The following is a 144,179-nucleotide window of genomic DNA, read 5'->3' on the forward strand; positions in this document are numbered from 1 at the left end:
GCTGCTGTGAGAACAGGAGTGAATAGGATATAGGCAATATTTCCACTGCGGGGGGGGAAGTTCCACTCAGCCAAAGGTGTAAAACAAAATTGTGTGTGTCACTAAAAAAGTTATCTTGAAGACTTGCTCTACAAAAGGAAATTATCTAATGAATTAAGGTTTCAATCCAGCACCCACTGAAATCTCCCATTGACTTCAATTGGCATTAGATCTGACTCGATGAAAATTGTGACGTGATGGACTTGGAAAGACACACAAGTCAGGAAGCGTCCTTATCTCAGACCATTGTGGAAACAAAACAAGCAAAAAGGCATGAGTTCAGGCTAGGAAGTGACATCTCTTTGGGATGATGGGTGTCAAATTTGGCTTTTTGTTTTTTCTCCTTTGTTGCTTTGAATCACAACTTTAACTCAATCTGTTGTTTTTTAAATGGTATTTAGAAAGAAAACATCATGTGAAAACAAAAGATGTCTCCTTTAGACTAACTGCTGCACACTGGTTCCCATTAAGGACGTGCCATATGCCCAGTCCCTCTGGAGTTTAGCTCACTGAAAGCAATGGATGGCTGACTCAGCCATGTAACCAGCTTCCAAGGACAGCTATACGTAACAAAATGAACTACTAGTGGCCAGCAAAAAAGAACTGAGAGTCTCTGTCAATATGATGTAATTGCTCCTAATGTCAAAACCATTTGGGGCTTCTACACCCATTGCTTGTTCTCTTGTGTACTGTGAATAAGCAATGTTAGGGAGGTAATTACTGATGATACAGAGGACACACCCACATATGGAAAAAACAAGCTTTTAAATAAATATTACTACAAAAGTAATATTAAAAAGAAAAATAATTCTTTTACTGTAAATGGAAATTAGCTTAACTTTCTATTGACACACACAGGGCCTCATTTCAAGCCCACTGAACTATATGGGAGTCTTCTGTGACACTCTGTACCTCAAAGGAGCACCCTAGACCCCCATATTCGCCACTGTGATATGTTATGATGTGTTTTGTACAAAGTATGCCTTGTGAGGTATCACTTAAGAAGTCTTGAGTTGTTGCACATTACTATCCTGTTAAACTGTGTGTTACCCTTGTATCTGAAGTTATGAAGTATTTCTATTGTGTGAGACTGAAATATATTGTGAGGTTGGGAGATGCCCACAGCCAGCCTTTCAGTGGCAACAAAGGAGCACCTAGTGAGACAGATTTACATCAGGACCAACTAGTCAGATGTTGATGGCCCATTAAGAAGAATCCACTATCCCAGAGACTCCTCAGAGAGGGCACGTACCCAATGAGGGCTGCCTAACCCCCACATCACAGCAAGGATCTTTCTAGCAGCTGGAAGAAAATATAAAAGAGGTACAGTGACATCATCACTGGGCCTCTCACCTCCCCCATCTCAACACTTGAAAGATCATCTGGAAGACAAAGACTTTGAACAGAGGAGATTGGTCCCAGGCTGGGAAGGGAATCCAGCCTGTGTATTAAGAGCTGTAAACTGCATGGAATGTCTACTGGGGTGAGAAACTGCTTGATTCAAATCCTGCTTAGTTTGTAGAATTTAGACTACAAATTTATTTGTATTTCTTATGTAACCAACTGTGATCTCTATGCCTGCTATTTATAATCTCTTAAAATCTGTCTTTCTAGAGTTAATAAATCTATTTTCTATTTTACCTAAAACAGTGTGGTTTTGGTGGAAGTACTTGGGGAATCTCAGCTCCGGTTAACAAAAGCTGTTGCACGTCCGCTACCCTTTGTTGGAGTGATGAAATAATAAATTAGCTTGCACTGTCCAAGGGAATATTGAGCAGCCTAAGATGATATATTTTTGGGGTGCAAGGCTGGGTGATTGGCTGGTGTCCCTCTCTGTATTATTCATGAGTGGCTTAGAGAGCATGCATGCAATCTAGCTGGTTGAGAGTGCCCACATGCTAGTGGCTGAGAGATCACAGCATCTGGAGGGGGTTGCTGTTTGTCACTGGCATAGCTTTGTGAGACATCGCCCAGGCTAGAGACTTAAGGGGACACAGCAGTCCCACAGTTCCAGTCTGTACCCCGGAGTCAGATCCCATCACATCCTCCCATTGACCTCAATGGGAATTGGATTAAGACTATACACAGCAGGGAGATAAGATTTCTTCTTTCCCCTACCCGATCAACAGAGTTTTTGTATATGTAGGTGTTGCTCAAATTCTGCATTATGGGTTCGGATATAACCAACATAAGAACTAAGTGTTTTATGGCATACCATTTGTCTGCAGCATTACTGTGTGAATGCTAAATCAATCAGTTATAGACTAGTAAACCAAATCCATTCCTAATGTAACTCCATCAGCCTCAGAGATGTGGTTGGTCCAGTGTGTGCACTGCTTGATCTATAGAGGAAAAAATCCTAGTAAATTCCCATCCCATACAAAACATGGCTCACCTCCAGTTCAGTGATTCTTAGTACTCTTCCTCCCCTCACGTAGGCCCTGAGCCATGGTGAGCCCAGATACCCCACCTCCCCTTAGTTCCCCCCCCAATAGGGAAGTACAAAAAAATACATTTTTTTTTAAATGCAGAGAACAGAATCAATGAATAAAACAGTTCTACCCCTACAGCTATGTCTACTATCTGGCTCTCTCCTTTCCCTTCCATTTCTCTAGACTTTTTTTCCTTTCCTTTTGTTGCCCACTGTTCTCTTTACACCATATCTCATTCCTGTGTATTTCTCTTCCTTTTGTCTTATCCCTTCCTCTCCTCAGTGCTCTCTCACTTTTCCTACCCAATTCCTGCTTCCTCCATTTTTCACCTCAATATTCTCTTCTACTACCCTGACCCCCATCTCTCCCTTTTTCCTCCTTGGTTCATGTTGTTCCCAACTCTCCCTCCCCTATACTGACTACCTAATTCTTTTCCCCATGGTTCTCACATCTTTTCCTTACCTCCTATTTATTTTTCCAGACCCCTCTCTCTTTAGGATGGACTGGCCTCTATTCCAGTATAGTCTGGGACATGGACATGGGTTCTACAGACCACCTCTTAGTATCTCTTCTCAGTCTGGGCTCATGAGCATGGATTTTTCTAAAGGGCCCAGAGGCCACTCCTGTTACACCCAGGGCACCTCTCTCATGCTCCCCGGCTAGTTCCAACCACCAAAAGTTAGAAATTATTTATTACATTTGACATCTTTAAATATAAATTATGAACAGCTCCTCTAGCTCTCATCTACCGCTATGGAGGTAAGGGCAAATGTCTGGCATAGTTTCTACAGTTTGTATTATCTTGTTTTTCTCCTGGATACAAAGGCTCTTTGCACGTTTAAAAGACAGCCCCTAAATGAGGGACCAACCACTCTGAAATACGAACAATCATGGATGTTTATTATGTCACCAGTTCAACCCCACATGGTTTCCCTCTCCAAAAATGCAACTATGTCCTGCCAAAAATCACTTGTGGCTATCCTTATGATGCTCTCAAAGGAACATGAACACTGAGAAGACTAACAGCTGGAGTAGCCTTGCCAAAGTCGGAGCATCAAAATATGTATTACTATCCTACAAGAAATCATATATACGTACTTCCATCAGAATTGAAACCCATGTTTCAGAGCAGATTTGAGGAGTTTAAAGTTTGTTTTTTCTTGTCTTAGTACCTTTCTCCCCTCCCCACCCTCCACAGCCAACAATAACTTCTACCCAATATGGTACTCAGAGGTCTTTATTACTGAAATTACACTTCAGATTATCTCTCTCCCTATGAAGTGATGAGGCACAGACTTGACCTTCCTTAAAAAGGCTATTAATCAGATGAGAAAACAAACCACCAATTGTTGTTTTTTTTAAATGGCCATTATAAAGTAGGGCCCACATTGGTTAGTGTTTCTCTAGAGCAGGGGGAGTGTGGGTGGGATTAGAAGAAACAGAATATGCCCCAAAGTGAAAACAGAGGTTCTCACCCATGTTGCTCATTTTACATATGAATTATTCCCTTAGGGCAATGAGAAACTCTTTAGCAGATTTCAGAGAGGAAAGCTAAGGCGATCAATCCAGCCTAGTTTTGTATGAATGTCCCAGGAATTAATATTGAAATGGTGCTTTGAACATGTTTTAACAATCTGCAAACTAGCCCACCTCCCCACCCCTGGCCTCAGGACGTCATGAGGAGTTGGGAACCCTGTATTTGGACCCCTGTAACAACTCCTTCCCCCTGTTGCAATGAAGTCTAAAATGCTCAGGATCCAAAGGTAAGGCAGGGAACATGTTTTTATACATTTGTATAGCATCTAGCACAATAGGGCCCTGATCCTGATTTGGGCCCTTGAGCACCACTGTAATATCAATTTAAACAATTAAATTTATATACATATAGGTTTGTTCTAAGAGATTCAGATCCTTTGGTGATACTCTCACACTGGCGAACACTGCACAAATATTTTGGAGAGAGAAGGTGGGTGAGGTAATATCTGTTATTGGACCAACTTCTGTTGTCTCTCTCACCAGCAGAAGTTGGTCCAATAAAAGATATTACCTCACCCACCCCAGTCTAATATCCTGGGACCGACCGGGGTACAACAACACTGAATCCAAATATCTTACCATAAAAATAATGCAATCTGTGCTTCAGAGGATTAATTATAACATTCATAGAGTGTCATATTTGTATAATAAAATACAAATATGCATGACAGCAAAAAATAATGTTAAGGCATTAAAAATCAGGCCAATCCTAGAATAAGACAGTGAATCACATTTTTAACATCATAGAAGAGATTAGTAGGCAGATTTCAAGATGACAAAAGAACTATAGGGACTGTTTTGGCCTTTGGCAGCACATATATTTTTACTTACTTATCTTCTTATTTGAGCCTCTTTATATTACTTCTTGCTCTTTATTTTTCTTACTATGGGTTGTTCAATCCAATTTTACGAATATTTTTGTTAAAAATATTAAACCTCTCTTGTATTGTGATGCATCTTTGACTGTCATGTTTTGTTATACATTTCCTTTAAAAGATCTCAGACAAAAATTAGCAAGAAAAGGGGTTACATCCATGCAAACAAACAGCTATGCAGAGAGTATTAAAAACATTTAATCACTGTAGCAGGGAACCTATTATGCCCTTTAAGTTTCATGTTCAGAATACATACAGCATTTTAAAATAGAGCCTTATTTTGTGCTTTACCCAAACAGTTGAGACCACAGACACCTGAACTTATATAATATATATAATATTCTAGGGGCTGTTGTATATATAATGGCTGGGGTTGGGTTATTTTCAGAGAGGATCTCCAACTCTGGAGTTCACTTCCCTTCTTGCACTGACAGCCTGAATTTGTTGACCTTCCTGGCATGTTGCAAGATCTACTGATGTAAGTGCTTTCTCCTCAAGAGCCTTGTTTTATCTGTGGACAGGCAGTTCTTTTCACCTTTTTTTACATTGTTAATTTACAGTATGTTTCTAAATTTGTATTCTTTTTCCACCCAGTTACAAGAAAACTGAAAATGCAATATAGTAAGTAAAGTACACATTAAGCAAAGCGATGGATGTTCTCATGTCAAACAATCACCTGTTAGGAAAAGGCAAGGGGAGTAGAGAAGAGGGCAGAACAGATTTGTGTCTGTAACAATGTAAACAAAATGTGTAATGCCTTTGGTATGCAGAGCACAGCGATCAGAATTTGCACTGCTGATATTATGGGTCCCTCTAATGTTACTATAGCAATTGCAACCACCTAATATATCTGAGCTCATTTGTGGTTAGTAATAGCATCAAAAGATACAGTTTGTAATGGTTCTGCATATGACAATTTTGAGAAGTAAAACAACTAAAATACATTAGCAAGCTGTTTGCAGTTTATAAATATTAATAAATTACTGAATTTCTTTGTAAAGAGAATAGAAATAATGTTAAACAGAACTCTAATTAAAAGTAGACAGTTTCCTCATGATTTCTGTCACATTAAAGCCAAGGTCAACACTAGCACTAAAGGCCTATAGTACTATGTGTCTTCTATCAGCAAGTCTAGAAATACCTCTATATGGTCCTTATCCCCACAGTATCTAAGCAGTAGCCAAGACACACCTCTGATACTAACCTGTTTCTTCTACTCACCAGCTCAAAACATGCAGGAACTGGGAAAGCTGACAGGTTCTGAGCAAGAAGAGCACACAGGACATAGGATGGCCAGAGAAAGTTGAAGTAGAAGAACAGGAGATGGTAGATAGTATTAAAATCCTCTGGCAGAACAACTCATAGGGAAGCAACCCATGGCTTTACTGGAGCTGTAGTGAATGTTCCAGATGGAAAAGGTGATCCTACTTCCCCAGCCAGAAGAGTCCATTTCACAGGCTGCTGGAAGCTGCTGCCAAATTGAACCAACACAGGTTGGAGGACATAGTAGGGACTTGTTGCTCACCTGAACTCTAACAAGCTCTTATCTCTCTCCTTGTCTTTTTCCTCTGTAGGAAAAACATTAGAAGAGCCAAGCAGGTTGTGTGGGCTCCATGGTTCAAGGCAGAAGTGGATCAGAAACAAGTAATTGTACTGATGGGATGACTGACATTGGTTTGCCTCTGGCTTTCCTATAATATAGCACTCAAAAGAGTAAGAGGATGGGAGAAAAGAAGAATGGACAAAGAACAGGATTTACACTTCATACACCCAAAGCATGATGTTTGAAAATAAGTAAGGCTAAGATTTAGTCATAGGTATTTTTAGTAAAAGTCAGACAGGTCACAAGCAATAAACAAAAATTCACAGCCTGTGACTAAATCTTAGCTGCTCTGGGGGACCCTAGGCGGGGGCTGCTGCTGCTCTGGGGGGCTCCAGTGGGCCGACAGCTGGCCCCTGCTCCGGCAGCAAGGGCTGACTGCCTCTGAAACTGCTGCTGCTCCAGAGCCACCCCTGGGTCCAACTGCACCGGCCACTGCTTGAGTGGCCCCGGGGCCAGCTACCTGGGGCTGCCCCAGCAGAGGCCAGCATGGCTGGCCCTAGGACCAGCTGCTTGGGTGGCCCTGGATTCAGCTGCACCAGCCGCTGCAGAAGTCACATAGGTCTCTTAAAGTCAAGGAATCTGTGACCTCTGTGACCCATGTGACAGACACTCAGCAGGAGAGTGAGTTTGTGTGTGTATGGGGGTGGGGGGGATGTGAGAAAACCTGGATTTGTGCAGGAAATGGCCCAACTTGATTATCATGCACATTGTGTAAAGAGTTGTCACTTTGGATGGGCTATCACCAGCAGGAGAGTGAATTTGTGTGGGGGGTGGAAGGTGAGAAAACCTGGATTTGTGCTGGAAATGGCCCACCTGATGATCACTTTAGATAAGCTATTACCAGCAGGACAGTGGGGTGGGAGGAGGTATTGTTTCATATTCTCTGTGTATATATAAAGTCTGCTGCAGTTTCCACGGTACGCATCCGATGAAGTGAGCTGTAGCTCATGAAAGCTCATGCTCAAATAAATTGGTTAGTCTCTAAGGTGCCACAAGTCCTCCTTTTCTTTCAGCCTTAAAAGTAAGTCATTAAGGAAAGAAACTGCTGCAGTTCTCAAATACAATTGTGCTCTACACTGTAGCACACAGAACTGAGTGTTGTCCTGTCAACAGTAATGCATACAGGGCTTACTACTATAACTTCAAATCAAAAGCACATAAAAAGACTTTTCTCCTGGGAGTAACAAATATCTCTAAGTGCTTGCTATGTTCAGTAAGTCTTTTGCCTGAAAGGTTAGGTACAATATGCTAGTAGTTTTTAATCGACTCCAGATAAAGGATGGCTCTTCAGTATTTGACTTCTTTATGCTGCTTAGAGAGGTCCAAAAAATTGTCTGTCAGGCAAACTATAATTCTTCTGAATCAGTGTGACTGTGGAAGATCTTCCCTCCTGAGCACAGCCTACATGTCCAAGTTCACAGCTCCAGCTCTGGTAATTGTGGAAATACTGAAATAGTTGCATGTGCAATTCTGCATGGACACATTTACCTTGTGAACATTCTTTGCATTGAAGCTTGAAAAGTAAACCCTGTATGTCCATTATAACTGCTGGCTTTTAAAAAATTGAGGAGGCGTGCAATGTTTGAAATAGCCAACACCAAGACCTGGTCGACGAAGCTATATTGCTCAGGGCTATGAAAAATTCCACGCACTATGCGATGTAGCTAGGTCAACCTACCTACACTGTAGACACAGCTCGGTCACTGGAAGAATTATTCTATCGCCCGAGCTGTGTCTAGTCTATCACCTCTTGAGGGGGTGGAATTACTACCGTGATGGAAAATCACCTTCCACTGATGTATAAGTGTCTACACTACAGTGCTACAGCGGCAGAGCTGCAGCGGTGCTGTAGTAGCCCTTGAAGTGTAGGCATACCCACAACATCCAAGATTATGCAACTCTCCTCTTTAGCAACTTAAAAGCTTAATGTAACTTATTTTGTTCATATAGGACTAGAAGCATTCAGACAAATGTATCCCATCTGTAGCTCTTTCAACAACGTTACAGTTAATTATGTTAAAAGATTCTCACACGTTGTGGTTCATAGAAGTCATACAACCTATGAAAAAAGTCAAAATGTAAAATGGCAAAACTTTAAACCTGTCACATAATAAGCAGTTCAACAAAGTCTCAAATGAGTGGATGAATCAAAGTAAGAAAGGCCAAAGTGACGTAATATAGGAAAAACAAGTACCAGGAACAGATCGTAAAAACAACAGGAAGACGTAACCAAATTAATACTACTAGGTACTCTATATAGTTTGGTTTAAAGAAATGAATTCCACAGATACATTAAAAACTCTCTCACAGTAAAGGCCTTTATTTCCAGCAGACAAGTCAACGCTTCCGTTAGAATCAATTTATCCAAGGTTTGAGAGAGATGGGAATTAATGACTGTGTTCAGAAACAAAAAACCAAAACACATCAGAGAACACATGCTCCCTAAAATTATGCTGTCCCTCTGATGGACCCTTTACATCATGTGACGCATCAAAAAGAATGAATTTCAAATACAGATTTGTAAGACAGAATGATTGAGGAATAAATACTCAGACTTTACCAAGTCCTGGAGGCAAAATTAAACTTTAGTTCCTAATCCAATATATGATACAATAAGTATTGGTTCTAATTTTAGAAAGTGGGATTTGAACAACAAATTTGATGAACATAAAATTTAAGAAGTTATTGTAATGACTACAGTAAAGTCCTCAGACATATTGAAATTATTCTCCCTTGTTATTTTCTAATGCTACGTATATACTGTATAAATACCATCTATACCATAGAGCTCTTTTCATAGATGAATTTTACCATAACAGGATTTTGTTTTAGTTTTGACCCAGTAATCAAAAATTTCAGAAAGGAATAGGCCAAAATGCCAGGGACTTTGGTGCCACAATGAGCAGTCAACTCATGCTCATGACTTCAGAAGGTGCCAGTCACTACACAAATCTTATTCCCATCTCAGCAGGTCTGCTAGTGCCTCTTTGTTAACAGAAACACATGTAGTCAAAGAAAGGGCATCTTTTTGCGGGAGGGATGAGAGGGAAGAGTATCTTTTTAAATAAAAAAAAGTGAAGGCAACAAAATCAAAATCAATTAGTTTAGTGTTCACAGTAAAATGTGCCAGCTTTGTAGTTTCATTTGAAACCAAGAGTAAATCATGAAACGTCATGAAAAAATAAGATAAAAATCTCCTAGAGTGATTACTAGATGAAGTTAAAATTACCACACTAATCAGTAAACCCCAGAAGAAACGCAGGTGTCTCATAGTATAGGTCCTTTTTTAAACAGTGTGCACTTTTAAAAATCAATCCATAAAATCTGCATGTTTGGCCACGTTGCACAGGTTTTTTTTACCCCTAAAAAATACAGTGTACAGAAAAAAACTTTTTATTCCCAGTATGAATTTTGAAGTATTAAGCTCAAAACCCAAAAGTTAGAGATCAGCTAAAAGGATTTTAAATTATTTACAAATCCAGCAGGTAGAACTGCCATAATGGCTTCATTTCCATCCTTATAGTGGCTTTCATTCTATCCAGCAGCATCTTTGACAGGTATCCACTTCCAGTGAGCTTTGTCACTGATCTTCTGTCATTTTAAGCAATTCCAGAAGGGCCCCAACAGCTCCAAAATAACCCTTAAAAACAAAACCAAGAACTATCAGAAATTCTGAAGTACAACCGAGTAGCACAGTACTCATAATGCTTTCAGCATTGATAAGGCAGTTAAAAAGATATACATCTTGTGAGATCAGTCACCTATACCAGTGTTCAAAACGTGGATTGTAATTAAATGATTCCAGTGAAAGAAGAAAAGGGTCCAGTTGTATCATTATAAGCCTTACACAGCTTGTTGTGACTAACCAAAGGACAAAACAGAACTTGTTATGGAACCACTGTAGTGACTCCACACACATGGTAAGACAGTTTCCATTTTAACCGTATTAATTTAATTTTGACATCATTTGACATTTTGTAAAAACAAAATCCCAACCAACCAATACAAGTATCAGGCCTGAAACGCTGCATGCATAGTTTTATGCCAGAGAAAGTTTTGGGCAGATGTATGAGGTTTATTAAATGAAAGTAAATCCAGCAAGATGAGCACCCAAACTAATTACAATTCAGGGATTTACATCTTCAACCACCTCCTGAGTTAAAGGCCATTTTCACAGAACCTAGTCTATCGCCCCCTTTGGCTTTTTAAGAGAAATATTCTCTGTGCAACTCTGTACACTCAAACATCACAGATATAGTTTCCTATAATTAATAAGGAATTTAATGGATACATTTCCCTACCTCATGTTCCAAAAACAGAGCCTTCAGCTGTCCCTTGGACCAATAATCCATAGCATATGCTAGCACCTTCATAGAGATCATATTGATTCTGAGAAAGTTTCCTACAAACACCACTCTGTCAATGTTCTGTAAAATAACAATACAAAGATGAAGAATAAAACTAAATTCAGTAGGTGTGCTGCTTTAGACATGCAATTTTATTTCTATTGAGAAAAAAAAACTTGGGAATTTTCAACTTTATACCAGGGTGGATAAAAATCAATCGGACTTTTTTGATAAAATACTTTGAGGAAAAAGCCTATCTAAAGATAGTTTTAATTAAGATACATTATAGCTCAAAGATATCTCATCACAGAATAGGGATTATAAATTCTAATTCTATAGGATGAAACAATATATTCATGTAATGTTTAAGAAAAATTTTGTAAATGAGTTCCAATAGTTCATGGATTAGGGATCCTATTTTATGAGGTTCCAGGGGCTTCTGTATAGATTTAGGTTCATCTTTCTATCTACCCAATGACACTCAGTGCTCAGTCTAGAAGATACCATCAGAGATGCTTAGTTTTCCAGTTCTCAAACTCTGGATGTGTCTCCCCAGACGTAACATGCTTGTTAACAGCAAAAAGGTTTTAAAATAAATAATATATAGAGGTGAGAAACAGAACTCAACTCTATTGTCCCTCTGAAAATTTGGGTACACAGAGTTAATCCCTTACCTCTCTCTAAAAGTGCAAAGTTTTCAGAGAGTTCAATGAATAGATGATTGTTGGGGGCAGAATAGATTTGGATAAGGAGAAGTCGTCTGGAGATAAATGTGAGAAGCGAGGGACATATGCTTGTTTTGTTAAAATATTATATATTTGCTGTTGAAGAAAAAAATCCAGAATACTTAATGTTATTGTTTTAGTTAAATAAAACAATTAAAAATGTCTGTCTGGTGATGTTCTCCTAATACAGCATGGCAAGAAAATCCTCCAAATATTAATGATTAACCTGTTGAATTGGAGATAGTTCACCTCCCAATGACTTCATAAATATCTGCTTCAATTACCTTTAGTAAATGAAATAACCAATCATTCATTTTCTGATATAGCTGTAAAACTAATCAGAAAAGTTTTCAAAATAAATCACTGTTTAAAAATGTATAGCATGTACCTTCTAAAAATGAAACCTACATCTATCTCTGAGTTGTGAAGAATATGTATTAAGGTTATAACAACCAACAAGAATGCATTTTTATGTAGAAAACCATGATTAAATCGAGTCTTCCTGACTAATGGTTTAAATCAAATCTACCCTGCTTTATACATCATAGCAATGCAACCCTAATTCTCCATACTGAAACCCCAAAAGCAGTAGGTAGCTGTGTTTACTAAGGAGACAAGTGGCAGCAGGAAGGCAGATTTTATTTGAAGGACAGGATAAAGTATGTCACTAATGTGTTGCATACATATAATCACATGGCACTTAGAGGATGTATGACAGTATGAGATATTTTTCTGATGTGGTAAAACTGAAGTGTTAGCAATGCTATTTCCATGTTATCTCATATGTAATTTATTACATATGCATTTTTATTAATATTTCATTTATTAAGTGAATCAGCCCTTGAAGAGTCAAGATAATCAACAAATCCACCTGGCTCCAGGGAAACCTTTGAAGGGCACTTGATAAGGATTACTCTACAGATACACGTGTCATTATCGTTCCCAAACTGTGGTTCCACTCTGAAAAGTGTGGCAAGCCATCTCAGGGCAGGGTAAATCACAAAAAAAAAAGATGATTTAGTGAAGGCATTGGCACAGGCCACTGCGGCCCAACAAGAGGCTACAAGGGAAAGATGGCTGCCCAGCAAGAGTCAGTACGCGTTCAACAGGAGACGAACCAATTACTGATGAACCAGGTGGTCCAAGATTGAGCCACCCTGAATGAAGTAGTGAACCAGTTAAAAGCACTGACCATGCTGACGCGCGGGCCCCAGGGGATCCAGCCGCTGCAGGCAAGCAACTATTTACAGACTATGGACAACGATATAGAGGCATATCTCCTCGCCTTCGAGAGGACGGCACTGTGGGAGGCCTGGCCCCAAGACCAGTGGGCAGGTATCCTGGCTCCATTTCTGTGTGGGGAGCCCCAAAAGGCCTATTTCGACATGACCACAGAGACAGCTACGGATTACCCCCAGCTGAAGGTGGAAATCCTGGCAAGGTCAGGTGTGACGTCAGCCATATGGGCTCAGCGCTTCCATGAGTGGAAATACCAGGACAGCAAACCGCTGACACCATGTGTGGCAAAATACCTTGTTCGCCTCAGTAGGCTCAGTCCTTTTTAGCCTTGGAGACTCAGGTTTGGGGCAAAAGTGACTGTAAAATGGCAGGGTGAGGTTCCACATTTATTGTCTCTCACTGGTTTCAATGTTAACTGAGCTCAGTTTATATGAAAAAGCATTATTTGTTTTAATTGTTTTTTTCAAACAAACATACAAAAAACAAACAGAAAACCACCTCTCCAATTTCAATCTAAGGGCCAACCAAGGTCAAGCCAACCTTTTTCACACATTACCGCCTGTAGTTAAGGTTCCTGTAGCCCATTATGCCTTCAGTTACACCTATGCTACCCCATTGAATCCAGTTCTGGTGATGATGTACAAAGAGAAACAGAATCTAGCATTCGCCATTTTAAAATAGTTCACACCCAGCAAGTCAACAGTTCAACAGCAAGTGAGTACCTGAACGTGAAAAAACGTATAAGACTCTTGTTGGGAGCTTAGATGATGATGTTATTTCATTAACAGTCTCTGCTGAATATCAACAGAATTATCTCTAAAGATAATGATGACATATGTTTATGAGGCCACAGACTCCAGAGGGTCAGTTAAAAAGATTTCTATCCTCCACAACTGTAAAACTTCATTATCTAAATAAAGCTTTTGTTGCTAAATACAGTCTCATCTGCACATTTGACTGTTCTTTTCCAAGTAGTTTAACCATGCTGATATAAATAACTAGACCATGATGTCCTTTAGCACTGTCCAGTGGTGTTGTCTGAAGAGGATGTCACACTCAAAAGGTGTAAGATATTGGATAGTGCTGAAGTACATCATGGTCCAGTTATTTATATTAACATGGCTAAAAGAAGAGTCAAATGTGCAGATGAGACTATATTTAGCAACAACAGCTTTATTTAGATAATGCAGTTTTACAGTCATGGAGGATAGAAAACTTCTAATTAACCCTCTGGTGTCTGTGGCCACATAAGCATATATTCACATATCCTCCTAAGAACTTATTTGGCTGGAGATGTGGAAAAAGTCAGCATTTTACAGGTTAAGGTTAAAAATGGGCAGCAACATTCTGCATTCCCCAAGCAGACAGTGCTTTCTATTCTGTAAAACACATTTCTTGCAAATGGACGGCAAAGAGATATGCAATACATTTCTGTTAATGCAACACTGGCAAGCTGTTTAGGAACCAAATTTAACTTCATTCTCAATAAACTTTCCTTTTCCCCCCCAAATATGACCATGAAGTTATTAGAAAATCAAAACAAATGGTATCTGACATGGACACACACTTTTTATTGAAAATCCTAAACCTAAAAGAAAACTATTCATACATGTAATTCACTATCCTATCACAAGTATGCAAAATTTATGGCAAATTATTTAAAAAAAAAAAACAATTAATTGGTTGGACAACTGATTAAAAATCCCATTAAAGATTCCATAGGGACTAACAGAAGGAAATATGGCTACAATAATGAAATTGGCATGACCATTTCTATTTTCAGTCACTTGTAACTTTCTGGAACGATCACCTTTTGGTATAAAACTTTCTAGGCCTGGCTTCTGCCCAGGGATACATTTTGTGTGGCAGTTTAAGTAAAGACAGTTCAGCCACTTTTGAGTACAAGGAGAATAAGAACACACTACTCTTATATAAAATTCTTGCTACCCTTTTAGCAGTTCTACAGCCAAAATGGAAGTTGAAACATAGCAGCCTTCAACCAATGAGGAATTCTGATGAAATTCAGATTTGATCTGATCAAGTTATGACATCCTGAAAATGACATATGATATACACTGTGTAGTGTTTTTCATTAAACTATTAACAACTGTAGCCCAACTGTGGAAGGCTACGTAGCATATATATGTGTGGCCAATTTAGCTGTACAGTGAAGTCTGTATTGATGGTGCAGTATGGAGGGCTACTGTATACTTTATATGGTTTTTTAGGTGCTCTGCAGCTAGGGAAGATGTAAAGTATTTCCCCCAGCTGTGAACAGTAGAGGGGGGTCCTTTGTGCCAATCTATGGGACAGTGTTTCATTGACAAGAACCCCAAAATGTCCAGACGATGGAATTTACACACTCTTGCCAGCTTTATGCAAGCCATCCCAGCTCTGAAGCCCAGGAGGAAGAATCTTTTATTTATTTATTCATCATCTTCATATTTAATCATTTTCATTAATATCTTTAAACTACAATAATAAGACTCATCAAATCTCATGCTTCAGGGCCTAAACTGGTATCTCCAGTGAGTCACAAAGGAATCATCATCATGGCCCTGACCCAACACACAATGCTTCACAACAGGCTATGTGCCTTGTTGCTGGTAGGGGTATAGTTTTGCCTTTCTCTGAGAAGATCAAGAACTGGTTATTGGATTAATCCCAACCAGTGAATCACATAAAACAAACAGTTTGCTCCTAAAACAAAAATATTTATTATTCAGCCTAGGATTTTTCTCTGTACGCCTAGCCCATCACACGTTGTGAACAATTGTTCCTTCTTTGTGTCATACAACTGAAATAAGCATCAGAAACAAGATCAAAGTGTTGGTGGGGAAAAATCTATTTAGATATCCTCTATGAAATGCAAGTTATTTATCGCATCTGTCCATTTTCCCTAGTAGTTCTACAGTTCATCCAGTTAAAAGAAATTGGGTCAAAAATTTCTTTGTAGAGGCATATCGCAGAGGGTCATTATCTTTTTTTCTCCTCTTAATGCAACACACGTGGATCTCTGTTGTAACTCTTGATGCTTTGATAGCCCTGTACAATGCTGCTTGAACTCCGTGCCACAAGGCAACACTGTAAAGAAGCTGAAAGCAAAAAGAATGTAGAAAACCCTCACGACTGAAGATGACTTTCCAGAAAATGGAGAGTACTTAGAGAAAAAACTAACTCCATGAATAGTTCTTGACCACCAGGTCATGAAACAAACACAAACAAAAACCAACGCAATGAGAATGTTGCAGTCATACTTTATTGCTTATGGGATAACAACAAGAGCTACTAAACCAAGAGATAATTAGAAGAATTGATCTGCTATATTGATCTAAAGAGTGAGAACAGCTGGACGGCTCTGGGGATCATTAATTATAGGAGTGTTCATTTATTATAAAACCTTGGTTTTTTTTAAATTCAAATGTCCTGTGCCTTATAGCAAAGAGTATCTTATAATGGAGTTAATAGTAGACTTCAAAAGAGCTAGGAGCCAATATTAAATATGTGCATCTATCTAGTGGGGCAGTCATTGAATAGGTATATAAGCATTTTGCACTTACTGTTTTTGTTATCTGTACTGCTAGAGGCCTCAATGAAACGTACAGTGAATTTGCAGACTTACCTCATTCAGTGCACACATGCGAGCAATGGAGCCAATGTTGTTGGTGATAGTGACCAAGGTAGCTCTGGCCAGGTCCTCTTTAGTGATGGAATCTCTTTTTTCTTTACTCATCATGTGGCCAAAGCTGTGTTGGAAATATTAACGTCCTTTTTATTCTAAGTTATTCAGAAAGGTTAAATTTCCACAGATCCACCTTAGTAAGCTTATAAGATAAACAATTTTGCTTGGATTTGATGCTGTTGACTCTGGGCATAATATTAAGGTTGCCAATCCTCCAGGACTGGCCTGGAGTTTCCTGGAATCAGCATACATTTTCCAGTGATTATTGAAAGCAATCCAGGAGATTTTTTTATGGGTTATTTTAAGAAAATGACATTATGTCATGTTGGGGGAAAAAAGATCTCCTGGAATAGCTTCAGTCAGAGTTGGCAACCCTACGTAACATGGACATGTGAGAAAGGACCTCTTAATAAAGAAACTACAATAGGAGAATACAGTTACAATGGGTAAAGGTGTTCTTTCAAAATTAATGTATTTTAAATTAAAATAAATTTTATCTTCTAGACTTTGAATATTTTTATACTTTATTAGCAAACAAAAACAGGAGAGAGATCCTAAATAAGAATACCACAATACAGCAAGGTGACTTTTATATACAGACAGAGGACATAGGGTAGGAATTGAGAGTTCAGTTTAGTGTGCACAGCAAATTTCTATTAAGCTCTTTGAAAACAACCAGTTAAATATGTACCTTGATGCTACAGCAGATCCTTGAAGGCCAAATCGTTCATAGTCTCCCCCATAAATATCTTTTACCAGTTTATCAACGTTGGTGCTGTCTCCTTTAGCTGCCATTTCTAGTGCTTCTTCAAAAGTCTCACAGCCAGTCAGCAAACAGCACAGACCCAGGAACGTTCCACCTCCGAGACTAAAATGAGAAGAGTTCTTAGGCACCAGGCAGTTCTAAGAAACGTCATCCACACATTCTGTCTCCTGCTTTTACTTGCTCTTTGCATGGCTCCTTTCTAGAAGTTCACATCTCCTGATTTGGACCAATGAGGAGAGACACTCTAGGCTGCATCTATGGTTATGAGCCATGCCAGGTAGACTCTCCACGATTAGAAGCCTGGTGATTCTAATCCTGAAGATCTAGCTGGGAGGACTCAAACCACAGGGATGCAACTTACAGCATATTGTGTCTCCCCCAAACCCATGCATGGCCATAGATTGGAACTACAGCTCAAGCACATGTGCGCAGCGCTCTAGCCATCTTTCCCTGGTCATAGGGGTAAGAGTGGAAATCACTGGTAATCAGCAACCAAAGCACCCCCAAGCCAGGGAGAAATGGGCAAGGAGCAGCCAGAACAGGGCACCTCGCAAGGGACCAGCAGGCCACCCAAAGCATCCCTCAGCTGATAACAGGAAACAGCCAGATACTCTCCCAGCCCAGGGCAAGAAACAATCCTAGTAACCAACAGCAGCTTTCCACTCCTGAGCAAGACGTAGCTGAGCAAAGCCACAAGAAGCACCCAGGGTTACTTACAGGTGCCAAAGCCAGCAAAAAGCATGGCAATTCTTACGTTTCTTAAGCTTGTTCCATGCTGCAGCCTTGTCAGGCTTCAGCTCAGATAATCAGGACGTGCGTTGGTTATGTAAATACAGTAATGCATATTTATCATATGCATATTAGGATGTTGAATATTTGCATAACTCCTCCAGATTTATGAACCTTCAGCCTTAACAGACCTGAGCTCCAACATTTTTTAAAGTTGAATTTATATGTGAGCTCAGTGCTTGTGCAGGGTGAGAGCCCTGGAGATGAAAATCCTCATATATATCAACTGAGCTGAATGTACACATTTCTCCAAACTTTCCTCTCAACATGCCTAAGTCACAGCAACAAGGGAGTAGTTTGGCCTATTCACTCCTTGACCTCTTTGCTGAAACAAGAGTGACAATGAGTCCAAGGTGGGACAGTATTTCTATGGAGTGAACAGCTGTCCAACTAGAAAACGGACTATTAATTTATTCCACAAAGGCTACTTGCTGCTGACCTGGGTCAATTTAGAACCAATTAGATAATCTCAGATCTGAATATTCACAACGAAGTACCACTACAAATTGATGTTTAAGCAATAAGAACTATACACATTGTATATATAATAATTCATTGTATATATAATAATAAATCTTATAATTCAGATTTTTGAATTGGTTAAAAAATTATCCACATAACATACAGGATTTTGGACATGATTCTCCTCTGAAGTCAATGGAGTTATTGTGTAACAGGACATCCAAGCCCTACAGTTTTACGATCAGTTTGTTTGTTTGTACTGTATACTTGGAAACAAGACAAACAGTTCAAGGCTATCGAATGCTAAAGGCAAAGGAGTTTTCAAGTTAAAGGTCTCCTGTGCATCCACACTAAAAATATTACTATTATATTCTTCATGGGGGGGCGGGGAGAAGCAGCACATACACACACTCTTACATAGGCTGAAGTCAAAAACATGTTCTATATCCTACGTGTAATGAAAAACAGTGAAATTTTCAGTGTGCCTTAGTGTTTAAGTGATCTATCCATAGGTCTGAACATACATTCAAGCTTTAGGAAGAACAGACCATTAGTGAGTTACATATCCTCCACATTAATCAAAAAGAGGAGTGGGGAAGGCAACAGAGCGTTGCCACAGGTTACCCATCAAAAGAGTGGGAGAAAAGATGCAGCACTGGGAGGTTTTAATATGAATGATGGACTGACAATGAAGGGGGAGTCATAGAAAAACAACAAATACAGTTAGAAATATTGCCAAATCCCAGCTTGTTTAATCCTCTCTAGCAATGATAATTAGATGTCTCTTTCTGCAATTTTGGGGGAACTACTGTACCAAACTTCATATTTCTTTCATGCTATTCATAGAAAAAAATCAAAAGGATGTTAGGAAATGCTTCAATAATTTAAAACCACCACCACCAAATTTTTAGTTTAATTAATCTTATCCCCAATATTCATCACATATAGGAATACACTGGACCCTCGCTAGAAAGCGCATCTATATAGCGCAAATTCGCATATAACACGGTTGTGGCCATGGATCCCAAATTTAATTACTTTAATTGCAATTCATTTTAACGTGGTCCCTGCTATAACGCGATACCGCACATAGATCCCAAATCCCGTGTTTTAGCGAGGGTCCAGTGTATTTTCATTCCCTAATGTATGAATTGCTATAATATTGTATGCTTAGATACGTTGTATAAATCGGTTAGCCTTTAAGGTGCTGCCAGACTCCTCCTTGTTTTTGTGGATACAGACTAACACGGCTACCCCCCTGATTCTTTGTATAATTCTTGTAATTAATTACACGCTGCTGTACTTAAATAGTCAACAGCAAGTGAAACAATGTAGTATTTTGGTTTTGACAATGCAAGCATCTCCACGAGGAGAGGGCAACTTAAACATTCAGTTGGGGTCCCTAGGTCCCTGGCAGAGGCTCCCCAGCAGCTGCAATGGACTGATGCATCTCCAAGCTGCCTTCTATGGTAGGACGGGGAGAGAAGTGGCAATAATCTGACCCTGTATATATACAGTAGCATCCTTACCTGGTCCCTGTAACTCTTTTATAGTTGTCCTTGGAATACACTGCTAGGATGCTGACCCCTGAGCCTATGTTAACCAGCAACATTGGATATGGATTATCAAGGCAGTAAGGCTTTTTCTGACATTGTTCAGGAGCTGTGGGATTTTCAAAATAATAGCACTCTGGCTGGCCATTAAACCCAACAGAATCAACATACAGCAGGCCCTGGATCAAGCAGTCCAGCTCATCCAGTTTATGGAGCTGCAGATCAGCAATCTGGAAGAGACCAAGAAGTTAATAAATGAACATTTGTTAGTTCAACACATGCAACACAGAGAAGGGCAAAAGGCTCTGATGAAGCACTTTGTACTGTTTGAGTTGCATAATGTGTCACCATTAAAGTAGCCAAAGTTTCTTTTAAGCCAGAAGTCAAGTAAAAATAGTTTGTTTGCCCAACAACAGGCATATCACAAAATGATCAGTACTATACAGTACAGTAGCAGTTTTCAACCTTTTTTCATCTGTGGACCCCTACAAATTTTTGAATGGAGGTGCGGATCTCTTTAGAAATCTTAGACAGTCTGTGGTCTCCAAGGGTCCACGGACCACAGTCTGAAAACTACTTTTCTTTGGTAACAACCACCTTTTGCAGATCCCCAGAGGTCCGTGGACCAAAGGTTGAAAATCACTGCAGTACAGGCTTCAGATTCCCTTTGCCTTAAAGAGATTTTCTAGACTACTTGCATGGCAAACTGCTGCCACCAAGTCAGAGTTCAGATTAATCAGAAAATTCTCCAGAAAAACCTATTCTGCAGCTGTTTAACAGGATCTGACAGCCAGAGACAGCAGCATTTCCCAGGATGCACCTATCTATTTATTCAGACATTAAAATCAAACATTCCATTGAAATCTAAACTTAAGTAACTTCATAGCTAAAATACCACCATCCCCCGGTCCATGGCTTTATGAAACAGAAAGTACAAAAAAATTTAAATGTGTAAGATGTGCTAGTGGCACATCACAAAATACAGAAACATTATTAGTAAGGATTTACATTTCTACAGCACCTTTTTATCCAGAGATTTCAAAAAGCGGTTTCTTCCTTAGATTATACAGGTGGATCAGTTTAGGATGTCTCATAAAAACACATATTGGAAGTTATTATCTCCATGATTTAAATGTAAGAAACTGATCCCATGTGCACAGAAATAATCCTTGATAATGAAAGAATGGGCAAGAACAGATATAAAATAACTTTTGTCTCAAAAGGATGTTTTCCTATGAAAACATCATAAGCCACCCATGACTGGACTCAAGCTTGTCATAACATATTACTTAATAGGCTCAGACTGACTCTTGCTTCCTGCTTGTATAAAACGACAGTTCTGTGGAAAGTGCCTCCTTCAAAATGACACAGGGGTTGAGTCCATATCAGGGGAGTAAACAATACGGGGGGAAGGATGCAGAGAGAAAAAAATATAACCATCCCCTGCTCAGGTCTACTGGGTTGCACTGTTTACATGATGAATGAGGAGAATGAAAAGGAGCTGGAAAAACTAAGATTTTAAAGAAGGTTTATCAAAGTAGCCTTATAAAGCTGCTTTATAAACATGCTGATTTGGAACAATCCCCAGTTATTCGATTGCCACTTCTCTAATTGAATGAAGAGCAACCAGAAAAGATGTGCTCCATCCTGAGACAGTTTAAGATGAACCCCACCACCCCTCATTAATTACAGAGGAAATAATTTTCTTGTTTTGCTAAATGCAACCCCGAGGTTAACTTTTCATTGCTCCAAATTCAGGGTAAGGTTTCCCACAGTAACCATAACCCTCTCCCAATATGTGCGTACATTATGATAAAGGTCTTTCCTGACATAGTCACAGGACACAGATGCAAGGTGGCAAAGTGCTACATACTGCAGATGCATCTGTAGACAGATGCAATATACACAAATAGCAAAGGAAAATTCACTTTTCTCTATATTACTGAAGGAGTGAAATGAAATACAGTTACTTTCCAATACACTTTTTTTTATAACTCACATCACATATTGTTCACTGCTGTGTGAACATGCTGCATAATGAACATCTGATAATAATGGGTATTAACAAGGGGGCCATAATTAGTAGTTATATGACCCTTTATTCTGACTTTCAAAAACTTGTGGACTTAAAATCTCATTCAACATTGCACCAGAATAATCATCTGTAAATGTTTTTGTCTCTCCAATAGGTCAATTTCATATAATGAAAAGTATAACTAACACAACCCTAAGAATGAAAACCTGAAGAATCAATATCAAGAAGACTGTTGGGAACAAAATTATGATTCTGACAGCAAAAATTCTAATTGCTGCAACTCTTGGGATCCATCCAGAGCTCTATTACAGAGAAGTGGAATGTAGGGGAAGTAGAGGAGGAGCTAACAGATCTGCTCTCGGCACCTAGGGGATGCAAAAGTTTCAATCCATGGTAACAGGGAAATAGGAATTTTCCCTGCTCTCAGGTGTCTCTGCTGGGTCAGTTGCTGCATAATCATCTGAAAGAAGTCCTTCCCCTGCTCTCTCTCACACAATATTCCCAGCAAAAAACTTACTAGAGAACAATTATTTTACCTGCTTACAAAACATTTTGTCACAAGTTTTGTCCCTCAATTTAGCAGGCTGAAAGTTCTTTATAACTGTTAATTATTTTAGCTTCAGAACACCTTTATGAGGTAAGTATTACTTACTCACATTCTACAGATGAGGGAACTGAATTACAGAAAGCTTTATTTGCCCAATATCATACCACAAGTCAGTGGTAGCATGAGGGAGAGAACCAGGTCTGTTCATTAACCAAAACTTATCCTTCATAGAAGTGACTCAAGTAGCTTGCCCACATCAGAAAATAGATGTTGCCTTAGACCTCAGCCATGGTATTGAGTAGGTCTATTTCTTTGCTGGTACCATCATGCTACCCTGCCACATTATGCTCCAGCTTGGCTTTCAACCTTCCAAGTCCCAGTTTTGCTGAAAAAGACCCAAAGCTTGACCACTGCCTCAGTATCACTTTAGGCTGGGAGCTGAACAAACAAGCAGGACTCTTGAAGGGAAAGATTGGCGCTTGTGACATTTACAGTGAGTTTTACTTGTTTAAATGGGAGCCATTTCTTGTTTGTTTTTTGCTGCAACGCACAAATGGCTTTGTTGGGGACCTCCTATTGTATTTTTATTGGCGTGTTTTGGAAACAGTTATGATGGCCACCAAACAGAGAGGTTCTTAAGAAGGCCTGAAAAACCATCAGGCACAGGAAGTTATGGACAAGTTTATCTCAAGCTTGGAAACTAGTGTGATCATAGAGGGAGCAATGCCATATTCTATGCCTTCCCCACAATAGGTCATTTCCAAAGATAGCAGGTTCCAGGGTTAGACAGAGGGGTACAGGGGTGTGCTGGAGAAGTCAACAGATGCTACAAAAGCCAGTTTGTAGAACAGAGACCACTCCATCTCCATGCCCACCCCCAAATATCGTACACCTGCTCAAAGAGTATCTTTTTCAAATGCTTTCATCAAGGCCTTTTTGGCAGGTGTAATAATGAACAAATGGAGACCTGGTCACACCCAAGGGGGGTATAAGTTGACTTGACTCCAGGGAGAAAGAGATGACATCAGACAGTTGTCACCAGGGAAGTGGCAGCTGACAGGACCCTGACACTGTGAATAGGGCCTTTACTGATTGATTCCCCCCACCAGTATAGGGGAACATTTCTTACTTTTTTGGGAATGTTTAAGTCCTTGACAGTAGTAAAGTAATTATCCACAGGAAAGTCTGACCATGCTGGATCAGAGTTGAAATTTCTTTGTAAGTAAATGACATGTTTGAGGCCAGATCTACACTACAGAGCTATATTGGTATAACTACATCACAAAGGGGTGTGAAAAATCCACACCCGTGAGCAATGTAGTTATACCAACCTAGCCCCCCCGGAATAGACAGCGCTCTATCAATGGGAGAAGCCCTCCTGTCAGTGAAGGATCATCTTCACTTGAGCACTACAGTGGTGCAGCTACATGGTTTTAAATGTAGACCTGACCTCAGACTCCAATAACAAAGAATAAGATGACACAGCTCTGTTCAGGAACATCAATGGATAAACCTGAAATATTTGCAAGGACTTAGGCAGGTCCTAATGAGACCATCAGGGCAGAGATGAGTATACGCTTTTAAGTCAGAAAGACACATATACAAATTCAGTTGTATTTGCGTTTTCAAAACCAATTCAAACAGTTACTAATTTTTTGGGTGTTCTATATAAAATCTGAATTTTAGAATCCCTTCTAAATATAGCTTAAAGTTACAGTTGTTCCTTTTTGAACTATTCTTGGAAATATGTAAACTTATTTCTAATATTTTATATTTTGCAAGTGCATTTTTAAACCAATTGTATCAATTGCAATAGCCCCACTTGCTACAGCTCCGGTTTTTGTTATGCCTTCTCTCTCTTCCAGGCCACATTCTAATTTTTCCATTTGCTTTTGTATAACAGATCATAATATACCTTTTCCATCTATCTCCCTCTCCTACCGCTATAACTGTGTTCTCCACTTCCTCCCCTAATATTCTGCCTCCTCCCCCCAAAAATCTCTGAACCTATTTCTCTTCTAGTTTACCTCATTTCTACTCACCGCCATTCAGAATTTGGAAATCTGTCCATACACTTACAAGCCAAAGAACAAGCCATACTAGCAACAAACTGACATGAATGATGGGTGGGGTTCCACTATTCAAGAACAGTCCCATTCCAAGCTGTTGAGAAAGGGGAGGTGGCTAGGATACCTACCAGAGTGCTATTCCTGAACCTCCCTCGGGAGGATCCATCTTTTATATCAGCCTGCAGATAGCAGGTATCTGATAAGTTTTAAGATCCTGTCTCCCCCAACCTCCTTTGGAAGCTGGAACGAAGAAAGGAGCATTTTCTGTTCTCCTCACCAGAGCTTCCTGGCTGCTAAGGGTGATGGTGACAATAAGAGTTTTCACTACTTTACCTTTCCCAAGATTGCACTGTTCACTCCTCTGCCCCAAGGTTACAGCTTCTAGCCTTCTCAAGCAAGAGAGTAAAACTAATAAGAATTTTGTCAGTATCACAGCTGCCCAAAGGATTCTGAATAGCAGTAGCGAACCTGACACCATTCGTCTGTATCTTGGAGAGCTATGGGCAGCAATAGAGACATAGGGAGCCTTTTTTATGTAGTCAGCATGGCACCCATCAATAATTTTTTCACATCAAGGTGATCTTTGCAATCAGGGCTTTTAAAACAAAAACTCATTCTCCAGTAGTTGATGGCACTCTTTGGGGAATCTTCCTAATGGGTGTGGGCAGGTGGATTTTTCAAGCCCTGCATAGAAGGTATATATCAAGATTCTATCAGTAACAAAGAATAGCCTTTGGGGAATAACAAACATATAGTAAATAATCACTGAGCAGACTTTCCCTTTTCTCATTTATGTGTACTTTTGCTCCACTGTTTCATATTATTTTAAAAGTAGGTAAATGTACATTATAAAATTAACAGATGTACACCAAGACAATTCACACCTCTTGAATATATTGATTTATACTTGTTCACAATTTAATGAACCCACAAAAATATCATTCCAGATTAAAATGACTAGAAATAATTTATATGGACATGTTTTCATTACACTCCGAGTGTAAATGTAATATGGAAATATTTCAGCTTTCAGGACATGACAGGATCCACCATCTGTCAGAAATCAGTCTAACCCTAGTACTTTCCACTGCAGTGACTGACCCCACATTCCTAGAAACAGACACTTTGAATATGCCTAAAAATGCCTAAGGTTGTTTTAAAACAGAAAGTGTTTACAAATCAATTTTAAAAAGGTTAGAAACTACCTTCCCCACTCCCACCTTGGTAAAGCGCCTAAAGAGCTTTCAGTGTTATACTGTTAGATTGATTCTCGATAGAATAGAGAGCAAGGTCCCCACCTAGGCCCACTGAAATCAATAAGAATTTTGCCACTAACTGCAATGGAAGTGGTTCTGAGGACAGATTTATAATTCACAAGCTAAATAAATATGGTACAGAAACATGGAAGTTTTTTTTATAGAAATGTCAAAGATTTGGAGGCACATCTCAAGTGTCTTTCAACTAGACTTACTCTGTAACATAAACCAAGTAACAGAGTAAGTTATTTCTTGTTATATTACAAAGCATTTGACTGTGGAACAAACAGGCATTTTGGATAGACAGGGTATTCCAGAAGAAGGTAAAGAATTTTCAAAGGATTTATACTGCAAGTGAACAAGCAAAGAATCCCATGTTCTCTTTATAGACATAACCTGAAATATGGAGCCTGCAACCTAAGCACCCCCTTGCAGCCATGGGTCACTCTGCAGCACCCTGCCTTTGATTTCCCCCTCTTCACTGGGCACCAAAGATCCACCTAATTTTTCCCTTTTATTGGGGGCAAAGTACCTCACCTTTCTACCATAGGTGACATGGCAGGGCTCCTCCACAGCTTAACAAGGACTCTCTGACATGCCCAGTAAGTAAATTTATTTGTCCAAACATAGGCATGTAACAGACCACCCTCCCCCGCCCACAAAAACCCCCCCACAGTTCCTCAGCTCTCCCTTTGTCCTAGGATTTCATGGCTTATCCTGACAGTGGGGTCTCAGGTAATCCTGCCACTTGCAACACCCCATTCCTAGCCAACTCTGCTCTCAGCCAATTCTGTTGCCCTTCAGGGCAACCTTCATAGGCACCTGGCCTTTGGTTCCTCTCCCCAGGCACAGTCTGCCACAATAACAACTCCTCATCCCGCCCTCTTTACAGGCCTTTATCACTCCAGGTACAGCCCTCCCTGCCCTTTAATTAGTCTCAGTTGGGCCTAGTAAACATTGACACTGGGATCTGGGCCTGGTCTACTCACAGGGTCCAGCTACCTTGTGACCTATTACTCATGAAGAAGTCGGCGTAATACAGACCAATGAAAAATGGTCAGAACTGAGTGACAAACTTTATAAAGAGAAACTGCCAGCACAGCTAGCTCCCAAGAACAGCAGTGCTGCCTGCAAGTAAATGCAACCAGTAAAATAATTCAGGAAAGAAGGAAAAAGGCCAACCTGAAAATTCTGCCATATTACTGACTCATTCTTGTTCATGTTCCTCACGGAGTATTATATATTGCCCTCTGGCTGATAAGCCTATTTCTGTGGTTTCACTTAAGAGATGAATGAATCCAACTGGATCCTAGAACTTCAAGGAAGAATGCTCAAATGCCAGGAGCACTGCAGCAATGGCCTGGGGGATTATCACTCATTTTTGCCCAGGACCACGGGATGGACCCCAGGCACTCCTTTCTCCTGCACTGTCCTAAGTCACCAGAGTTTACAAATGGCCTACATCAGAGAGGGAGGCTAGACAGCAAATCCAGCTGACCGTGGCATGGAAGATTTTTACCTGCCTCCCTGTTTCTGAGACTCAGGTCTTGTCTACATTACCTGCAGCATCAAAGGGCAGCGATTGATCCAGCGGGGGTCGATTTATCGTGTCTAGACTAGACACGATAAATCAACCGCAGAGCACTCTCCTGTCGACTCCAGTATTCCACCGGAGTAAGAGGCACAGGCGGAGTCGACGGGGGAGCATCAGCTGTCGACTCACCGCAGTGAGTAGATCTAAGTACATCGACTTCAGCTATGTTATTCACATAGCGGAAGTTGCGTAACTTAGATGGACCCCTCCGCCACACACAGTGTAGACCAGACCTAAAGGTTTCATTTTCAGAGGTGATGAGAACTCACACTTCCCACTGACTTTATTTGGAATTCCAGGTGCTTAGCACCTCTAAGAATCTGCTGTTGCAACTCAGAATTGGAACAGCTCCAAATGGTGAGCTATTTGGTGATGGTACAGGACTGCTTTCAGGCAGGCAACCTTCTTCAGTATAGCTCTAGCTGGCATTGAGTTTTTCTGGTCCTCTGAATCGAGTATCTGAGGAAGAAGGTTCAAGTGTGTAGTTTCTGCTAGTTGAGTGCCACCCAGTTTTGCAGACAGATTCTGGATGAGGTTTGCTGATCACATGCAACAGTCCTTTGTCCCTTTTTGATTTGTGGAAGCCAATGGGGAGTGCTTGGACCCACTATGGCAAAGGCCAATAATGCAGGAAAAATGTTTCTAGGCCCTAGAAGCTATACTATATCACTTCTCCAGTGGTCCCATAAATTTCGGCAAAAATAAAGTTTGATTTTAAAATGATGTTTTAGCCCCTAACATTTTGAATATGTTGAGGTAAGGGAATCTTTTTATTTTCAGTGTAATATTTAGTCAGTTATTGTTTTAATTACACATCTACACCTGGATTGGATGGGGTAGTAATGTTGTATCTGTAGCTACTCACCACTTCACCTATACCTGAAATTAAGAACATATCACCCTTTCCTAAGAAATCTTCACCAGCTTCCTGTTTTGTTTTATGAATGTGGCAACCATTATTCCAACTGATGGAAGAGTAGGCTGAACAGCGGGACCAATCACTGTGGAGAGATATGAAATGGGGAACTGAAAAGTTAATATTTGGGAAATGGAGAGAATAGGAAGGAATAAGGGTACTTGAAATCAAATCTGTGGAAAATATTTAAAGCTAGAAGGGAGATTTGGAACCTGATTCTCCAACAGGCAATTAGTAGTGATTCTTTGGGGAATAAAAGAAAGCAGCAGCAATACTGAAAATTAAACTACTGCTTTTGGATTTGAACATGTTATTTTGCAATAATATGGCAGACACTTTCCTGCTAGAGCTGTGCAATCCTGAAGGACACTAGGTTGTACAATTCATGGATATTTAGAAATACTGTTATGAAATACAAAAATAAATGTTACAAGGGGGAAATAAATACAAAAGTAGGCTACAGAGGTTAAACAAAGCATTTTACCAATATTCATAGCTCCATGGATTTACATGCATGCAATCAGATTAAACACTTTCTATGAAAGGATGCATTTAAATTTTTGTTATATGCATCCCCATGGTTAGGTTATACATTACAATTCATTACAGTCTGCATGTAAAAGTATCAGGTGTGCAAGAAACTCAGACAATGACATTTCAACGCTTCAGGACACAGATTCTTAAACTGTGGTCCATGACAAAATAAGCCACTGTGCAACCTCTTCTCTCTGATGTAGACCTTGCCACTATTATTCATGCTCAAAATAAGATTGCCACGATATACAGTATAGGTGGATACAACTCAGGATGATTCAGAAGCTGAATAAGCAGGCTGCAGCATTCTGCACTCAGTGATGTTGCACATTGGCAGTACTTCAGACTTGTGTTCTGGGGGGATGTCATGGCTTCTAACAAGCTTCTGGATGGACTTCAAGGTATTGATTTTAACTTATCAAGCTCTCATTGGTTTAGGACCTAATTGCTCTCCCCCTGTGACAGACTGTTACACCTGAGATCAGCACGGGCACTGGAGCTTCCTCAATACAAATGATGGAGCGCTGCTTGCAGGGCCTTCTCTAGGATCGGTCTTCTGTTTTGAAACTCACTTCTCACACCCACTCAAGCTGTCAGAGCCCAGATTTTTTAGCCTTCCCTGCAGGCTGCAAAGGCCTTTTTTTTCCCCTCTTGTGTAAGGCTGATGAGAAGAGAGTGGGCCAAGATGAACATATTTATGGGAAGTCCTTTGCTTATTTAGTAATTTTAGTGTATTAGATCGGTTCCCAGAACATAGGACGAGCACCTGTAAGTTTTAGAAATTTGAGACATATTAATCTTATGAGCTGTACGTGATGACCATGATCGGACTCACAATACAGTTCACTGGAGGTCAAAACAAATGGATCAAGAGATTGCAAAAGGGTAGAGCAGGACAGAAATATCTCCTCCCCCTTTTCTCATCAGGTTGGACAAAAATCAATGGATTTGAAAAAAATCAGATTTTTTTAATTTAAAATGGATTTTTAAAATTTAAACTTTTTTCTTTTTTAAAATAAGCTCATTTAAAATTTAATTTGAAATGGTAACATCTGTTAAAGACCTAAACTTACTATAAATCTATTAAATTCATTTAAATTAAAATAAAAAACAAATTAAGCAGAATATGTTTGCACTGGCTAATGACCTGGAACTGGCATCTGTTGCAGTGTAACGCAGCTTTTGGCAGTCTTTTTCAGATACAGAGTGAATAATTTTATTCATTTAAGTTTATTCAGCTACTTCAAATCAATGACTATAGTCCATTCAAAGTTAAGAAGCTGACTGGGATTTGAAAAAAGGAGGAAAGCTTGTTTTCTTCTTCCAATATAAGAATGAAAACTAGGTGATGATGATGAAACCTAATTCTAAACTCCTGAAGGACATGGTGACCAGAAACAATTAGTTCAATGCATTAACAACAGATATTTCCGTTGTGTAATAAATCACTTGGTTTTAAATTCAAAACATGTTTTGATAATTTTATTTTTTCTTATGTATCCAGCAGATCTACAGTAGCCTTATTTAACTCATTAAATCATTTTAAAATGCTCTGGATAGAAATTTTAATTCAATTAAAAATGCATCCAAACAGACCTTGACACAAATCACAAGTAAAATAATTAATCATCATCTAGTAAATAAGAAATGCATTTGCTTAAATAAATCCCCCTGGTTAGCAAGAAGTATACCCTTTACCACTGAATTTGGTATTTATAGTTGCAAATTGATATGTTTTAATGATTACCAACCAAAGAGAATCAACCTCTCTTTAATAACTAAAAAAAAAAAAAACCTAAAAAGTACAAATGAAAAATGGGATCATAAATGATTATTTAAATCAAGGTCGGCTTGCTTATTTAAGTCAATCCACCCAGTTTCTCATCCTAAGGAAGTATTGTTCTAAATCTTCCCAATTAGCAATTCTTTAAGTTAAAAAAGTGACTGTCTAGGTGTGACACAGAGGTAATTTTATTGAAAACTTTAGTTAATAGAAAGATTTTCATATATTTGGTTTTGGAGAAGGACTCACAGATAGATGCTCCTTAGTGAGATTATGTGCATTTCCCACATACCGTTCTGAAGTTCTCTTCAAACTTGTAAGCCCCACCTCCCGTGGCACAAAGTGTAGTGTGCAGGCTGGAGAAGTTCTTTTCACTACCCATCTGTATGAACCTATGCATGGCACAGGTGGGAAAGCGGATGAAGTGCAAATTCCCTTTGCGTCCACACATGGTCAAGTTTTTCAGTTCAAGATGGACATCGCGAATGCCAGTTTTACCATAGGCTGTATTGGAAGTCAAGTATTTCCTAATGCTTTTCAGGTTTTCTACTTCCTCCTGTTCCTCTTCTGCTGTAATGTCTTTTGGTTCAAAGTAGACCAGTTTAACCAATGTTCCCCCAATATCCATTCCGAACCACGGGAATGCTAGGAAAGGGAAAAAAAAAAAAAAAAGAGAGTGGTCCCATAATTATCTTAGTTTATCATATTTACTTAGAGTATCTACAGAACTGAAATTCAAGTTAGCAAAGTTTACAAGATCAGTCTGATCCTAAGGACTGCTGGACACTTGCACCTACCAATTGCAGTTATTGGTCATGATCAGACCTCATTCATGAAACCTCAGGGTTAAAACAAAATTTCAGAGAAACTGAAAAACAAGCTTCTAGGCACTTCCCCAAACATATTTTACTTTGGAGAAATATAATCAGATGTTATGATTATATTACTGAAAACATCTATCTTACTTGGCACTAGAGATCACTACATCTTCAAACAGGATGCTTATTGAATTTCTTCTACTTTGAATCCTAGCATTGCTAAATTAAAATGGATTGGGGGAAATGAAAAAGGAACAGGAAAGTGAAGTTTTGAGTCATGCTGGCAGTGCATGACAACTACATTCCCTTTCCTCTCCCCCTTGTCCTACTCTGCTCTTTATTTGGGAAATAAGCTCTCCAGAAATGGTGTCTGCCTTCCCATCTTTGACATTGATAAAACTGCTGAAGCTAAGATGCCTAGGCTGGCCAGCTGCTCCAAATTTGTTAAGTAACCACACTGGCATGGCACATTTTCTTCTTGACAAAAGAAAGGAAGAAAGGAAGAAAACACCAGCAAGTAAAAGAATTAATGATACTTTATTTTGGTGCTTAAAAGCTCATGAGCCCATCCCTCAAACCAAACCCCAGTTTCTGGACATAGATTCTGTGTACTATTTGTTCCTCATGATCTCTATGCACGGAAAATACTACTACTCAGACTGCAGCACATCTTCCCTTCACCTCCAGCATGCACCATGGGCCAAGTATAACAAAGGTTTCACTTTATCAACAGCAGGAAAAACATTAAGCGTTCCATACAGCAGGCAGCCAATTTGGCAGAGAAGCCTATCTGTGGATGAGAAAGTACTCCCATCTGTAAGTAAGGCCCTATCAAATCCACGGCCATGAAAAATGCGTCACGGACAATGAAATCGGGACTCCCCCTGTGAAATCTGGTCTTTTGAGTGCTTTTACCCTATACTATAGGGATTTCACAGGGGGGAGACCAACGTTTCTCAAATTGGGGGTCCTGACCCCAAAGGGAGTTGCGGGGGGGGGGTCCACAAGGTTATTTTAGGGGGGTTGCGGTATTGCCACTCTTACTTCTGTAATGCCTTCAGAGCTGGGTGGCTGGAGAATGGCGGCTGTTGGCCAGGCGCCCAGCTCTGAAGGCAGCGCCCTGCCTGCAGCAGTGTAGAATTAAGGGTGGCAATACCATACCAGGCCATGCCACCCTTACTTCTGCGCTGCTGCTGATGGCACCTCTGCCTTCAGAGCTGGGATGCCAGCCAGCAGCCGCCGCTCTCCAGCTACCCAACTATGAAGGCAGCGCTGCCACCAACAGCGGTTCAGAAGTAAGGGTGGCAGTACCACAACTCCCCCTACAATAAAAAACCTTGCGACCTCCCCACAAAACTCATTGGGGCGTGAGGATCCCTACAATTACAACACCGTGAAATTTCAGATTTAAATAGCTGAAATAATTAAATTTACAATTTTTAAATTCCTATGACCATGAAATTGAGCGAAAACAGACCATGAATTTAGTAGGACCCTAACTATGAATCAACTACAGTTCATTGTTGCTCAGAGTGAACCATCCTGCCTCTCCCATACAGCAGTGGCAGGCAAGGGCATAATTTGCCACTTAATTTCCCATTCTGAACCTGACTGTCCTTGGTGGCAAATTCTCCTGGCACTACTTGTGCCTTTTCTTGGAGGCTCTCTTTTAATTAACTTTCCTGTTAAGATAAAAACAGCCCTTACCCACCCACACCATGGAAGGCAAAGACCCAGACATGGCCTGAATACAATTTCTACCACTGAGTTTAGGTCATGCTGTTTCCTGAACCTTGATTACATTTCAAGGAAGTTTTCTTGTTTCTAATAATTACCTCCCTTCTCTTCACAGGCCGAAATGACCTCCCAGCCTTCAAATTCTTCAAGTCATACTACTTTTACAAAGTTTATCAACTGACACTCCTAGGCATTTCCAGGGCTTTGAGATTGAATCACCACCAGGAACATTATGGGTCCAAACAATATTTTCTGTGCGTGAACAAGTCCACTCACTCCTACTTCTTGTTCAGCCAATTGCTAAGACAAACAAGTTTGTTTACACTTACGGGACACAATACTGCCCGCTTCTTATTTACAATGTCACCTGAAAGTGAGAACAGGCGTTTGCATGGCACTTTTGTAGTGGCATTGCAAAGTATTTATATGCCAGATAAGCTAAACATTTGTATGCTCCTTTATGCTTTGGCCACCATTCCAGAGGACATGCTTCCATGCTGATGATGCTTGTTAAAAAAAAATGCGTTAATTAAATTTGCAACTGAACTGCTTGGGGGATAATTGTATGTCTCCTGCTCTGGTTTTACCCACATTGTGCCATATATTTCATGTTATAGCAGTCTCGGATGATGACCCAGCATGTTTGATTTACGAACACTGTCACCGCAGATTTGACAAAACACAAAGAAGGTACCAAAGTGAGATTTCTAAAGATAGCTACAGCACTATTTAGCACAGTTTAAGAATCTGAAGTGCCTTCCAAAATCCGAGAGGGACAAGGTGTGGAGCATGCTTTCAGAAATTTTAAAAGAGCAACACTCCGACGTGGAAACTACAGAACTGAGCCATCAAAAAAGAAAATCAACTTTCTGCTGGTGGCATCTGACACAGATGATGAAAATGAACCTGCGTCAATCTGCACTGCTTTGGATTGTTATCGAGCACAACCCATCATCAGTATGGAAGGTCCTCTGGAAGGGTGGTTGAAAAATGAAGGGACATATGAATCTTTAGCACATCTGGCACATAAATATCTTGTGACACCAGCTACAACAGTGCCATGCAAACACCTGTTGTCACTTTCAGGTGACATTGTAAATAAGCAGCAAGCAGCATTATTGCCTGCAAATGTAAACAGACTTGTTTGTCTGAGCGATTGGCTGAACAAGAAGTAGGACTGAGTGGACTTGTAGGCTCTAAAGTTTTACATTGTTTTGTTTGAGTGCAGTAATTTTTTTGTACATAATTCTACTTTTGTAAGTTTAACTTTCATGATAAAAAGATTGCACTACAGTATTTGTATTAGGTTAATTGAAAAGTACTATTTCTTTTATTTTTTACTGTGCAAATATTTGTAATCAAAAATAATAATATAAAGTGAGCACTGTACACTTTGAATTGTGTGGTAATTGAAAGCAATATATCTGAAAATGTAGAAAACATCCAAAATATTTAAATAAATTCTATTAATTTTTTTAAAATAGCATGACAGCCCTAGGTTAGAGTAGATTTTAATTCGTGCAGGATCATCCCCAGTTGATTGAAAAGGTCCAACGTGAACTGGACATGACTAAGGACTCACTTCCTGGATCTGCTTCTTACTAACCAATCATTCAGGAATGGGAAGACATGAACGCCCCTCCTTCTGAGATAGGTCGCTACCCACCATCATGTATGTGGTAAAGACGTGTGGGACTGAAGACACGCCAAAAGGAAGAACTTTGTCTTGATAGTGTTGGCTTGCGACAAGAAATCTCAGGAACTTCCTGAGATCTGGGAAGACGGACATGTGAAAATAAGCATCTTGGAGATTGAGAACAGCAAACTGGTTGCTGTGATTCAGTGCAGAAATAATAGCAGCCAGGGTAATAGCAGCCATGTGGGATCGCACATATCTGATGTACCTAGTGGGACAGCAGCAGCAATTGAGAATAGGTCTTATTCCTTCCTTGGACTTGGGGATCAGGAAACACCTGGAGTAGCATCCCTTTCCACTATGCTGATGAGGAACCTCCTGTACAGCTCCCAGTGCACAGAGTCTGAATCTGCTGAAGAAGCAGTGACTCATAAGAAGGGTCCCTGAAAAGGGTACGGGATGGAGGGAAAGACAAAAATTGAATGGAGTACCCCAATCCCACACTGCTTAGGACCCATCTGTCAGTCGTTATCGCTTCCCCAAGCACTGCAGAAGTGAAACAGCCTGTCCTCAAACTGAAATGATGAGGTTGAGATGTTCACAACTGGTCTGCTGCTCTTGATATGCAAGGCAAATAGGCTGCCTGGCTGAAGGTGGAGGGGGACAGAGTGGCTGGGTAAAACTAGAACCCAAAGATCTCCTCCTCTGAAACTTATTCCCCTTTCTGGAGTAGTCTTGTCTCAGTTGGTAAGGTGTCTGCCTAAAATATGGTTGAGAGCAGTACTGCTGCTGACTGCCAAAATTATGTCTCCTTGTTGCTGGAGTATAAATGCCCAAAGAGCACAGATTTGCTTGAGAGTTCTTAAAAGAATGTAAAGTTTCATCCATTTTGCCTGAGAATAGAAGTTGACCATTGAAATGTAGGTCTTCCACACACTGTTGGCTAGCTGCTGCTATTCCTGAATTCTGCAACCACGATGCTCATAGTGACCACCAAAGTCATAACCCTGACAACCATATCAGCTATGTTCAGGGCCGATTACAAATAAATCTTTGCAACCAAACTCCACAAAAAATGCCTCAAACTCCTCTGTAGAGGATTTGGGTAATGTGTCCATAAACTTGGCTACAGAGTCCCAGGTCACATTATTTTATTTGGATATCAGTGCCTGCTGGTTTGCCACTTGCATTTGTAAGGAGGTAGTTCAATAAGTTTTCCTGCCCATGAGATCCAACCTCTTTGCCCTCAAGCATGGGCTTGTACTTCCCTCGATGTGACCTCTCATTGGCTCCCTGAGATTAAGGACTGAAGAATGTCCACTAGCTTACATGTTTTCTCCTGCACAAATTCAGCCTATATACCTAAGGCTGAAGCCAATCGTCTAAGGAGGTCCTGATGTGCCACAAGTCCTCCGTTATTGGTGAGGAAGCCAGTAGCGTCAGCACTGGGGCCAATGAAGAAGTCAGCACTCTGAAGATTGGCAGGGGCAACACATTCACTTGGTACCAATGCTGAAAGACACACCACACTGGGGTTGGTATAGATCCCGACACGATCTGCAATATGATCACCAGTGGTGCCGAAGATGACTGCTGTGCCAACGAACCCCCTCAGAACTAGTACAGATGGCCTTGACTGAGTACTCAGAGTGATGTGCGGTGCTGAGGATGGTGCTGGCAGCTGGAACATCTGTGTAGTTAACCCAGACCAAGCTGTCACTATTGAGGAAGTCGCTGCAGCTGAATGTTTCTGGATAACTTGAGAATCAGGAACTGAAAGGCATAGCAGATATGACGTTGCTTGATATGCCAGACGTGTGGACACCATCAATGCCATCATCATCCATACTGATCTCAACAGACATCGCAGGGACAGTGTCAGAGACCATGGTGGAACCTCGAGTTGATGGTGATTCAGTACCCGAAAGCTGGTAAAAGGCTCCATTCAGTTGTGCGTATCTGAAGAGTCACAGTACTGATCTGCACTGATTGTGGCAGAGGAGGATGACTCTCCCTGAGATCTGGAGTGGCTACCTACAGTCTGTATTATGGGTCCTTTTCTCAGTTGGCACGGGAAGGGGAACGATTTCTCTTCCTCCAGGGGGAGGCCTCAGAGTCTGGGCAAGGAACATCAGCTCAATGTGGCTCCAAAGGTGTCTGAGGAGTGAATACTAGTGCCAACGCAGCTGTTGTGGCCTGCTCCGTCAAGTGCTGCTTGAATCTCAAGTCCCTTGTCACCTGAATTCTTTTCTTAAAAGATTTATAAATGGTGCACTTCTCCTTAATGTGCCGCCCTCCCAGACACAATAAAAATAGCATGTAGGGATCACCCCTAGGAATAGTCACCATGCACAACAGACCATATTTAAATCCAGGTGAAGGCATTCCTCCAGAAAAAACACAGCTACTTTAACTATTATAACTAAGGTATACTATCTAACTAGCTACTACAACTATTTACAACAAAATCTCAGAAGGCCATGACAAGAAAATTAGTGTGAAGAAACACCACATGGAGCACTCTGACTCTAGCCATGGGCAGTGAAAAGGAAATGAGGGAGGGTCAGGGCGGCATCATCCTTATACAGCCAAGGGAAGGGCTTTAAGGGAAAGGGCATAAGCACCACCCCTATGGATGCTTGTAGGCAAAATTCTCCAACTTTGGTGCACTGGGTGCGCACACACCTGCGTGAAATACGTGTCTGCAACCACTCAAAGAAGATGTGAATTACATACCCCAGGACAACAAATTCACACTCTGAGTGATATAGCTAACACGTGAACAGCAAATTAAAGCACTTGGGTAACAGCAGCACGGTCAACCAGTGTAATATGGAACGGGTCTATGGGTAAGTGTATTCCAACTACCAGAGCTACTCACTTACAGTGACATTTTGTATATATTAATGAGCTCTACTTACTGCACAGAACTGATGATACAACTTTTTTAAGGGTTAGGTTCACTCATTATACTTTGTGATATGAATGTTATAGGCCATACTAGGCTTACATGGACACTAAAATGTATACATGTAAGCAGTCAAAGAAGGGACTGCTGCACTGGAGGAAAAGAAGGAGTAAAATGGGCTCAGCTGGGGCAACTCCTCCCACAGCACTGCCTTGGATCCAGAACTGTGCAGGGGAGACCCCTCCATACACCCACATTCTGGAGTCACTAGGATGCAAGTGGTCCCTCCCTCCATTCCCCCATGTTGTAAAAGGTTGTAGAAACAAAACATTGTCTTGCTTTAAAAGTCCCATTTCCTGTATACCAAAATAGTTCTTTCAAAGCTGTTACAATATTAACGTAACGGTACTTAAATACAGAAGCAGGGGAAAATCATGCCACTCACTTATCAGGTGCACAAGAGCTTTGAATCCAATAGTAAATTAAAAAAAACTAGTGACAAGATTTTCATGCATGACTAGTGTTGTGCATGTGATGAGGTGTCCCAACACCATGTCAGTTTCTGGGAACTCCACAGAATCATTAACAGGTGGAATGAAAACAACTGTACTATTTGAGGTGAACAAATATTGTTGTCAATAGGATTATCAACAAGACAGGATTTATACAACACAGGGGGCAATAATTATGTAGCCTACCCACTTTTAAAAAATCCTAACTGGGACTAGGTCTCTCTCTTATTAGGTCACTGGTTTTATTTCTCTCCATGTATCTCACTCCTCTTTCCCCTCTGCTATGGGCCAGGCTAACAGTTGTAGAAGAAAATGAACAAATGTTTGTTCCTGAACATGAGCAGTTTCCCTGTAACACTGGGGCAGAGTAAGAACTTTAAAAAAATTACACTTTTAATACCATAGCCACTGATTTTCAATAGCGCAGAAGCACAGCTTTACTGTTTCCTTTGCAGAGTTGTCTGGTGGAGAGAGAGAGAAGCACAGTGACTGTATAACAGACTACAATAGGGAACACACCAAATTCCAGAGTCTGAAAAATCCCACTAAAATCCATCAACTTTGACACTAAGAAGTAATAATGTGCAGTGTAAAAGTGCAGCAAAGAACCATAAGCAGCATCTGTGCATTCTGAATAAAGGATTTAGCAATTAACAAATTAACCTTTTTTGCAAAAAACTGTGCTCTTTTACTGGTATTGTTGATTTAAAAAAAAAAAAATCTGAAAATGAGGCACTATTAAGTTGCCGAAACTATGCCTGCATGTTTCTTCAAATGCTTACAATAGCACCACATCTAGTGGTACCAACAGTAGGAGCACTAAGGCAGACAGACAGCTGGCATTTTATCTATTGTGCCTTCTGCACATGCAGGTTTACATAACTTAGTGGTTACAATGACTGCAGCCAATTCATAGTAACGTTCCCACTAATGCAACCACTAATGGGAAGTATGAAGAAAAATACAAGTGTAGACACAGCTTTTAACTTTAATATTTTGACACCTGTCTCTAAACTAAATATGAATGGATTAATTATTTAAATCAGCATTTTGTCTGATAACCTGTGTCACAGGCTCTCCAGAATTCAAACTCAGTGACAGTTATCAAAAATTGAAAAATTATTTACAGCGCAAATGCTGACAAATCTATTTGCTGATAATAAGTACTGCTATAATATTCTGGATAGGTGTGATTTATTATACAAGAAGTAAGGAAGTCATTGAATTCTCTGTAAGAGCATTATACTCTTTAAAACTATCAAAAATGAGATTATCCTTAGCTAAACAAAACTGCATGATGAGAATAGTTAAACTGCTCATTGACTCTGCTGAGCAGAGGGAAATCTATTCCTAAAGAATCTCATCACCAAATATTCATTCCCTGGGAAAAGAGTGAGAGGAGACAACTCTGCTACAGATCTGCATTGCAGTAGGTTACAAAGGACACATTAATAAAGCGAAATGCAGTCCTAGAAAGCATAGCATTGACATAGAAAGCCCTAGAATGAGTGTCACACACCTCAGAGAATAGAGTAAAAATATTAATATGACAGTGAACAGCAATCTGGTGCTGAGCTGGTGTGCACACTTAGATAATTTCATTCTCCCCACCGTGAATGTTAACATAGTTTTTAAATGTATAACGATAATGCTAGATACTGAGTCAGGAACTTATTTGATTGTTATCTGTATATAAAAATCCATCTAGTATTCTTTGACATTTCAAAGCAAAAGCATGTGACTAAGCAAACAGAAGGTATCTAAAAGATTACATAATTAAGTAATCTGATAGCCCAGCTGTTGGTGTGTATCTAGGGGAAAGGTTCACTCATGGGTAATATAGTACATCTTATCCAGTATCCATACATGCTTGAGCCCATATAAACACTACTGTGCAGAATTATGAAACGATAAAACCATGCAGCTAAATATAGAAATATTTTCTTGCATTTTATTTAGCAGTTGTCAAGAGTACAAAACAGAACCTCAAAATATAATGTGTTCCTTAGGAATAGAAACTCAAACTCACTCAGAGTATCTAGAACACAAAAGGTACTTTTCACATTTTTCAAATTATTTCCAGCTAGAATTATTGCACTTTACTAAAATCTGAATAAAACAATGTTAAATTTTCGATAAGCAAGTAGGAAGGTGTGGGGTTTTTTAAGTCTCGGTTTCAAACTATTCATTTCAGGAAACTGAACATATGACATTAATGAACATTCAACTTCATCACTAAGTTTAAAAATCAAAAACAAAATCCATAGGCCAGATTATACCTTATGAGGAAAAATCCACAGAAGGCCGCAATTTAAGAAGAAAACTCCATAAGACTTGAAGCCTTCAGTGTCTATCTCAGCATGCCCTCTCACGGGAGAGACCTGAAAGCTGACAAAAGAAGTGTGTGGCCCAGCCCTCCATCATCATGAATGTCCAAAGATTTGCAGGGAAACTCATGAACCTCAGTTGTAGGTCACACCCTCTCCACAGAATCTGACAAAGTAGTATGGTGATTCCTTTTACACTTGCACCCAGCTGGTGCCTGGTTAAAAAAACCCTCAAATATAGAAGGATGGCTCTGGAGTAGCATGTACTCAGAATTTTGGGCAAGGAACCACAAGGTTCCTACTGACTTTATAGAGTAGACATATAGCTAAAACCTGGCACTTGGGAGAATTTATCCCACATTGGTTCTGTCATATCTCTGGGAGCAACTGTAACATCTTAAATGGTCTCACAGCAACAAATAGGACACAAAAGGGATTGTCTTTAAAGAGTCATTATCCAGTGAATGTTACATAATATGGTTCCTAGTTGGCTTTTTGTGTTGAAGATGCTTAGGCTGACTGCCACTGCTTTAAATTGTGGGCTTGTACACACTACCACTTATGTCAGTAGAACTTATGTCTCTCAGGGGTGTAAATAAACCACCTCCTTGGCAACTTAAGTTACACCGACTTAAGCACCGGTACAGACAGCACCATGTTAGTGGGAGAGCTTCTCCCACCAACATAGCTACCACCTCTTGTGGAAGTGGTTTTATTATGCCGACAGGGGAGCGCTCTCCCATTGGCATAGAGCGCTTCTAGTGTAGACTAGCTGTGTGAGGTTTAACTACTACTTCCTCATCAATTGGAAAGAGAGAAAATAAAGGTGGATGACATCTTCCTTGTTTCTGCCAGACGCTTCCTGTAAAATACCTGCCTTGGGTCTTACGAAGAATCTAGATGCAATAATCATTCTTATTTTACTTATTATTTCTTGACCACCGCATAAATACTTAACTTTGATTCAGTAATTGTTTTAAATGTAAGTATTTGTTTTGCTTTGTGTCAAGTAAAGCATACCTGCTTATCTGTCACCAGGACCCCAACCTTACATCCTAATTCTGCTGGGTGTGGGTGGTGGGCAAAAAATGCTGCTTAGTTCAGAGTGTCCAGGGCTCATTGAAGAAGTACATCAAGTCCACCCTGTTACACAAGCTTAGAATAAACAAAATGACACTAACATGATAAGTGCTTATTGAGTGCCTACCACCTATCGGGGGGGGAGGGGGGAGGGGACGGGACGGGGGACACCCCCCCCCCCACACACAGATGTTTAGTATGATCGCCTATTCATATAAATGTGAGGACAGGTATGTTTATTTGGGTGTGTTACTCCAAACATACTGTAGACTGATTACCTAAAGTTGTGATTTTAAAAAATAAGCACAGTCAGACTGGGTCATTTCTTGAGCAAGGTACCTCCATGGAAAACACAGATGCTGCAAGAAGTGATGATGATTTAACAGGAGGCCCCGTCTTAAGATTTGTGATTGAGCAAGCTTCTGGAAGTGAGGAGGATCAAGCCAGGTCACAATTTCTCTAACTTTCCAGTCTTGTTGCATGTATGTGCGATTCTACTTCTGCAGAAGAAGATATGGCATCTTTTCAACTCACAGGATGCAGAGCCCCAAAGCACCACATGCTTTGCGTTTGTTTACAGCCACACTTATTTGCTAGACAGCACTCTTCCCTCTGAATATTGAAACAATTCTTCAGCATGCTGTTAGGGGACACTGTGCTGCCAGAGGTGTTTTCTTCCAATGAGATGTAGAAAAGAGATCCTGATCATTAGAAGATCCAAGAGCATTTTTGTCTAAAGGATGGAGCACTAAGGATGCCCTGAGTGACATCCAGGGAGTAATTCTGTCCTCCTTACTTTAAGTTCTCCCTGCAGTTTCAGTTGGAGACAAACTTATCTAGTATTGCTGACAAAGAACATTGTTGCAACTTTCCACCCTACAGATGCCTGCATGTCACGGTTGGTAAATAAGCCCTGTATTTTTCAGGCAGCAACACATTTGGGAGTAAAAGCGCTGTATAAATCTATGCTGTGTGCACATGTACCTTGTACATGAATGATTGCAACACTCTAACTACAAGTTGGTTCAAAAGCAATATATGCTACATAATGCTACAGCTTGAAACATTTAGAAATTACAGCTAGTGCATATTGCAGGTGCCCTTCTATTGAGTAATGCTGCTTGCCAGGAGCACACATTCTCTGTGACAGAGTAAATGCCAACTGATTTTCAGGTATTGTTTCTGATCAGTACCCTTAAAAGGTTTGCCTTGACTAGAAGTGGTTAAGTTTAGCACATGCTGGTTAACCTTGTTCTAATTTGACCTTTTTCCTAGTGTATGCAGGATAACACCTTGAAGCATGATTTAGCTATCCGAGGTGTACACTAGGCGACCTATGTGGCTACACTACTATTTGATGGGGGTTGACACAGAAAGTTAGCTATGAAGACTACCCCAGATCATCTAATACCATCTTGTCTTTCTGGGTGTCATAATTCCTTGCATTGCAAAGCACATCTGAAGAGGCTCATCAAGAGATAGCGTGGATGCTCTAAAACAGTTGCAAAAACTTTACATGGCTATTCCATGTAAATGAAGCCTTTCTGAAAAGAGCTGTGAGGCGGGGGCCAAGGCTAGTTAGGAATATGCACAAGTGATCCAAAAAAAGAAAATCCTACAATAGGTCACCAACGAATCATTCAGTGCAATCTAAAATAAAACTATTCTTTTGGGGTAGCTGGGAGAGGATCCCCAAACAATTATAGAATCAATTCAAGAGCTTCACTGAAGTAGACAGCATATCCTCACTAGCAAACAGTTTTAGTTTCAAGTGAGAATCTTCCCCTCCTAAACTCCTGTATTTCCAGTCTTTATTCCTGTCTGTCATGTTTTGACAGACACCATACCAACACATAATAAATGCCTCACTTATATGGATTTAGCATGCAATTTGACAACTTTTTCTTGTTGGTATACTAGGAAATGCTAATTTTCTTTCACAACATGCAAACAAGAATAGTGATCAACACTAAAAGGTTTAGTGCAGTTACCACGTGCATTTTCCAATGTGCCCTTTAACACACAAACATCTCCAAGCACCAATGTTAAACATCATACAAAACCAGAAAAACAGGATTGTTCATTGGTATGGTCTACTCGGATCCTGTAAATGCTAAACTATTTTCTATATCTTTGCTCTCTGGTGAACAATATAAAACATGTTAAAATATACTATTCTCCTGGAAGTATAAATCATAGCTATAAACATACTTATGTACAAGATAGCCGTAAAAACCCCATATTTACAGATTTATTAAAGAAACTCATCTACTCACTTGAGCCTGAACTGAGTATACTGGGTGTTTGTTTCCCCATCAACTGGTGTCTTCAGTAGGACATGACAAATCAATAATTGTATAATCTTTACTACTGGATTGTTTACCATACTTCTGGTCCCTTTCAGAAAAAGGTTAAAAGGAATTAAATTCCTTATTCCCTCTTATTTAAGAGATTATGTGAATCCACAGAAATCTTATCCTTTTGTTTTTTTCATAATACTCAATTATATTTTTAAACTTTGACACAATAGTGCAGACTGTGCTTAATAATATATAATCAAAACTATCAAGGAAGTATGCTAGTCTGTGGTTTTGTTTCATTGCAGATCAAATATGCATTCTAGGTTTAATTAATTTATTATTATTATTATAGTTTTTAAAGTAGATATCACAATCATTTACAAGAATTAGTCTGTCATCATTCAACTCTTCCTTCTACAAAATGCAGAGTATACTGGTACTGCAGAGGTTAAATGACTATTCAATGCAGACAATCTTTTTTTAGTATAAACAGTAAGTGGTGGCATTTAGATATTAAATTAAAATAAACCATTTACGTGAAAAAAGTTTGTTAATAAGTAGTCTATGACTAGGACTATAAACATGAAAGTTGCAGCTCAACATATAGGTTATTTTTAACAATAAAACAGCTCTGTTCCTACAGTTAATTTGAGAGGAAGAGGTTTCCTTGTTTTTAAATCTTTTCACTGTAAGCTATTACTATCACTTGGCGAGTCAAGGAGGTGAACGACCACCACCTAGGATATAAACAAGAAGTTTTTGTTGCACCTTATTAACTACCAGGTTTTTTAACCTACCAAAAAACCAGTAAACTCCAATCCACTAAGCCTGTATTAAAATGAAGAACAAGGTTATCTTTGAAAGTGTTGGTTTAGCTTTAGCTCCTAACAAGTCTTTTTACACATTTGGTGAGAAGGGAACTTCAATAACAAAAACACCAAAAAATTCCAATGAAGTCATATACTGTCAAAACAATACATCTCATGAAATCCAGAAAAAATCCAAAATATCAACATAGAAACTATTTTGTACTTAGTTTAAACTTTATTATGTTTTGGCACAGGGTATTTATGGTTCTATTTCTGATTATCTCCTCAGAATATGCTGAACTTTAAAAAACTCTGTACAAAGTAGAAAGTGAATGATGTCAATAAATCTCAGTTCCAATCACTACAGCAAGCATGCAGTACAGCTGTTTGTTCCCCAATGTCAATTCACAACTGGATTTACATATAAAGATTTGGAATTAAATAGCTTTCTTTCATAATTAAATTAGAGAGTACATTATCAGTAATCAAGAAACACATTAATACTACAAACATTTTGAATACATTTCGGCTCGCAGCTTTAAAAGAAATATGTTAAGTGGGTAGTCAATTTACCAGTCCTTAAAAAACCAAATAACCAAAAAAAAATAGGCAATAATCACAAAGAACACACTTTACATAAGATTTCAGATAGTATCAGCAGTATGAATAAAAATGCTTCCAATAAAGCAGACGAATCAAATGTTTAATTTCTGGATGAACTGTTCTTCATTTTACAGACAACATATACAAGTATAATATTATTCCTATGCAAAAGTGGTTTGCATTTCCATTTTTTTTCCAGTAATGAAATATGAAAAAACAGCAATAAAGCATTAACACGTCTACTAATGACCTTAATTCAGATGTCCGTCTCATTTACTTACAATGGTTCTTAGCAATTATGAACTTCATTGGAATGTCTAAGTCACAGAGGACCATGTCAACGACAGCTAAATTAATGACTGATTCAAGGTGTCTCCGACTGAAAATCCAAGGCTATATCTGCAAGTTTACATCCCAAAGTGTCGGAACTGTAAGCCTTTTTTAACAAGGTCACATTTATACCGGCTGTAAATTAGGAAATGTCTCATTTTAGCTTTCAGCACACAGCAATTTAGAAACCAATCCACAACCCCACCACCTTCCAGCTTCCTCATTGGTCAGTCGCTGACCCAGCCCACATGCTATCAGTAGGTGTGTCCCCGAAACGCAGTTTTATTGGCTGAAATAAGACGGTATTTAATGGACTGATTTTGGCGTGTTTGGGGGGGGGGGAGGAGGAGGCTGTCATTCACACTGCAGAGTTCCTCAGCACGCTCACCAAGCTGATGAAAGTGGCGGAAAATGGGCGCCCCCCCCCGCCCCCCTGCAGCTGGCCTTAGAAAATCCCTGACCTAAAACAGTGAAACGGATACAGAGGACTTGGACTCGTCTATAGGCAAAGTCCTCGTTCTCCGGGAGGAGGCCACACGGGATCCCCTTTTTTCCTAAAGGGCTGACAGGCGCTTGGGGACCTCCGTGTAACAAGCCCCTCTCCCCGCGCCGGCGGAGCAAGGAGCGGGCGAGGCAGCGCCGCAGGGCGCGGAGAGGACAAGCCCAGCGCGGGCATCACTTACGCGGCCTGTTCCGTCTGCCCGAGTCCAGCCGCCTCCGCAGCCGGCATTTCTTGGCCGGGGAGCCGTGGCCGGGCACCGGCGGCTCCTGGGGCGGCGGGTGGAAGCCGTTGTGCAGCAGCCCGTTGAGCAGCGAGCCGGAGGAGGCGGCGGCGGTGGCGGCGGCTGCAGCCGGCGGGGCGGCAGGCTGGGCTCGGGGCCGCTCCCCCATAGCGGCGGCGGCCTCGCTCCTTTGTCTCCGCGCAGCGGGCGGGCTGGGCCGGGCCGGGCTGGGCGGCGGAGCCGCAGCACACGCTGGTCCCGTCCCCGCCGCAACCTGCTCTGGACGCGGCGCCGCTGCCGGCGCCCCCGCCCCCGGCCTCCTGCCGGCAGCGCACGGCGCAGGCGCCCTCCTGCCCGCTGCGGGGACGGAGCGCCCCGGGCTCCGCGCCGCCGCTGCCGTGCGCGTTCCCGGCGCAGAGGCGGCCGCGGCCGGGGGCGCTCTGTGGGCGCGCAGCGCGTTCGGGCGGGGACGTGGCTGGGCGGGCTGGGCCGCCGGCCCTGCCTGTGGCTGCCGTCAGCAGCGTCTCCGCAGCCCCGGCACCTCGGGCTGTGCGGCGTGTCCGGGGTTGCCGGTCTGTACGCGGGGTGCCTCAGCGCGCCGCTGCCCCGGCATGGTGGCCCTGTGCCCGTGTGTGCGCTGTCCCTGTGCCGTTTGTCTGGCTTCGCTTATGGGCTCATGGTTTCCGGCTCTGTTCACCAATGCTCTGGCTGCCTGGTGTCTGTGTTGTGTGCAGTGCGGGGGCGCCAGGTTTGTATAATTTTTGGTGGTGCCCGGAACGGGTCCAAGTAGAGCTGACGGAGCAGTGCAACGGCCCCGGGACCTGCGCTTTGGGGGGGGGCCCGCGCTTCAGGGAGACGCAGGGTCCAAACAGAGCCATCCCATCCAGAGGACGGACGGGGCACCCACCCCGGGCCCTGCACTTCAGGGAGACGCGGGGTCCAAGCAGAGCCATGCCAGCCACAGGACAGACAGGGGCACCTGCCCCAGGCCCTGCACTTCAGGGAGACGCGGGGTCCAAACAGAGCCATCCTATCCAGAGGATGGACAGTGGCAACCGCCCCGGGCCCCGCGCTTCAGGGAGACGCGGGGTCCAAACAGAGCCATCCCATCCAGAGGTTGGACAGTGGCAACCGCCCCGGGCCCCGCACTTCAGGGAGACGCGGGGTCCAAGCAGAGCCATCCCATCCAGAGGATGGACAGTGGCAACCGCCCCGGGCCCCGCGCTTCAGGGAGACGCGGGGTCCAAACAGAGCCATCCCATCCAGAAGGTGGACAGTGGCAACCGCCCCGGGCCCCGCGCTTCAGGGAGGCGTGGGGTCCAAGCAGAGCCATCCTATCCAGAGGACGGACAGTGGCTACCGCCTCAGGCCCCGCGCTTCAGGGGGACATTAGGTCTAGGGTGGCCTGGAGGGTTAGTGGGGGGGCTGACGCCAGCAGTAGCAAGCAACCCAGCCCCAGTCCGCCCTGCTCCACACCCCAGCGTTGCTCAGGGGGTGGAGGCAAAAGCCAGAAAGGGCTGGGAGTTGGGAGAAGGGGTGGAATGGGGGCAGGCTGGGACCAGGTTGCTCGCTCCTGAGGGCACCAGGCCCCCCACTAACCCCCACAAGCTGCCCTGAACCCGGGGCCCCGTGATTCAGGGGAACGCAGTGTCCAAGCAGAGCCATCCCGTCCAGAGGACGGACCAGGGCAACCGCCCCGGGGCCCATGCTTCAGGGGGATGTGGGGTCCAGGGTGGCCTGGGGGTTAGCAGGGATCTTGGTGCCTGCAGCAGCGAGCAACCCAGCCCCAGCCTGCCCCCTCCCTGCCGCCATTCCACCCCCCACCCCCGCCTTTTTCCAGCTTCTGCCCCTTTCCTGAGTGACGCCAGCGGAGCGGGGCTGGCTGGGACTGGGTCACTTGCTGCTGCTGGCGCCAGGCCCTGCATTAACCCCTCCAGGCCACCCTGGACCCTGCGTCCCCCAAAGCGCGGTAAGTCCAAACATTGGTGGAGCCAGGCCCACGTTCCTAAATATTGATGAAGCACAGGCACCACAGGCCATATAACTTGCCACCTATCATGTAGCATATATATGTACACACCTATGTGAGTGGCTTGGGTATGGAGTGCTGTGAAGATGCCCCCACTGCCTCTGCATGTCTATAAATGCAGGATTTCTGTGCATGCTTTGTGCTTCATGGAGAGTTGTGTATATGCATGCATGATCTGTTTTGTTGTTTTTGTGTGTTACATCATTGTCAACAGTGACTACTCAGGCCTTCAGTACATGTGATCTCATGCCTTTCCGGTTTGTTGGCTTTCACTACAAGTCTTTGACAATCCTTTTGTGAGTCACATATTTTATCTGGCCTCTAAACAGTCCAAGTGCAAAACCCCATTTAATGAATGAAATGTTAATAAATGATAAAGTGCATTAACGTAATGAAATGCATATAAAATTAGGTAAACTGCATGGTACCTGCTATTGGGTATTTGAAAATCACCATAACAGAAACACTTTACAACAACCATGTTCTGGGTATTGGTTCATTCCTTCCTAAATGTGGTTTTCACCCTGCAGATATATTACTGATTTTCTCATAGGATGCTGGTGGGTCACTTGGTGCTGTCTCCCTATATCCAGCTGCTATTACAGGTTTCCAGGCTCTTGTAAAGCAGTGGGAAAGAAAGAAGAGAGGGACTAGTTGCCTCCAGTAGGGGTTCTTGCTCCAGCAGAGAACAGAAAACAAATTACACAGCTCCTTTCTTGCACTATCAGAAGCCAGAATGAATGGCCAGAGAATTCTGTTCAGGGGAATAGAGGACTAGGCTACAGCAAACACATGCAACAGGGCACAGTAGGGGAGAAAGAAACAATACAACTGAGAGTGTGAGATTCAGATAAAAAGGTGACAGTACTTTTGGGAGAAATGCACTGAGCACTTACCATTTTAAAGATGATTAAAGTGCCTACATACTTTTGTGATATTTTACCACATAAGCAATTGCTGTACTTGCAATCGGGATGCTGTGCAGTCATAAACAGGACTACTGTTAACAGGCTGGGAAGGGATGGGGTCTGTAAAACAATTCCTGGATTAAGATCTGGTCAGCTATGATAATTTGAGAATCCCTGCCTTACTATAATGTATCTAAACTAAAAGCCAGACCACTGCATCCTGAATTGTGATTTGGCAACCATCAGACCACGTGTGGTCCATGGAGAGTTGGCTCTTCAGTGTGCTGGCTTTTCTTCTTGATTCCATCTGCTACTGTATGTTATATAAAGCTAAGGTACATTAAATACTTTCCTAATATTATTTTCCCCATGTAAATTGCTGCACGTGCCACAGAAGTGCTACACAATTGCACATGAAGGGAGGTGGACTCTGTAGTTTTGAATATGAGAAATGGGTCTATGAAAAACTGTGTAAGATGTGGTCCTTGCTATTAAAGTATAGATTAATCTAGATAACAAAAATCACAACTGTAAACAAACAAAAAATACTATTCCAAAATGCAGAAAGTGTCCTGAGACAAAGAAAAGCGCGTGATGTCAAAGATGATCTAGCTGACTCATTAATATGATTAATAGATGTGATTTAAGTGCCTAATAGAGTGTGGAGGAATAGACTCACTTTTTCATGTGTGAAACAGTTTTGAGTTAAGCTTTATACTCAGGCTGTCAATTAATTGCAGTTAACTCAAGCAGTTAATGCAAAACAAATTAACTAGATTAAAGAAAATAGTAACAATTAATCAGTTTTAATCACACTGCTAAACAATAGAATACCAATTTACATTTATCATACATTTTTTGGATGTTTTTCCACATTTTCAAATATATTGATTTCAGTTACAACACAGAATACAAAGTGTACAGTGCTTGCTTTATATTATTATTTTTATTACACATTTGCACTTCAAAAAAGATAAAAGAAATAGTATTTTTCAATTCATCTCATACAAGCTCTATAGTGCAATCTCTTTATCATGAAAGTGCAACGTACAAATCTAGAATTTTGTTTTATGTAACTGCACTCAAAAACAAAACCATGTAAAACTTCAGAGCTTACAAGTTTATGCACTTATCCACTCAGTCCTACTATTTGTTCAGCCAATCGGTAAGACAAACTTGTTTGTTTACATTTATGGGAGATAGTGTTGCCTGCTTCTTATTTACATCATCTGAAAGTGAGAACAGGCATTCATGTGGCACTGTTGTAGCTCGCATTGCAAGGTTTTAATGTGCCAGATATGCTAAGCATTTGCATGCCCATTCATGTTTCGACCACCATTTCAAAGACTTACATATGTGGGTAGTCCCACTGAAGCTTATAGGACTAGTCAAGTGCATAAAGTTAAGCAGGTGTGCAAGTATTTGCAAGATTAGTGCCTAGTATAACAGACATGTCAATTCTTTGTCTGTCCTTCAAAGGCATATCTGAATCTCAGAAGTCAAAGTAGTCCCCCAAATCCACCCCTTCACTGTGCTTAATATTGGCTCCTCATTAGCATCTGCTGTTGAAATAAAATGTGGCAAATTTATTAATTAAATAAGCAGAGCTGGACAGGAAATGGTTTACTTGACTCATAATTTTTTTTTCTCTCTCATCAATAGATGTTGGTCCAATAAAAGATATTACCTCACTCACCTTATCTCGCTACACCTAGAACACCACTTTCATTATATTTATCCATAAATGTCATATGAGTTCTCTAATAAAAGCTTATGTCAGTGATCCTCACATTCACTGCAAGATGTATATTTAAGGATTTGTGTACATGTACTAGAAATATGTTCTAAAGTCTGTCACCAGCCAAAGAGAAAAACAGGTGTCTTCCAGACAGGAAGTATCTCTGTCAAAATGTAAATTAAACATTGTAAGCCATCTCAATGGGAGCCTTATTTACATACTGAGTCAGAACTTGGAGGAAAGTGTAGAACTGATCAATGAAATTGTTTTTAATTGTTCACTTTATTAATATAACTTCATAAGTAAAGTTTTATGAATGAAACTATTCATTCATAAAACTAGGTACCCCAATTGGCTAATTGAGTTTCACTTTCAATCCAATTGCTGCTTAAATCGCTGAAATTTACACGGTTTCAACAGGTTTCAGAGTAGCAGCCGTGTTTGTCTGTATTCACAAAAAGAAAATGAGTACTTGTGGCACCGTAGAGACTAACAAATTTATTTGAGCATAAGCTTTCGTGAGCTACAGCTCACTTCATCGGATGCATTCAGGGGAAAATACAGTGAGGAGATTTATATACACAGAACATGAAAAAATGGGTGTTATCATACACACTGTAAGGAGAGTGATCACTTAAGATGAGCTATTACCAGCAGGAGAGTGGGCAGGGGAGGGGAAAGAAAACCTTTTGTAGTGATAATCAAGGTGGGCCATTTCCAGCAGTTAACAAGAACGTCTGAGGAACAGTGGGGGGGGGGGGGGCGGGGAGGGGAATAAACATGGGGAAATAGTTTTACTTTGTGTAATGACTCATCCACTCCCAGTTTCTATTCAAGCCTAAGTTAATTGTATCCAATTTGCAAATTAATTCCAATTCAGCACTCTCTTGTTGGAGTCTGTTTTCGAAGTTTTTTTGTTGAAGGATAGTCACTTTGCGATCAGAAATCGAGTGACCAGAGAGACTGAAGTGTTCTCCGACTGGTTTATGAATGCTATAATTCTTGACATCCGATTTGTGTCCATTTATTCTTTTATGTAGACTGTCCAGTTTGACCAATGTACATGGCAGAGGGGCATTGCTGGCACATGATGGCATATATCACATTGGTAGATGTGCAGGTTAACGTTGTAGTCCTTACTCAATGCTTAATCAGACAGATTTCCTATGTAATGAGCAAGAGTTTCTTTCCTCTTAAAAAAAAAAAAAGAGAGAGAGAGAGAGAGAATTTCCAGCCTTTAGTGTTTCACTGATTAAGTGCTGGGGACACAAACAAAAAAAGAAATACATAGGTACAGACTTCTTTCTCATCACTAAACACACGCTAAAAATAACTTCAAGGACCTCTCCTGCGTAATGAAACTTGCACTTTTATTCTGAGAAAATAAATTTTGAAGTCACACTCTTCTTACTAAGACTCCTAGAATAAAATGTAAATTATTCTGTAATACAATAGGGATCACTGAACCTATTGTGAACAAAAAGTTCTCTTGAACATACTGTGTCTAGTGCTAACTTTTCACTTTATTCTTTACGTTCCTAGGAACAATCAGATTTCTGGAGCTCCTGGCTCTGAATAGTGCTGGCAAACTTTTAATTTTGTTACTTTATTCTTACATGGAACTTGGAGACAGAGGTTATAGAAATAGTTGTAGTCAACCACTGTAAGCAACGGCATTATGTCTCCTCAGTGCAACAAAAAGAAAGCATAGAATAGAATTTGTTGTTTTAAAGTTCTCTCTGTGCCCACTGAAAACAGATTTTATTGTCCTATCACATCACAAGCTCTAATTAATCACAATAATATATACCAAGACAAATACTTTCTTCTGGCTGGTTGTTCTGTCTAGGGATACTGGGCAACAATTTATATTTCTTTTTCTGGCCCATTTATAAAATACTGTCAGTATCAAGGTTTCAAGGAACAGAGTTTTTTTTTTTTTAAATACACAGTCTCATTTTAATGAGGAAATAAAAAAGAGAGAGAGAGAAAATAAATACCAGTCCCTTCATATAAAAGCTTGAGAAAATGATTGGAGCTTAGTGACCACTATTTTAATGATTAAGAGTAACAGAGTATCATAATGTCTTACTAGGCATTATGAGTAAACCACCAGATGCACATTTTCCCTTAGAGAAATCTGAAACCTAGCTGGTTTCTCTGTTGATGACCTTTTCCCTGAACGAAGAAATGGCAAGTTCTGATCTCTATCTGAAGAAGCTCTGATAATAAAGTGTCTTCACCTCTTCGATCACAAAATCCAGCCTAAACACAAGATGCAGAGTGTGCCCACCTACATGTATAAAGCCAGCAGAAGGAAACAGGCCCACAATTGATATGGTGGCCAGGACATCCTGAGCCAATCAAGAAGAGCCATTGTTGGTTTTATGGTCTCTACATTATAACTATGCCAGTCTTCATTCCTCATGTCCCTACCAGGGGTGCTGGAACAATATGTATAGTGGGGGTGCTGAGAGACATTGAACCAAACTGTAAACCCTGTATATGATGAATACCACTTCAAGCCAAGGTATCCGGAAGCACCTCCACACCCGTAGTCCCAGCACCTATGGTCCCTACCCCCTGGTCACTTAAACAAAATGAACACATACCAACAAATCAATTTTTGGAGTGGACTACCTCCTGCATATCAAAACAGATGAAAATAACCTGGGTTTAAAACAATACTATTGTTAGTAGGGTTTAGTTTCCCAGATCAAGGAGAGAAAACACTGTTTTCTGACAACCATGTAGACAATATTGGAGATTGGTTTCCCAGGTAATCTAGTGTAGTTTTATAAAACAATTTTTAGAAAAAGCTTTTCCCTGGTCAGAGAAACCAAGCTAGAATCCTTGTTTCTGCTGCTCAGAGAATCATGCTATAATCCTACTACCAACCAAGTGTAAACCTGGTTATACCTAGCTTGGTTCCAATCATAGCATACACGTGGCCTTCATAGTAAATATGAGGAGTGGGTAATATCCTCCTGACATTAAAATAAATAATGCGTAGTACTGATATAGCACTTTGTGTACATAGATCTCAAAACATTTTATAAAAATGAAAAATCATCATTATTCTCATGTTATAGATGAGGAACCTGAAGCAGTGGTGAACTGAACAAAACAAGTCAATGGCAGAGCTGGGCCTAAAGCTCAGGATCTCCTATCAACCAAATGCTTTCATTTCTTCAGACCATGCTACCTTTCCATGTCACATACAGTATGTTCATGACATGGACTCTTGTAAATGTCTCCCTCTTTGTGTTTTATAACAGAAACAAGGATTTATGTATGTCTCTGTCTCTCATTTCTCATTTGTGTTATTTTCTTTTGTTCTGACTCCCTGAGCCTTCCACACTGAAAACCACCCACAATTTTTCATCAATGTTTTGTTGTCCTGTTTTTAATACCCCAAGAAGATCTTCATGTCTTTATTCTGCATGTACACAAGTGTGATGTGATTTAGCTGTCACCAGTATGATCAAAATTCTGAGTAGTCAGGTCGTGTACAACAAAACACAAGGACTGTAAACAGTATGCTTGGCATAGTTTATGTGATCTTCCCCTGCGTCACCAGTTGTTTTGATTTTCTGCTTTCTAGTACATCTCTTGGAGCTGGACAAAGTTCACAGGGTAAAGAGTACTGCTCAGTGATCGATATAACAGTTTTGTCAGTCATTCTTTTGTCTCATTAGTCTCAATCTCATATGTGCTGTGCAGCAATAATTTCACATAAGTCTGTAAGTGGCCTGATTTTTAGAATAAGTATGTACCTGTGCCTCCAATGAATATGAACCTGTAATGTCATTCTCCATCCCCAGTCCAAGTACTGAGAGTTACATTTGAACAACATGAACATTTCACTGAAACTTGCCAATCTTTCTTCTTTGTTATAACACGTGAAAATAAGACAAAGCAACAATGACAAAATTGTAATCAGAATCTTATTCATGCTCTCATTGTATGGTAAATACTTAAAATGCAGTTAGCACCTGAGTTTTTAGGAAAGGTGTGTCCGTTTGTATGCAGGGGGTGGCGGTTCCCTGCAGCCAGTAACTTTTAAATCTGGCATCCCTCAATAAAAGAGGAAAATAAGAGAGATGGGGGAGAAAGAAGATCTGCAGCAGACTTGCCCAAAGTGGAGCCAACGTTCACAGCTTTCACACTGAGTTGTGTTTTCACCACTGTCAGACGTCACCATTAGATTTGATTTAATCAGCTCTGTCCTGCACTGTTGTATCACCTTTCAAACTGATAGCATAAAAAACAAAGAGAGAAGGTTACAGGCAACAGCCTTTTGAAATGGCCTGTCTCCCACTGCTATGTAATTCCTTTTCTCTCTAACCTCACCCAATTTACACAAACCCAGGCATGGTATCTGAATAAATAAACACAAATCTTTGCAGCAAATCATTAGCAGTATGCTTTTATTATCATTAATAAAATCGTAACTATACTCTCTACCTATATACTCTCTCTAAAGTATATTCTCTATACTTTATTGCACCTTTTTTAGGGACTCTCAAAACCCTTTACAAACAGAAATAAATTTAGCCTCAAGAGCCCTGAGGTTGGTAATTATTATCCCCATTTACAAGGTAGTGAATTAGAGGCACAGAAAAGTTAAAGTGATTTGCTCAAAGTCACACAGCAAGTGACAGAACTCGGATTAAAATCTAACATCTTTTGGATGCCCTCATAATATGCCACAACAAAAGGTTTACTAAAGCATTAGTCTAGCAAGGTATTTATATTGCTCTCATCTCCACAGTACCGGAGCATCTCCATTAAAACAAGTCTTTACCAAGGTAGTGCAGATCCATCCCAAGCAAAGAACTTTCCTGTTTTCCCCATATCAAGGTCCTCAATAATAGTCATTAGACAATTAACTGAATATTCTGGGGTGAACAGTTTGTCCTTGGGAACGTTCCTGTGATAAGGCTTTGATAAGTCAGTATTCACAGTTCCTGGATGCAATGAAACACACACCACTTTAGTTTTCCCTCTTCCAAGTTCAATGCTGAGATTCTTGGTAGCCATGTTCAAAGCTGCTTTAGACATCCTGTAGCTATACCATCCACCTAAGGCTAAAAACAATATGTCAGGTAAGCAAGTTCTGCAAAGCCACAAGCAGGATTATGTCATAATTGTCGCATGTTAATATATTTGGCAGATTTCAGAATAATATATTAGTGAATATCCCTTTGGTCATTTGCTGGTACATTCAGCATTATCCCATATTTTTTAGCCATGGGGAAGGCTGTATTTTTTTCTTGAAAAAGATCTAGCAAAACCAATGGATTCATCATTGTCTTGCTTGTCTTTCTGAAAGATAAGCTCCTTGCTCAACCAGATGTTATGAATTTGATGCAACAAACACTGCATAAAATTCTGTGGTCTGTTATGCAAAAAGTCAAAATAGATTATCTTAATGGTCCTTTCTGGCCTTAAAATCTAAGAAAAATACAATAAAATAAGTAATTATAGAAAAAAGAATAGTGGATTCTTACTATTTACCCCTTAGTTTCCTTCTAAATTCAGTTACCTAGTTCTTTTACATTTACCTCCCCATTTTTATTTGCCCAGGGACAGATAGGAAGTTAACGGTAGAATTGAGATAAGTTTTCAGGAAGTCCTTTCGCCCAGTTCTGTACTCAATCTACTAGTTAACACTGAACTCAAGGTTCATGTTTACCTATGCCATGCTAGCAGTAGCCATCTGATTTTAAAAAGTACCATAGTGTCTATTTTAGAATTTCTTGTGTTGCATAATTAATTCCCGGAGCGTATGAGTCACCCAACCAAAAATGAGTCACTCTCTAATTTTATACTAATATTATACCTAAAATAAAAAAGTTTTTTTCCCTTCATCACCCATTTACTTTAGCATGTAATTAATCCTTTTCACAAAGTCTCAGAAATGCAGCTTCATGTAAAGGATTTTTTAAATTTACTGTTAGAATAATTCTCAATGTTTTATAAAGCTGTTTATCCAGAAAAATCCACAGTGTTTTACAAATGATATATAAAAGGTATATAAAGAAATTACTTCCGCACTCCCCAAATGCATGCACGTATGAAGTGAAACATAGCATGTATAAGCTAGTGCACAGCAGTACTACACAACAAAATACAACTGGAAGTGAAAGATATCATAACCAATTGAAACTGCAGGAGGAAGTTTAGAGGAACAAAAAGGAATAACTCAAAATGGAATTTTGCCAAGACAAAAGGGTTAACATCCTATTCTTGGGGGGGGGGAAAAAAAAAAAGGGCCTTAGAATCTTCAGTTACCACAAATGGTCAGGTTCTTTGGTGCTTTATAACACACTATCATTTTGTATTGTGCCTTTCATACTTTCGCTCTATAATAGGTGCAAGCACAGTCTGAACAAGGAAGCCTGGCATGTTTCAAAACTGCTGTTTCATTGGGAAAACTGACTGGAACTTGTTGTAACAGAGTGGGACATGACAGGATCAAATTATGAACTTTATGTTGTACTGTGTGTGGAAATAGTACCTATGTGACTTCATAAGTCTGAACTTGTCCAAGGGAAAGCCTCTTATTAGGCTGCAATCCAGACAGTCGCCCTGCCTGGGCAAGGTGTTTGGCACCTCACTGCAGGGCTATCACTGAGAAGCCATCAAGACTTCAATCTGGGGCTACTGACTTTGATTGTCTCTCAACTTCTGTTCCTACCCCCACAAAACAATGTTTTTTCTACACAGGGGTTCACAACGTGGGAAGATGAGCAAGTATGGCGAGTGGGTCTGGATCTTCTCAGTTGGAGCATGCATCACAAAGACAGAGACCCTATTTAAGAGGGAGGTTCTGTTCTGTGCAGTGGGCTGACCATTGCCAGCCATAAGAAAGATGTGCCGGAGAGACACTGCCCGGCTTGAAATGCTGATGAACCACTGACTCTCAGAAGGGGTGAGCTAAGACTAGGCGCATCTCAGGACTTTTGTTATTTTTAAAAAATCTGTAACTGTGACCCAAAAACCTTTTAATGCCAACTGGCCAGGGGGTGTAAAGGGTTTATAGAAATCTCTTGAGTCTTGTGTATACATTCTAGTTCACCAAAGAATGCCAAGCGATCTTGACTAAAAGCCTTTGTCACAATGGTCATTAGTATAACTGTGAAATGTATGTACAGATACTATGTAAGGAGTTTTATATATATATATATAGGAAACTTTTCCTTGCCCTTGCTGCAATTTAAGTCCACTGTTTCTTGTCCTATCCTCAGAGGTTAAGAAGAACAATTTTTTCCTCCCTCCTCCTTATAACAACCTTTTATGAACTTGAAAACCGTTATCAAGCCCCCTATCAGTCTTCTCCTTTCCAGACTATAAATATATCTAAGTGTTGTGGCGTTAAGCAAAGTGCTGATCCTGAGCTGGCTCTTACAAGCTAGTGTGTCTACCACTGTTCCTTTGGGAACAGCCTGGTTGGTAGTTCTATGCGGGTTCAGTGGATAAGGAGCTGACTATACAGGGAATGCTCTGAGAGGGTTCAGGGGTTGGTGTGGGCATTCACTAGCCTACACAGAGGGAGTGAGGGCTTGCACAGGCCATGAAGGAAGTGCTTGATGTGTTGCCAGAGGCTGGTGGATTCAGGGAGCTGATTCACAGCAGGCACCAACAAGGCTGCCTCACGTGTAAGGGCAAGTGGTGGTGAAGTGTCTCACCACCCAGGGTACCCCTAGGGAGTGTCACAGTAACTCTTGAGTCTTTGAAGAGTAAAAGTTACTATGGTTAAGAAATTCCATTGCTAAGCCTGTGTTCTTTGTTTTCCTGCCACATTGTCACTGCCAGGAAGCTCCCTCCATCCTGAGCCTGTCGTGTGTTCCCCCTGCGCTGTGGAAATGGGGTAAATGGGGTGCAGGAGCAGGGGGAAGGGGACACCTTGACATTAGCCCCACTCTCCCCCCAAGCAAGTAGGAGGCTCTGGAGAGCAGCTCCAAGGCAGAGGGCAGGAGCAGCACACGGCAGTGGGGGGCAGGACAGCTGAACTGCTGGCAACTGATAGCCTGCTGGGCAGCTGCCACACAGGGAACTTAGAGGAGGGGGGAGCTGATAGGGGGCCTGCCGGTCCACCCTGGTTCCAAGCCCCCACCAGCTAGTGCAAACGGGCTGCTCTTCCTGCCAGCAGTGGACAAAGAAGGTGGCTGCTGAAAGACTTTATAAGGGAGCATTGCACAACTTTAAACGAGCATGTTCCCTAATTGATCAGCAACGTAACAACGAAACAACGTTAACCGGGACAACTTTAAGCAAGGCGTTACTGTACACTGAAATAAGCCCTACACGTCTCGTGGAGTTATTATGTCAGGGAACATCTACACTAGCAAAGTTACAGCACTGGCAGATACAGCGCTGCTCAGAGAGCGCTGAAGAAAACCGCTGTTGTATTTTCACACTGTTAGCTGCCTGCCCAATAGCGTGTTCACACTTGTGCTGGTATTCGGAGCAGTGCACTCTGGGCAGCTATCCCACAGAGCACCTCTTCCTTCTCTACCGCTAAGAGTTGTAGGAAGGCGGAGGGGGTTGCGGGACATTGTGGGTCCAAACCCCAAATAAATCCATTTTACCCTGTATAAACTTTATACAGGGTAAACTCAAACCGTACACCCTCTATAACACTGATAGAGAGATGCACAGCTGTTTGCCCCCACAGATATTAATACTTACTCTGGATTAATTAATAAGTAAAAAGTGATTTTATTAAATACAAAAAGGAGGATTTAAGTGGTTCCAAGTAATAACAGACAAAACAAAGTAAATTACCAAGCAAAATAAAACAAAACATGCAAGTCTAAGCCTAACACAGTAAGAAGCTGAATACAGATAAAATCTCACCCTCAGAGATGTTTCAATAAGCTTCTTTCACAGACTGAAACAAAAACAACAAGGAGTCTGGTGGCACCTCAAAGACTAACAGATTTATTTGGGCATAAGCTTTTGTGGGTAAAACACCATTTCTTCAGATGCATGGAGTGAAAATTACAGATGCAGGCATTATATAATGACACATAAAGGGAAGGGAGTTACCTCACAAGTGGAGAACCAGTGTTGACAGGGCCAATTCGATCAGGGAGGATGTAGTCCACTCCCAATAACAGATGAGGAGGTGTCAATTCCAGGAGAGGCAAAGCTGCTTTTGTAATGAGCCAGCCACTCCCAGTCCCTACTCCAGCCCAAATTAATGGTGTTAAATTTGCAAATGAATTTTAGTTCTGCTGTTTCTCTTTGAAGTCTGTGTCTGAAGTTTTTTGGTCAAGTATAGCTACTTTTAAATCTGCTATAGAATGTCCAGGAAGATTGAAATGGTCTCCCACTGGCTTTTGTATGTTACCATTCCTGATGTCCAATTTGTGTCCATTTATTCTTTTCAATAGGGACTGTCCGGTTTGGCCAATGTACATGGCAGAGGGGCACTGCTGGCACATGATGGCATATATAACATTAGTAGACGTGCAGGTGAATGAGCCTCTGATGGTGTCGCTGATGTGGTTGGGTCCTCTGATGGTGTCGCTAGAGTAGATATGGGGACAGAGTGGGCAATGAGGTTTGCTACAGGGATTGGTTCCTGGATTAGTGTTTCTGTGGTGTTGTGTGTAGTTGCTGGTGAGTATTTGCTTCAGGTTGGGGGGCTGTCTGTAAGCGAGGACTGACTTGGAGTTACACCTCAGAAAGCTGCTTTACTGCACAGAAACTTGCCAGTGTAGACAAGGCCTCAGTGTAGTAGGGCACTTACATCAGTGGGAGGAAGGCTGAAGTGTAGACACTGACATACTTAGGTCAACATAAACTGCCTTATGTTGACCTAACTGTGCAGGGTATACCAGCTCTGAGGCCTTTTATGACTGAAGTCTGAGTTTCACATCTCACACAAGAAACATCATGTGAAATCCTGGCTTTGTTGAAATCACTAGCAAAATTCTCATTGACTTTAATCGAGCCAGGATTTCACTCATCTCCAGCATCAGAATGACCCCTTGCATCATGCTTGGGACATCAGCTCAATATTGAGTCAAAGGGGAAAATGCCACACAAGGAATCCATACCAATATCAATTCCTGCAGTTTGTGAGTTCTCTCTCTAGGTCTCCAATTCAATGACTGGCCCAGCCCAATACTGCTTAATTTATGATATTTGACAAAGTCACATCCCCAAATGGTATAGCTAAAAGTCACAACAGACCCAGAAATTGCATGTAATGTCTCTAAAGTTTATATTAAAGAGACTTACCTATCCAAACACTGATCTTCCAAATTATGAGGGATAAAATGAAACCGTCTACTTAAATTATAAGAAATGTTTACAAAAACTTTTTGGAATGGATTTTTAAAATACTCCTTGAATATTCATAGTGCACATACTTTCTTGAATGTTTGATAAATAAATATGTCATTCACCACATGCACCTGAACAGGAATATACAAATTTTAAAATTAAAAGATTGCTGCAGAATATACCCCCATAATTACTTTTAGCAGTGAGAAGGAATAAAGAAAATAATTCAATATATATTTGTTAGATAACATAGCAGTACAATTTAAGCAGAATTATTCTTTTTACTTCACAAACCATTTTTGCAGGAAAAATATAAATTAAGATGCAGTAATACTTAAAATTATAGTGATCTTCTGCATTGATATTAGCTACGCTGGCCCACACCAGCTAGATGTTATAAAACTTTAATATATCAATCATTTATCTTCTTATATGAAAAATAATTAGGTTACTGCATACCATTCATGTCAAACAGTACTTACCATTGTCTCCTATGGAGCCTACTTTAGCTGTCAGGTTCACCAGTACGGCCCTATGCTGTTTGGCCTGGTCAGCAAACTGATGTCCAAATGCTCCAGTTCCTTTCCGCAACAGAGGGGCAAAATATTTAGCCATCACTAGGGGCCCTATGGTGTTTGTTGCCAATGTTATGGAAAGACCCTAGAACATTAAGAAAATGAAGAAAAAAGTAGAAACTGTAAAGGTAAATAGTCTACAGCCAGCAAATTCCAGTTTTAAAGTTCCATCTTGTGCTAACAAAAGATATAAAATCACATCATCATCTCTCATCATCTCAGTGTGGTATCATTATCACTAACGAACATTACTCATTATTGGTCCTGACTTAGCCCATCTGAAATGGTATACTGTAATGTAAGGGGTGACCCTTTCAGAAGTGTTGACAAATCCATATTACTATAGTTTACGTTGCGGTGATGGTCAAAAATCCAGTGAGGATCAGAGTCCCATTATGCTAGGCAGAGTACAAATGCCTCAGAAGGTATTATCTGTCCTGACGAGCAATCTTTTTTAAAAAGACAGAAGATAAAAAGGTGGGAGAAACCATGCAAGCAAAGTAATGCGCACATGCCTTATTAATTCGATTTCTTCTTCCTTGTCAGATAAATTAATAATTCATTTTTGTTTAGTTAGACTCAATATAGAGCATTGCTGCTTTGTGGCATTTTGTTACATGCACTTATTGAAGGCTAGTTAAATTAAAACGATTTAACCTAAAACACCAAGTAGCATTTTTTTTTCTTTTTTGTTTTCATTGACACTGAAAACAAAGCATTAAACTACTTTAGCTCTTTCTGACTTTGCTGATATTGTTTGAACTTTGAAACATTGGTCACTGGGTATCTGGAAATAAACAACTGGTACTAAAACATGTTGTTTAGTCACAGGAGCATACAGGTTTAAACTAAGAGGTCATAGCTCAAATTATCTATTCAGGTCATCAGAATGTGAAACTTTAAGGACAGTCAATTCATGTATACTTTGGAGTTAAATTATTAACTTGGAATACTAGAGTGAAGGTCATGAAAGCCATTCCATTCTAAGGCTCCAATACTGCAAAGATTTATGCAGGTGCTTAACTTTAAGCATGTGAGGAGTCCATTGTGGTCTTTACAGCATCAGGGCTAATACATCTGTTTTTCTTTTCTAAGAATTTTCTGAACTTTTTTCCCTAAAAAATCTCAAGCTTAGTCTAGCCCAGGAAACCAACAATATGAGTTAAATCAAGAAAAAAAAAACAAGAGTTACTTAACACACAACACAAGATGAAGGGATGGAACAGGCAACGTTCTGTAACTAAGGTTATGTCTACACTAACACTTTTGTCAGTAAAACTTTTTGTCAGTTAGGGGTGTGAAAAAACATACCCCTGACCGACATAGTTTCACCGACAAAAGCGCCAGTGTGGACAGCGCTATGTTGGTGGGAGACTCTCTCCCGCCGACTTAGTTACCGCACTCGTTGGGAGTGGTTTAACTATGCCGACAGGAGAACTCTCTCCCGCTGGCATAGAGCGGCTACACGGGAGACCTTAAAGCAGCACAGCTCCTGCAGTACAACTGTCCCACTCTAAGGGCTTGGCTACACTTGTGAGTTACAGAGCAATAAGGGAGCCCTGGGTGCACAAGCTCACTACCCGTCCACACTGGCAAGGCACGTAGAGCGCTCTGACTCCGCGGCTACAGCGCTGCTGGTACTCCACCTCGGCGAGTGGAATAATGTTTGCTGCACCCCTGCTGGAGTGCTGCAGCGCCAGTGTGAACAAGGTGTTGCTTTACTGCGCACTCATCAGCCTCCAGAAACGACCCATAATCCCCCTGAGTCAAGTGGCCACTCGTCATTGTTTGGAATCGGCTGTAGGAATGCGGAAATGCCCATTGAAAGCTCCATTTCTGACAGCCGGCTGCTTATCTCCTCCAAGACAAAGCAACCATTAGTGTGGAATGCTGTGTGTGAGAGAGAGAGAGAGGCGGAGGGGGGGTGGGTCTGCCGCTGTCTAAACTTACAAGAACAGCATGCTGACATGCTCTCAGCCCCCCAAAAACCCACTCTCTCCCCCCCCCACATACACACAACACACTGCCTGTCACACTCCACAGCGCCCCCCCTCCACCCCATTTGAAAAGCACGTTGCAGCCACTTGCATGCTGGGATAGCTGTCCATAATGCACTGCTCCCAATGCCGCTGAAAGTGCCGCAAATGTGGCCACGCTAGTGCACTTGAAGCTCTCAGTGTGGACAGACTGCAGCACTTTCCCTACTGCGCTCTACAAAGGCTGGTTTAACTCAAAGCGCTCTACATCTGCAAGTGTAGCCATGCCCTAGGGTCTGTAGTGTAGACATAGCCTAAAGAAAAACAGGGAAATAGGAATAGCCCACTTAGCAGACAGTTATGCTTAGTGAAGTCATTTCACATTCAGAAAGAGACAAAACAAACATACAAACCCCCAAACTATTATATTGTTACTTAAGGTTAGGGATCTGATGAAGACAGGGTGGGATTTTCAAAAGCACCTAAGTGAAGCACAAGTCCCACTGAAAATCCTATCCTTAATTAGAAATGCTGGCCAGCTGCAGGGATGCATAGCCAAAACCTGAGCTGCACTGCGACCCCTGGGCCAGGTTGCAACACCCAGAGAGGGACTGAGGCCCAGACCCACGTGACTGGAGCTGAGCCCCATTGCTGGGTTGGGTGAGTGCGGTGTGGGCTTCCCCTCCAACTCTTCTCCCTGCAGCCCCCCTCAGTGGTAATTTCTTTGGAAGGGTGGAGGCCCTCACTGTCAGATTTTGCCCCAGGCTCCCTAAAGCTCTGTGCGGCCCTGGCTAGTTGGTCTACTGTGAAACCAGTGGGAAATAATTTTACTTCCACTGTCATTATTGTGGAACATGATGTAAGGATGTATATTTGGGGAGATGAGGGAAGGGATTGCTTTTTGTTATTTCATAGCTCTCTGAAGTGTGCTATTGCCATTTGTCCTTTTTTTACCCTCACCAAAGACTTAAGTTATTTTTGAGTTGTGCTAACTGGCCAAAATACATTTTATTCAACATATTTTTCAAACATTCTTTGAAGTTGCACAATGCAAACATACTTACTCCTCAATGTGCTTTATGTTTAGACCATGCTAGTTTTGAAAGAAAGTTCTGAAGGCCCGAAAATAACATCTTGAACATACCTGGTGCATTTTCATGACTGAAATATACCTGCACAGTTCCAGATGGGCACACTCCGTCTATCTGGAAGCATGCGTGCTGAAGAACAGCTGTCCAAACAGGCCCTCTAAATTTGGGCACCTTGCCAGATGTGTGTGTGTCCCCTTTTTCTTTTCTCAGTGGTTGTTGTTTTTAATTACATAAACACATTCAGTTCAAATGTCATGCATCCTGGAGCTCTGCACTCCAGAGTGCACTGTGCATTGATGAGCATGCAACAACAGGAATGGCTGGTTGGAGAAAAAGCCCACTAGACCCGTTTCTATTGCCATGAGGAGCCCTTTCTCCTGGCACTGGATGAGGCCCAGTAGGTGGCATGTTTTTTCTTCTCAGGCCGCTAGTCACCTATTTCAACATGAACATGCTTTTAAAGCCATGATGCATGTTCAGGTGTCTTCTGATATATTTATTGAAATACACCAGCTGCGACCAGATCATAGAATCATAGAATATCAGGGTTGGAAGGGACATCAGGAGGTCATCTAGTCCAACCCCCTGCTCAAAGCAGGACCAATCCCCAACTAAATCATCCCAGCCAGGGCTTTGTCAAGCCTGACCTTAAAAACTTCTAAGGACAGAGATTCTACCACCTCCCTAGGTAACGCATTCCAGTGTTTCACCACCCTCCTAGTGAAAACGTTTTTCCTAATATCCAACCTAAACCTCCCCCACTGCAACTTGAGACCATTACTCCTTGTCCTGTCATCTTCTACCACTGAGAATAGTCTAGAACCATCCTCTTTGAAACCACCTCTCAGGTAGTTGAGAGCAGCTATCAAATCCCACCTCATTCTTCTCTTCTGCAGACTAAACAATCCCAGTTCCCTCAGCCTCTCCTCATAGCTCGTGTTCCAGACCCCTAATCATTTTTGTTGCCCTCCGCTGGACGTTTTCCAATTTTTCCACATCCTTCTTGTACTGTGGAGTCCAAAACTGGACACAGTTCTCCAGATGAGGCCTCACCAATGTCGAATAGAGGGGAACAATCACGTCCCTCGATCTGCTGGCTATGCCCCTACTTATACATCCCAAAATGCCATTGGCCTTCTTGGCAACAAGGGCACACTGTTGACTCATATCCAGCTTCTCATCCACTGTCACCCCTAGGTCCTTTTCCGCAGAACTGCTGTCTAGCCATTCGGTCCCTAGTCTGTAGCGGTGCATTGGATTCTTCCGTCCTAAGTGCAGGACCCTGCACTTATCCTTGTTGAACCTCATCAGATTTCTTTTGGCCCAATCCTCCAATTTGTCTAGGTCCCTCTGTATCCTATCCCTACCTGCCACCGTATCTACCACTCCTCCTAGTTTAGTATCATTCACAAATTTGCTGAGAGTGCAATCCACACCATCTTCCAGATCATTTATGAAGATATTGAAGAAAACCGGCCCCAGGACCGACCCTTGGGGCACTCCACTTGATACCGGCTGCCAACTAGACATGGAGCCATTGATCACTACCCATTGAGCCCGACAATCTAGCCAACTTTCTACCCACCTTATAGTGCATTCATCCAGCCCATAACTTGCTGACAAGAATACTGTGGGAGACCGTGTCAAAAGCTTTGCTAAAGTCAAGAAACAATACATCCACTGCTTTCCCTTCATCCACAGAACCAGTAATCTCATCATAGAAGGCGATTAGATTAGTCAGGCATGACCTTCCCTTGGTGAATCCATGCTGACTGTTCCTGATCACTTTCCTCTCGTGTAAGTGCTTCAGGACTGATTCCTTGAGGACCTGCTCTATGATTTTTCTGGGGACTGAGGTGAGGCTGACTGGCCTGTAGTTCCCAGGATCCTCCTCCTTCCCTTTTTCAAAGATGGGCACTACATTAGCCTTTTTCCAGTCGTCCGGGACTTCCCCCGATCGCCATGAGTTTTCAAAGATAATGGCCAATGGCTCTGCAATCACAGCCGCCAACTCCTTCAGCACTCTCAGATGCAACGCATCTGGCCCCATGGACTTGTGCACGTCCAGCTGTTCTAAATAGTCCCTAACCACCTCTTTCTCCACAGAGGGCTGGCCACCTACTCCCCATGCTGTGTTGCCCAGCGCAGCAGTCTGGGAGCTGACCTCGTTCGTGAAGACAGAGGCAAAAAAAGCATTGAGTACATTAGCTTTTTCCACATCCTCTGTCACTAGGTTGCCTCCCTCATTCAGTAAGGGGCCCACACTTTCTTTGGCTTTCTTCTTGTTGCCAACATACCTGAAGAAACCCTTCTTGTTACTCTTAACATCTCTTGCTAGCTGCAGCTCCAGGTGCGATTTGGCCCTCCTGATTTCATTCCTACATGCCCGAGCAATATTTTTATACTCTTCCCTGGTCATCTGTCCAATCTTCCACTTCTTGTAAGCTTCTTTTTTATGTTTAAGATCCACAAGGATTTCACTGTTAAGCCAAGCTGGTCGCCTGCCATATTTACTATCCTTTCGACACATCGGGATGGTTTGTCCCTGTAACCTCAATAGGGATTCTTTGAAATACAGCCAGCTCTCCTGGACTCCTTTCCCCTTCATGTTATTCCCCCATGGGATCCTACCCATCAGTTCCCTGAGGGAGTCGAAGTCTGCTTTCCTGAAGTCCAGGGTCCGTATTCTGCTGCTTACCTTTCTTCCCTGTGTCAGGATCCTGAACTCGACCAACTCATGGTCACTGCCTCCCAGATTCCCATCAAGGTCAAGAAAAGCTCTCCCCCTAGTTCGCTCCTCTAGCACTTCCACCAGGAAATTGTCCCTACATTTTCCAAAAACTTCCTGGATTGTCTGTGCACTGCTATAGTGCTCTCCCAGCAAATATCAGAATGATTAAAGTCACCCATGAGAACCAGGGCGTGCGATCTAGTAGCTTCCGCGAGCTGCCGGAAGAAAGCCTCATCCACCTCATCCCCCTGGTCCGGTGGTCTATAGCAGACTCCCACCACTACATCACTCTTGTTGCTCACACTTCTAAACTTAATCCAGAGACACTCAGGTTTTTCTGCAGTTTCGTACCGGAGCTCTGAGCAGTCATACTGCTCCCTTACATACAGTGCTACTCCCCCACCTTTTCTGTCCTTCCTGAACAGTTTATAACCATCCATGACAGTACTCCAGTATGTGAGTTATCCCACCAAGTCTCTGTTATTCCAATCACGTCATAATTCCTTGACATCACCAGGACCTCCAGTTCTCCCTGCTTGTTTCCAAGGCTTTGTGCATTTGTATATAGGCACCTGAGATAACCTGCTGATCGCCCCCCATTCTCAGTATGAGGCAGGAGCCCTCCCCTCACAGATGTTTCTGCCTGTGCTTCCTCCCGGTATCCTGCTTGCCCACTTACCTCAGGGCTTTGGTCTCCTTCCCCCGGTGAACCTAGTTTAAAGCCCTCCTCACTAGGTTAGCCAGCCTGCTCACAAAGATGCTCTTCCCTCTCTTCATTAGGTGGAGCCTGTCTCTGCCCAGCACTCCTCCTTCTTGGAACACCATTCCATGGTCAAAGAATCCAAAGCCTTCTCTCCGACACCACCTGCGTAGCCATTCGTTGACTTCCACGATTCGACGGTCCCTACCCCAGCCTTTTCCTTCCACGGGGAGGATGGACGAGAACACCACTTGCACCTCAAACTCCTTTATCCTTCTTCCCAGAGCCACGTAGTCTGCAGTGATCCGCTCAAGGTCATTCCTGGCAGTATCATTGGTGCCCACGTGGAGAAGCAGGAAGGGGTAGCGATCCGAGGGCTTGATGAGTCTCGGCAGTCTCTCTGTCATATCGCGAATCTTAGCCCCTGGCAAGCAGCAGATGTCCTCAAGTGATGGCTTCACAGTTACCAAGCCACCTTCAATAAAAAGAAAATCACCCTCTCCTTCAGACCTCCTTCCATTAACAAGGATTCCCACTTCTCTCCACAGCATTTCAATCTAGCTTGGCTGAGATTAATTAGTAAATACTTAAACCGACACACAATTTGGACAAAACTCCTGAGCAGCTGAGCTCCGAGGGAACGCACTTGCTCAGAGCACTACTGACAGAAGGAGGGGTCTTCCAATTAATCCCACAGGAGAGAAATACACCAGGTCTGCACGAAATATGCTTTTTTTTTTTAACCCCACCGATGTTTCCACTAAAGGAAACTCTGGCCCACCTCTGCCGAGACCTCCTGCAGGCTCGTCTCTCCTCTGGCGCTGGGATGCAACACTGCCCCAGAGTTGATGAGCAGATCCAGCCGGCCATGCTCCTTCGCCACTACTTCCGCTGCCTCTCGGATCTCTGCCTCCCGGGTGGCGTCCAGCCGCAGCACCGTGAGGTTCTGGGGATAGAGCCCGTGCAGCGCTTGTAAGGCGCTGGCTGTTTCGGGGCTCCTGCAGGTAGCGATCACTCTCGCCTCTTTCCGTGCGGATAAAAGGTGTTTGCAGAAGTGCAGGCCGAGCCCCCTGCTGGCTCCCTGCACCAGGACCACCCCGCCTGCCATCGCCCCTCCAGCTACCCCCTGCACCTCATCCTCCCCCGGCCCGATACCGCATGCTGCCCACTAACCCCACAGGGCCACGCCCTCCGCCCAGGCAGCCCAAAGAAACCAGGGAACCCCTACCGCTCTCTAACTGATCACTGCTAGTGACATGCTGCATTCCCCATAGAGGTGCATGGCTGGAGAGGGGCCCTTCCTGGCAGAACGGACCCAGTTCGCTTGCACCTTTGCATGGGCCACGGAAGCTGCTACAGCTCTCAGCGAGCACAGGAAACGCATGTTCTCAGCGCTCCCGGATTTCTGTCGCACCGAATAGCATCACACGCGTTCAGCCCCCTGCTCTTAGCTGCAGGGGTGGTGCGTGAAGATAACTGGGATTCGTAGTGCCCTGTCTCGTTTCTGTGTTGGCAGCTCACAGGGTTTGGACTCCATTTCCCAGGACCGCCTGGCCTAGATAAGGCGTTATAAATACAAGGGCAGAGGAAAAAGCCGGCTGTCCTGCCCAAAGGACCATGGGAAATGAAGTCCCAGTCCCATTAGTTCCTATAATAAAGAACGCATCGGGAGCTAACGACATCTTCAATATTCTGTGTAATAAGGCTGTATTAGCCCTCCACTCCCATTAGTGTAAAAAACTGAGGACAGCCCTATCGTGTAATTGTAGATCATGTGGCTATTGTTCCCCCTCCCCCCACAGAGGGGGGAAGTCCAGCTGAGCTTCTCCCTACCCAGGTCATGATTAAGGGAGAGTTAGAGAAGCATAAGGGAATGAAAAGAGAGATGATGCAATATTGCCAACTCTTCCTATTTTATTGTGAGAGTCACGATATATTTGGTGTTTTTCTTAAAGCACCAGCTCCTGGAGTCAAGTGGTTATGTGAGGATCTCAGCTTTCTTTTAAAAAAAGGTAGGTCCATATAAGAACATAAGAACGGTCATACTGGGCAGACCAAAGGTCCATCTTGCCCAGTAGCCTCTCTTCCAACAATGGCCAATACCAGGTGTCCCAGAGGGAATGAATAAAACAGGTAATCATCAAGTGATCCATCCCGTCACCCAGTCTCAGCTTCTGGCACACAGAGGCTAAGGACACCATCCCTACCCATGCTAGCTAATGGCCATTGACAGACCTATCCTTCATGAACTTATCTAGCTCTTTTTTTTATCCTGTTATATTTTTGGCCTTCACAACCTCCTCTGGCAAAGAGTTCCACAGCGACTGTGCATTGTGTGAAGAAATACTTCCTTTTGTTTGTTTTAAATCTGCTGCCTATTAATTTCATTTGGTGACCCCTAGTTCTTGTGTTATGAGAAGGAGTAAATAACACTTCCTTATTTACTTTCTCCATACCAGTCATGATTTTATAGACCTCAATCATATCCCCTCATAGTCATCTCTTTTCTAAGCTGAAAAGTGCCAGTTTTATTAATCTCTCCTCATATGGAAGCCGTTCCATATCCCTAATAATTCTTGTGGCCCTTTTCTGAACCTTTTCCAATTCCAATATATCTTTTTTGAGATGGGGCGACCACATCTGCACGCAGTATTCAAGATATGAGCGTATCATGATTTATATAGAGGCAATATGATATTTTCTGTCTTATTATCTATCCCTTTGTTAATGACTCCCAACATTCTGTTCTCTTTTTTGACTGCTGCTGCACATTGAGTGGGTGTTTTCAGAAAACTATCCACAATAACTCCAAGATCTCTTTCTTGAGTGGTAACAGCTAATTTAGACCCTATCATTTTATATGTATAGTTGGGATTATGTTTTCCAATGTGTATTACTTTGCATTTATCAACATTGAATTTCATCTGCCATTTTGTTGTCCAGTCACACAGTTTTAGGCAGTTTATGTCGACATAATTATGTCAGTATCTTATTACATGGGTGGTGGGTGAAACTTCCCTTGGGGGAGGATAGCTCCTTGTCCCACCTCTTCTGTCACAGCCCCGCCCACACTCCACCCCTCCTCTGTCCCAGACCCCACCTCTGCCTCACTGCTCAGCTCTTCACCCGCCTTCTGCTCATCTCCTCCCCCCAGCCCCCTGCTGCTTGTCCATCTGCTGCTCGCCTCCTCATCACCTGCCACCCCTCCCACCCACCATGAGACCCCCCCCACCTGCCATGCAGATGGCTTGCTGCTCACCTCCTCACCCTGCTGCTGCTTCCCCACCCCCCGAGACTCTCCCTCCTTTTCACCTTAAAACACCAGTAATATTCCCCTACGGGAACTGAACAGCTATAGATTAATTGCCAGATGGATTCTCCTCGGTGTGACAGGGAGTTTGGTGTATACTGTATAGAGAGAGACGAAAAGCCAGGCTACCTGCACCAAATTGAAGCCTAATTTCTCCCAGTGCTGTTAGAAAACCACCCCATGAGGGGAGTAGCTCCCAGTGCTGGAAGCGCTGCTTCCTATGCTGGTGCAATGTCTACACTGCCACTTTACAGCGCTGAAACTTGCATAGCTCAGGAAGGTGTTTTTTCACCTCCTGAGCAAGAAAGTTTCAGCACTGTAAAGTGGCAGTGTAGACAACACCTATGTCTCTGGTCTGGAAGACTTTTTCACTGTGTAAAGTTACTCAGGGATGCCCTCCCCTCCCTCCTCATTCCCTCGCCTGCCGCTCGCATCCTCACACACAACACCGCCCCATAGGGATGAGGGTTGGGGATGTGCCGGCAGCTGCAGGGACCTCTGAAAAGAGAGGAGAGTGCAGTGGAGGAGAGGAGGAAGACTGACACCAAGCAGCAGCAGCAGGAGGCTCTGGGCACCTCCAGGAAGGATCAGAGTGGAAGGGAGGTGGGGGCACCAAAGCCCAGCTTTTGGGGGACATGGACAGCTGTGCTAGGGGAGGCACCACTGCCCCTTCCGCCCACCGATGTAAGTGCCCCACTACACCAACACCTCCACGAGAGGCATAAAACTTATGTCTGCACAGTTAAGGTGACACAGTGTCTGTGGAGACACTTTCTCCCATACATCTGCTGTCTTGTCAATTTCATGGCAAGGAACTGTGAAACTGACAAGAAAGCCCCACTCCCCTGGCAAGCTAAGCCACTGGATGCTGCTCCCGCTCCCAGCTGAGAGCCAGGACAAGAAGCCCGGGGCAGCTTCGGACCCTACTCCTAGCTTGGAGACAGAGCGAGAAGCCCGAGGGGCCCCCTGCCCACTCCCTGCAGGAGGGGAACAAGGGGGCGAGAAAGCCCTGGGCAGCTTCCCCTGCCCCACTCCCAGCAGGGAACAGGGAGGTGAGAAGCCCTGGGTGTTTTCCCCCCACTCCCAGCAGGGAACAAGTGGGTGCAAGGGAAGAAAGCCTTGGGTGGCTTCCCCTCACTCCCAGCTGGGAACGGGTAGAGGAGAAGCCCTGGGGGGCTTGTTGTCATACATCTCTACTACCAAAAAAGAACCCTCAGCCAAAGAAAACATTTATGTTTTGTTATAGAATATTTTCCACAAGACATCAGTGGTTTCATAGCCTAGTATCAGATATACTCTGAGAGGGGCTTGGTGTGGTGGTGGCTGCTGAGGAACTGGAGTTGTGTTTGCGTGGTTGGTTTTTACCAGAGTCTTTTGTTTTGTCCTTGGGTTTGACGTATATGAGGTTTGGACTGCCCTGATGCTTCAACTGCATTCTTGTGCTGTTTTGCATTAGCATTGTTAAAGGTCTCAAAGCAGATTCCTGGTTCTTTGGCGGTTCTGGTGGAGGTGTCCCTGTAGCTCTGACTACAGCATTGTTAGGAGAGCTGCACATGCCTGATTGGGGGGAAAAAACATTTTACAAAACTTAAAAATTTAACATTTTTCTCACCCACACCTATTTATTTACTTAAAATACAAAACCTCATAAAATAACCAAACCAATAAGCAAAATATATTTACTGGGCTTCATCCATCCATCAGTCACTAATGCTGGTGAATTTTCCTCTTCAGCTGTTGTTGTTATTAAAGAACTCAGACAAGATTTCTGGTTCTTTGGCAGTTCTGGCAGAGGTGTCCCTGTAGCTCTGACTACAGGATTGTCAGGAGAGCTGCCCATATCTGATTAGGGGGAAAAAAACATTTTACAAAACTTAACTTTACCATCTTTCTCACCCACACCTATGTATTTACTTAAAATACAAAACCTCATAAAGTAACCAAACCAATAAGCAAAATATATTTACTGGCCTTCATCCATCCATCCATCACTGATGCTGGTGAATTTTCCTTTTCAGCTGTCTCTTTCCTTTTTCTTTTGAGCTTGTTTACCCTCTGGTTTAAGGATCTCTCATGTTTTGACTATACTGTGGAGCAGTGTTAGAATATAGATATTCAGGCCTGTCTGTAAAGGCCTATACTCTAAGAATTTAGGTGTATTCTTATCACTTAGCTAGTTATAGAGGTATAAAGGAAAGAATCAAAATCATTGTCTGCCGGTGTAAGGTCCTTCTCTTACTGTGACAGTCTGAGGCCCTGTGCTTAGGCTAAGATATCTGGCTAAGCAGCAGAGGCAGCCATAAGCTAGGAACCGAATGGTCACATCCTCACATTCCAAACTAGTCACATTGAAATAACGTGCTATTGGGCTGTTAGGAATACAGTCCTGTCCTGATAATGCCTATCGCCTCCAGAGAAAGGGAAGTGCCTAGAAGGTGTAAAAGGAAACTTAGTTTGATAGCATCCTGTCTGGCAAGAACTCACATATCAATAGCTGGGATGTGAAATCCTCATTTCTGTGTTTGTTCTATCACTGTAGTCCCCATTTCCCGATTGTTTGTCTGTATAATCTCTGTCTGGTTCTGTGATTGTTTCTGTGTGCTGTATAATTAATTTTGCTGGGTGTAAACTAATTAAGGTGGTGGGATATAACTGGTTAAATAATCATGTTACAATATGCTAGGATTGGTTAATTAAATGTCAGTAAAATGATTGGTTAAGATATAGCTAAGCAGAACTCAAGTTTTACTATATAGTCTGCAGTCAATCAGGAAGTGGGTGGGTGGGTGAGAGAAATGGGAACAGGGAATGGGAGCCGGGAAATTGGAATCATGTTTTGCTAAAGGGGGAAATGGGAACAGGGAATGGGGGTGGGGAAATTGGAATCATGTTTGGCTAAGGGCAGGAATGGGAACAGGGACACAGGTGTAAGGCTCTGTGGTGTCAGAGCTGGGAAGGGGGACACTAAGGAAGGAAACTGGAATCATGCTTGCTGGAAGTTCACCCTAATAAACATCGAATTGTTTGCACCTTTGGACTTCGGGTATTGTTGCTCTCTGTTCATGCGAGAAGGACCAGGGAAGTAAGTGGGTGAAGGAATAAGCCCCCAACACAGACACATTATTATTATAAAACACATGAAACTGTCTTGTAAACTTAAAAAATAAAATATTAATTGGGGTGTTTTTCTAATTAAAAAATCATAGCTTTAAAACAAAATAATCCATTTCAGGCTGTACAACAAACACAGGTTTTGAGTTTATTTCTGCCACTTTAAAAAACAACAACCCCCAAACATTTTTAAAAACACATCTCATTTTGCAGAATAAAAACCAAACTGCTTTAAAAATCAACTTTTAAAATCCATTTTAAAACACATTTTGCACAGTAACCCGTTAGTTTGAAACACAACACACCATCAGTTTGCAGCCATATGCTTTAAAAAAAACCCAAAAAACCAGCAATGTACTTTTTAAAAAACACACCTATGTTTTGTACGTGCACGCACACACACAGAGCAGTTTAAAACACCAAACCAACAGTTTGCAACAAAATACTTTCCAATACACCCACATGCATTTAAAAGCCAAATGCAGAAAGGTACCTTCTACCACAGGATAAAGGATTGCAGGCACATGATTGCATAGGTGCCGACTCCATGGGTGTTCTGGGGCTGGAGCACCCACGGGGAAAAATTGGTGGGTGCTCTGCACCCACTGGCAGCCAAGCTCCCCGCCCCCCTCACCTCCGCCTCCTCCCGTGTGTGCACCGCGTCCCTGCTTCTCCTCCCAGCACTTGCCGCCGCAAAACAGCTGTTTCGTGGCATAACAAGCTCTGGGATGGAGGGGGGAAGAGTGGGAATGTGGCACACTCAGGGGAGGAGGTGTGGAAAAGGCAGGGCTGGGGTGGGGATTTGGGGAAGGTGTTGGAATAGGGGCGGAGTTGGGGCGGGGCCAAGGGAGGGGGCGGGGCTGGGGGCAGTCGAGCACCCACTGGCGCCAACAGAAGTCAGCGCCTATGCATGGTTGTTCTGTTTCCCCCCATGTCTGTTTGGGTCTTTGGGTTAAAGAACAAGCAAAAATGTTAGTTAGTATTACCCTCAAATCCCTGTGTAATACCTGATTTTTTTTTTTTTTAGTTTAACAATATTAAGCAGAACTATAGTTAAAAATGGTTTTCATCTTGGCGTGGTGGTGAAATGCAGCTTAAAGTTACTGGTTCCATGCTAAACAGATCACACTGCAATAAAGATAAGTACCATTATTTAGTAAGGACAGCATGGCCAAAGAGTGACATTATATAATATTATTTTCAGAGTTAAAACCATGGAGCATATCTCCTCTTGCAGTCCAGCAGCAATTCAAGAGAGTTTCTGTTGAAAGAGGACAGTCTCCAAAATACCTGAGGTTTTTATACCATCCTAACTCTTTGTTTCAAACAGACTTCAAAAGTCTGTAGTTAGCAGGTTGATCTGATCACCACAACTCTGAAATAACAGATAATTAAGGACTTTAAAAAAACGAGGAGTACTTGTGGCACCTTAGAGACTAACAAATTTATTTGGGCATTTGCTTTCGTGGGCTAAAACCCACTTCATCGGATGCATGCAGTGGAAAATACAGTAGGAAGATAGATAAATAGATAGATAGATATACACAGAGAACATGAAAAAATGGGTGTTGCCATATCAACTGTAACGAGACCAATCAATTAAGGTGGGCTATTATCAGCAGGAAAAAAAAAACTTTTGTAGGAATGATCAGGATGGCCCATTTCAAACAGTTGACAAGAAGGTGTGAGTAACAGTAGGGGAAAAATTAGCATGGGGAAATAGTTTTTACTTTGTGTAATGACCCATCCACTCCCAGTCTTTATTCAAGCCTAAGTTAATGGTGTTCAGTTTGCAAATTAATTCCAGTTCTGCAGTTTCTCATTGGAGTCTGTTTTTGAAGTTTTTTTTTGTTGGAGAATTGCAACTTTTAGGTCTGTAATTGAGTGACCAGGGAGGTTGAAGTGTTCTCTGACTGTTTTTTGAATATTATAATTCTTGATGTCTGATTTGGGTCCATTTATTTTTTTGCACAGAGATTGTCAGGTTTGGCCAATGTACATGGCAGAGGGGCATTGCTGGCACATGATGGCATATACAGTATCACATTGGTAGATGTGCAGGTGAACGAGCCTCTTACAGTGTGGCTGATGTAATTAGGTCCTATGATGGTGTCCCTTGAATAGGTATGTGGACAGAGTTGGCAATGGGCTTTGTTGCAAGGATAGGTTCCTGGGTTAGTGGTTTTGTTGTGTGGTGTGTGGTTGCTGGTGAGTATTTGCTTCAGGTTGGGGGACTGTCTGTAAGTGAGGACTGGCCTGTCTCCCAAGATCTGTGAGAGTGAGGGATCGTCCTTCAGGATAGGTTGTAGATCCTTGATGATCCGCTGGAGAGGTTTTAGTTGGGGGCTGAAGGTGATGGCTAGTGGTGTTCTGTTACTTTCTTTGTTGGGCCTGTCCTGTAGTAGGTGACTTCTGGGTACTCTTCTGGCTCTGTCAATCTGTTTCTTCACTTCAGCAGGTGGGTAATGTAGTTTTAAGAAAGCTTGATAGAGATCTTGTAGGTGTTTGTCTCTGTCGGAGGGATTGGAGCAAATGCAGTTCTATCTTAGAGCTTGGCTGTAGACAATGGATCGTGTGATGTGATCTGGATGAAAGCTGGAGGTATGTAGGTAAGTATAGTGGTCAGTAGGTTTCCAGTGTAGGGTGGTGTTTATGTGGCCATCGCTTATTAGCACTGTAGTGTCCAGGAAGTGGATCTCTTGTGTGGACTGGTCCAGGCTAAGGTTGATGGTCGGTTGGAAATTGTTGAAATCATGGTGGAATTCCTCAAGGGCTTCTTTTCCATGGGTCTAGATGATGAAGATGTCATCAACATAGCATAAGCAGAATAGGGGTGTTAGGGGACGAGAGCTGAGGAAGCGTTGTTCTAAGTCAGCTATAAAAATGTTGGCATACTGTGGGGCCATGTGGGTACCCATAGCAGTGCCGCTGACTTGAAGGTATACATTGTCCCCAAATGTGAAATAGTTGTGGGTGAGGACAAAGACAGAAAGTTCTGCCACCAGGTTTGCAGTGACATTATCGGGCATACTGTTCCAGACGGCTTGTAGTCCATCTTTGTGTGGAATGTTGGTGTAGGGGGCTTCTACATCCATAGTGGCCAGGATGGTGTGTTCTGGAAGATCACCAAAGGATTGTAGTTTCTTCAGGGAGTGAGTGGTGTCTCGAAGATCTCGTAGGCACCCCTCCCCTAACATTCCCTTTTGTGATGTGGGGTGGGGGAATTAAGTTGTCTGCACAACTGGGCTGCTTTTGGCTAATTTTTTTTTCTTTTAGTTAAAATACATTTTTCTGTAGGGCCTTCTTACAGTATTAAACAGTAAATCACCAATCCTTAATGGAACTGTACCCATTTCCAAGTGGGGGCCCTTTGCAGATATCAATGAATGTCTTGGGGCTTGTTTTTTAAACACGTTTCTTCCATGCTTAAAGTTTGGGGGTTGTTTTTGAAATAAAAGGGGTATATCACAACCATAATAAGCACCCTACAAATACCCATAGCTTTTAAATGTTTGATTGTTTTTAGAGCAAATGCTTGTTCTAAAGTATGGTGGAGGTTTATGAACCCTTGAAACATTTCAGTTTTGTGTTAGACCCTTGTTTATTTTTTTTGTAAATATATTATTTTAAACTTTTAATGACTTTGAGTTGCTAGAAAGAGTGACCCATAGTGTTCAACCAACTCCTGGATTATATTTAAACTGTCCAATAGCGTTCTACCAACTCCTGGGTTGTTCAGGAGTTGGTAGAACGCTAAAACTGTTCAACAGCATCTGTGAATTCCTGAGGTTTTATTTCATTTCATATTAATCAGAACTCACCATCCTCACCCACCTACCTCCCTTACTGTGAGTGCACACCTATGAAGTTTAATTACTGATCACTAATACATTAACCCTGATGGCAAAAAGGGTGAGTAATCTCAGTCACCCTGGCTATTCAGTGGGAGTGTGGTTAAAACCATTCAGTTCAACAGGATGAGGCAGCTCTATTGTACTAAAACATGTCTAAACCATCCCTATTTTTTTTTTTAATTATAAACACATTTTTAGGATTTTTTCCCTCCCACAAGATTTTACAACATACATTTCAGCTTTCTGCTGTCAATGGGTCTCCTTTACACAAAGACACAAGAGCTAGGTTCTCACAAACATTTTTTTTTTATTTAAAAGACATACAGGGCCTTGAAAACAAACCAAGATGCTCCATTAAAACTTTTAGCTCACTTAAGGGCCACAGTGACCTTCTAACAGAAACACAGATAGTCACAAAGCCCTGTTCAATAATTTTTTTTTTTATTTACAGCTACCAAGTTTTAAATTGCTTGTTTGTCCCCTCACCATTCTCTAACTTAATCCTTTTCGATTTCTTACAAATAGTCTTCTTCTTAAGCAGGGTTCTGTAACTTTTTGTGTGGCTCAGACAGTCAATATAATGCTGTAAGAAGGCATCTTCCTGTTTGGTCATTTTCTTTAAAACACGGCCAGGGTCTCCACTGAATTGCACAGCATTTATCAAGGTCACCCCTTGCGCTAAATGTTCTTGAGCTAGGCACAGACATTGCATAGCATAACCTATGGCAATAACAGTGTTTAATAAGCTTTCCAAACACAGCTCAGCACACAGGCCCCAGAGCTTGCAGTTTATATACACTGAAGTCCAAGTCACACAGACATGGTGCTGTTGGGCTGGCATGTCTATGACACAGCCCTCACAATCTTTGAAAAGCTTTTCCCTAAGACAGCGATTAAGGACAGCATAAACAGCAACGCGTACAATAGTCCGCATTACTTTTTTATGCTCACGACGTGGCACTGGCTCAGTTAGTTTCATGCCAAGCTTCCTCCTAAACTCTTCATAGCTGTCATCCTCGGAGTCCTCTTCAACAATTTGTATCAGTATTGAGCAAAAACAAGGCGGACCCTGTTCATCTTCACTGTCTGATGCAACACTGTCCAGGGTCTCTGGGTCCTCTAGAAAGGTATTGTTGAGCTGTTGAGAGATTTTCAGAAAAGAAACAAGTGTAAGTTCCCACTGCTTGTTTTTAGATGTACACAACCCCGGTTCCTAACACCATTACACCCCATCCTCAACCATCACTTCTTAATTTTAATCTTAATTTACCTGAGCGATGTTTTTTCCATTCACCTTGTCCACTGGTGACTCCCCCAAGCTGTGTTTGCCTTCCTCCTCCAGGGGGGTGGACAATGAAAGGCCGCCATGCTCATCAGGGTGTCTCATGAGCAGTTGGGTTTCGGGTTCGGGTTCCAGCGTATCCATCAACAGCTGGGCCAAAGGGTTCCCCTCGTCCGCTCCCTCCTCCTCCTCGGAATTGTCGCTGATGTAGAATGATCTCCGCAGATGGTCGAAGGCTCTCAGGGCTAAAACAAAGTCTGAAGTTCTCATGGAGGTGGTGAAGGAGTCCATGTTTCCTATTAGCCTTTCCACGATTTCTAAAACACGTGTTCTTGGTAAGAGATGGCCTCCTCTGCCCGGCGCTGGGACTCATGGGGTGATGATGCTGCGCTCTGATTGGCAGAGGGTGGTAGGAGGAGTTCTTAGAGGGGTCACACAACCCTCTTCTGGGCAGTTCATCCCGTCCCAGAACCTGCCCTATTTTGGTCAAATCTGCTCTCGGGAGGTCCTCTACGGCCGAAACCCATCAGAATTGGTAGAGGGCGGTGGGAGGAGTTCTTAGAGAGGTCAGACAACCCACTTCCAGATGGGTCACTCCGCCCCGGAACTCCCCCCAATTGGTCAAATCTCCTCTCAGGGTGGTCCTATGTGGGCAAAACCCATCCTAATTGGTAGAGGGCAGTGGGAGGAGTTCTTAGAGGGGTCACGACACACCTTGCTTCCAGTCATGTGTCCGGCTTGACCCCGGAAGGAATACCCCAATGGGGCAGGACTTCCAGTGACAGGTGGGTGGGGCTTAATGGGCCAAGGGGCAGGGTTAATGTTTGTTTGACAGTAGGGCCCTTATAATACTTCTGAGGGCAAGACTGTAATTCTGAGTTCTAATACCAACTCAAGAACCGGACACACTCTCTGGACGTGGGCAAGTCACTTAACCTCTTCCTCTTTTCACCATATGTAAATAGTTGTTATAATCTTATCCATCTCACAAGAATGTGGTAAACATTATTTTATTTATGCCCTGATTTTGCAAACATTTTTACATTTGCTTAACTACAAACATGTGAGTAGTACCACTGAAGAACTCACAAATTAAGCATTACACATTTCAGGACTGGGACCTTGATATTTTTCTAAAAGTAAATATATCTAACATTTGAGCACCTCAAACACATTCATAAGTTTTTCCTTACAATATTCTATTGCGTTATTATGGCTAACAGATGAGGAACTGAGGCTGAGAAAGAATAAATAATTTATATTTTCTCTACTCATCAAAACATGTAAGAAAGGAGGAGGAGGGTCTGCAGATATATAAAGATCTGCAAAATCTATGGTGCGTAACAGCTCATTTTGGCACAACATGTGAACGGGTTGGGGAGAGCAATGCCACGTCCCTTCTCAATCAAGAAAATCCAAGACCAAGGAGCTAAGTAGAGCCCACAGATGTATTCAGACCCCCCCCCCGATATAAGAAGCCTAGAAAACATGTGATCATATATGCCAGCAGTTCTCAGATTGTGGGTTGGGACCCCAAAGTGGGTCACAACCTCATTGTAATGGGGTCGCCAGGGCTGGCATTAGATTTACTGGGGCCCAGGGCCGAAGCCAAAGCCCCACAGCCCAGCGACAAAGCCAAAGCTCAAATCCCACTGTTGGGGGCCAAAGTCCAAGGGCTCCAGCCCTGGGTGACAGGGCTCAGGTTTGGGCTTTGGTCCCCCTGCCTATGGTGCTGGGGCTCGGGGAGGCTCAGACTTTGGTCCCCCCTCCTGGAGTCATTTTTGTTGTCAGAAAGGGGTTGGGGTGCAGTGAAGTTTGAGAACCTCTGATACATGCTTAACATCTGCACAATCGACTGTGAGTAGCATCTCACGAGGGCAGAGCTTATTTTGTGGGAAAGCGTTTGGAAGAGTACCACCACCCCTTTCCCCCCTAATCTGACCCCTGGTTCACAGTTTCATTTGAACTGCTTTTTGACTCTGCCCAGGCTTGTTTTAAGCCCAGATAAAGAACTGGCAGAAACAACCTGATCAGCAAATTAGCTGGCTCATCCTGAGAAGCCAGTGTAGCTCTGGGCTTGCCTGCTGGCAGCTGTTCTGTAGCAAGGTACTGCTCCCCATGTGTGGCTCAGGTCCTCTCACACAGCTGAGTGAAACCATGCATATGATGTGAAAAGAACAGGAGGACTTGTGGCACCTTAGAGACTAACAAATTTATTAGAGCATGAGCTTTCCTGAGCTACAGCTCACTGCATCCGATGAAGTGAGCTGTAGATAACATCAGCCACACTATCAGAGGCTTGTTCACCTGCACATCCACCAATGTGATATATGCCATCATGTGCCAGCAATGCCCCTCTGCCATATACATTGGTCAAACTGGACAGTCTCTACGTAAAAGAATAAATGGACACAAATCAGATGTCAAGAATTATAACATTCATAAACCAGTCGGAGAACACTTCAATCTCTCTGGTCACGCAATCACAGACATGAAGGTCGCTATCTTAAAACAAAAAAACTTCAAATCCAGACTCCAGCGAGAAACTGCTGAATTGGAATTCATTTGCAAATTGGATACTATTAATTTAGGCTTAAATAGAGACTGGGAGTGGCTAAGTCATTATGCAAGGTAGCCTGTTTCCTCTTGTTTTTTCCTACCCCCCCCCCCCGAGATGTTCTGGTTTAACTTGGATTTAAACTTGAAGAGTGGTCAGTTTGGATGAGCTATTACCAGCAGGAGAGTGAATTTGTGTGTGTATGGGGGTGGGGGGGATGTGAGAAAACCTGGATTTGTGCAGGAAATAGCCCAACTTGATTGTCATGCACATTGTGTAAAGAGTTGTCACTTTGGATGGGCTATCACCAGCAGGAGAGTGAATTTGTGTGGGGGGGTGGAGGGTGAGAAAACCTGGATTTGTGCTGGAAATGGCCCACCTGATGATCACTTTAGATAAGCTATTACCAGCAGGACAGTGGGGTGGGAGGAGGTATTGTTTCATATTCTCTGTGTATATATAAAGCCTGCTGCAGTTTCCACGATATGCATCTGAGGAAGTGAGCTGTAGCTCACGAAAGCTTATGCTCTAATAAATTGGTTAGTCTCTAAGGTGCCACAAGTACTCATTTTCTTTTTGCGAATACAGACTAACACGGCTGTTACTCTGAAACCTGTAGATCAGACAAATTTGTTAGTCTCTAAGGTGCTACAAGTCCTCCTGTTCTTTTTAGGGATACAGACTAACAGGGCGGCTCCTCTGAAACATGCATATAATAACTGGTACCCTCATTCCAACCCACCTGACCTGGCTTCCGCTCCTACCCAGCGCTCCCCCTTTCCCTACAGCAGGCAACCGGCAGACACCTTGCAGAATCTGATTGAACAAATAACTCGCCCGCCCGCCGGGCTCTCCCCCGCCCCCCAAGCGCGTATCGAGCCAGCCTCCGCGGATCCCTCGCCCAGCGCCCTCCGGCAGAGGGACCCTTCCCTTTCCCCTGTCCCAAGTGAGGCAGCGCCCCCGCCTCTCCAGCAGCGACCGGGGGGCGGCGCCTCTTTTCCACCCCTCCCCGGGCGGCGAACCAGGCTACAGTCCTGCCCCGCCCGCTGTCCCGCCGCAAGGCCCCGGCACAAGAAACATCCCAACCGCGCGCCCGCCCGCGCCTCCCCGCCCCGAGTCCCAGCCTGCCCTGGGCGGAGACGTTCCGCTTGCCCGCGGCGGGACGTTGGCTTCCAGCCCGCCCCTGGCCTCCCATGGTGCTGTGCGGCACAGCGCGCCGCCATTGGGTGGATTTGAAAAGGGACCGCGGCGAGCCTGACGGTGTTGCCGGCAGAGAGGTCTCGCGCCCGCCGCAGGTGAGCGCTGGGGAGGGGGCTGCCGATCTCGCGGCGGCGGCCAGAGCGGCACTGCGAGAGGTCGCTTCCTGGCTTCCCTTTCCCTGGACGCCGCCTCGGCTTTCCCTGTTTGTGCGCTGGGGACCGTGAGCGGCCCGGCCCGGGGTGGGAGTCCTGCCCCCGCCCCGGCCCGGGGTGGGAGTCCTGCCCCTGGCATAGGCAGCCTGGGGCCGCCTGCCCTGGCTCCCAACGCCCTTGGCATGCCGGGGTCGGGGCTGGTGCGGCCGGCCCGAGGCGCTGCGGTGTCCCGAAGCGCTGTAACAAGGGCAGGGGCGATGGCTGGGGCTGGGGGCGCTGGTCCTGCGGGAGTTTCCTGAAGCAGGAATCTCGTGGGTTGCGGCGGTTAGCTACACGAGGCTTATCGAGGGCCGACTTCTTGTTATTGGTTGAGTGAGGGGCACGTTAACCAGCGTGATTTTTAAAACCTTCTGGTAAAGGATGGGTGGCTGACTTCTCTTCGTGTGTGCCTGGGCGGGTTATTGCCATGGGAACTTAGGAAAGCGATAGTAGGAAAACTCTCTCTCTTATCCATAACCAGTGGGAATCTACAGGCGAAGTGCTATACCTTCTGCAGGCTTCAAGCCTGTATTTGAAAAAGTAACCATCATGATTAGTAAGGACGACTTCCAACCAAGTGTGAAAAGGGAGAGGAAGGGAAAGCATAGGCCTCCTCTATACTGGGGATTAGGCCTGGTTTCAGTTATTAGTGAGGCTGCTCTATTGGAAACCTGTGTGTCAATGAGAAAAATAGAAATGCACCAAAGGTTCTTACTAGGGTGAAATAGGGGAAAAGGTCACTAGTGCAAATTATATGTTTCTTTGTCTATGCAAGGGACTTGCACTTCATGGGGTGGTTGTCACTGACTTCACATCTTTAACTGATTTGCCTTCAGTCTCCTGAGTATCCCCTGTAGCATCGGTTCACAACCACGGGTCTGTGGCTCCCTGGGGGACTGTGAGCAGGTTTCAGAGGAATCAGTGAAGTAGAGCTGGCATTAAACTCACTGGGGCCCAGGGCAGAAAGTCAAAGCCTGAGGCCAGTTGTGACGGGGCTGAAGCCTGAGCAACTTAGCTTTGCGGGGCTCCCTGTGGCATGGGGCCACAGGGAGTTGCCCTGCTTGCTACCCCGTAATGTTGGCCCTAGATTTTATATGCAGAAAAACAGTTGTTGTGGTGTGGGGGTGGGAGGGTGCTGTGGAGCTCTTACAGCAGAGGGGGCTCTGAAAGAAAAAGGTTGAGAACCCCTGCCCTGTGGCCATGCCCACAGAGAGTTCCTATCTTGAGCTATTAATTGAATTTAAGGCACACTTGTTTGTGCCTTAATTAACAAATGTAGGGGATGTGAGAGCATAATTCTGAGACATCTAAAGCCCTTTTAAAAGGAATTTAAGAAGGAAACAGAACAATTTGCATTGCACCAGGTGGGGGAAAAAAGAGCACATGGAGCTTCCATCATCCCCAGACTCCATGATGCCTTTTTCTCAGGTTCAGTGAACTTTACTTTGAGGAGTAACCTCAGAAGAATCCATTTTAAAGGTTTACTGATCTACAAAGACGGGGCTGAACCTTAAGTGATTTGAATCCGTATGCAATATTTTGAAAGTGCATAAAGTAATTTTTTTTTCTGAAAGCTAGTGATTAATATTGTGAAATAGTGTTAATACATACATCTGAGGAAAAAATGGGTACTGAATGATATTTAAAGTTTAAAGTCAAGCACCAGTACTGTTGGAATTAAAGTGAATGTTAATTCCATTTAATGTGGCAAGCTGGTGGGTTTTGGTGTCTTAAAGGAATAAACAAACAAACCTTATTGTTTCTTTGAGCTGTCCAGGAGAGGGCTGGACATTACAGAAAACACAGTTTTTGGAAAAATCAGGACTTGAAGTGTTGACCAGGCAAAAATTGTGTCCACTTGATTCCACAATTGACTAGTGGACACCCTGGTTTAGTGGACACCCTGATTAAAACTGCTCTGATTTATACTTGGTGGTTGACCTCTGAAGTGGCAGAAACAGCTTGAAGAGACACTTGTCTGGATTTTGGGCAGTGTTGTTCTGAGATTCGGGAAGTGTTAAAGGGCATATGTAGAAACGGCTAAATATTCCACAATCCCAGTATCCTATCTTCTGACTGGCCAATGTGAGGTTCTTCGGAGGGAATGAACAGAATAGGGCAATTATCAAGTGATCCATTCCCAGCTTCTGGTAGTTAATGGCTTAGGACACCCAGAGCATGGGGTTGCACCTCTGATCCTCTTGGCTAATAGCCATAAATGGATCTATTCTCCATGACCTTACCTAATTCTTCTTTTGAACCCAGTTATACTTTTGGCTTTCACAGCATCCCCTGGAAACAAGTTCTACAGGTTGACTGTATGTGTGAAGTACTTCCTTTTTTTTGTTTGACCCGTGATTCTTGTGTTGTTCAAAGAATAAGGATACTCCACTTTGTCCACACCATTCTGATTTCATAGACCTCTATATACTCCTGATGGCATTCTGCACCAAAAAAAAAAAGTTCTGTGCACAATATTTTAAAATTCTGCAAATTATATTTGTTAAATAAATGAGGCTCCAGCATGTCATTGGGGAACATAGGCCACTGGCTGCACAAAGGTGGGAGATCACTGTGCAGCTCCCCTTGGGCGAAGGACTCAGCGGTGAGGCGTTGCCTGCTCCTCTGTGCCAGGTGCACCAGGTGTGGGCAGGCAGGCTCAGCAAGGATCCTAGTGTGTGGGGGATCCAGGTGTGGGTTGAGAGGGTTCTGTGTGGGGCAGTCTGGATGCAGGCAGCTCAGTAGGAGATCCGGGTGTGTGGGGGATCTGGATGCACGGGGCTTGGGAGGGGAGGGGTTTCTGGGTGCAACGGTAATTGGACTCTGCAGGGGTGTCCAGATGAAGGTGGTTGAGGATCGGGGGGTGGGGGGGGGCAGAGCTCAGCAGGGGGATATAGGTGTGCGGGGACGGTCCAGATGCATCTGGGTGCGAGCAGCTTGTCAGGGTGGCCCAGGTCAGGGGGGAGTGTGGCTTATTTGGGGGGGGTTCTGAGTGCAGGTGGGGGGATTAAGGAGTCTCGATGCACAGGGGTTGGGCAGATGGGGGAGCAGCTCCCTGTACAGGGATCCCTCCCAGTGCATCTGAGAAGCGATGGGTGCAGGAAGTGGGGGAGCAGGAGGGGGCGTTTGTAGAGCTTCCTTCAGTCAAGGGAGAAATCTGGGAGTGGGTCTGACCTGGCTCCAGATGCTGTGCAAGGGAAGAGGAAGTCCCGTCTTCCCCAGCCCAGCTGGGAATAGCAGTTGAGCCTGGTGCAGGGTAGGAGCCACCAGCCAGGTTTTCCCCAGTCCCGCTTCCTCCCCCACAGTGATCTACTTCTCTGCCAGCTGCCCTGAGCCCCCAAAACATATTGCTGGGGAGGGTCAGAAAGTCATCCTTCTGCAAGGAAGCAAAGAAATCTGCAGGGGACATAAATTCTGCGTATGCACGGTGGCAAAGAATTCCCCCAGGAGTACCTCTGATATCTCCCCTTAGAAATGTGATGACTAAGCTTAATAGTCCTAGTCTTTTTAATCTCTCCTCATCTGGAAGATGTACCCTATCCCTAATCGTTTTTGTTGATTGTTTCTGTATCTTTTCCAGCTGGAAATGGGAGACAGGGAATGGATCACTTGATGATTACCTGTTCATTCTCTCTGGGGCACCGGGCACTGGCCACTGTCAGAAGACAGGATACTGGGCTAGATGGACCTTTAGTCTGATGCAGTATGGCCGTTCTAATTCTAATATCTTTTTTTTTTGAGATGGAGTAATCTGAACTGCACACCATATTCAAGGTGTTGACTACCATGAATTTATGTACTGGCATTATGATATTTACTGTCTTCGTATCTATCCCTTTCCTAATGGTTCCTAACATTATTAGCGTTTTTTACTGACGCTGTACATCGAGCCAATGTTTTCAGAGAACTAGCCATGATATCCTCAAGATCTTTCTTGAGTGGTAACAGCTCATTTAGACCCCATCATTTTGTATGTATAGTTGGGGTTATGTTTTCCAGTGTGTGTTACTTTGTGTTTATCAACATTGAATTTAATTTGCCATTTTGTTGCCCAGTCACCCAGTTTTATGCGATTCTTTGGCAACTCTTTACAGTCAGCATTGGATCTTAATCATCTTGAGTAATTTTGTATCTGAAAATTTTGCCACCTCACTCTTTGCCCCTTTCTCCAGATCATTTATGAATATGATGAACTGCACTGGTCCTACTACAGTTCCCTGTGGGCCACTGCTATTTACCTGTCTCCATCCTGAAAACTGACCATTTATTCCTTCCATTTGTTTACTATTTTTTAACCAGTTACTGATCCAGAAGAGGATCTTCCTTCTTATCCCATGAGTGCTTACTTTGCTTAAGTGCCTTTTTTGAGGGACCTTGTCAAAGGCTTTGTGAAAGTCCAAGTACACTGTCCACTGGATCACCTTTGTCCACTTTTGTTTGCCCCCTCCTCAAAGAATTCTGATTGATTGGTGAGGCATGATTTTCCTTTATGAAAGCTATGTTGACTCCCTCCCACCCCCGTGTTCATTTATGTGTCTGGTAATTCTGTTCTTTAGTGTAGTTTCAGCCAATTTGCCTCGTACTGGAGTTAGGCTTACTGGCTTGTAATTGCAAGGATCGCCTCTGGAGAGTGTTTTTGGTTGTTAGTTTTTATTTATTTAAATTGGTGTTCCATTAGCTATCCTCCAGTCATCTGGTACAGAAGCTGATTTAAGTGATGGATTTACATACCATAGCTAGCAGTTCTGTAACCTTGTATTTGAATTCCTTCAGAACGCTTGGATGAGTCCCATCTGATCCTGTGCCTTATTACTGTTTAATTTATTAATTTGTTCCAAAATCACCTCTATTGATGCCTCAGTCTGGGACAGTTCCTCAGATTTGTCATCTAAAAGAATGTCTCAGGTGTGGGAATCTCCCTCACATCCTCAGCAGTGAAGAGTGATGCAAAGAATTAATTTTAGCTTCTTCACAATAACCTTATCTTCCTTGAGTGCTCCTTTAGAATCTCAATCATCCTGTGGGTCCACTGATTGTTTGGCCGGCTTCCTGCTCCTGATGTACTTAACATTATTTTTGCTGTTAGTTTCTGTATCTTTTGCTAGTTGCTCTTCAAATTCTTTTTTGGCCTGCCTAATTACACTCGATGGTGGGTGGTAGCATTGTTGTCAAGAGTCTGTATTCTTTTGAATGCTCTCCCTTCATCCTTCCAGGCTGGAGCTCCTCTTTAGCTAACATCTGAAAGTTTGTATGCACTTTTTGGGATGTTTTTTCTCCTTATGCCCCAGCCTGTTGGAAACTGTATTTATGCATAAGGTTTGAAAATAAATAAAATACATGTATTATGTTGGCTTCTCATGTCTTCAGGCATGCCATGCTGGTTGAATAGTTGGCTTTATTTTTGCAGAATGGAACCAGTTTTGGATAAAGCAACAATTATAAGACCGTCCTATATTGCTAGTGTTGAGCTACCTCCGAGAATTGGGCCAGTAAATGTTGAGGACCTTAAAGCAGATCTCTCAGATGAATTTTCCCTGGTTTCTTCAAACTTGGATACAAGCCAGGTGAGAGTGTTAAACAGTCTACTTTGTTAATTTTAAAAATGAAATTACTTAAATTGTGAAGCATCTATATGGCCTGTTCCTTTTAATGATAAAGCAAGCATATCCATACTTCTGTATAAATTAAAAAGGAAACCTTTTAAATTGGATGCTATAGTAATGAATTCCTGTATTTGTGCCTTGATAGTCCTGTCACTGTGTTAATCAAAAAAAGATAGCCTCTTACATTTAGAGTAACTTCTGTCATCAGAGGCAGAGAAATTCAGAGACTTATTTGTACATATATATTGACTGGCCTACTTGTTTTCATCTTATTTTGAAGTTCTACTTTGTCACAGTCTATGTAGTTGACGGCATCGTTTTTGCTGGATACTTTTGATACCAACACAAAAAGTGATGATTATCAACAATAACTTGCAGGAAACGTTGGTAAAATCTATAGTCTCCTCCTGTCCTGCCTAGTAATGCAGAAATTAATTTCAAGATACAAAGGATAATATGGGGTATGCTGGTGGCTTTTAGTTTCAATTATTGCTTGGCCTAAACTGTATAGCATATCTTTGTATGCTACAAGAAGTCATTCTAAATATTTTATAGGGTTATTAAGGTGAATTTCTAGAAGGGCCAATGCACTTGCAGCAATAAATGAATGAATTATGCTGGGGGTGGGGGGTGTAAGGGACCTGAAATAATTAGAATTTAATATCTTACCATGCTAATTGTCAAACTAGAATATGAGCAATGCTATTAATTGAAGGTAATCTTTTTTTTTTTTTGTGGTTAATAAAGAGGAACAGCTTGGATTCCAAGGAACATATACAAGTTTGCCTTCGTATAAGGCCTTTCACAGCAACTGAAAAAGAAAATGAATCTCAGGTTTGGCTCTTTCTACATAAAACTTCAAATGGTCTTTTTTACAAAACTCTTTTAGCTAAGATGTCACTATACAATTTTTCTCCTGAGCTTAAAAATCCAATTTTTTTCCTTTACAGGACTGTGTTTCTATTCAAGACTCAACTAACATTATATTGAAGGGTCCTAAGAATTCCATGATCTGTCGGCTGAGTGAAAAAAATGTAGGGCAGATGGTGCAGAAATTCACTTTTTCACGAGTAAGCAGATGATACTTGAGACAAACTTCATTTTGCAATGTGGAAACTTGTTGAATCTTGCCCAAAACAAGTTTTTTTTTTTTTTGTTTTTAATCCTTTTAAAATAGGGAACATTTTATATACATTTAACTGATAAGTGCCTAGATGCAAACTGCTATTTCTTCCCCACCCCTAAATGGTCCTTTTAAAACAACAGAAGGTCATAAACTGCCTCTTGCTAATGTTTAGGTATTTGGACCTGAAACAACTCAGGAAGAGTTCTTTGACGGTACTGTGAAACAACCAGTACAAGACTTCTTGGAGGGACACAATCGTCTTATTTTCACTTATGGTGTGACAAATGCTGGAAAAACCTACACATTCCAAGGTACTACTAACATTTTCTTGAACCTTGAAATTACAAAAATCTGTGTATGTAGGCTTCTGAATTAGCCAAATGTTGTTCAAGTGCCTGAGGTGTGTGTGGTTTTTTTTTTTTTATTTGTTTGTGGGGTTTTTTTTGGCCTGTATATAAGCTTATCTCCATTACACATTTATTTGGATTTTGCAACTCTCCCTGAATGTACAATAAAACAACTTAAAAACTGGTAATACCAACAAAAACACCCCTTTGTAATGGAGAAGCATATGTGTATAGTTCAAAATATAAGCAGACTATACACAAGTTAAACTGTGGGTGGTGTACCTCCTCATAAGGTCAAGTAGCAGCTATCTATCTGCTGAAAGTGAACGTTGGCCTCAAATAGAGAGTAGTAGAAATTGATCATAATGAGCAGAAAACAGACATTTTCTGAAACTTGTTTGCACACCTGCTTTGTGTGTGTATAAAATTTGTCACAAGCTGTTAAGGTTATAATTGACAATAATATCCTCCAACACAGAATGGATAAAGAGAGATTTTAAAAACATTTAGATTGGATTTTTTTATTTTGTTACTTAAATGATGGGTTTCTTTTTAGAAAGAAAAAGCTTATTTAAAAAACTGAATTTAATACAAAATATGTAAAGGCCTAAATTTATTATAATCTCAATATTTTTTAAATAAAACATAAATATGCTGAATTCATGAGACTATCAAAATTTTGAATTAAAGGCTGCTTTTCTGTTTAAAAAATTTTCTCTTTTCTCCCTCTCTTCCCCCACCCCTCTTCAATTCTAACTTTTGAGGTGAAGTTTTTTAAATCTGGCACAATAGGTATTAGGTTCTGGAACTCGGTTTGTTTGGAGGTGCTGCTGCACCCTGGCTTAAAGTGGTTTCTGTCATATACATGGTTTACAGTTTGGTTCAGCAACCTCACGATACAAATTGTTCCAACATCCCTGCAGTAGGTCATGCTCTGTATTAAGGGCTTTATTCTGTGGGGTCCCAGGTCTGCTGGGAGCAAGAGACTGGCAAAGTCATCCTAAGCATTGGGACCCAGCCTCTGACTCCGAGAGACACCGATCATCCACTGAGCCCACCTGGGCGGTCTCTTATTCCTGTTTTATAGTTTCTCCCTACCTGAGCTCTGGTTGGCTCATTTGAATATGAATATTTAGGATTCCAACCCAACATGGAAACTTACTCTCCAGCTCATGGAAAAGACATTGATCTGCCAGTAACTACCAGCCCATGGTTCTGGCTACTTCAAGAAATATCTTTGCTTTGTCTCTTTGCATGTGCTCACAGACACAAACAGAAATCCATTAATTTCTCAAATGCCTGCCTCTGTTTCTAAAGAAATAAAATGTTGCGGTGCAAAAGTGGGTTATACCAGCTGAAGTCATGGACTGTCTTTTTTTCTGGGGATGGGGTGATGCAGGGAGTTATGTAACAAGGGAGAATGAGCAGTGTGTGCAACCAGAAACGAGCAATGCTAGTGTCAAAGCAGGATATTGTGGGAAGAACGGACAAGATTCTTCAGAGTGCAGCCTGTAGTGTTGTTTTCAGCACCCAGGGACTGGAGGAGGAAAAACTGCCATAGCTGCAGTTCGTAAAAAAAAAAAAAAAAAAAAGACTGTTTGGGGATTATTCTCAAGAAATTCCTGTACCACTGGGTAAAAAAGGAACTTGTGCCAAATGTAAACAGTGCAGCAAAGAGATGCAGAGCCTGGTTTGTCGGAATGAAACCACATTATGAAAATTCTCCTCAGAAGGCAATAACTTTGAAGATCACGATATAGACACATCTGAACAATCTGGATCAATTGGTTAGTAAACATATTTTTGCACCATTCTTATGAACTGTTTACCATGTCTTACTGTGCTAGTAAATGATGAGCACAAATTTATGACAATGTAAGTTTGGGTGGTTTACTTATGAATTTCAAAATGTTTGTGTTCAAAATATAATGGGCGTATTTATCAATTACCTTTTTTATAAACTGTTACTGCTGGACTTCTGAAATGACTTTTTAAATTGCTCAGTATAATCAAACATCCTAAGTGAAGATTTCCTGTTTAAAAGTGAAGTTTTAGTAGGCATTTATGAATTTTAGCATTTAAAATTTTTCAAGCAGTTTGGCATGTTACTAGAGATAAGGTTTTAAACAGATTTAGATAATCCTTATTTTATTTTGCTATAAAATTGGGTTTAAAATAAATTGTGATACAAACAGCTTTGAGGAGGAATCTTTCACTTACATTCTTAATAAATTAATAAAGCAGTGCATTGAGTAGTGCTCAGTGAGGTGAGAGTAACTTTTTTTTTCTTTATCATTTTGTTTCAGGGTCCAGCTTATTCATAAGGGGTTATGAACATCCATTATCTGTAATGACTGCAACTTCAGAGTCATCTGCTGTACCACCACAGTGCTGCAACTAAAAATACATGAGACAGCAACTACCTGTGTTTTTGTTTTTATATATAAAATAATTTAATTAAAAAAAAAAAGCTTTCTTCATCAAGTAAAACCATGGATGAGGTCATAATCAAGACCAGCAAATTACAGCAAGACTCCATAGATGAAAAGATTGCTTAGTTCATGTATACAACAAATTCTTCCTTTCATCTTGTTCAGGACAAATATTTCATTGATATCGTTCAATCATTACGACCAGACTACACTCCACCCAGAAAACCAGACATTTCTGAAAGGTTGCTGGATACAGTGTATGAGAAGGAAATCTGAACAGTGTGCAGAAAACATTGACAGAATTTTAGTTAATCAGAGTCTTGATGGGTATAGCAATGTACACAATGATCCAGTAATATGTGATTGTGTGACAACAAGATGGAGTTGTCCTTCTTACGGAAACAATGCCCATAGAGTAGAATACTGCTACTTGGGAATAAAGGAAAATGTTGTTGAAGCTGCACAATACTTCCATAAAAATCACTTTGCTTCAGCTTTTCTGACCAGAGAAAGAGAATCTAAACTAATTTTTCCCCAAGATGTTTGATGGAATTCAGTGGCTGACTGTTTTGAGCTATATATTAACAAGTAGCTTATTCTGACTACAATTCGTGAAGAAAATCGTGACAAAATAGATGGAACTATCACAGCCAACATAGTCAACATCAGACTAAAGAGAATCATGGAAGATAGGTTTCAGTATACTTCCTTAGCTTTGGGCAAACTGCAGAAAGATGGATGCTGTATCACTGATTCTGTCAAAATTTGGAAGGAACTAAAGGAGACACCGAAGAAAGGAAATTACAGGCAGTAAAGAAGCAGATATATCGAGCACTTGCTCTACCTCCTTTTCTTGCTAATAGTCTCAACCCAATATACTTGGGTAGAAGCTTAACTGCTGAAGAAGATGCTGCTGCTATGACATGGGTATCTAATAATCACCCATCAGTCATGCCAACCATAACAAATTTCAGGACTGGAGGTGAACCATTCAAGCAGTACATGCTTGCAAAGTCACACCACTGAATTGAAGGAAATCCCAGCTAAGCACCTGGAACCAGAATTTAATTGCTAATCCAGCTTTTGAAAACAGTAGCCTTTTCTGCAGGCACAGAGAATATCTTCATTATTTGGACTAATTCATTTAAAGTAGAGATATCGATGGAGTTGTAAAAGCAGGAAAACTTGTCTTGTTCTTCCAGTCCATGAATGAAAACAAGGAGGGAGGGGATGAGATGTATTAGTTTTTAAATTTGAAAGATAGCCTAAGTAACTTAGGTCGTTTTTAAGAGACCTAGACAAGTAGGAACTGTAGCTCCAGTCACTTTCACTTAGACATATTTGAAAAATTTCCCAGGCTGACTTGACACTTAATTTAATTCACTGACTACAGTTAATCCCTCTACTGATAAATCTTCAATACATCATTTAGTCATAAATGTGGAACGTGTCTTGGTAAGAAGTTTGTATGTAAAACATTTCAGGTTTTTTTAATAAAACTTATATGCTGTTTTGTTTGATTAAATTCTATTTACTAGCCTAATGTGGCTGACACAAATGAGTAAAATGTTAATTAGGTAAATAAGCAATATATCATTCACTACTTTCGAACATACTAAAATGTACAATTAATAATCTGAAAATATTAGGCTTTATAATGACTTAAATGTGTATTTAGCTTACCAGCCTAGGTTGCAAAAAGATGCAAATCTCATGTAAAGGCGCAATTTATTTGTGAATCAACATGTTTTAATGGTTATAACAAATAAGAGTGCACTTTTTTAGAAAATAACTGAAGTACAAATGGAAAAGCTGATTACAATTGATTATTTAAATCAAGGCTTTCCACTTGATTTAAATTTCCTCGATTTTAAATCAATCTATGCTGCTCCAATGTGCAGTATTTTTGTACTATTAACAATCATAATCATTGCAGACCAGCAGGTGTCGTCCTTCCTTTAGTTCCAGACATTTTCCTATAAAAGGAAGGAAAATAGGACATACCTAGTCTTGTGTGAATTCAATCAGATCATAATTAACAAAATATCTGTGGCTGCTGTAGTAGGTGTTAATTATCCAGAAATACCAGGTAGAGTGACAGCACTATTCTGATTGATCTTGTGCTATGTGAAATTGATTTTTATTGATACAATTAACAAATTGCTTTATTAGCAGTAATAACCTTCTTATGGGTTACTGCCTGAAGAACTGGTGATATAGGTTATGGTTAATGAGCACTGGCAACTCTTTTCCAGATGGTCATTAATCTCAGGAATTGCTCTTGTTCAAATAAGTAACAATCGATTTCAGGATTTCTAGTCTCAAATAGATTGCCTCAAAGTTGCAAAAAGTTTAGCAGTGTTAACACACTACAGAAGTTCTTATGTATTGTGGTGTTTCCAAAAAGCTGTGAAATATAGCAAAGCTCTCAATGCAAAGCAGTAAAGTGTATGAGACTGGCAGATAATATGAAAAATACACCAAATTTAATTTATTGAAATCACTTTTTTTTAACTTTACTTACTAATATTACAAGTAACAGAAGAACTGGAGAAAAACCTTTTTTTTGTTTTGAACTGTATACTTAGTGTGTTTGATAGTACTTCCTCTATAGTCCGCTTAATGGCTTCCCTCAGTGGAGTTAGCTAGCTTCTACTGGTGTTTGTGAGGGTCTTTCCAACTGCAACAGGGGGACAATTATATCTTTAAAAAAAAAAAGAGAAAGAAACAACACAGGAGGTGGGATGGAGAATGGGGACAGGTATGATATTGAAATTCTTCACCAACCCCCCTCCCCCCAGCACAGCAAGTTTCAGCGTTGTAAAGCACCAGTGTAGACTGTGCACCAGCCTGGGAGCTACACCCCTTGTGGAGGTGGGCGTTTTTTGTTTTTTTTAAGAGCTCTGGGAGAGCTCTCTCCCAGCACTCTGCCACGACCACACAAGCCACATTGAAGCGCTGCTGCTGCATGCTTTAGCATTGCCAGTGTACCTAGCCCATTGACCCTGAGAGGAAGGCTCCAACAGAGGCGATTGGCCCAGGTTTAAGGAACAAACCTGTATATTAAGGACTGCAGTATCCATTAGGGTGAGGAAAAACTGCTTAATCTAGATGTTTCCCAGTCTAATAGAATTGAGAGTTTAGACTGCGTGCTTATATTTTATCTTTTGGTAACTAACTGACTTTTTTTGCCTATCACTTAATATCACTTAAAATCTCTTATAGTAAATAAATTTGTATATCCACTTTCCATTGCTGAAGTGATGAAGCAATTATTCTGCACTGCCCATCTTGAGCAGTGCAAGACAGTATATTCCTGAGGTACAGTGCTGAGAGCTTGGGGGGTGGGATTTGGCTTTGGTGCCTTTCTCCAGATGATTCATGAGTGGCTCTGGGAGCATTCATGCAACCTAGCTGGGTGTGTGGGGCTCCACATGCTGTTGTGCTAAGTGACCACAGCACCTGGAAGGGCTTGCTGCTGGTCACTAGTAAGGCATTGTGAGAGACAGCCCTGTCTGGAGAGAGTTAAGGGAGCACAGCGGTCCCATAGTCCCAGGCTGCACCCCGGAGATCCTGTCACAGACAGTTAAAAGAATTCTCACACTTCAGAGTGCCTTTTAGTCACTAGTCATGAATGCAAGGTGCTTGTGGAAGAGATGGGGTATGAAACCATAGAGCAGGTAAGTGGAGTAAAATGTCTTCCAGATTGCTTTGCCAGCACACATGGAATTCTTGCACTCTACTCTAATCAGACTCTCCCAAGGAAAGACTGACAGTTCTGAGACTTGTGCAAATCGCCACCAGAGAGATGAATGAGATCACTTGTTTAAGTTACGCATCTTCCTGTGTGGAGGTAGTACACTCCACCTTTTGCATGCGGCACTTACCAAATGTATTAGGAGAGAGATTGTAGTGGATAAGCCTCCCTCCTTGGGCAAGTAAGAAAATAAAAGGTGCTGTGACCTGAGCTGTCCTTCGGCGTTTGATAGTTAATGCCATGGTCTTATTTTCCCCCTTTAAGTATTATCAATATAATTTCCCACTTTTGGTCTACATCTGCTAATTGGCTTACAATGACCATCCCCTCTAATCACTGAATGCTCATGCCAAAGGGCATATGTGGAGAACAAGGGAAATATCTCTATTGATATAGAATTTGATATACCTGCTTGATTCTGTCTGACTAAACAGTGAATTAAAAGGCATGGTTAGGAAGAGCAAGCAAGAAGCAAAACAATAGTTAGAAGATCTCTCGGAGTAAACAACTTCTTGGGAATAATGGGTGGGCAACCAAGTGGGAAAGGTTCTTTTCAGGCACCAACAAAAAGTTGTATTATCAGTGCCAGAGTCTAGAGATCAAAAGGACCATGAACAGTTAATTCTGAGGGAGGAGCTGTTGGAGCTTAGATGCTGCTAGTGAGAGAGACAGGCAGAGAATGCAGTAGGGCAGACTGTCTCTGCCTGAGGCGAAGGATGGGGTTGTGGGTAGGAGGGAGAGAATCTGGGTTAAGTGGAACCTTCGTAAACTTGTAAGGAAAGGATAAAGTGTAGATAAGACCAGATGTGTAATAGCTTTTGTTGTCTTAACCCATTTATCAGACTGTTGTGCATCTTTGGATGGATAAAGCTATATAAACATGTTTGAGTTGCTTTAATCAGTCACTGGTCATAGTCTACTGCATGGAAGTTTCTTGCAGGTGCCAAATACAAATGAACCTGTTGGGTTAACACAGTTGGAAACAAGGGGCGCAGCAACCCAGATAGTCAGTCCAACCAAGGTTGAACTCTGGGCTTCTACCCTTGAGAGAAGTGAAGCCTGTTGCCTGAGGGGTGCACTTGAGGGACTACAAAGGCGTTTAAGGTGCAGCTTGCCTTGTAACTATGATGGCATATGAGGGGGAATGACCCCTACTTCCTTTTTACTGCCTGAAGAGAAAGATGAGTTCTAATTTCTTCACCAATGTCTTGCTTTCTAAGAGCGTACAGGGCCTTGATATAGCTCTTGTATTTTGATTACAGGGACAGAAGCTGATCTTGGTATTCTGCCAAGAACTATGGATATGTTGTTTAAAAGCATTCATGGCAAATTGTATCCAGATATGGATTTCAAACCCCTTCGATGTAGAGATTATATCAGACTGACTAAAGAACAAGTGAGAGAAGAAATTGCTGTTAAAAATTCAATACTTCGTCTAATGAAAGAGGTATGTCAGAATTTTTTGTATAGCGCACAGTATGTGTATACACACTTTTTTAAAAAAAGTGACTTACTGAGTTTGTAAGGTTGATCTTATTTCCATGAAAGTAAGGCAAGGCAGTAGTCAAACATGTGGTTAAATGTTTGGAGATGGAAACTTGTAGAAATGAAAAGGAAGACTTCTGGGATAGGAAGATGGGATTTAGGTAAACCAGAGTAAAGTATAAGGAGTAGATTGAAATAGGTTTTCTGATGGAGCTTCATCTAATGATTCCTACCTTTGCTGCTGTTCTGCCCTGGAGTATAGTGAAGCAGCACTGTATTCTTGGGTTGTGGTAAGAAAAAAAAAAAAATAGTTATCTGGAATGCTGAAGTTTCAGAGTGGCCTATTCTTCTGTTAACATAAACATCAAATACCTGAGTGCCTTGAAATGTAAATGGCATCTATCATGATATAGAAGCAAAATGTGTAAAGTGCATGGAGCATCACAAATAAAAATGAAGAGGAGATGGGAAGTTGGGACTACTCGGAGGGGGTTGCCCTTTCTTTATAAAGGCAGATTGGAAAATTAACCCAAATAAATTCCAGGCTGTCTCTGGATATTCCAGTGGTGGCACTTTTGGTGAGGTGGAGCACATCTATTGTGTGATCTTTAACCTGAGTTAAAAGCAAAGTTTTCCAAAGGGAGGAAAGATGGCAGTAAAATCTCTTAAACGTGATTACAAACTTGGGTAAAGAGAGCACAGAAAATAATCCAAGATGTTTAAACTGAAACATTGATTAGGAGATTACAGGCAAGAATCTTAAGTTAAAACAAAGTTCCAACATATGGATTCTCAGAAGCTTCTTTTGGTTACACGATTCTAATAGTACAAGGCTGCTACTCTGTTTTGGACCGCTCTTTGATGGAGAGTAGTTGTCAATTTACATAGTGGCAGGCAGACTGGAGCTTCAACAACACTGCATTGACCATTATGGCTACAGTTATCACCACATGCTGGGACCAAAGGATTTACAGTGTCAGCATTGATTGCTTTTTTTTTCCTGATCCTGACTGATACCCTGACCAAACCAGATAAGGGGAAAAAAGAAGAATCAAACAATGATCCAGCTTCTATAAGTGTGTCCTAAGCTGTGTAGAACCTGCACAGATACAAAATTTGTATCCGCATCTGATCCACAAACATGTTCTGCAGATATCCACAGATTTCAGGGCTATAAAGATGTGAATGAAAGGTTCCTGTTCCCTCCATAACCCTTCTTATCTTAGGAGGCAAAAAGATCCACAAGAATTTGGTTTAGCCCAGGCAGGGCAAATCTAACCTTGCATCCTCTGCTATGACCAGCTTGGCAAACCAACAAGCAGTACCGTTTTGGTGCAGAGTTTTTTTTCTCCTGATGACAGCAATAAGTTAAAACTTAGCCAGATGTCTTTCCAAAGCCAGAAAAGTAAAATCAGGAATGGCTAACTGAACTGTTTGCTGTAAGTTGCAGTTTAATTCCTGAATCCACAGATGCTGCATTACCGTCCCACCCCCTTCCACTTCAGTGTGCCTTTCCCTTATGAGACTGGATTAGATTTTTAACATGACCTAAAACTGACTTCCTCAGCTGTGATATTTGAGACTGTCAAGCAAGCGTTTTCACCTTGAAACTATTCCTCCCTCAGTCCCTTGGATGGTATCTTCTGAGGACTAGCAATTAAGGAAACTTGACGCAAATGTGTGGGTAGGGAGGAAGGTTTGTTTCCTCCACTAGGCTTCTGGGTTGACTAGTATGGTGTCTGTCTATGGATACGAAACAGTTTGGCTCTGGCAGTGGTTTTAATTTCCCAGGTTTAATTAAACAACTTTTTTTCCACCCTATGTATGATTATTGAGCCTTAACAAATCAGATATTGCTGCACATTTCACGAAGTTCCTGTGTAATAGCAGAGTAGAGGGAGATGTAAAATTACATCTATTAATAAAAATTCTCTGGAGTGTAGTAATTACATTTGGAGACAGTATTTAAGTGTAGATCTCTAAACTGAGACAGTTTATACAATACATACAGAGTAAGTGGGAAAATCTACATAATTTTAAACAAAATCTACTGCTTCGGAGCTGTTACTGAGAGGACAGGCACTCTCAAGATACCAGGTAAATTTTATAATAGGTGCTGACTGAAATATAGGCACTTAACAGATTATAAAAGATGTCAGAAAAGTACATGTATGTTTTTGAATCTGAGTGGGGGAGCTGCTCATAGTATAGAGGAAAGTACCAGACACCGGTTGGAGGAGAGAAAATAGAATAGACTGGGGAGAGATGGCTTGTAACCCATGCTTAGTGGTTGAAATCATGGCCCCACTGAAGTCAGTGGAAAAACTCCCATTTATGTCAGTGGGGCCAGGATTTTGCCCTGTGTGTATAAAGTTAAAAATCCTCTTTGCAGTTTTAGTGATATAACCACGTGGCTTTTGTGGCTGTTGCATGAATCTGTTGATGAGATCTCAGCTTATCATGGGCACAGTTTCCATATAAAGAATCTCACTTTTAATCGATGTTGTTTTCTTTTGAAGGTACACTGTACTTGCATTTATAGTTCTTGGTGGATGAATTCCATTTCTGCTATTTGCAGCCGTACTATGTGTGTTACCTTTACAAAACTGGATATTGGAAGTATACATAAACTTAAAAGTATTAGCAGTAGGAATTCCTCTTCCTATGATTTACAAGTATAAGTTTAGCAAAAAATGGTACCCCATAGTCTTCAGAATCTTAAATTTTTTATTTCAGCTTGAAACAGACTTTAGCATTGTCTCTTAACGCATATGTGGTGATTACAATCATTTAGCTAAGCTCTTCAAGTGTGTATTTTAGTTTTGTTGCTGTTCCAAGCTTGTTAGTTTGACATGCAGCCCATCGGAAATTTGGAGATGTAGTTCTCTAGTTTTGTGACATTAACAGCCGCTGGAAACTTTGTGTGGCCAGTAAACTTATGTTGGCATATCGTTGCTACAGTTGACTAGCCTTTAGTGGAGCAGTAGTACTATGTTACAAAATTGATGGATTTAAATACCTAATATTATACCGACCATGACATAAGGACAGTGCATTTTAAAATTAATCTTTGTTCCTTCTTTTGTCCTTGGTTTTTATAGGTAGACTCTCAAAACAGCATAAACAATCACAGCAAAACTTCAGAATCATTTGAAGGTATGTTCTATATTAAAACCACTTAATTCCTCCCCCCCACACCTTCTTTTTTTAAGAAGCTGAGGGCCATTCTCTAGGTCAGTGATTCACTTCGAGCCCAGATTTCTAGTAGTTGAAAGTGTTTGTCATTTGACAGCAATTGGGCTGTATATAGTTTCTTGTGGATGGGTCTCATGACACAAACTACCCCAATCGGTAGACTTGGCAGAGAGGCCAAAGATAAAGTTGGTATGAAGATTGCAGTACTCATCTAGGTCTGAATTAAGGCAGACTGCAGAGTAGGATGTGGCTGTGGCAGGGGGAACTTGCCCTGCTGGTGAGGGTGGTATTTCTAGTGCTATCATCCTGGCAACTTTTATGAGCACTTAGAATAAATCTATTTAATTATAACTATTGGGAGGAATCCAAAATGGGCCCCATAGATATGTCAAATATTCTCAGTTTTTTTTAAAAGGGAAGATTTAAAAGTAGCATTAAACTGACAAGTATGCTCTAAAGAGAGTTCAAATATGTAATAAAACTTGTTTAAAACTTGGTTTTAAACCAATTATTGCTACTGAATAAGAGCAGATGAGCTTCAGTGATTCTCATGATAATGTAACGTAGGGGGTAGAGATTCCCAGTTGACCAAAAAATGTTATTTGCTTATTGATCACAAAAGCTTCTTACTATTGTAAAGTCTGATCTGAATCAAAGTTCATATTTTGTGATATCTAATTTGTCATTGTGCTGAGATATGATGATTAACTTTTAACTCAAGTTATATTGCTTTAAAGGCTTCATTTGAGCAGAGCATTTGTGTAACTGAATAAATGTTTTGGCAGACTTGGAAGAACCCTTAAAAGAACCTGAACAACCTAACATGAGCATGGAAAGCTACATGAAATTTTCTGTTTGGGTTTCCTTTTGTGAGATTTACAATGAGTGCATTTATGACTTATTGCTCCCAGTGTCAAATGACAAGAAAAGAAGGGTGCTCCGTCTTGCTCAAGACGTCAAAGGCTGCTCTTATGTAAAAGGTAACTGAAATACCACTTATTATGCTGGTTATGATAACTTGTTTGAATTTCAGGTGTATTCATCCTGGTGCTAGTACTGAAGAATGTGAACTAGCTTTGTAGTAGGATAGGAATGTCTTTACCTTGTGTATTAAGCATGAGTAATCGGTTCTGAAAAAAGCAATGTTTCCCAGTTTTCACTCCCCCAAATTTAAATGCTCGTGTATGTGTACATCTATACATGCACTTTATTAGGAGGTCTTCCACAATGTTCCCCTAATTTCCAGAGTACACTTCTTAGGGTCCTGTATCCCATTCCCTAATTTTCCTTGTAGAAAATTATTTTCCCCAAGTCCTATTTTTTCCTAATACCATGAATGTTGGAAACCCAAAACTGAAGAAAGTTGTTTGGAATTCTTTTGTTAAAAACAAAAGACTCTATGTAAACCCAGAGACAATCCTGTTTTTTGATAAGTATAGGAAGAGTCTCTTGCCATGATATATTTCTCTCTCTCTCTCGTGAAAGCTCAGCCTCACGATTTTGGTAGGCTTCCCTCAAGAAGGAAGCTATGTCTTCATATTTCTCAGGCTACACTGGTCACAACTAGGATGAATTATTCATGGAAATTCTACAAGGACTGTCTTGCTTGCTTCCACCCCAGTTTTGAGTTTTGAGACCTTATACTGGCAAATAGACCTAACCAGGTCCAGTTTAGAAGGCCCAATAAGGCTTTATTTGTGGGTATTAGGTGTGGTGGTGGTGTGAGCTTTTTGTCATCCCCTTTGCAGAGTATAGATTCAGCCCCTAACAGTATGTCTATACTGCAATTAAAATCCCATGTGTAGTCCATATCAGCTGACGCAGGCTAAGAGTCAGTTTCACTGCAGTGTAAATGTTTGTGCTTGGGCTGGATCTATGGCTCTAGGTCCCTGCGAGGTAGGAGGGTCTGCCCAAATGTCTACATTGCAGTTAAATAGCCTCTTAGCCCAAGCCCTCTGAGCCTAAGTTGGCTGGCCTGTGCCAGCTGCAGGTATCTCATTGCAGTGTAGACTTACCCTAAAAAGTCAGTTAAACTGGTGTACATACCGCTTAGATACTTCCTATCTACTGAGATTCTAAACATGCATTTTATACAGGATCAGAAAGAAAGTCTTACAGCCATGTCTTAGTACATATCATTACACTGAGGACTACATAACCTCAAGAATACAAGGTTGCATAAATTAAACAAAAAACAAAATTTGATCTAACCTTCGATTTTTATTTATTTATTTATTTATTTGTCACAGTTCAGCATTACTTTGAGAGCTGTCTCTGGCTAATTTTATTGTATTTTTTTCCATGTTTTTAGTTAACAAAAGTTACCATCTTAATATTGCTTGAAGTTGCCTTGTGGTGATTTCAGGTACAAACATTGTTGCGTTTATCAATATGGTTTTCATTATTTTGTAGACTCAAAGTACTGATCAATGGCTTTTTTTCGGTAAGATTGATTCCATTGATCGCAAAGTGTCAAGTGTAATTGTATTTCTGCTTTAGCATGCCCTCATGGCAGTCTAAATGACAGTAGTATTCTAGTGCTAATCAAGATATATGTATTAAATAATGTGTGGCCCATTAAAGATGAAATCTTGTTGTTTCCTCTCAAGATCTGCAGTGGATTCAGATTTCTGATTCAAAAGAAGCTTTTAAACTTCTGAAGCTCGGGTTGAAGCACCAGAGTATTGCTTGCACAAAACTGAATACTTACTCCAGTAGAAGGTGAGAGAACCGTTATTGGTATTGTTCAATATAGGGTAGTAGAACACAAAAACCATGCTGGCCACTTTTTAAAATCTCTGTGGCGCTTGCGTTGTGGGGAGAGTCCAGACTTTTAGGTTCTGGATTTGACCTACTTTAATGGTGAACAAAAACTGCAATTTTTGCTCAGATCTTGCAATAAGATTGACCTACATAAGAATTAAACACCTTTTGCTGAAATGCCTTCCTTGAAGGTAAGACATTTAGCTGTTAAGTTTGTTTGCCTTTATATTCCAGTCTCATTTGGGGTTTGAAAAGTCCTCAGGCTTCTAATAATCAAGAAAGTGTTTGGGTATGGGGGGATAGTCTACTACTTCGCCTGTTTGAGCAATTAAAAAAAGACATTTTGGTCTCAAGCATATATTCTCATAAACACACATTCAGGATGTTAAGGTAAATTTTCATGTCAAAGTATATCTTCAATCATGAATCTCTCCTCACACAGGCATTATGGAGACTAACGTATTTTGAATTTTAGTAGTGTTGAAATTAGACCAGTTTTTAAAAACTTGTATTCATATCTTTTAGTCACAGCATATTCACTGTTAAAATGTTAAAGATTGAAGATTCTGAAGCACCTAATGTAACACGAGTCAGTGAGTAAGTGATTGTGTTTATTTCAAAGCTAACGCTAATTTTGCTGGCTTCAAAACACCTGAAAAGCAAAATAACTATTAATCTGTATTTTCAGATTGGCGCTCTGTGATCTTGCTGGCTCAGAAAGATGTACTAAGACGCGCAATGAAGGTGATAGATTGAAAGAGAGTGGAAATATTAACACTTCTCTACTGATTCTAGGCAAATGCATCAATGCACTTAAGAACAGTCAACAGTCAAAGTAGGTGCTACTATAACTGTTAAATTTTTGTGCCTTTATAGAATAGCTAAAGGTACCTTTCTATAGCATGTAGCACAAATGTTAACTGTAGTTGTGGTAGAAAAAGCAGTTTGATAAATTTCCTAGACTCTTCAGCCCAAATGTGCAAAACTTCTGGGAAGTCTGATAAACACACTGAGTAGTTTTTGGAAAATGCACCAGTTAATACACTTTTCAGACATTTTGCTGTTCATTCTGATTATTCAAATTCCTACATATTTTGAAACTTGTTTAGTCTTCCATGACAAGTGACTGATTTATTTGTAAACCAAGCTTTGGGGCAGGAAACCCCTGCATTCTCCCCCAGCTGTACACTTGTCTGTAAAGCATGCATCATCTGCTGGTGCTTGGATATTGGATGTCAGGACCAGCATTAAGGTACAGACCAGGCTTGTGAAGCACCAGAGGTTCTCAGCAGGGAAGGTGGATTTGGGGGAGGAATGCATCTAGCAGTAAGTCAAATTCTAAGTATAGAAAGGAGTTTTCAAACTTGGGACAGTGCAGAAAGCAGCTGTCCTTGATCAACTGTGGCTATAATTAATGGATATCTCTGGACACCATATCACATCGCAATGGTTTTACCTCAATCCATTACTCTTTTTCTAAAGGGCTAGCATAAAGCCTGTGTACCACTTAAGTGCCTCATACGCCCTCAAACTAGGGAGTAAGTGGAGCATAGGCCTCATGCTGGGTCTGCACAGGGTGACATTAAACTAGGAAGACACCATCAATTAGAAATTTAGCAAATTTTTTAAAAATGACAGACAAAGCTTTAGATGATACACCTACTCCTCAGCATCCTGCACTCTTGTGATTCTATAATTTCACTCTTCTTTCTCTGCACGCTAACCCCCATTACTGTGTGAGATCCACACAACCATACTACACAGGAGAAACAATGAAACTAAATACAAAGTGCTGTCAAGTACATGTAGCGAACCAAGTGTCTTTCTCTAATTTTACAGTAATGTGAGAGCTACTAAAAATACCTGTATGAGTAGTACCTTTAGCAGTGTGATTGTTTACTATCATTCTAACAGTTTTTTAATGCTTAAATTTCGAAGACCTAATGTGGTCTGTTTTTTATGGTTAAAGAATCCAGGAATTGCAGATTGAAATGTTATGACTGAGGCTCTTTTTCCCTACTGAACTAGAATGTATCTAACTCTGGTATTTATTTTTTAGGCTGCAGCTGCACATACCATTTCGGGAAAGTAAACTAACTCACTTCCTTCAAGGCTTTTTCAGTGGAAAAGGGAAGGTATATATGATAGTAAACATCAGTCAGTGTGCTGCTGCATATGACGAAACCCTCAATGTGCTAAAGTTCTCCGCAATTGCCCAAAAAGTAAGTGCACTATAACTTTGAAGATTTTTAAAATAAAACTACAAAGTTACATTATGGAGATAATTTAGCAGTTCCATATCTGTACAATTTAGACTTGCATGTAAAGTCTCTAAAATCCCTATCATACTTCAGGTTTCAGAGTAACAGCCGTGTTAGTCTGTATTCGCAAAAAGAAAAGGAGTACTTGTGGCACCTTAGAGACTACCAATTTATTTGCGCATAACCTTTCGTGCATCCGATGAAGTGAGCTGTAGCTCACAAAAGCTTATGCTCAAATAAATTGGCTAGTCTCTAAGGTGCCACAAGTACTCCGTATCATACTTCAGTGATTTTTGAATTTTGTCTCTAAATTTGTCTCCTCATGATCAAATTAAATGTTCTATAATATTTCCTGATTGAAATACTTCATAGTTTTGGGAAGGAAACATTTAAAAAATGAGTCTTTACAAAAAGCTGTTGTGATTATAATGCTCTCTTGGGCTCTGCCAGCTAGAAAACCATAATCCCTAGAAATTCCAAACTTCACACATATGGCTCATTTTACCTCTGACCTGCTACAGATATTTTTAAACATTCATATATTTAATGCAAGCGTCTCACCCTGTTCTCTTATTGATTATAAGCTATTTGTTCTCAGCGAGCATGTGGTGAGAAGTACATCAGTGTGTGTTTGTTTTTTTTTTCCTTCCTCCTTTAATTTCTCCAATCTCTGGGGGGAGTTGCTTACTCTCCAGCACTAACTGCAGTCTGAATCTGCAAAAGGGACAAGCTGCCTTTAGCTCCTGAGACAGTCTTCCACAGTTCTTGCCAAAATAATGTATCGGCAGTTCTTCTATGTCAAAGGAATTAGCAACCCCATTCCTGAGGTGGTTTCGTCCCTCTAGCTAATTTCCAGTGCTTCATTCCAGGAGAGTTCAGGGTCTCAAAACAGTGCAATTTCTGCATGACTCCTGCTCTTCTCTGCACTTCAAAAGTACTCCTGTTTTGTAGCGTGGCAGAAAATTTCAGGTGCAGTAACTGCAAGTGGGCATTGCCAACAGAATGAAGTACAGACCCCAGTTGCATGCTAAGTGATAGCCATGGCTGCAGGCTACCTCCATAAGTGCTTAGTATTCTCTAAACCAGTGCCTAACAAATAATTGACAACCTCTTTCCCTCAACAGATTTGTGTTCTAGACACTTCTTATGCTCCCCAACAGCAGCCATTTGTCCAGAAGTCTGCAAGAGAAGTGTCTCTCATAAATAATGCTGACCCTAAAATGCAGGGAGCAAGAAAAAGAGCCACTATACTTTGGGACAGGAGCCTGGAAGATGTGATAGAAGATGATGATGATGATGATTTAACTGTGGATAACAATGAGACACATGAGGAGCATGATATGGCAAAAGAGATGCCAAATGAGGAGGAGGAGGAACATGACATGGCAAAAGAGATGCCAAATGAGGAGGAGGAAAATAAAGTAATTATTGGAAAAGAAGTATATCAGGTATGTACCTGGGATGCTTTCAGAGTCAATACAATATAACTTTTGATGGGTACGGTTCATCCTTCCGATAATGTATTTGGGGGGGACTGAAGCATGCTGCCTGGTGCGGAAAGATGTGTAAAAATGGCTTTTTAAGTTCGGATTTGGTCATGATTTAGTTTGGTTGCACCCATTACTGAAAGTCAATGTAAATAGACCTCTTCTCAATGTACCATATGTACAGCATGGGCAAGCTGTGGACTTCAGTAATACAAAAAATCCTTTATGCCTATATTCTATGCCTGCAAGATCTCTGGCAGCAAACTTTCTTCTATGCTTCAGCATGCTTATCAATTTAATGTGGGACAGAACTAGATTTGGAAACCACTCTTGCTTTGGGTTGTATTCTGCTGTGCTATATTCTCCAACTAATGCTCCTTGAGAAACAATGTCCATTTTAGAAATATACTGTTTAAAACTGTAGATTTTAACCTTGTTTTGAACAGATAAAATTCCGATCTTTCTTAGAAAAACTTTTTCTAACAGTTGATATAATTCATTGTAATGTTCTTTGGATTCTTGAACATGCTTGTTCTGTGTACATATGTATACAATATTGATGGTTTGCACTGGTACAGCAATTTACCAACATGTAATCTATCTACCAGTCCTCCTGGTTTTTTTTTTTGATAATGGTAGCAGAATTGGACACAACGGTTGCTCACATTTCAAAAAAAAAAAAAAATCTGAACCAATATTCTCATCTTTTGAAGAACCTTTTATTCTTGGAGCAGTGATTACAAAATCTTTCTGTAAACATTCCTTTATAAAAACATTAAAAGGCTATTTGTGATCATTGTAGAGACTACTAAATATAATAGAACACTTGAAAAGCAAGCTGATCAATGAGAGAAAAGATAAGTTACTCCTGGAATTAAAAATTCGTGAAGAAGTCACACAAGAATTTACTCAGTATTTTGCTCAACGGGAAACAGATTTCAGGTAAGTTAACTGATGCTTAGGTTTCTTTATAGTCTTCTAGTTGTAGGTAGTTTACACTGTTGTGGAACTCAGTCTTTTAACCTTAACCTATAGATGGTAAATATTTGTATCTTTTTTACAGTTGTAGGTAAAATGAAATAATAACGTAAAAGCCAAATACTTAGTGTTGGAAGTTTAACATACCTGCCCCTCCCCCACACCTCCACCCTGTGCAGACACTTATTCCAGTGTCTAATATAAGTGACTCTTTAGCTTAAACCCCTTCTCAAACATGTCAAACTGAAAAAGTTACTCCTTTTAACTGGAGTAAATGCTTATACAAGCATAGCCCACTGTGTATCTGTTCATAGTCATACCTCTACTTATAACAAACTTTCCTGTATATACAAGGCTTCATTTAAAAAAAAAAAACAAAAAAACTAAACAGCCTTCTGTTTCATGAGGTCAATTTTGTTTGCTTTTTCACTATACCGAATGGATGGATTTGGTCAAATTTAAGTTGAGTTCTTCTCCCCCTCACCTCCCTTAGAAATTACATTGGTTAAGATTCTTTGTAAAAGAAAGAAGACTTACAAATTCTTTTTGACTGCTCTGGTCTTTCCCCTCAGTTTTCTTACTCTGAAGTCCTTTTACCTTCCAAAGCTAGTTCAAACCCCATACCCAAGTTGTCATTAACCACTTACCGTGAAAGCAACATGTATTGTATATAAACTTCACATTAAACAAAAATAAAAAACCCAGAGTTCTGTATTGACTGACTTAAATCACTGAAAGACGAGAACACTGAAAGACAAATGACAATTCTGAAGTCCCAACATCTCTCAAGCTACCAAGGCAAAAAATCAATGCCCTCTTGTTGGGAAGATGATGCATATGTTTTCAGTGGCTTTAGCCATAGAGTTCTAGCTACAGTTGCCTGTTGCACTGTCTACTAAAATTACAGGAAGAAAACCTGTTGCAAATGTACTCTAGTTGATGATGGTCCAATATAAATGCTTTCCAGAACAATAAAATGTTTCAATTCTAGAAGTCTTGAACTAAGTAATAAGACTTTGACGTGATTTGGGATAGACTTTGGACATCTGTAAATTCCAATCCCTGTATCAACTGCAGATATGTTCCGTGCAAGAGGAGGACATAAGAGCGCACTACCATGCTATAAGTAGTTTTGGTATGTGAGGCTCAAAAGCTACTTGGAATGGAATGGAATTGAATGGAAATCCTGATGAAACATATACACAAACTTAGTGTACAGCTTACCTTTAGTAAGATGCACAATTCAGACAACCTTGTGAAATCCTTGATCTGTAGAAATATTTTTCATAATTTTTAGTTACTGAACTCTTTCTGAAGACAAGGCTAATATACACTCGTGAAGTTTGTTAGAAAGAGCAGCTGTAACTTAAAATTAACTCAGTTCACAAAATGAACAAGCATGGGAGAATACCCAGGTTCTAACAGTCGGTGTCAGAGACGCACTATTATTCTTTTGTTCGTTTAAAAAAAAAAAAAGTAATTTCTAGCGTTAGAACTCTTTGAATACAGGCAATGTCTTTCTCATGAACGAGAGTTGCTGGAAAAAGCTTCTGAACAACGCTTGGAAATCTACAAGGATTTGGTAAATGAATGTGCCAAAAACCTGGATGAAGAACAGGAGATAAAGGATTCCCATTGTAATGAAAGAGCTGCAATGCTGGTAATTTCCCCCCTACATATTGCTGAAGAATCTGGCTTTGTACTATTACCTAACCTACCGTTAAGGGATGAGCACTTCTCATGGTTGGGTATTAATGTAAACTGACTCCAGATGCCAAGGAATTGATGTAGTGTGACATCAAGAATCCTTGTTCCAAGAAGGGTAGACCTTATTTCTTATTAAATTAGATGTCATTACCTTTTTAGCTTGTCGTTAAAGAACTCTCAAGATCTATTTTGGGCATTTTTCAAGGGATGAAAATTTAGATATGTGTACTATAAGATGACAAGTAGTTCAGGTTCTCAAATTTGGGCTTTGTGCACTAAAAAGATGGATGCACTTATAGTAGAATCTAATATAAATTTAACTTTGTTTAACTTCAGTGATGTATCTATTACAGGTGACTTTAGGCTCCTATAAACATATTCAGTGAGAGGAGCCTAAACATCTTTTCAAAAAGGAGTTGTGTGCACATCTCAAGCAGTGGGAGTAGCATATACATCTAAGGCATAATTAGGCCCTGGTGCTTGTTTTTGGCACAAGACAGGATATTGCAGCTTTGTCATCCTATTTTAACCTCTGCTTCCCCTTGTTCTTCATCTTAATTTTAAAAAAGCTGCGTCTTTAACTCTTCTATTTTACCTTTACAAAAATATATTTCCAGACTCTAGTTAATAACAATTCAGAAATTGACACAGACTGTTTACTTGATGTGTGTTTATACTCCACATTCTCCCAACTCAAGATATAATACTTTGTGGTTTGTGGGCAAAATTCTGCTGTTACTTGGGTTTATATCCGTATAATAGAGAAAATTTTACCCTTGTTTGTAAGTGCTGTTAAAAAAAGAGAGAGGCAGATATTATCCCCAAAGTGCAAGATGGCATCAGTCAGGATTAAAATCTGGGAATTCCTAGGTTTTATCCTTCCCTTTCTTGGACAAATTCATTCAGTTGTTCAACTGTCCATAGAAAAGATGTCTATACTAAGATTTGTCTAAAAGAATTTAGAATTCTCTTATAGCTGATACAAGCTATTTTAGCAATTTAGGCCATTGCTAAATAACCATAAAGCACTTTTCACTTCCTTTCTAGGAAGGAGGCAATAATGTAGCTCCTGAGAACTGTATTGATCTTGAGGGCATTATTAATTTTCTGCAAGATGATGTCACTGATATTAAGAAGCAGGCAGAAGAAGCTCACAGGTATATTGTATCCCTAGAAGACCCACAGGAAGCTATTGCTTGGCTTGAACAAAAACTGGGAAAAGTTACTGTTGAGCTAAGTAAAACCAAAGAAGAGCTGACACAGAGAACTAAAGGTGAGTGGGGTAAAATAAGAGTGATTCTGAACTAATGCCGACTTAGAAAATGTGTTAAATTCTAATGAATAAAGTGGACTGGATATCTTAACCTGCTTAAGTTTAATATTTACTACAAAGTATTTACCATCTGCTCATAATGTGATCTTTCTAGTTGATCAAATTGGATGTTACCTTTATTTTTATTTTACTTTAAGCTCAACTAAACCACCAATCTTATTTAAAAATTATAGAACAGTTCAGTTATTACTTAATTTGAAAAGATGCAGCCTTATTCAAGTTAAAATGTAATCTTCTAACTTTAGGATGATTTTTTTTTTAATTGACTCTTATTGATTTTACATTTTTAAGAGCATGCACAGCATATATTCTAATAACTGAAATTACTGTATTTTACAGGTAACCTTTCACTGAAGTTTGATTTCACAAGAGAACTAGTGCCTTGCAATATAACTATAGTAGAATTCTCAAAGTATGAATCCAGTTGCATAGACTTTTACTCCAGAAAATCTAGTGGGTTTTAAATTTATCACATTGAGTTTTTTTCAACTTGTCATTTAAAGTAATTACTTGACCACAATATATTTGAGGGGATTTTTGTCTTCTCTGAAATGGGCTCTAATTTTAGTCTGAATGGAAAAAAATTACTTCACCCCCTTCCCCAACACCCCCCCCCCCAAAAAAAAAAAAAAAAAGGCAGCTTAAGTACATGCCTGCTGTTGGGGAAACAAAACTGTCTAAAGTTTTAGAGGAAAAATGGTAGTGGGTGGAGTGACTGGCTAGTGGGTGGAATCAACTCACTGAATGCTGAAGACATGGAGTTTATAAACTATTAGGGGGGAATTGATTTGCTAAATTCTAGAAACTTCTGGAATGTATGTAGAGCATATATTAACGATAAATCTAGTTAGCTTATCTTTCAGTTCTTAGTGTGAATTCACTACTTTCTCATTCTAACTAGTAAATATGAAAGCTGTTGATTATATGCTGGAAACAATTGTTAATATTTAATGATTACTAGATATCAGTGTGTGAACTACTAATTCAACATGCCTAAAGTTGAAAGTGATTGGAAACACGTGATTACGTAGCCAAAAACAATGCAAATACTATTCTTCAAAATAAAACATTTTGAAACAAATACCTGTCAGCAAGTATGTCTGTAACAATACAGACAACAACAAAAATTTCAGGAAATGTTTTTGACAAATAGGTTCCTTACTAGGCATATTAATACAGAACTCATGAGTAATAATTCAGTTAAACTATAATACAGAACCATATTTCCCGCACCCCTCAGAAGCAGTGCAAAGGCTTGATGGAGTCAGGTTAATGGAGGAGCTGAGGGAGAGAGAAGTAAATTGCTGGGAAGGAGTCTGGGTGCTAACTTGAAAGGTTGTTGAGTATGGGTGGGAAAAGTATGGAACAGATTTTTTTTTGAGGGGGCAGGAGGGATTGTTAGGGAACATTTTCATGCAGACCCTGGCTGACCCCTAGCCTGTCCCATTCAGTCAGGCACATCTGCCCTGTCCCCATGTGTTCCTGCACCCTCATGTGTCCCTGCACTCCCTGTAGACGTGTCCCTCCACCTCCACTCTCACCCCTGCCCCTATGTAGCTCTGCACCCCTTCCCATTAGCATGTAGTCCTATACCTCGCTCCCCCCCCATGGCCCTGTGCCTTCACTCCCATTCAGCTCCTGCCCCAGTCTGTCCTCTCCCACTAGCCCTTATGAGCCCCTGTCTGACCCCCAGCACCCCACGCTGTCTGTCTCCCCATAGCTCCTGCCCTGGCCCATTGCGAAGAAGGCAAGCTCTTCCTCTTCCCTCGCTGGCTAGGAGCTGCTGTTTTTTTTTCTATCGCCACAGCTCCCTCTGATGGGCAAAAGGCAGAACTGCAGCAACACTTCAGCAGAAGGGTTTTTTCTGTGCAAAAAATGTAGTGTGCAGCTCATTAATTATGCATGCGCAGTAGCGCAGAATTCCCCCCAGAGTATAATAATGGCTACAAGCATACCGCAAAAAGAACTAAGTAGACTGCAACCTATTAATTCTGTGTCTGAAAAGAAAATCATAGAATATTGTGTCCAAGTTGCTGAAGATGCTATCCATGATACAGAGGAAGTACTTAGTACTCTGCCACTTGCTCAGACGGCTAAAATTAAAACTCAGAGGAGGTGCAACCCTCCTAAACTGATGACCGATGCTAGTTCAGCACCATATCTAAAACTTGCTAATGTAACACTTGGCACAGTCCTAAAGCATCTTGTGGCGCTTCAGTTTTTTCTTTTTGCAACAATCAGTTTCTTGGTTGGTTGGCTGGAGGTTGTGTTTACATATGAATGCCCCGTCCAGGATGCTACCTGATGTACTGAGGTTTCACTGAGCCTGGCTGCTCCACTAGCCTGGGCTCCCTCTCTCTGTTTCGCTGAATCAGGCTCTCCGGCCTCGAGCAGCACGCGTGCACGCACACACATGCACACAGAGGTAGGGATGCACCAGCTGTAGAATTATAAACCCTGACATGACGCACCTTCCCACTAACACTCAGAACCTTCAGGAGGACTTACTACATTTACCTCCAACTACTGTAAATTCTAAATCTTGCAATGAGCATCAAGAGGACTCTATCAGCGTAGAATAGCATTTTTTTCCAAATAGGCTCACTCTGCAGAGGTACTAAACGTTAAAAACCAAAAAGGCTACGTTGTAAACTTAATTTAAAAAAATGGAATCACACTAAGCAGGGAGGAGATTGGAGAAGTTTTATAAAAACCTTTCCGTTGTTTAGTCAACCTGATCAATCAAGATAGAAAAGCTGAGCTGTGAGGAAGAGGGTGAAAAGACTTTGGTTTAAATATTGAGGTGGTTCTTTCTCTTACAACATTTTAAAATTGTGGATTCAGATATCTGCCCTAAAATCTCTGCTTGTGAAGGAGCTTGTGTTCCTGTTGGTTGCATCAAAATAGAGGAAATATGTGAAAATTTATAACTTTGTCCTTAAAAAGAGGTGTGGGGAGGGGGTAACAAACCTCCATTCCTGTCTAGCTTGCACCAGCATTGGTCATGTATTTGCAGCACACCTGGAATGATTGAAACTTTCCTAACAGGTTAGAGGCTGGAAAAACAAATAAGCAAGCAAATCAGTATCTCAGGACACTCATGAGTAGTGGGCTTATCTAAGCTGACTCCAGACTCTATTATTGTGACCTATTTCCGGAACTGAAAGGGGGGTGGGGGTGTGTGTGAGAGAGAGAGACATACATCTGGATTTCCTTCACTTACCCACTTGTGGGCTTGGTGGCCTTTTTCTTGGCGGAGGGGTAGCTTTCCTATATTGGGAGTGGAAAAAATCACAGTCCTCGTTTAATGTATTAAGGTCTCTAATATTAAAGTTATTGTTCTGAGCAGGACTCGAGCAGGCTTACAGGAAGAAGCCGCCCATTTGCTTAAAGTGCAATTATTTGGATAATTTTGGTTGAAATATATGCATTTATTTTTCCAAACTATTTAAATTACTCCTTTGAAAATCAAAAAATATTTTCGACTGCTAAATCAAACTGGGGGGAATAGTCTCGATGTATCTCAGATATTGGCAAATGACTAAAACCTTATTATAGAAAGACTTCGCCAATTTACTGAATGAACTACTAGTTTGCAATCTATGTAATGCAAACCAGTTTCTCTATTTGATTACAGAGATTGAAATGCAAGTGATTAAATTAAGTGAATCTGCTCAACAACTTGAAGAAGCTACTGAGGTAACTCTTAGAGAGAAATAAATTCACTGAAACTTATATCTGCTTTAATTATTCATACAAAATTACAATAGCTTAATGTCTAATTTCATAGTGTGCTTAACTGAATAGACCTAGCACTATTATGGTTTGTTTTTCATGGTGTGTTTGAGTGCAAACGATTTGGAGTCATGTTATAATTAGGGCTTTCAAGAGATTAAAAAATTTAATAACAATTAATTGCATTGTTAGACAGTAATATAATCCTATTTATGAAAACATCCAAAAATATTTATTACATTTTCAAATATATTGATTTCAATTACAACACAATACAAAGTGTACAGTGCTCACTTTATATTTATTTTGGATTACAAGTATTTGCACTGTGAAAAAATATATATATTTTTCAATTTCACCTAATACAAGTACTGTAATGCAATCTCTTTATCATGAAAGTTGAACTTACAAATGCAGGATTACGTACAAAAAAACCTGCATTCAGAAATAAAACAATTTAAAATTTTAGAGCCTACAGGACCACTCAGTCCTACCTCTTTGTTCAGCCAATCGCTCAAACTTTGTTTACATTTGTAGGAGATAATGCTGCCTGCTTCTTGCTTACAGTGTCACCTGAGAGTGAGAATAGGCGTTCTCATGGCACTGTTGTAGCTAGTGTTGCAAGATATTTATGTGCCAGATGCACTAAAAATTCATCTGTCCCTTCATTCTTCAACTACCATTCCAGGGGACATGCATCCACGCGGAAAACTGGTTCTGCTCGATAACCATCCAAAGCAGTGTGGATCGACACATATTCATTTTCATTATCTGAGTCAGATACCACCAGCAGAAGGTTGATTTTCTTTTTTGGTGTTTCAGGTTCTGTAGTTTCCACAAAGGAGTGTTGCTCTTTTGAGACTTCTGAAAGCATGCTCCACACCTCGTCCCTCTCAGATTTTTGTAAGGCAGTTCAGATTCTTAAACCTTGGGTTGAGTTCTGTAGCTATCTTTAGAAATTTCACATTGGTACCTTACTTGCGTTTTGTCAGCTCTGCAGTGGAAGTGTTCTTAAAATGAACATGTGCTGGGTCATAATCCGAGATTGCTATAACATGAAATATATGGGCAGAATGCGGGGAAAAACAGAGCCAGAGATCTACAATTCTCCCCCAAGGAATTGTCACAAATTAATTAACACATTATATTTGTAACGAGCTTCAGGAAGCATGACCTCTGGAATGGTGGCCAAAGCATGAAGGGGCATACGAAGGTTTAACGTATCTCACACGTAAATACCTTGCAATGCTGGCTACAACAGTGCCATGCAAAAGCGTTCTTGTTTTCTGGTGACATTGTAAATAAGAAGGCGGCAGCATTATTTCCTTTAAATTTAAACAAACTTGTTTGTCTTAGCGATTGGCTGAACAAGAAGTTGGACTGAGTGAACTTGTAGGCTCTGATGTTTTACATTGTGTTGTGTTTGAGTGCAGTTATGTAACAAAAAATCTACATTTGTAAATTGCACTTTCACGACAAAGATTGCACTATGGTACTTGTTTGAGGTTAATTTAAAAATACTATTTTTACAGTGCAAATATTTTTAATAAAAATAATATATACTTTGATTTCAGTTAAAACACAAAATACAATATATATGAAAATGTAGAAGAACATCCAAAATGTTTAATAAATTTAAGTTGGTATTCTATTGTTTAACAGTGTGATTTAAAAACTGCAATTAATCATGATTAATTTTTGAGTTAATCATGTGAGTTAACTGTGATTAATCGACAGCCCGAGTTACAACGCGTTCCTGTTATCTAAAACCTAGTAAAAATGTAACTTTTCTCATCTCAAAGAAAATGACGACACAGAATAAGCGGATTCAAGAGCTAATAAACATTGTGGAGCAAAAAGATGATGTTATAAGTAGACTAAAGGACCTAATATCCCATTTAGAAACTACAGTAAAAGACTACGTAAGTTTTCAGCTCTTCATTTCTTAAAATGTACAAAACTTACTTTGATTTTTTTAATGCTCGTAATAACTGGTTAAAAGATGGGAAACAGGGAAGGAAAAAATGATCAGCCCTCAAAATGGAGAGTGGTAAATAGCGGTGTCCCCCAAGGATCTGTAGTGGGCCCAGTGCTATTCAACATATCCATAAAGTGTCTGGAGAAAGGAGGACAAACGGTGAGGTGGCAATGTTTGCAGACAACTTTTTTTTTTTTTTTTTTTTTTTACTCAAGATAGTTAACTCTTCACAGTCTGCTTTGGATCTCACAAAACCTGGTGACTGGGCACCAAAATGGCAGATAAAATTCAGTGTTGATAAATGTAAAGTAATGCACGCTGGAAAATATAATCCTAACTACAAAATGATGGGATCTAAATTAGCTCTTACCACTCAGGAAAGAGATCTAGGAGTCACTGAGCGGATGTTTTCAATGTCCAGCGGCAGTCATAAAAGCTGACAGTCTTAGGTGCCATTAGGAAAGGGATAGATAAGACTGTAAATATCCTAATGCCACTATATAAATCTATGAATACTGAGTGCAGTTCTGGTTGCCCAATCCTAAAAAAGATGTATTGGAAATGGAAAATGTACAAAGAAGGGCAACAAAAATGATGAGGGATATGGAAGAGCTTTCATATCAGGAGAGATTAAAAAGATTGGGACTGTTCAATTTAGAAAAAAGACAAATAAGAGGGGATATGATAGAGGTCTATAAAATCACAAATGGTATGGAGAAAGTGAGTAGTGAAGTTATTTACCCCTTCACATAACACACAAACCAAGCACCCAGTGAAAGTAATAAGCGATAAGCTTAAAACAAAAGGAAGTATTTCTTCACACAACATAGAGTCAACTTGTGGAACTTGTTACCAGGGGATGTTATGAAGGCCAAAAATATAACTGGCTTCAAAACAGAATTACGTAAGTTCATAGAGGATAGGTCCATCAACGGCTGTTAGCCAAGATGGTCAAGGGAAAGGTCTGTGGAGTGGCCATTTTATTTGGGAGACTGAATCTATAGTTGAAGATGGAAAGAAGTTGTGGGCAGGAGGCTAGAGTTATGACATGAAAGTCAAAATAAATGGGAGACTGAAATGAAGAAATAAAGCCTTGGGAGGGGAGGGGGAGCAGTAGATTATTTAAAGGAGACTTTTTAGTGAGCAATTCAGAGGAGAAAGCACATAGCAGGAAATGAGTTGGAGACAGACAGAAAGCAGCAGCCCCCAACACCATCTCCATGGTTCTTTTTCATTATGGTGTGGAGGAGAAGGAACAGTAATAGAGACATTGTTGCACTGTGAGCCAAGTTTCAGTGGGGGCATGAAGGTGGAGGAAGCAGGAGAAGAGAGGTCAGAAATATTTGGAGACAAAGCAGGTATTCCAGAGCTATCCTGATCACCATCCAGTCATTCTTTTCTTCCCTGCCTTTGACATGGTTGACTGACTTAGTAGCGATGTACAATGGTTGTAACCACTGAGAACCTTTGGGATGGTATGGGCCTATAAGTACATTGGTGGTAGTGACTTAGTGTGTGCATCAAAGTCCAGTAAGTGTCAACCAGCCTGAAACAATCTTCTAGAGAAATACCATTTGCATGTAAAAATGATCTTATGTTTGCAGCTATGCATCCACTTTTTCTACAATAAATCCACACTGATTTATTCCATACAGTACATTAGGGGATGCAAATTAACATGGACTTATCTTATTCCTGTCTTTCAGTTTGTCAGTAGTGCAACCACTTTTGAGGGCTATACCTATACTCCAAAACTTCTTAGGATTACGCAAGATATGGCTCCTGTCATTTCCTCATTCTCCAATTAATTTCCCCAAAGCGAACAGTCCATACCATGCTTTCACACCTGGACAAATCTCCAGGTGTAGAACTACAAAAAATCCAAAAAGAACAAACCTTTAACTCTGTCCACCCATCTTATTAAATAACATGGTAGTGCAGTGATTTTCAGACTTTTGTACTGGGGACCCCTTTAACATAGCAAGCCTCTGAGTGTGCCTGCTCACCCCCTTATAAATTAAAAACACTTTAATCTATTTTACACCATTATAAATGCTGGAGGCAAAGCGGGGTTTGGGGTGGAGGCTGACAGCTTATGACCCCCCACATCATAACCTTGCGACCCCCGAGGGGTCCCGAACCCCAGTTTGAGAACCCCTGTGGTAGTGTGACGATGAAGTGCTATAACCGCATGGCGTTTTTCATAGGTGTCTTGTGCTGTCTTATCTATCTGGCCAGCCTGGTCTTGTGCATGCAAAAACCTTAATCTTAATATTTTGGTCAAATTTATAGTCCATAGCAGAAATTAAAGCATTTGCCAACCTATCCTTTGGGCTTACTATTTATCATGGGCACTTCTAACCTAATTGGAAAGTACATCAAGTAGTGTTGATGGTAGGAAGAGTTAAGGCTGTTACTAAGAACTTTCACTTTTGAGAAGATGAGAAAAAGTATAAAATTTTTTTGGAAAAGTCACCCAAATGCTTTCTGTAGGTAGTAACAGTTTCTGTAGCTTTTGATATATATTACTGTTCTCTTGATGGAATACATAATCCCTCTGACTCATGCACATTATCTGTATTAGTGCTTTTTCTTTTCTTCCCCTTTGTGCTATGTTCTATACTCCAAAGCATTGTACACCTCTTTATTGCCCACAGAAAAAGCAATTTATAGCTGACTTTTTCTCCCCAACAAAAATCCTTGTAGGAAGATGTTATATGGCTATTTGTCTAATTTTTTTGTTTTCATATTCAGCTGAGATTTATTGCTTGTAACATGGTTGGCTGCTTGTTTTGTATAATGGCATGAGGTAACTAATTTTATTTAAATGTAGGACAACACTGTAACTACTATTAAAAGACACATGGCAAACGAGAACAGCAATGGGAAAATAGAAGGCACTCAGTCTAGTGACAGTGTGAAGCATGTGCTGGATGTAGGAAGAAAACGCTGTTTTGAAAGTAAGCCTACCCAAGAGGAAGAGCCACCTACAAAGAAAGGTACCATTTCTACTGCAGCCGAACAGGGAGCCTTCCGAAAAAATCTGATTCCAATGCCAGAACAAAAGCAAAAACTCGCAATTCGTAAACTTTATCGTCTGAGGAGAAGAAAGTCAGCAACATTAAATGCTAAATGGAAGTAACTGTTTATTTTCATTGTCTTGTGTGTTGCCTCTAAATTCTTAAAATAAAAACTGCTTTTAGATGTCTTGCTTCCCCTTTGCTATGTCTGCTAATACATTTGCAAATTCTGATGCAGAAAAGATATTTCTGTTAAAGTGGACTTTGCCTACAACTGGCATGTTTAACTACTGTTTTTTCTGCCAAGCTTGCTGTTAACCTTCTTAAACATTCTTACCATTTTCCTGCCTGAGCTCTTTTTAGAACTGTCTGAAGTGTCAATGCGGTCTGTGATTCATTCTGTCATATTGTATGTAGATGCTGTACACACTTCAGGTATTTCATTAGATCAGTGTATAGAAACATGTAAATGCTGCATGCTAAAACCCTATATATAATACGCAAAGCTGACAATGGTAAAACTCAAATTCATTTGGGATCTAGTGTTTCTCATAAACCTCTCTTTACTGGTAGAAACTGCATTAAGTAGGCATTCTAGTCATGTATGGCATGCGTCTACATAACTGTTCAGTGTCTGCAGCTTTGAAATCTCCCTGCTCTCCTTGCTTGAACTGTGAGCTTGCTTGGCCTCTGACTGCCAAGGATCATGTAGGTGCCTCCCCAGAAGCTAAGGGGCCTCTAATAGGTGCAGCATCTATGCAATCTGAGTAGGGGTTGCAGATGGGAATATGTTGACCCAAACAAGAATCAAGGAAAGGCAATGGGGCAGTCTAGAGGCTTTTTCCTCTCTCCTTCCCTCAAGTAAGGAGCTAAAGGCTCCCCCAGTTAACAAGTGGAGATGGATTAAAGCTACCTAGACTCTGCTTTGGGATCAGAAATGCCACCTAGTGGTAAAATTGGAAGCAAAACATGGGGGTGCAGGTAGGCCAGCCCCCACCATGGGATTGAGAAGTAACAGCTGTTGAAGGGCACTTCCTTCAGTGCCATGTTAAACAAAGGAGGAGTGGTATAGCAAGTTCCATAGGTCTAGGACATAGCAGATAAGCAAGCTGCTGATGCTGCTTTCTCTAACAAGAGAAGAAACTGATATGCCTGTGAAGACCATCACACATGTTGGTTAGAGCCAACCTTGGGTCTGCATGGAACTACCTTCTGGAGAAACCATGTACATGCCAACAGGGGAGAAAGTGATGACAAAATTAAGCAGGCATTAAACCCCTTGTTATAGCAGACTGTGTCTGATACCTGCTCTAATCTTGGTATTCATGCCTAATGGCAGTTTGTAAATACTAATTTTTAGCACTGAACAGGAAACTAGATAGAAGTGGTACATTAATGCTACTGTTTAAGTTGTGGAGTCAGGAAACGCAAACTTTTCAAAACATAAAACTTAGTCTTGGGTACTCTCTTTAAAGAGCGCTCGGTCAAATCTTAAAGGTCGATTGGTTGTCTCGAAAAAGTGTTCAGAGACTATTTGCTTCACATTAAGCTCATAACTCAAAAATGGCCACATGTATCTTCCTCAAATTTTGCTTAAAAAATCACCTTTTCACAGAGAGAATGTAAATTTTAGCAACCAAGACTTAGGGTGAAAAAGAAATTTCAGTTTTAACTATCCTTCAGCCTTTGGATGCATCCGATGAAGTGAACTGTAGCTCACGAAAGCTTATGCTCAAATAAATTGGTTAGTCTAAGGTGCCACTAGTACTCCTTTTCTTTATAGTAAAAGAGAAAAATCTTAGTCTCTTCAGAGGTGGGCTGTCTATGTTGAAAGTCATGTACCCTATCACCGCAATATAAACAAAGTTCCCCAAATGATCTTAGCTGTCAATTGTAAAGCACCTAAAATATTTGGAACTGATTCTGGGCTTTCTCTAACCTACAAAACTCAGTCATACTATGGGTGTCAGAATACACCTTTTCTGTAATCCATTCCATTCACAGAACATAAGCCACATACACCTTTTCCTGCATCAGCAGCAGGATTTTATTACATAACTTAATATAGAGACTACATGATGGCTTTTATATAAGTCTGTTTTGTGGGCCCCGTCAAGGAAAGAATGCTGGGTCTCAACAGGAAGCTGGCTATTTCCCTTTCCAATGTTTCTAATGTTGGTTTCTATCTACTGCTGGCTTACGAAGTCTGACTCTAAAGCCATGACACTTCTGTTAGTAAAGCTAGTGCTTGCTTATCCTATCCCTCATGCAGGAGTAATTTTTGGTGGGGTGGATTCTAAATTTATGGGGTAAAGGAGGAAATAGACACTCCCCCTCCCCCGCCCCGGAAGCTAGCTCGCTCTCGCCTTTTTTGTTTTGTTTTGTTTTTCTATTTTTTAAAAGGTGTCTGACTAAACTTATTACTCTATAATAAACCAGTCTTGGGTCAATGGACTATTTGCCATAGATATGTACAAATTGCACAATAGTCATTGCTTTATTAATGCTGCTTCAACTTAGCACATGGAAATTCCTTCCACCTCTGTGTGTCTACACACACTAATGCTAGTTCAGAAGTATCTCCTCAAGGTGTACTGCTGTAAATTTACAAAGTACTCTAATGATAGTTTGTGCAGTCTACCTACAACTTACTGTGTTTGCAAACTGCACCATTTTCTACACAGATTTTATATTCTGTAAAAACACACTTTTCCCTGCCAATTCCATATGTATTTGACCAGGGAACTACTCCCTAACACTGCATTATGTGTAGCTGCAGTAGAAAATTTTCCCAATTTTTCAGAAGTGATTCTAGCTGATGTCAATGGGAGTTGCAGTTTGCTCCATTGTTAGGGTTAATCAGCCTTAGCGTAATAAAAACAATAACATTTTAAAGGTGGAGCTCAGACTGCGTGTGTGTTTTGAGAGCTCTTTGTACCCTTGAAGTTTTTTGAGGTCTCCAAACTCTCAACGTTTTGTCTTCAGGAGCATTTCTTCATACTTTTGTGAGGAAGGCAGTGCAGAAAATCAGTTTTACTTTTTTGGCTTCCTTTCTCTACTTCCCTCTGCACACACATTTGACTTCCCAATATACCTTCTCTTCTAACCCTTAAGCTGCCATTGTGTCAAATCAGAAGCAGATTTGGGAAGGAAAACCTTCAGCATATGGTGGAAAGGCATTAGGTGCCACTTACTTAAAGAAGCAGTGGACAGTTGCTTGTGGCAGAGGTGTGGACAGTTTACACAACCCAAGAAACTCCTGGTTTCTCTCTGCATCTGGCAGATGGGTGTATCTGTAGGATGTAAGATTGTTGGGCCAGCTAAGGTGTAAAATTGAGGATGGTTGAGTGTCAGGTAGTTATTTTTGTGCACTAGGCATCACAAAGTTTTACCATCACTGCAGCAGATTAGGAACCTGAACAGAGCACAAATCAGCGTCAAGCCATTCATGTTCTGGCTTACTGAAAGTCGAGACAATGTACACCCTGTCTGGAAGTCTAAGGAAGATACTATCTGTAGTACTGTTCAAACATGTAGCTTCCAGGTTTTGGGATCACCTTTAAAGGCCAAACTTCAAAATATTGCGTAATGTGAGGATTTAAGGCTTACTATACCAGCCAAAATCTCCCACAGAGTTTTGAAAGTTACTTCTTGATATGTATAATTTATTAATATTTTTGCTTTCAAGAGCAATACAGTGATACTTATTTTTCTTTTTATAGGGTCCATTAGAAGTGCAGGTAAAGGTGATGCAATAGAGCAAAAGAAAATTGAAGAAATGCAACAGAACATTTTAGAAAAAGAGGCAGAAATATTAGCATTACAGGAAAGAAGTGAATCCCTAGACTGTCAATTAGCTATACTTAAAGAAAAACTTTCAAATGAAAAAAGGGAAAAAGAAGGGTTCAATAGACAGATGGCAAACTTGTGCCTGGAGCTATCTTCTTCAAAAGAAAGGGCTTCTGGTTTGAGTGAGGAGCTCCAGCAGTGTCAGGCTAGTTATGGGAAAATAGCTTCTGAATTAGACACACAGAAAGTTATAAATAAAGAGCAAGAAGAGAAGATTAAACAACTGACTACAGAGGTAGAAGCCTCTAGTCAGAATATTATAGTCAAAGTGTCACAAATAAAAGCAATGCAGACAAAGATAGATGAGTTGCATAAACTTGATTTAGAATCTCATATTGTAGATGTTGATCTGGTCAATCTAAAGGATTTTTTGGAAGATTCTCAAAAAGATAAACCAGGGAAAATTCAAATGCATTCCTTAAACACACAGTGCCAGACATCTAATATTGCAGATGTCAGGCGAGAGAGCTCTTTCCATTGCAGTATTGAGGGCATTTGGAAAGAGTGCAAGCAAATTATTAAGGCCTCCTCCCAAAAAAGTAATCAGATCCAAGAACTCCTTCAACAAGTTGAAAATTTACAAAAGAGCATCAGTGAGGTTGGGAATGAGAACAATCAACTAAAAATACAATTGGATGACCTTACAAATCAGGGTAATTTGTCCATAAAGGAAAAGGAAAACCTTGTTAATCAGTTACAAGAACAATTACGGGAAAAAATCTGTGAGTCTGAAAAACGTGTGGCTGAAGATAGAAGTGCAATTACCCATCTTGAGAAACAAAGTGCCAGCCACAAGGAGAAAATAAAAGAGCTTGAATGCCTCTTGGAGGCTTATAGGGCTAAAGATGACAATGCAGCCAGGTTAGAACAAATACTTAAGGAAAAAGAATCTATCATTTTAAAGATGGAAATGGATATAAAAGACCTGGAAAAGAAATGTATGAATTCAGCAATAAAAATCAAAGAATTAAATGATCAGGAAACAAAACTGAACGAGGAAGTCATACAGTTGAAGAATAACTTGAAAACTACTGAACATTCACTTCAGGAAAAGGAGAGAGAAGAAGAAGAATCAAAAAAAGTTACAGAACAGTAAGTACAGCATTGAATAGACACTTGAGATGAAATCTAAGATGAGACTAGTTTGAATGTGCATCTGCTCAGTTCCAAATAACACTCAGATACTTATCCAGATTAAACTGCTAAGAAGTGGTTTAGATACTAAAATTTATCTTTGAAAATCATTTGTACACATTACTGGCTATTTTTTCTCTTTGTTTAATTGTATATCTTGATAATGTATAAAACCCAGTAAGTAAATTCCTACCTGTAGCATCAGTACATGGAAGGAAACATGAGTACAAATGTAGACATTGCAATTAAACTTGTCATTAACAGTAAAAGCAATCCATTTTACAAGGTAATACTTGTACCAGGTGTACTAACTTCTTTTCGATAGGGAACTATTTCTAACTTCTCCAAATTTTCTACAATGTACCTACCTTGTGTAGTAAATTAGGTTTTTGGGGTTGGGGTTTTTTTCCCCCCTCTAAAAGTCAGAGTAGAATATCTTCTCAGGTGGAGATTGTCTGATCAGGTTTTTTGCACTTTATCATAATGCATCTTTTTGCCATAATTATCAGTTATTTCTAACTAAATTATATCTCCACTAGTGAAATGGACATAGATGCTTAATGATTTTTCAGGCTAAGTAAATATGGTACAATCATGAGTATTTATTTTATTCACTTTATCCACCAGATTCAAATGTCTTCTAGAAAAGAGCTTGTGTTTAAGGGACTCTCAGAATATGAATAAGGGGAGCCTGGTATGTTTAGGGTCTCCTGCATCAGTTTGTTGAATGCCATACAGTGGAGTATACCCAATTATTGTATTAGTACACTTGTGTGCGATCTTTCAGTGAACTAAAGTAGTTCCTATGTTAAAATGGCCTCTACATTTGGAACTCTGTTAAATATTCATCTACCATTTACTTCTTGTATGGAAACCAGAGGCAAGAAAAACTTTTATATAAACCTACCTGTTAGAAATCCTGATACTAGATAACCTTTTTGGAGTAGCAGGTGCAAATGTTGGAGCAGAAGCTTCATATACGGCAATCTTTTAAAGCAGATAACTTGACATGGGTCCAAAATATTAAAATGTTAATAGTTGTTATGTGATAACAGCAGTTTTTGGTAAACAGTTGGATAACTTGGTGATGGATGTAGTATGAAAACTTAAACAGGAAATGAGTGTAGGAGAGTGGAACCAGCCTGAGGCATAATTGCACTCCCTTTACCTGACCCTAGAGGAGGAGAACGAAGGTAAGACAAAATTATGCTAATCCTCAGATGGCTGAGGCAGTGGTGCTATTAGGAAGGCTTTGGAATGTTTGACCACTGGGAGGCTTTCATGGACAAAGGACTGTTCTTTCCCACCTGAGTAGGGAGGGAAATAGACTTCAGGGATGGAGGTCAGCACAACTGATTTAAAAGAGCTTTAAACTAGGAATCTGGGGGAGGTGGTTGGGAGATGCTCATGTAATCTCCACACCTGATTCTAATATTGACCAGGAGAAAAATCAAGAAAGAGACTATAGCAATGGAGAAAAGAACAGCAGTGTGTAGGAGAATGGACATTAAGAGGAAAGAGAGTTCTAATGAAGTTAACAGGTAGGCGTTAGTGGCAGTAGAATGACTACCTAATCAGGTGAGGAATCTGGGTAAAGCCAAGCAGACAAAACTAAGATGTTTGTACACCAATGCAAGGAGCCTGGGTAACAAAATGGAGGAACTAGAACTACTGGTGCAGGAAGTGAACCCAAATATTATAGAGCTAACAGAAACATAGTGAAATAGTACTCATGACTGGAGTACAGGTATTGAAGGGTAGATACTATTCAGGAAAGATCGAAATAATGTAAAGGTGGTAGAGTAGCTTTGTATATTAATGATACAATTAATATACAAAAAAATTAGAAGTGATGGAATACATAAAGTAGTCTGTTTGGATCAAAATGACTTTGGGGAAGAAGGCTACCAGAGGCTCACCTGGGATAGTTTTTGGAGTATAGTACAGACCCCCAGGATCCAATCTGGATATGGGTAAAGCCATTCAAAAAATATTTTTAATGAAATAAATACTCCTGCGAATTGTGAGATTATGAGCATCTTTAACCTCCCAGATATAGTTCAAGAAAAAGTGCTATTAATAATAGTAGGGCCCAAATTTTCCTTGATGTGGTAGCTGACAGATTTCTTCATCAGATAGTTGCCAAACCAACAAGAGTTGATGCCATTTTAGATATGGTATTGGTGAGTAGTAAGGACCTCATAGAAGATGGACAAGAAACTTGTAAAGGGGAGACTACAAGGGTCATACTGAAAGGTGAACTGTTAGGCTGGAGGGAGGTTACTAGAGGTGTTCCTCAGGGATCAGTCTTGGAACCAATCCTATTTAACAATTTTATTAATGACCTTTGTACAAAAAGTGGAAGTGTGCTAATAAAATTTTCAGATGACAAAGTTGGGAGGTCTTGCCAATATGGAGGAGGACCAGAATACCATACAAGAAGATCTGGATGACCTTGAAAACTGGAGTAATAGAAATTGGGTTAAATTTAATAGTTCAAAGTGTGCGGTCTTACACTTGGGAACTAACAACAACAAATTTTGCTATAAGCTTGGGACTTTCCAGTTGGAAGCTCCAGAGGAAGAGAGAGACCTGGGTGTATTGACTGATCACAGGATGACTATGAGTCATCAATGCGATGTGACCATGAAAAAGGCTAATGCAATCCTAGGTCAGGTATTTCCAATGGAGCCAGGGAACTGCTAGTACCATTATGCAAAGCACTGATGAGACCTCATCTGGAACAGTGTGTGTAATTGTGATCTGCCATGTTTAAGAAAGACTAATTCAAACTGGAACAGGTGCAGAGAAGGGCTACTAGGATGATCCGAGGCATGGAAAACCTACCTTATGAGAGAAGACTCAAAGAGCTTGGCTTCTTTAGTCTCACCAAAAGAAGGCTGAAGGGAGATACGATTGCTCCCTATAAATACATCAAAGGGAGAAATACCAGGGAGGGAGAGAAGTTATTTAAGTGAAGCACCAATGTGGACCCCAGAACAAATAGATATAAACTGTCCATCAACAAATTTAGGCTTGAAATTAAACGAAAGTTTCTAACCATCAGAGGAGTGAAGTTCTGGAACAGCCTTCCAAGGGGAGCGGGGGGAGGGAAACCTAACTGTCTTCAAGACTTGAATTTGATAAATTTATGGAGGGGATGGTATGATGCGACTGCCTATAGTGGCATGTAGCTGATCTGCAACAGCTAATAGTAAATATCCCCAAAGGCCAGTGGTGAGACACTGGATGGGGAGGGCTCTGAGTTACTACAGAGAATTCTTTCCCAGGTGTTTGGCCATTGGTTCTTGCTGAAATGCTCATGGTCCAACTGACTGCAATATTTGGGGTTGGGAAGGAATTTTCTTTTGGTCAGATTGGCAGAGACCCTGGAGATTGTTCGCCTTTCACTGCACTTGGGGCATTGGTCACTTGCAGGTGTAAACTAGAGTAAATGGTGGATTCTCTGTAACTTGAAGTCTTTAAATCATGATTTGAGGACTTCAGTAACTCAGCCAGCGGTTAGGGGGTGTGAGGTTCTGTGGCCTGCAGGGTACTGAAAGTCAGACTATGTGATCATGATGGTCCTATCTGACTTTCAAATCTGAGTCTACTCATGTTGAGTAAGTACTTACTGATCAAGTAGTTCCATTTAAATCAAAGGGGCTTATGAAGTATAAAATACTACTTAATATAAGGATGACAGAATTGAGTCCTAAGTTTGTAAAATGCTGAAAGGCCTCTTCCCTAATTAAGTCACAGAGTAGAAGTTCCATTTTATATGTTTTTGTTTGCATTTATATTTATGGAACATTAAAGGAACGCTCTAAGGTAGCTTTGTTCCAAAGTTTAGGGCTTTTTGAGTTTTTTTTTAAAAAAAAGTTTAAAACCTAATAGAAATGTGTCCTTTAAACAAACAAACACACACACACACTCTCTGAAGATTTTGAATTAAACATTACTTTGCAGCTTACAACTCCTTCCTCTATAATAGTTTCTTTTAACTTCCTTAATGATATTTAATCCTTCCTCCTCTTTCCCACCTTCCTCCTCCAGGTTAAATAAAGAACTCTCTGAGAGTTCTGCCTTCATACAGCGGCTAGAAATGGATTGTCAGAGGAAAGATGAGGAGTATACAGATCTGAAAGAAAAGCTAGCTGATGCTAAGAAACAAATTGAGCAAGTACAGAAAGAGGTCTGTAATCATAAGAAGAAACATGTTTCTTTTGCAGCTTAAATGTAGGGCTCTGCTAATCAAATATTTTCTCTTAAATATATCTTTGGTTATATGAATTGTTAAAGCATTTAATATTAAAATAATATTTTTAACTTCTTTAGATTTAGAATTCTGAACCTAGAGTAAAAGTGAACCTGAAAACTATTGATACAAAACCTATAAACTACTGAGAAGACTACAGTAACTCATATTTTGACATGTAGATATTGAAAAGAAAAACAGTCTTGCTAGTAGTATGTTTACCATGGGTTCAAGATGACTTGAAAATAATGGCGAATCAGGTTACTGAGAAGAACTTTCCAGACTAATCTAATCATGTGTCACTCTGGAATATGTTGTTTTACAGGACTAACTTTGGGACTTTCCGTTTCTTAAACTGATGGAAACCAGACTGTCTCTGAAGATAACACATTGATTGGCCTTTTGGGGGGAGGCAAAGGTTTATCAGAAAGGGAGAGTGCTAATTTTGTTTCTCTTGTGGTTAAAAATTAAGGTTACAAATTCCATTGATCTGTGAAAGGAAATGAAAGAGAATAACTTCTAGTTGTATTAGTGACTAATATGTAACTACCAAGCAGTAGCATAATTAAAATGGAATGCTTACTGCAAGTAATAGCCGTTTTGCATTTTAAATAGAGGCTATAGTGTGGAGTCTTGCACTAGAGGTTAATTACATGTATTGCTGCCTGCCCAGGATAATAGTGCTTCTTGTCCTTCATCTAACCAGCATCCTAAATATTTAATGCTGAACCACTTGTGAAGCGTCAGGAAAGGCTTGAGATCAAATGGCAACCAAAGCCTCTTTTTAAAACTCTACCATTTAAAATTAAAAGATTAGCTTCTTAGTTCTATACATATAGCTGAAATTTTTGCTTGACAAAGCTACCTGCATTGATATCAGTTGAATACCGTAAATCTTCCCATTCAGCGATGGGACCTCTTTCTTAATTAAGATGAAAATGTAATATATTGCACCTGCATTTTTCAGAATAATGGAGAATTGTCTAATTATCTGAAAGCTTGTCATGTAATCATATTAAATACTATTCGTAAATACAATCCATTTATGCCATCTAAATCTAAAAACCAAACCAACATAGGACAATTAACTGTGGACTTTTGCTCATCCTTTTATGACACTGTCTGCTTTGCAGGTGTGCACAATGCGTTCCAAGGAGAAATTATTGAGAAGCAAAGTTAATGAACATGAGAAAACTAAAAACCAGTTTGCTGAGGAACTAGGTATGAAACAGCGGACAATCCAGCAACTTAAAAAGGTATTTTGAACATTTCTTAAGTTTTATAAACGACTTGATATGCCCTCCATTTGTCATTCGCTAATTATCAGTTTCTAATGATATAAGAAGGTTTCTAAGCAGTAAGGCAGTCACAGGAAATAGGGTAAAATAGAACTAACCATGCTAAAATTAACTTAACGGACAAGAACATTTTTAAGGACCTTCTCATAATAGTGCCTCATCAAATTGCCTTTGATAGAACTAAGTGTTCAGTACATATATAGATGAATGGGCAAGGCCTGATCTGCAAATATTCTTATTCTGGCTTGAAGCATCTGGATAAATAGTTGAAGTGCCTCAGTTTACACCTTCTCTTTTTCACCAGTAGACTGGCTGTGAGAATGCTCCTCTTTGGTAGATGGAAAAGCTACATATTCCAGATTTCTTCACTTTTAAGTATCAGCTTATTATTTAATAAAGCTCTGAGTGAGACTTTCCAGACTCTTACCAAATGCCAGTGTGCATCTTTGTTTTCAAACATATTAGTACTAATTTCCTTTTGATGTACTACTTAGGAACTATTGGGTAATGAGCAGATAGAAGAAATCTCAAAACAATACCAGAATGCATGTAAAGGTAAGCAATAACCATTTTTGTTCATATCCTGTCATGAAATGGCAGCATAATGGGTTCTTGTTGTGTAAATAATTTTCTTAAAGGGTTTTAATATGTTCAAATATTAAAAATATTGTTTGGATGGAACAAATTCCAAACCTAGTATTTAAAACATTCAGATAATGAGCTGCTCTTTTGTTTAGCTCATGTCAGTTGGTCTATTAGAAAGCAAGAAGTTAATGCAAAGGATATAAATCCCAAACTCTATCTCCAAAAATAAAATGAAAAAGGATTGTGGGCTTGCTATACCCACACTTATAACGTTTTAAAAGTCTGAGAAAGTGTGAGAGCCGCCATTTTAATAAAATCTCAAAGATTAAAATGCTGACTGGTTAATGATAGTTAAGGCTGCAGTTTTGTCACGGAAGTCACAAAATCTGTGACTTCCAAAGACCTTTGACTTCAACCAGTGCTGGCTGGGAGCTGCAGGGGGCAAGGGGAAGCCCCACAACTCCCCCACGGCTCCTGGCCACCACGGGAGGCATGGGGAATCCGCCACACCCGGGCACTGCAGGCTACATGGCGGGCCCCACAGCAGGGGGAATCCACGGAGCTCCCAGCTGCTGCGGGTGGCAAGAGGGACCCCCGCCGCTCCCAGCCACCGCCAGCTGCAGAGGGGATCCCTGCCACCGTGAGAGGCAAGAGGGACCCTCGGAGCTCCCGGCTACTGTGGGTGGCAGGGGGACCCCTGGAGCTCCCAGCCCCTCCACCCCCCAGTTGCCCAGCCTACCTATTTTGTCTTGGGTATTTTTAGTACAAGTCATGGACAGGTCAGGACTTCTGTGAATTTTTCATTATTGCCTGTGACTTGTACTAAAAATAACCGTGACAAAAACTTAGCCTTAATGATAGTCACATGTTGTGACCTTGATGAATGTACCTCAGTTGAACAGTGGTTACCCTCTCATATAGTATTGGAAAAAGACACTCACAAGGAAACTTTCAAATGACTAAATGCTCTTCCTCCAGATCTCCTTTTGGGATAAGCCCGTTGCTGCTGGTAGATTGGATTTTAGTTTTTTGTTACTCTTGTGGGTGGGGATACCCAAGTGTGAGAACTTTGGCCATCAGAGTATAAATGTGTTCTTGTACTTTGTAACACAGCTTTGGATCCAAAGCTTTTAATGGGCACACTAAATTGGGGGGAATGGTGGGGAGAAGAAGGAGCCTCCTTTTTAAATCTATTCTTAAATCTCCAGATCTGCGTGCAAAAGAGAAAATAATTGAAGACATGCGACTGACATTAGAGGAACAGGAACAGACTCAGCTGGAACAAGATCAAGTGCTAGAGGCCAAATTAGAAGAGACTGAGAAATTAGTTTCTGGTAAACTACCTATCTAAAGTATGAGCAAAAACATACTTTTTAGATGCTTAGGAACACTTCACCACTTTTATCATTGAGTTTGTAACTATTCTATTGGACCAAATCCAAAACACCATTGGAGTTTTGTTTAAAGACGGCAGGATTTGGCCTAGTGGTGGCTTTTCTGCCATATCTTCGCTTTGGCATTAGTTGTGACTGATAAATGTGGGAGCTGTACTACAAGAAGGGTGTCAATGTGGTAAGCTTGAAATTGATGCAAACCACATTATTTCTTCTTGTATTCTGACTAGAATTGGAAGAATGGAAGCAGAAATATAAAGAGCTGGAGAAGAGTAATAGCGAGTGTCAACAAAAAATAAACAAACATGAGGACAAAAACATAGATGCAGTTAGTGGAGAACTAATCAGTCTGCAAGAAAGACTTAAGGTAAAATTTGGTGACTTAATTTTAAACACAAAGCATTAAATTTAAAGCAGGCAAGTAGCTATATCACCTCTTTCTTCTTTGAGTGATTGCTCATGTGCGTGCTCGCCATGTTCACCGGTGCCGGAAGTTTTTCCCCTATCAGTACCCGTAGGGGAATGCCCCTAGCCACCCCTGGAGTGGCACTTCTATGGGGCAGTTTAAGGGGTGCTGCGTGCTCCCCCCTCCCCACATTCAGTTTCTTCTTGCCACCAGTGAAGGTGCTTTGGAACTGCTCTGCTGTAGCTTTCCCTGTTTGGACTTTGTTTAGTTCGTAGTTAGTTAGTAACTGTAGTTTAAAAAAAAAAAAGGGCGGGGGGGAATAAGAAGTATAGTTAGAAGTATGTCCAGGTCAGGGCATGCCCCGCACCCTGGGCTTTAAGTCATGCAACACTTGTAAAAGACCTATGCCTGTGAGTGGTCCGTATGCTGACTGTTCATGCTGTCTGAGGGAAACCCACCTCAGCGACTGCTGCAAAATTTGCAGATCTTTTAAGCCTCGGACCAAGAAGGAGCAGGACATCCGGCTCCGAGCCATTTTGATGGAGTCAGCCCTGACCCCAACACCTTTGCACCGCTCCCAGTCAGCACCGAGCACTGCAGGATCAGTGTGCAGCAACCCAATGGTGCCTTCCACCAGTCAACACCGATTCCCATCCACGGGACACTATAACATGATGAAGAAGAGGTCTTCTCCGTCAAAGCACCGGGGCAAGGCTGGGGGCGAGACTAGACCCGCGTTGGGCAGCTCTCGATCCCCATTGACCTTGCGGCCTCCAATTCAAGTTGAGCGGAGTAGCCCAGCCCTCTCCGAGCCAACCTCCACGGATGCCAGTGGCCACATTCAGGTGCCCTCAATGCTGGAGGCCCTGCAGGCAGCTCAAGACTATGTCAAGGTTATGATTCTCTACCAGTATTGGTTGCACCGACGTCAGCGGCTCCCCGGTCCAGAGCCAAACCGGCGCTTGGACCTCCGCAGTCGCCGCCCGGATGGTACTGTTCACAGTCGAGGGAAGATTTCCAAAGCCGCTCTCCACACAGTGAACATCCCACTCGCAGCCCGCACCAGTCCCCATCGACCCCCACCAGGTTGTCTGGCTGGGTGCCAAGCAGCAGGGGATCCAGGCACCGCTCTGCCTCAAGGGATTGCAGATCTCGCAATCACAATGTGTCCTGCCAGGACTGGAACAGATGGCACCGGAGGTCGCTGACTCCGAGAAGCTATCATAGCCCTTCGCGGTACCAATGTTAATGCCACTCTCGCTCTTTGTCCCGGTCGAGGTCCCCACCACAGCACCGCTCCCGCAGCCCAAGGTATAGATTGCTGGGAACCAGCCATCGCAGATCCGCCCGTCGGAGCTGTTCATGGAGCAGCCGTTACAGACGGTACTCCCACTCCTCCACGCCGGGTTCACAGTCCCAAGCCCGGCACGGCTCGCGACGCTGTCACTCGTTCCCATCCTGGAATAGCGGTAGATCGTATGCAAGCCCAGCCTCCCTTCGGAGTCGACAGTTGGTGAGTCTGCTCTGATGGTGCCACTAATGGGTCCCGTGGGCCCCGACGCAGCCCTCGATGGTGGCTCTCTCAGTGGCCGGAGCCTTGGAAAGACTGTCAGCCTCCCCCTATCAGCCCCCCAGGAAAGGGTCAGCAGAGCGCGCCTCCCAGTTCCACGCTCAGAAGGGGATCAAGTGTTGGCACCTGCAGCACTGGTGGGGATACAGAGTACCGCATCCCCATCCTCATCCTCCCCAGATGAGGCAATCACAGCACCTCCTCCCACTGTTCCTCAGGAGGACACAAAAGCCCACCACGAACTTTTGAAAAGGGTGGCATCAAGCCTCAACCTACAAGCTCAGGGGTGGAGGAACCCTCAGACTCCCTCTTTGATGTCCTCTCCAGCTACAGCGCCAACCAGGGCGGCTCTCCCCCTCCACGAAGGGGTGGCAAAGATCTCAAATGCCCTGTGGCAGACCCCAGCTTCCTTGCCCCCCATCTCTAAGAGGGCAGAACGAAAGTATTTTTTGCCCACCAAGGGGCATGAGTATCTGTATACCCATCCTGCCCCCAACTCTCTAGTGGTCGAGGCGGTCAACCATAAGGAGCGTCAGGGCCAATCCGCTCCTACCTCTAAGAATAAGGACTCAAGGAGACTAGACTTACTCAGTAGAAGGATTTATTCCCTCTCAAGCTTCCAATTGAGGGTGGCAAACCACCAAGCCCTGCTGGGCAGATATGACTTTAACTTGGGGGGCTCAATACCAAAGTTTGCGGACTCCCTTCAGGAGCATGATAAGAAGGAGTTTAAGCTCTGGTTGAGGAGGGCACAGCTGCCACCAGAGCGGCACTTCAGGCAGCCTTGGACGCGGCAGATGCGGCTGCAAGATCTATGGCCTCTGCAGTATCCATGAGAAGAGTGTCGTGGCTCCTGTTGTTGGGTTTGTCCAGAGAGGCACAGAGCTCCTTGCAGGACCTCCCATTCAACAGGAAAGCCCTATTCACGGAAAAAGCAGACGTGAAGTTACACGGTCTCAAGGACTACCGCGTGACATTAAAAACTTTTGGTCTCTATGTACCGGCCCCAGCCAGGGCCAAGTTCAAGCTGCAGGAAGCCCCCAGTCAGGCCACCCACTCCAGATACGAGCCCCCTTTATAAAAAAAATCAAGGAACTATAAAGAGCACCCACAGCGGCAATCTCAGCTGGGACCCTCCAAGCACTGGAAGGATTACCAAGGGAGGTGGTGGAATCTCCATCTTTGAGGTTTCTAAGGCCGGGCTTGACAAAGCTCTGGCTGGGATGATTTAGTTGGGGATTGGTCCTGCTTTGAGCAGGGGGTTGGACTAGATGAGCTCCTGAGGTCTCTTCCAATCCTAGTCTTTTATGGTTCTATGATTAGCCAAAGTTATGTACACTGGTGTAGATCAAAACACAAATGTTTATCCCATAATACCATTCCAAAAGTCTTTTTTTAGAAACTTTGTGCTATTTTTATAAGTAAAAGAGAGTTTATTTCAGGAATATGCAGGTATCCAGTTGGTGGGTTGATATTTCTTTGTTTTACTATTAGGTTTGTCTGTCTTGTCCTAAAAAATGTAACCGGGTGTCCTCCCTGCAATATGCAAAGATTGTCAATTTAACGTCAGCCTAACCTTGGAGAGCCTTCTCCCTGGCTAAGAAAAGATTTATACCTAACTCTTTAAATTTTTGATTACTTAATGCAGGAAATTGAAGAAAAGTATAGAACTGATAGAAAGAAATGGGTGGAAGAAAAAATGGGGCTTATAACTCAAGCAAAAGAAGCTGAGAATCACCGAAACAGAGAGATGAGAAAATTTGCTGAAGATAGAGAACGTCACGTAAAGCAACAAACAGAAGTGGTGAGTAATAGACCATCTGTTCTAATTCCCATGATGTTTTAAACAGGTTTCATAGAAGTTTAAAGGGCTTGATCCTGCAGAGTGCTTCCTGTGAGGTATCCTAACTCTTTTAAGTTGAGGGTATTTGGACTTTCAGAGGACTTCTTTTTTCTTCTTTTGTCATTTTACAGGAAAGTCAGGATCAGAGGTGCTCAGTTTGTAGTGTTCTTTATCATACACTTACCATAACTATTAAACATCTTAGGCATAACAGCAAATGAATCTGTTGGTTCCTCCGATGTTATTACCTCCCTAGTTACATATCGGTGAACAAGGAACACAAAGACTCAAAGTCGCTCCTCTTGAGTTAAGTCTCAAAAGGAGTCCTTACGTGAAAATGTACTGATTCCTCAACAGAGCTGAGGAGAACTCCCATTTAGGAAACAACTTTTCTAAAAGAAAATCAGTTATAAAGGGCATGGGGGGAGAGACTGTGGAAGGTTGAAGAGAAGCTAATTTTTCAGCCCAGATTTGTAGCAAAATCTATTATAATTGGTTTAAAATACAGTTTGTAATAGTGTGTATGGGGGGGAGAACATGACTGTTTTCCCATCCATACCACTTTCACAGCAGGGCTGTGGTACCCATTGTATAAATAAGATCTAGTGATAAGGCTGATACTATTCTACAACGTGGGTGGCCGCTTAGGCTAGCCACCTGACTATGTACTTAGGGGTTCGGGTGCAATTGTACCCAGGCAGCAGCCCAGGCTGCCATGGAGGCACCTGTTATTTTGAGATGCTAGCTTGAGCAGAGTTGGGAATTGCATCTCCTAGCTCAACTGTAGATGAACCCTTAGTTTACTCTTCAAATTTATGTTGGCTAGCTTGTAAAATACTCATGAGAAACAGTCAGGTTAGTTACATCAATAGTTGGAGGGGCTTTTTTTACTGAAATTCTGCTCTTGAAAAGAGAATGTGGGAACAAGATTTATTATTTAAAACCTCTTTTGTTTTTATACACTATCAAATGAAACTAAATTACTTGTTTCCGTTTGTGAAATAGAATACTTACGTAGGCTTAATTTCCTAGATTAATAGGGTCTTTCTTTTTCAGCGTAAATATAATAGTTAATCATTTGAAACCACGTACTTGGGACAGTTCAAATTGAAGGTGTTTCAGGGCTTTTCTAATCACTTTCCATTTTCGTTTAGGAGAAGCTTACTGCACAGCTGGCAGAAAAGGATAATGACCTGCAAAAGTGGCGTAAAGAAAGAGATCAGTTAGTCGCAGCTTTGGAAGTACAGCTCAGTGCTTTGGTTTCTAGCAACATTAAAAAAGATAAAGAAATAGAGGAACTGAAACATACCACATTAATGGGTTCAGGAAAGGTCAGTCTAGTTCTCCTTCTGTTCATTTTGATTTGTTATCTATTAGTTCTGTATAGCATTATCATATTGTTGCAGTCTTGATTTCAGAGCTGTGTTGGCTTCAAATATTGTCAACATTTCAGTGTTTAAGAGCAAATTTAAAAAATAAAACCAGCCCCATAGCTTGCTTTGGAAATGAACTGGCATTAGTGGACGGTGAACTTCCAAAGGTTCAGTGGTTCAGAAAAGCATTTGTAGTTTATTTGAACTCTGTGATCAAGAAACTGGATTGGAAATCTCCAACAGGCTTTCTTATGAAACTTCTAGTATTTTCTTGGACTACTCACCCTGAAAATTCCATGAGAAATAGCCTTTGTCGGCTTTTCATTTCCATCTCTGGTCCAGGCCAAGACCAGGAGGCACAGTGGCATGACAAGGGAAAAAACAAAAGCAAAAATCAAACGAAAGAGTTAACCCAACTTTCAAATTAAACTCAAAAGAAAAATTCCAAACATTTGTTATTTCCTTTGCTTTCTCAACTTTCTGTTTTGGCCAGTGTCAGAAACGGAACAAATTCTGTTACAATGCATTTGTAAGTCTTAAACATGAAAAGTGGGAACTAAATTAGTTGACATTTGATGGCTGTTTGGTGATTTATTAAATCAATTGATGGAGTCTCAGTCTAGTTTCTTGAGGTATTCATGTCACAAACCACCAAGACAATTATCACCTTTATTGGCAGTCCTGCCAGAGAGGTTATGAATGAAGGGGTATGGGGACTGAACTCATTATACCTCTGTTAGGACTGAACTGCATAGGCAGAATAGCATGAGGAAGATTAGGCTGCTTCTTCCCACGCTGTATGTGTTTTCTGGTACTGTGACAGTTCTCAAGTGCCCAGGACTGAATCACCTTGTTAACCACTCCTGTCTCCAGCTTGAGGAAGACTTGCTTGTGCTTAACTGGGTGTCTGTTCCCCAACACACCTCCAATCTGTTAGCCACCCAAACAGTTTCCTCTGAGCTATGCCAGCCCTTACTTTGACTTGCAGGTTAACAATAGATGCACCTCAGTTCCCGAGCCCCTTTGAAGCATCCCCTCACAGTGTTCATCCCTTTATCCGCTGAACACTCACAGTGCTACCAGGTCTGCCGTTCCCAAAGGAACAGGGTATTCACCAGCTTGTTTGATTCAATTCAGGATCAGCTCCTTATAACACAGAGTTGCATTTGTAGTTAAAACAATCATAAGTTTCTTGATTTTTTGATAATATTTAACAGATACTGAGGAAGGATAATGGAAATGGAAGGGGTACATATAAAACAAAATCAACACTTGCTTTCTGGAGACTAAACGAGCCCCCTTATAAAAAATCAAGGAACTATAAACAGCACCTTAATTTAACAGCTAACCTGTCTAAAGCAGTCTTATCTTGCCCAAAGCCTTTTTGCAGCACTTCCAACCAAGGCTGGTTGTGATACTGTTTCATGAATGTAATCACACAGCCCGACTACTTCCTAGGTGCAGGATAACAGAGTGCTTTCCTTGCCGCCGCACCTCCCCCTCCCCCCACTGTAGTCCAGTAAACGTTTGAAGTGTACTCCTAGAAAACACTCTTTTCCCCATGCTGTTTTTCTCTTCCTGATCATTCTTACAATCCTTAATCTGTGTCAAACTGTCTAGAGCGGCTCACAAGAGTGAGTGCTAACCTCAGGGTAGACTGTCAAGAAACAGGGCACAAACCCTAAACTGATTGTATATTCTATAATTAGTTTTCACCAAGTGAGAAGTGTGAACTCCTAAAGGACTATAATAACCTCAGCGTGAAGTCAGTCCTCTTTGGCACTCTGATCTATCTTGCCACCCAGGCAAGCCTTCCTTTGTGGTAGATTGTCTCTTATGCCAAAAAAGACAGTAGTATTCCGGTTACGCCCAGTACCAAATTTCTAAGTACAAATTCTTTTCTAAGGTCAGATCTGGACCACCTGGGTAGCTAAAGAAGTGTAGTTCAGCAGGGATTCTCTGTTGGTCTTGTTGATACATTTTGGTATCCAGACAGAACTCAACAAATACATTTTTCGTTCATTGATCTGGTCAAATTTCTGGTGTGAAGGAAAGCGGTCAACTCTTTGTGTCAGAGAATGCCTCACATGTTTATACAGTGTGCAGCAAAATGGTGTCTGGGCCTCAAGGTACCACAATAATACAAATAATTTATTGTAATCACAAAATATCTTTGCTACCCTAGAGTTTCTCCAGGATGGCTGGCTGGAATCCTACAACCAGGCATCTTTAGAAAAGTGGATTACATCCCTAGCAGCTTTCTTTTATGCAGGCACATTGGTCTTCCCAACTGAGTGCCCTCGGGTACCAAGATTCATCAGAACTCCCAAATTAGATAAACCTGGGGTCAGCTTTTATAGTTGCCATTACTTCTAAAAGACAAATTTTGAAATTAGTTCCTCAGTCTGTACAAGAACCACTCTATCTTAAGGAAAAGGTTATTCTGATAGCTCCAGAAACCTTTGGCCCGGGGCAAGTTCTTGTTCCCACACTTCATAGGAAATAGTTCGCTCATCATTTTTGTTCCAATCTTGAACACCCCTTTGGAAGATTGTAGCATAAGAAGGTATTCCTCGAGCTCTAAAGATGATATATCTCAGGCATGCAGCGTACATATGCCAATTGTACCCTTTTCATGATTCCATCCAAAATGCCTTAGAATTTCAAGGTTGCTGCAGGCAAAATGGTAAAATCCTGCACCAGTTTGCACACTACGCGTCTGGGAAACCATTCACTGAGGGAATCAAGGTTCCCTCCAGTGGCACTGTGGGAAGAAAGTGTCTGAGCCTCACCTAAGGGAAACTTGCAAAGTAGATTTCCATACCTCTGCAGAGGCATCTGTTGGTACAAAGGTGCTACTGGTTTGTTCCGAAATAATTCCTCAAGTTACAAAGCTTTCACTTTATATTGTGGAAACTTCATGTTCCTTCCTATTTCTGCCTATCATAACAACAATAGTTTAAATTCTGCTTTATCCTTCTACTCACTAACCCTCTCTTCTTCTGTGCATTGCTGCTTGCTACTGCCCATTTGGTGTAAATGAGGAGTGAAGCTGGGCAGCAGAATGAGAAATTTCTTACCTGATTATTTTCTTTTTGTTAGCAGCTTCTAGTTCATTGAACCCAATCTGGTAATTTGGTAAATGATTGTTACACAACTTGTAAAAATAATAATAATTTTTTTTCTCTGAAGGGAGACGCACACATACAGTTGCTCTAAGGTTAGTTTCAGAAATTTCAAGTTCTTGTCTTATTGCTATTAATTGATTGCTCCCGTGAATCTGCACCTTTGGAAGAACTTCTCTGGTGGCCTGAGCTGAAGAGCAGGACTCAGTCCTAGACCTTCCAGCAACAACATAAAACCACCTCCAAATTCCCCAGGTGGCAGTCCATTACCCATTTGTTATGAATGAGGAGAGAAGCTGCTAACAGAAAATTATCAGGTCTGAATATTTTCATGGTATAGTAATAGTGAAATGTTTCTTACAAAAATAAGTAGCTTTGGAGATTAACTGCATGGGTCTTTTGAAATGGTTTAATATTGTCTTCTTGCACAAACATTCATGAACTTAAACGTATTGAGCTTTTATATTGGAACACATAGGTAGCTCAAACATAATTCTAAAGCTTACACTCTAACATTGTTGTCACTCATTCTAAATCTTTTACAGTTTAAGGAAAAACAGAGAGAGAATAATCCTATAGCTGGACAAAGTATCCCAATAAGTTGCAATGAAGTTAAAGACAATCTATTATCACAATGTCCAAGCAGTGTGTCTTCATTAGATGAAACTGAGGTTGGTATATAACTTTCTTTTAGGTGATATGTGGTGATAAAGCTTTTGTCTAATAGACACAATAAAGCTAAAGAAATTATCTGTATAATGTTTTAAAATAGCAGTTCTCAAACTGTAGTCCACAGGCCTCTTCCTGGTGGCTTGCGGAGAACTGACAGGTCACTTGGTGCTGGTTCTTTGTTTCTAGCTGCTTCAGGGGTAACCAGGCTTTTCACTAATGCCTGTGGCTGTACTGACAAAAGCAATAAGAACCATGCTAAAGGGAGGGAGAGATTGGTGGTGGGCAGTCTCCTGGATCTGCCACAGACTTGGTGAATCCCATTACCCCTTTGCATGTTTATAAAAGAAGTATAATACCTACACTTCATGGGATCTAATTAAGGACCAACTGTGTTTGCAAAATGAGTGAGTCTTAGATGAGACTTTTTTTTTTTTTTAAGGCACTTTAAATGGGCTACACTTAAGGCAAGTTTGATACGCCTTCTTCAGATCCTGTGCAGGTTTATAAGATGGACAAAAGTCCCAACTCTCATTTAACTTGACCTTTTAAACTGCCAACTCTTTACTAACATGACATCTACATAATGAGTGATATCATTATATATCCACCCCTAGTTTTGGAAATGAGAAGGTGCAGGGATTCTTACTAGACTACTGTTCCTGGATGTGTGCTCCATCTTCTATATCAGCTGTAAGTTAGGAACCCTAGTGGGAACTGTTAGAAAGAAGGAGTTTTAACTTTCTTCCTTCTTTTCCTCAACCTCTGAGCTTTCTTGTTGCTGGAGGGCAGCAAGGTCTCAGTGCCCTACACCTCTACCATCTTTGCTAATATAGAAGTGTGGAAGGGTCTGCTACTCTATCCCTTCTCTAGCCTGTTTTCAGCTTGTCCTCTCCCTGAATAGCTCCTGTCCTTGGCTAATTTCCAAGTAGCAGTAGAGTGAAACTGATGTGATTCTAATGAGCTTTGCTGCTGCGCACAGGATACTGAGCAGCAGCAGCACAAACTTTCCAATCATGTTACTTGCTCTCTATTGTTGCTTTGGAAAGCAGTAAGCAGCTATAAAGCAAAGCTGGAGTTGTCTGTATACCCGAGGAGATGACTCAGTAAGAAAGCACTGCACTGGGTTCACATTTGGAAACTTATATTCGCAATCATGAAGGCTAGAAACTTACTTTTTTTGTTTTTCTTTAAAAAAAAAAAAAAAAAAAGAGGCTTACATTTTACAACAGTTGAAGATGTAGGCTCCCTCACATGCCATGGCAAGTTTCCCAAATGCCAATAGCCACTAAGTGTGTGTGGACCTTTTCTAGGGCTATGTTAACTTTTTATTTTTCATATCACAAAGTT

At 41.2% G+C, this 144,179-nt stretch overlaps 3 protein-coding genes across 12 annotated transcripts in view; 1 reads left to right on the plus strand and 2 right to left on the minus strand.

Moving 5' to 3' along the window:
• Positions 1 to 8,777: 8,777 nt before the first annotated feature.
• Positions 8,778 to 47,053, minus strand: PANK1 (pantothenate kinase 1). 4 transcript variants are annotated; one of them, XM_073353803.1, is made up of 7 exons: positions 46,525 to 47,053; positions 31,074 to 31,426; positions 20,024 to 20,277; positions 17,169 to 17,345; positions 16,418 to 16,541; positions 10,787 to 10,912; positions 8,778 to 10,125 (listed from the first exon to the last, which is right to left on the minus strand). In XM_073353803.1, exons 1-7 carry the CDS (start codon positions 46,730 to 46,732, stop codon positions 10,066 to 10,068), a joined length of 1,302 nt encoding a protein of 433 aa, XP_073209904.1. In that variant the 5' UTR covers positions 46,733 to 47,053; the 3' UTR covers positions 8,778 to 10,065. The 4 variants fall into 4 exon arrangements, with proteins under 4 accessions (XP_073209904.1, XP_073209903.1, XP_073209902.1 ...); XM_073353802.1 differs by lacking the exon at positions 46,525 to 47,053 and adding an exon at positions 45,793 to 46,181; XM_073353801.1 differs by lacking the exon at positions 10,787 to 10,912 and having other exon boundaries at positions 46,525 to 46,888.
• Positions 47,054 to 52,246: 5,193 nt separating this feature from the next.
• Positions 52,247 to 70,029, minus strand: LOC140914883 (C-signal-like). 5 transcript variants are annotated; one of them, XR_012160027.1, is made up of 5 exons: positions 69,395 to 70,029; positions 62,023 to 62,200; positions 56,046 to 56,328; positions 55,234 to 55,492; positions 52,247 to 52,430 (listed from the first exon to the last, which is right to left on the minus strand). XR_012160027.1 is itself a non-coding variant. In XM_073353809.1 (4 exons), the coding sequence occupies exons 1-4, from the start codon at positions 69,719 to 69,721 to the stop codon at positions 55,481 to 55,483; spliced, it is 615 nt and encodes a 204-aa protein (XP_073209910.1). In that variant the 5' UTR covers positions 69,722 to 70,029; the 3' UTR covers positions 52,247 to 55,480. The 5 variants fall into 5 exon arrangements, 4 of the variants coding, with proteins under 4 accessions (XP_073209910.1, XP_073209906.1, XP_073209907.1 ...); XM_073353809.1 differs by having other exon boundaries at positions 52,247 to 55,492; positions 56,231 to 56,328; XM_073353805.1 differs by having other exon boundaries at positions 52,247 to 55,492.
• Positions 70,030 to 83,796: 13,767 nt separating this feature from the next.
• Positions 83,797 to 144,179, plus strand: part of KIF20B (kinesin family member 20B) — a 73,671-nt gene continuing 13,288 nt past the window's right edge. For 2 of the 3 annotated variants that reach the window (XM_073353810.1, XM_073353812.1), the window contains exons 1-28: positions 83,797 to 84,022; positions 89,526 to 89,682; positions 90,469 to 90,555; positions 90,672 to 90,791; positions 91,020 to 91,158; positions 98,646 to 98,830; positions 101,970 to 102,024; positions 102,849 to 103,043; positions 104,673 to 104,784; positions 105,352 to 105,423; positions 105,515 to 105,661; positions 106,886 to 107,048; positions 108,212 to 108,535; positions 109,377 to 109,516; positions 111,062 to 111,212; positions 112,307 to 112,532; positions 116,230 to 116,291; positions 118,130 to 118,249; positions 121,139 to 121,304; positions 125,048 to 126,266; positions 130,365 to 130,503; positions 131,700 to 131,822; positions 132,359 to 132,419; positions 133,658 to 133,783; positions 134,074 to 134,210; positions 137,468 to 137,623; positions 138,817 to 138,993; positions 142,706 to 142,831. In XM_073353810.1, coding sequence (XP_073209911.1) covers positions 89,527 to 89,682; positions 90,469 to 90,555; positions 90,672 to 90,791; positions 91,020 to 91,158; positions 98,646 to 98,830; positions 101,970 to 102,024; positions 102,849 to 103,043; positions 104,673 to 104,784; positions 105,352 to 105,423; positions 105,515 to 105,661; positions 106,886 to 107,048; positions 108,212 to 108,535; positions 109,377 to 109,516; positions 111,062 to 111,212; positions 112,307 to 112,532; positions 116,230 to 116,291; positions 118,130 to 118,249; positions 121,139 to 121,304; positions 125,048 to 126,266; positions 130,365 to 130,503; positions 131,700 to 131,822; positions 132,359 to 132,419; positions 133,658 to 133,783; positions 134,074 to 134,210; positions 137,468 to 137,623; positions 138,817 to 138,993; positions 142,706 to 142,831 — 4,884 coding nt within the window. In that variant the 5' untranslated portion in view covers positions 83,797 to 84,022; position 89,526. The remainder of the gene's footprint in view (positions 84,023 to 89,525; positions 89,683 to 90,468; positions 90,556 to 90,671; positions 90,792 to 91,019; positions 91,159 to 98,645; positions 98,831 to 101,969; positions 102,025 to 102,848; positions 103,044 to 104,672; positions 104,785 to 105,351; positions 105,424 to 105,514; positions 105,662 to 106,885; positions 107,049 to 108,211; positions 108,536 to 109,376; positions 109,517 to 111,061; positions 111,213 to 112,306; positions 112,533 to 116,229; positions 116,292 to 118,129; positions 118,250 to 121,138; positions 121,305 to 125,047; positions 126,267 to 130,364; positions 130,504 to 131,699; positions 131,823 to 132,358; positions 132,420 to 133,657; positions 133,784 to 134,073; positions 134,211 to 137,467; positions 137,624 to 138,816; positions 138,994 to 142,705; positions 142,832 to 144,179) is intronic. The other variant, XM_073353811.1, reaches the window with a different exon arrangement.

Source organism: Lepidochelys kempii, chromosome 7 (genome assembly GCF_965140265.1).
Source record: "Lepidochelys kempii isolate rLepKem1 chromosome 7, rLepKem1.hap2, whole genome shotgun sequence".
NCBI classification, from domain to species: Eukaryota; Metazoa; Chordata; order Testudines; family Cheloniidae; genus Lepidochelys; species Lepidochelys kempii.

What these genes read in the sequence shown, in the direction of transcription:
- PANK1 (XM_073353803.1), bottom strand. Translation starts at nt 46,732, where the DNA reads ATGGGGGAGCGGCCCCGAGCCCAGCCTGCCGCCCCGCCGGCTGCAGCC. An exon ending in GGGCAGACGGAACAGGCCGC is followed by an intron (nt 31,427 to 46,524) that starts GTAAGTGATGCC and finishes TCCCTTTCCTAG; the next exon opens with CATTCCCGTGGTTCGGAATG. An exon ending in AAAAGAGTTACAGGGACCAG is followed by an intron (nt 17,346 to 20,023) that starts GTAAGGATGCTA and finishes TTCTCATTTTAG; the next exon opens with TCTCGGAGGTGGAACGTTCC.
- LOC140914883 (XM_073353805.1), bottom strand. Translation starts at nt 69,721, where the DNA reads ATGGCAGGCGGGGTGGTCCTGGTGCAGGGAGCCAGCAGGGGGCTCGGC. An exon ending in TGCAGGAGGTCTCGGCAGAG is followed by an intron (nt 62,201 to 69,394) that starts GTGGGCCAGAGT and finishes TTAATGTTCTAG; the next exon opens with GGTCTTTCCATAACATTGGC. An exon ending in GATGGATCTGCACTACCTTG is followed by an intron (nt 55,493 to 56,045) that starts GTAAAGACTTGT and finishes TTATGCTATCAG; the next exon opens with TTTGAAAGGTGATACAACAG.